We start from the raw sequence: 132,120 nt of genomic DNA, 5'->3' as shown, positions 1-132,120 counted from the left end.
TTTTTCTATTTACCTCCTTCCAACCACTATTGGGTTGGAGAGGAGCTTTCTCTTTTTATTTATTTTTTGCACTATTTATTCACAGTACTCTACCAGGGTAAATTTACTGTCGTTTAGCGGTACCTTCACAAGTTCAACTTCAGGAAAAACGGTAATAAAAATACTGTCCTCGTTGCAATCTATGGAAAAGAGCTTTTCTGCCAGCTGTCTTTAACGAAAATAACAAGTGTTCGGTCAGTAGTGCAATGTGGTAAGCTTAAGCCACATCAAAGCGAGCTTTTTTTATAATGGAACCGCAAGGCTCTTCTCCCTCTATAAACATTACAGGAAGTCAAAATTCGAACATTATCTTTACCACTATTGTAAATTTATTCTAACAGACCTTTATCTGTTTATGAACCATTTTTTTCTTCGTGAAACTTTTTCTGTATGACATAGTTGAAAATGTTAACTTAATTTAAATAACTTTTAGTACAAGTACTGTTAAATGCATGTTTTTATTAAATTCAAATTGAAATTTAACTATGGGTAATGGTTTTTATGGGGAAAAATATATAAAAATTTACCAGTCATAAATGATTTTTAGTTACAATTTTTGAAAATATTTTATTATTTACCATATTTTTGTGTTGATTTTTTTAATTTTCTCAAAATAGGTATATTATTACTTTACAATAAATATGTTAAAATTTTTCAGTCCATATAATTTTTATGGTTTTGGTTACCAAAAAGTTCTTCATATTACATCCGTTAACATTTTGGAAAATTTTTTTTTATGAAAAGAGAGATAAGCAAAAAGTTTTGTCTGATTAGTACTTTTAGAATTGAAATTTCATGACCTGTTATAATTAATGTTGTACTGGAAATATTTTTAGAATTTAAATACAGTAAAACCTCGCTACAGCAATATTTTGGGGACCAAATGAATATGTTGTTGTAGAGGGATCTATTGCTATATCGAAGGCCTACATCAGGGATGGCGAACCAATGGCACGTGACACAATATTTTGGGCACGCAACCGATCGCAATTGTTATTGAACTATGAATTGTTATTACACAAATGTTATTACACTATGAAGCATATGTAACAATTAAATTAAAATTAACAAAAACAAACAAAATAATAAATAATTATTAATAAAAAAATTAACAATTAATGCTAAAAAACAATTAATAACCATAAAAAACAAGTTAACAATAAGTAACTAGCAAAAAAAATTAGCAGTCTTGCTAAAACTAACATCTTACAACCTAATATAAGTTATTTGTCGTCTAATCTGCAGCAACAGAAGTCACACTGATGTTACTTTAAGTTGAATTATACCTGAGACATTGCAAAATGTAAATGTATTTATAACTGAAACATTGCAATATGTATTTTTCTTCCAATGTAAATAAAGAGTTTTAAGTTGATAGTATTTAGTATTATTATTTTACCAATAATCACGAACTTAAAACTATTTGACGGCACGTCTACGATATCATTAAGCAATATTTTAGTAAAAATGGCACGTTGGTGTATAAAGGTTCGCCACCCCTGGCCTACATACTTTAGGGACACAATAAGATTTTTTTAAAATTTTAATGCTATCTATGTTTTAACTATAAATGTATATATTAACTTGCAGATATGGTTTAACATTAAAAACAATCGAAATAAAATACGATCGCAAACATACCTGAAAACTGTTTTTATTGAAAATAATCCGATAATTTTGTTTGTTTATTCATGATTCTGACTGTTAAGTCAACCAACAAAGTATGCATTGAGTTCGAAGTAGGAAAATGATTTTCGTTTGTGAATGGTGCTCTACCGAAAAAATTCTCTTTCAGGTGTTAATGTGTTTGTGACTCATGCATATAGGAGTCTGGGACTTCTTAAGAGATAATGGAGGCAATTCTAAGTGGTCCACACACAGTGAGTCTTTTCTTGTCAAAAAAGTGGAAAAATGGCAAAAGATAAGAGTCTTTTTATATTATTTGAAAACCATTAAGAAATGAAGAAAATAAGGTTGAATTTTGGAGGAAAAAAAAAGTTTTACAGGGGTTTATTTCTTAAGAAAATATTGTAATATTAAGAAGAGAATAACATTAATTCATATGAAAGGAAACACGAAACATTATCGTAATAGAGGGAGTTATTGTTGTATCGGATATTGCAGTAGCGAGAGTTCACTGTATTCCATTTTAATTAGGGTAAACAGATTTCGTAAATTAATTGCTTCCATACTGTCCATTATGAACAAATTGAGTTACTTGACAAAAATAAGGTAAGTATCAAAATAGTATCACTTTCAGTATCCTGTAACCAAAGCGTCATAATTATTTTTATTTATTTATTTTTTTTGATGATACATTAATCAACCTAAAATCAAGCCTGATAGGAAAGACATTATTGATATTGTTTACCTGTGAGATGAGAACAAAAAAGTAATAATACCTGCTAGGCTTAATAAAATGAAGCTACCTCAATGTTCTTAAGAAGGCTGATTATGAGTTAAAATAAATAGTTTGGTCCTCAAAGGTCATAAAAACAAAATTAAAGTTTTTGTTGCGTTTTTTAAATCTAATGTTTTTTTTATCTTTCAAATATGATATAAAGATTGTTTTGGTTATTTGAAGTGTCATTTCATTAACAGATTCTTGTGTAAAATATTTTTTCCCCTGTTGAACAGCTGATCCAATTTTTAATTAATGACTACCAATGTTTAACTCCATTGCCTTTTAATTTTGCCCCCAATCTAGAAGACAAGGGAACTTCTGGATCAAGTATTGGGATATATTTGTCTTTGGAGAGATGTAACCCAACATGAAAAGAAACCAACAACAAAAAACTCCCACAATTACCCGGACGACAAGGGGGCTCTAACCCGCGGTTTGCCAACCACTGAGGATATTTCACTCCAGCACAGTGATCAGTTTGAGCCGGATGCGGAATTTTTATCGGCCAGCCATAGCTGGGATTTATACCCAGGTCACCTCTTCAGGAGTAAAGCGCTCCATCTCTTGAGCCACTATGTCTCTCAGTGCAATGGACTACGATAGTCTAACACATGAATTGTATTAAATTTTTATCAAAATAATTGAATAATCCAAAAATGAGGTTACTCTGGCCTTTGTGAGACGGTTAGTCTTAGGTCCTGGCTAATGATTGAAAGATTCCAATATAATATGTAAAATTTTCATTTTTAAATAGAATAAGAATAATTGTAAATACCTTTTTTTTTGCTGTAATGCCTATATTAGTAAAAACCTTAACTTATGCTGAAAGAATTTTTTAAAAAAAACCTTATTTTTTACATTTTAATAAAATAAACTCATTACTTATTAGTATCTGTCAAACGTTTTTGTGAAAAATCTTAAATTTAAACAATTTTGCAACAACAATATCAGTTGAAAATAACAAACACAGTTACATAACTAGTTTATGAATTTCATTTGTATAGTACAATAAGAAGTCACACTTTGAATACATTCAACAGTAATTTTATTACAAAAATGCTTTTAAACTAAAACTTTTTTAAATTGACCAGTTAATAAAGGCTTTGTACAATAATGGTGTGTCAATTCAAATATTATTTTCCTTATCAAAAAATATACAGTGTGTAACACACTATCTAATAAATCAATATATACACTAAAATATACAAATTATCTATAAACATTTTACAGCTTACAAGTCTCAAAATTGTAGTTTAAACCCTGCATTATATCATTGATTTTTATACAATCTATACGTATTAGAAAGAAATAGAGGAAGATTTAGTTACTATTGGTGTGCAGGATGTTGTGGTATGTAGTTTCTAAATCTTTGTTTTATTTCATCAGCTGTTTTTACTTTCCATGTCTTCCTCTTCCATCTTTTAGAAATACAACATCTGTTTGTACGTTTCATAAAACATTTTCTCTGTTGTGCCATTAGCTGGCAATTTATTCTGAAACATTTCATATTGTATTCAATAACGCATGGTTTCTTCGATCTTTATGTTATACTTCACCAAGAGATTCAGAAGAATCTGAACCTTCTGATGCTGGGTAAAAAGATGAAATGCATAAAAAGAATGAACTTGAAATACAATCAACCTTCCATGAAATTTTGTCCTGCTGATCTTCTGCACTTGAAACACGATTAAAATCTGAAACACAGTATTATGATTTAGTCAAATAGAGAATATAGTAATTGAATCAAAGATAAAAACAACAAATATTTTTGTAAAAAATTCTTTCCAAGTAAATGTAGTATGCATTTTATTTTATATATTATAACCGTCGTTGAACAGCCGACCCAATGTTTTGGGGTTTACGACTACTAATGTTCAACTTCGTAGCCATGTAATTTTGAACTCAATCCAGAAGACAAGGGAACTCCTGGATCAACTAATGAGAGAAATTTGCCTTCGTATAGGACTTATGGATGGAACTAACCCGCATTTGCGTTACATGGAGAGGAAAACCACGGAAACTTCCCAGGGTTATTAATCTAACCCATGATCCATCTACCACTGAGGATATTTCACGTCAGCACTGCGGTCGGTGCAAGTCGGATGCAGAATTCGTATCGACTAGCCATGTCTGGGATTTGAACCCGGTTTACCTCATTGGAAGGCGAACGCTCTATCCCCTGAGCCATCACAGCTCGATGTAAAATGTATGAATGGCAATGTATGAAAAGATTGACCTAGAGATATAATCCATCTTAGATGAAATTTAGTCCCGCTGGTCTTCTGCACTTAAAACATATATTTTCAAATAGAATTTTCAATGAACATCTTGTATATTAAATGAAAATAACCCTCTATTGATTCAAAATTAATGATAATAAAACAAAGATTTGATTGCTCACTGCATAACAGATTAATATTGGATTACGTTGCTAAACTTTTATGCTGGATAAATTCAATATTAGATTGACATTTTATGAGGATATTATTATTTTGATGATGATCAATTGTTATACACAATTCGATTATTTAATATATTTTTAGGGACATAGCGATCTATTATAACTTCCTTTCTTCAACTTATTACTGATTTACTGTAAATATTTATATTGTTCCTTGCAATGCAATCGATAATTATCTAGGTAGCAATAGCCATTTTAAAAAGAAGGGCACTTTAAATATTTTAAACACTTTTCCGAAATAGGAAAAAAAATTGGAGTACATTTTATAAAATTCAGTAGTGAAGACTACATTTTAAAAAAGTATTATGGTTTATTTTCATTAGGTGATATATACATGTTTATATAATAACAATCAACAATCGATTCTTTAATTAACTTCTTCGATAACTTCAATTAACAATCAATATCGTAAACTGTTCCGCCAACAACAATTGCCAAATAAATTTTTTATAAACTGTGCAGAGGTTTTTCTAGAAGTGATTAAGAGTTATACCCTATGAATTGATCCTCTTCTGTCATGTTTTTATTTTTAGTCTCTATTGGATTGCCGTTCAGAAGTTGCCAAGACTTGGCTCTACCACAGTTCAAGATTTTCTCTTGAAAACACGAAATAATGAATAGGAAAGGCAAGATTTCCGTACTGGTACCTACACAAAAATAAAGGCCTACTTTTGTTGAAGCAGTGGCCCGCGAGACACTAGAAAAAAAAAACATCCCAGAACTGACTAACTCGTAGTCTAATAATATGCATATTATTAATTTTAGCACGTTTAAAACCCCGTTGGCGCCATAGCGATTGTAGACTAGTCAGTATACGTATCAGCTAGATACATATATATCTTCCTATTGAAAATTTTTATCTCGATTCAAATTATTTGATAATAAAATTGTTTCCCAGATACTGATACTTACTGCACTGGTCTTCGTGCTTTCAGTCCTTGCTCTTTGTAAAGATAAATTTTGTAGGAATAGCTCCCTTCTTTAGTAATCTTCTCTTTGTAAAATTTTTATGCTTAAAACATTCTTCTTCAAAATGGTCAGAACACAGAACAGTATATTTGGTTGGAACGAAATTAGCACGCCTGACATTGAGTAACCACAATAGTAATTGCACTTTATTATGAACTGGAAACGCAAAAAACGATTTTTCTTTGCAGTTGGGTTTAATTTTAGCGTTATTGCATCCAAATGCAGCGCAATATGACATCATATGAAGTTAATGTTCAGTAAATAAAATAAAATTCATTGAAATGTAATCGGAGCAGGTCACATTTGTTTATTTACATTTATTTACTGAAAGTATAACGACGGTTATAAACAAGAGTACGATTCAGAAAGCAACAGTGCCAAGAATCATTAACTGAAGTGAAAATGCATAGGTGTAAGCTATAAGCATAAATTTTTATATAGTATAATGTTTTCATCAGTACTCCTAAATCAGCTTTCAAATTTTTAATGAATTGATCATTTTACTGAATTTAAATGTCTCTTAACGACAGCAGTGGTTGAATAAAATTCCGATTTATTGCTTAAATTGAAGAAATATTATTTTTAATCGTACTTAAAGTGGTTTCTGATCATGGCAGATTCTGATCGTTCGCGCAGTGTTTTAGAAGCTCAAGAAATATTTGGCCAGTTACAAGAAATGGCAAATTTAATGAATACAGGCTTAGATGCTGAGACTCTCGCTATATGTGTTAGACTATGTGAAGATGGTGCAAACCCTGAAGCACTGGCTTCAGTTATTCGAGATCTGCGGCGTGAAGCTTCATCTTTAAACAATGTAAATAAAACTAAAAACTAATGAAGTTAAAAGCATGGATCCAGTGTTAATGTGCCAGATTTATCTCGTATTTCGAATAAAGTGATGTTTTGTTAAATATGAAGTAGAGGTGTATAATTTGAAAATTTGTCTCATCACAGCATTTATGTTTAAACAATTTGTATCAGGCATAGAATGAATTAAAGGTTTAATATGCTAATAACTCTAGTTGTGCAAATTAGTTTGATATGTTTTAAATATTCTTCCCCCCTTCAAATCTAGCAGTTTAGCAATTGTCACCGGTAGTCAAAATACATTGATTTAATACTGAACGAAATTCAGTATTCACATTTTCAAATTTAGCAGTTAAAGTTTTAAAAAACTTCCTAATTATGAATTTGAACAAATTATATATATATTTTTCTTGGCACTTCAGCCCAGGATCATTCCAACAAGCTTTTCTTTCCATTGCACTGAATTAAATTTATTCTAAATCAAATTGTTTCACTATTTAAGAGACAATAGTTAAATGTTTTTCAATATTTAACTTTTTAAAATATAGTAAGTTTTGTAAAAACTGTTTTTGTTTTAAAGATGTAAATTTGTAAGAGAGTTCTAATTTACCTCTCTACCTATTGTTTGTTAGCAATTATTCTTAAGATGTGTTAACCTTTTTTATAAATAGTGATTTAGCCAAAGTGGAATATTTGGCCAAAAAATCGGCTGGATACCAAAAATTCAATGGCAGAATAGCAAAATTTTTTTCAAAAAAATCATTAATAAATTTATATTTTTTGTATAAAAATAAGTTTAGTCATTCAAAAATAATCAAAACTTAGCTCTATTATTGGTATGGGGAAAAGGGAAATTATTTATAATAGAATCGTTAAAAATAATTAGACATTAAGATAATTTGAAATATTTAAGATGAAAAGAACTGACTAACAGCTATTAAAAAAAATAATAATAAACTAAAGTTTTTTAAAAAATAAAAATATCCTCTCACTCTTATTACAAAAAATGATATTTAATCTAGATCTAATCTAAATGATATTTAAAAATATCCATAAAACATGACAAAGAGATAATATCTGTCAGAAACACTTAAACCTGAAGTTTCTTTGACCTTTCCCTTTAAAAAGAGAGTCTGCACAACCCTCTCCCAATTTTCTGAAGGAACTAAAACCTACCCCCTCTGCCCTAAATGCCAGCTACACCGGGCTTCCGCCGATTATATCCTGAACTGTCTTGGTCTTCGTTTTCAATCAGGTCCGACGCAAGAAAAAAACACTTTTTTTTAAAATATAGCTCTATCATAAAAACGCCTATATAAAAAAAATTATGTACAAAAGTGAAACAGAAAAAAATAAAAATCTTAATTTTTAAAAGAAAATTTTAAAGCTAAATTCAGTTTCCCAATTGATGTATTTTCATGAAAAAAGTGAAGATTAAAGTCTAATAGAGAACCTCTTAATTGCTACATCAAAAACATCTATAAAAATTTTTTTGAATATGAAAAAGCTACAAGTCAGAGGAAAAAAAATATTCTTACTTTTTAAACAATAGATTTGATGTTAAAAGTTTTAACTTTTTATATTGCTATATTTTTACAAAAATCACCATAAAAGAATAATGTTCATTAGGAACGCTGTTTAAAAAATGATGATAAAAGTTTTTTTTTTTATAAAAACAGAAATTTGTTTTCTCAACTCTGAAGACTTTAAAGTTGAGAATCACACTTTTTATATGATACCAATTATCTGTTTTACCATACAAGAAAAAAATATCAATAGTGAAGTCTATTAAAAATGATTAAGTCTATTGGAAATGCTTCGCTTTAGTTAAAACAGAAAAACATAAATGAAACAAGACAAAAAAAAATTACAATTTTTAAAATATTAAGTGTTTCGAAAATGAAATTGACTTGCCGGAATATAACTAATAAAAGAAAGAAAAAAAATCAGTATTTAAAAACTCATGGTTCAATATAAAGTAATCTCGCTTCAATTTTCTCCTTTCCATGTGTCTTTCAGAACATCAACTAAAACAAGTTTTAGAACTTAAAAAATAAGACTAAAAACTACTTCTAATAATGTTTTAAAAAATATACGACTTCAGATTCTTTATTAAATCTATCAAAATATTCTACAAAAAAAATTGCATAAAATGCTAAAAAGCTATGCCAATGGCATTTTATGTATGTAATTGACTGTTACACATATTACAAATTAATTGGATTTAGCTGCTACTATTACAGACAATACAATTAGGTAACAATTTGGAAAATTTTATTTAACACAAAAATAGACATAGGCTTATGATCTGTTTTTCGATCTTAATATGTTTAGTTCATTTATTGAGTAATGCCCAAGAGATTTATCGTTGTTGTTCATTTACGTCACACTGGAGCTGCACAATGGGCTATTGGCGACAGTCTGGGAAACATCCCCGAGGATGATCCGAAGACATCACAATTTTGATCCTCTGCAGAGGGGATGGCACCCCCGCGTTGGTTGCCCGACAACCTGCACACGAAGTCGAGCACTTTAGGGCAGAACAGTTTAACGAGGACCAATACCGCACACCCTCGGTCCCAACGCAGGCTGATCCAAGTGGTCACCCACCCGCACACTGACTGTAGCCAGTGATGCTTGACTTCGGTGATCTGCTGGGAACCGTGTCTTAACGATCAGTCCACTGCCGGACAAAGAGATTTATCGTAATGATAACGTTCATAACGTGTTTTTAAATTTTTCTCATGAGCAAACATTTCTAAAATACTCCACAAGGATATCAGTCGTCTCCGAGTTCAGGAACTTGTGCCCTGACGTAACACTCTATGTCACATTGACATCACAAGCAGAGCTGGAAATTCTCTGCAAAAAATGCTGGTGCAGAACTTTATTTTGGAAAGATATTTTTTTTATTATTAAAAAAATAACAATTATTTTTTATTCTCCTTGTTCTGAAAAAATGGTCCTTTTTTTTGGCATGTACCACACTTATAGCATATTTTGCTAGGAAGAGCCTATTTTTTTCCCCTGAAGAGTGTCTTCAAGAGCATTTTTTTTTGTTTGAAGAATGAATGCAATAAAAAGAATAAATGCTAAGAAAACACAATTATGCACAAAATGTATATTTATAATAAGTACTTTTTTCATACATAGTTAGTGGGCACTGCATATTAATTTTAATCTGACATTTTATGTATTTCTAAAAAAAAAGAATAAAAACTTGCTGTGAGAAAAAACAGGAACATTTTCAAATGTTATTTCAGTTCCTTCGTAAAATTTGTCACAAGGTACAAAAAAACGTTTTATGCAAAAATGTAATTTCCAAGAAGGAAAACATAAACTGCGATCTATTTTAAAATAAGCATTTACTTTGCAAACAACTTGAAAGAGTTTAATGGAATACCAATTGGGAATTATCAGTAAGATGATCAGGTAAGCAAATAACAAAAAGGAAAATAATTTTTTAATTAATAAAAGTAATTAATGATGTAATTATAGATATAAAATACTCCAGTTTTATTCACTTAGGTAAAATACCAAAAATTAATTAATACAAATGTTATTAGAAAATTTAATTATGATTTTCCTTAGTTTTATAATATTTATATTTAAGACACTAGTCTTGTTTCAATGGGAAAAAAAAGTTTATATTTTATACTAAGAGAAAAAAATCCATTAAAATGAATTCATTGCATGTTATTGTTTAAAATTGTTTCTTAATTAGTTTTATTTTTTTGAGAATGGTTTAAATCTTTCATAATGTTTATAATTACAAATACATTGTCATTTTAAAATTAGTAAACTAAAAAAATATTTTATAAAATGATGCAAGGTATTAATCAGAATTTAAGAAATTCAGTTAAAAGGGTTTATTCTGCAAAACATATCTCTGTGATTTGTGTGTGTAAATAATATACAATTCTAAAACTGATCCATATTTAGCTCTGATGTCACTATGAATAAGTTTTGATGTTTGGATAAAATGTTTTTTCTTTTTTTTTGTAATTCTTCTAAGAAAATTAAAAAGAAATGAAGAGAATTTGAATGTTCATTAGCTATTTTATAACATGCTAATAATGGTACTTAAATTCAATTCACATAATAAATAAATGAAAATTTTAGTAAAAATATGAGACAAAATATAATATAATTTTATTTACAATTTTTCTGATCAATACAAAAAAATAACTGATTGAAAACTGGAAATGCACATGAAACACATTCACTTGTCATACATGCTTTATTTTATAGTGTGCACTGGTACAAAAATGTTCTCAAAACAATATAAATAGCACATATTATAATATGTCTTTGGTCAGAAATAAAAGTGTTTTTTTTTCACTGGCACTGCAAGAAAATCTCACTTTTCACATTTGTATTTTATCTTTAAATCAAAGGCACCCGTTCCAGCTTTGAAGAGTTGTCCTAAAGAAATGGTAGCTGATGGTGATTGAAGCCTGTCTTGCACCCCTTAAAAAATAAAATAAGAAACAAGTTTGTTAAGCAAAATAATAAAAACCATTGCTGATAGCAAACTGAATAGATGAATAAAATTTAGAGGCAATAAAAATGACCTTTATTGATATATTATGTTCAAAAACAAATTTACCAATTATGAATGAAAGAACTATTATAAATAATCAATTGTGTTTTCCATTAAGTTTGCATTCAGTTTTATGTTCAAAAAATTTGTTAGCTTTAAAAAATGAGAAGAGGGTTCTCTGTTTCAGATGCTTAGTTTTTCTAAATAAATATATATTTAAAATTTAATTTCAACTCTAAAAATAAATCGTCGATAGCATCGTCTTTAGTGCACTCTTGACTGCAACATGAGGTTGCTGATTTCTTTTAGAGATCGTCAAAAAGTACTCTCTAAATAAGAGCCTTCACAAACATTTTGAATCTACTTGCCCCGCAGTGGACTGATCTTTAAGACATGGTTCCCAGCAGATCACCGTAGTCAAGCATCACTGGCTGTGGTCAATGTGCGGGTGGGTGACCACTTGGATTAGTCTACATAGGGACCGAAGGTGTGCAGTATCGGTTCTCGTTATACTGTTCTATCGTAAAGCGCTCGACTTCGAGTGCCGGTCGTTGAGCTACCGAAGCAGGGGTGCCATCCCCTCTGCAAAGGATCAAAATTGTGATGGCATGTTTTCGGATCATCCTTAGGGATGTTTCCCAGACTCTTGCCAATAGTCCAGTGTGCAGCTCTAGTGTGACGTAAATGAACTAGAACTTAATTGTTTCGTTAATATTTTTTTGTGTTTCCTTATTTGACCTTTCTCACAGAAGCTTGCACAGTTGCTGGGAAGGTTTTGATGGTCTCTTCTAAAGGTTTTTTGTAACACACAGTCTACGAAAAAAATTCTGGGCCTCCCAAAATTGGTTACAAATAGAGGTTTCAATGCACAAGAGAAAAGTCACATAAATACCAACACATTTAACTATGTAATAAATTGAATAAAAATATTAAAATTATACTAAAGTTATCTTAAAAGAACCTAAAATACGGTTAAAAAAAATTTCAAAGCATATAAAAGTTTATAGAATATTTATTATATTCTTACACTTATCACAACACTATCAATTCAACATTTTTGTAAGATATTATTTTAGAAATTACTGAATTTCAACTTTATAGATAAGACATAAATTTGAATATAACTTACCATTGAGCATGGCGTCAACCATGAAATTGGTTGTAGTTTCAAAACTCATTTGTAGGAGTGGAGAGGCATTACCCTCCATGCCAACTCGATTACAGGGGCGATATTTACCACTACTAGTCATATAGTCTGCAACTAGAGATAGATGTCTTGGATCTACCGTAATTCCATATGTAGCAAACACATTGACAATTTCCTTTAAATAAATAAGATTTAAATAATCATACAAAACCAAAAAATAATGTTTTAACTTAATTGCTGCTTATTGAACATAAATGTCTCACAAATATTTCTTGCAATCCAAAAGAAAGAAATTATACCAATAAACTCAGGCATGTAAATAAATTTGAACAAAAAATATTGAAATAGCACAATGATGCAAATTTGACGGCATCATTTCTAAAGAAAGGGGAAGAACACTACTTTTAGGCAAACAATATGCTTTTCACATAAAACGTAAGAAAAGGAAAAATAATATCTTTAAAGCCAAACAATTTTTTTATTACTTTAAATCTCCAACAATTACCATTGAAAAAAAAAAAAAAGAAAAACAAATTTTGTCTGATTTTTATCAATATTATTTTTAATGCATTTTAAAATTAACTTTGCATTATAAAATGACTAAGCTGAGCAAGCAAAACATAGCTTGTTCTTAATATAAATATGATTTTTCTAACTAAATTTATTTATATAATATTTTTAAAAAAAATTCTTTTAAAAATTTATGTTGAAAATCACAACAATTGTCTTTTAGTCTTTTAATAAACATAAATTTCCTTTACAAAGAAAGATATCGGAGGCATTAGATAAGCAAGATAATAAAATGCATAATAAACTAGTTGTTGTAAATATGAATTATAACCAATTGTAATAATAAAATAAAAATGTTTATATAAGATCCTTTATTTATATTAAAAATAGCTTTTACTTTTTGCAACATCAAAATAATATGTATTTTATATAGATTACCTTATGTATCACTTTAGATGCAGCTTCAATGCCATAAATATCAGCAATAGCGTGGATATTATTGCTATAAATTTTATTAATATCCAAAACATCAACATGCTTAAAAATTTCCTAGAAGAAAAAAAAATATATTCATAAAATTTTTTAAAAACAAATATTTAAATTTGATAAATTTAGGTTATTTTAAAAACAAAATGCATTAAAAACTGAATTATAATGAAGCTAATCTTGTTAAAATACATAAACAGGAGTCATCAGCAAGAAAACCGAGATCATTTTAGGCAAGAGGAATCTTTCCAAAAAACTAAAGAAACCTACAACTGCAGTAATAACAATACCTCTCCTTCTCCTCGAGGACAGAAATAGACTACCTAAGCTACAAGGAGGTGCTAGAGATAACTAAATACAGTCAATAAATGAAATAAAAACTGTTCTTTTTAAATGAAATGATCAAAAATCATTTACTTGTGTATTAAAAAAAAAGCTATTTAATTTTTGACAACTTATTGAATAACTTATTAAACCGAGATACTAACTACAAATTAAAAAAAATTAGTTCCCATAGGTTGGAAGTAATCTTTCGTGATTAAACTGCAAAAAAAAAAAAATTCAAGGCCTTTGTTTCTTGAATTTCTGGATCACAAAGATCACAAATCAAATAAAAAGCATTGTTTTAATCAATCTGTAGACAATAACTGCTTACAGTTTTGACACAGGGTATAAAGAATGCTTTTTGTAACAAATAATAAATAAAAAAATATATAAATAAGTAAAATGTCCAGTGTGTTGAAATTTGATTCGTGCCACAGCTATATTTTGCATACAAATCTAAGATGCTTTGACATCATTGTTTGCTCATATAATTGATTTTCAAAGTCAAGTTTTCTGTGTGCTTACTTGTTTATTTCTATCATAATATATATAGTAATCCTTAATAAATAGTAATTCAGTTAAAATAAAATGTGTTCTTCTTGTTTTTCCTTGCAACATTGTGCCTTTAAGACTTTACATATTGGTAAACAAATATTAGGGAATGTAATTTTTTAACTAAAGCTTTAAAATTTCTTTAGACTAAGCAACATACAATTTCTTCCTATTTTTACGTTACTTCCTAAAATCAATTACTAATTGTATATTCTTAGTATAAATACAAGGGTGATTGTGAGTTCAACTCAAAAATCCCGAAAATTTCTTCAGTAAAATCATAAATGACGCATTTCAGAGAATTAATGTCTTTATAAATTTAAATCATTGACATTTTCAAAACATTAAATTCTAAATAAATTATATACAGCATAATTTAAATGAATAATTATGCGTAAGTTTACTTTAATCACATTTATTATTCTACCTGAAAAAATATTTACAAATGAAAGATGCCAAGTATAAATTCTAGTTCTAATATTTTGAAATAAAATATACAAGAATTTTTATACATAAATGTGATCGAAGATTTCTTGAAACTTCTGGACCCAGGATTTCCGGAAACTTCTAGGGCGATTAGGAAAAAATCCGGATATCCGGATTTTTTATGGAGCACAATCACCTCTGTAAATAGTTTTTTTTTTTGCAACAAGTGTAGACACACTTATAAAAAGGATAAGACTTACCAAAAAGTTTACACCACTAGTTTTAAGCATTAGTTTAGGGCCACCATCTTTAGCATCAGGATTTTTAACTAAGATGGCTTCTTTGATGTTTGGAATTGCATAAACGTACGCTTTGCTCACTTCTTCTTCAAAAACAGATTTCATATCAATTTTACTGCCTTCTAATTGAAGCTAGAAAAAATATTTTAAGTAATTAAAATCAGACAACAGAACAATAGTTTTATTTGTCTTTTAATTAATAGAAGCATTAATCTAAGTTCAAAAGGCTTGTTACTCAATAGTTACTATGTTAAATTACAAGATGCACTTTGAACAAGCATGTTCTATGTTTGAATTTCTTAAAAACTCAGTAAGGTTCCTAAGTTAGTGAATAGTATCACAAATTATACATTTTATAATATATCTTTACAAGGTATGAAATAAAATCAAACTAAAGTGCAATGGCTTTACTTTAAAAAAAAATGAAGGTACTTATACATGTGGAAAACACATTTGAGTACTTCAAAGTTACTCCATTAAACTTGAAGTTTTTTTTTGTGTATTTTTTAAAGTTTCTTTCATATCTGGTTAGTTGTTTGTAACAGTATCACAATTAATGCAAAAATATACAAGCTAATTTTTTTTATAAATCAGTCAGAAAATAAATGTTTCTTTTATTATTATTATTTCCGATTAATTCCGCGTTATATACTATTTTATGTATGACTATGTTATAGCTACCATATTTAATTTAAAGAATTACTTTCTACATATTTGCTTTGTATGTTCTCTATGATTTTTGATATCTGGAAACGTATATGTGCACCTAAATAGTAAGTATCTCAAATAGCAGACAGAATATAGTTGGCTTTAAAAGGTATAAAAGTCAAACTATTTTTCGTACTTTTTAGCCTACAAATTTTTTTTAAAAATAAGCATTATATAAAGCATTCAATGTGAAATTTCTCCAATAACTCAATAGATAGCACAGATATAAAGGAGTCTTAAAACAAAAAGATCTGGTACTTATGATTATACAGACAGAAAAAAATTCGATAATTTCTCTCATAATTTACAATTTTAAATAAAATAGTTTTCAATAATATTTAATACAACATTTAATTAAATATTTTGACTACTTACTTGGAGTGTGATTTTACACCATCTCTCAAATTCAGTATCAAACTCATAGTCAAAAACATAGCTATGGAGACATTTAACAAACTGAAATAAATAAATAAACATAAATTAAATAAATAAAAACAACCTATCCTCATAAAACTTATGATTTATTTAAATTATGCTCTTTGAAAACTGAATATTTAAACTAGAGAAATAAATCTTACAAATTAAGTTTCAAAAGTTGTTCACTCAATTATGAAGTTGTTCTGCTTTAAATTTTTGGGATTAATATTTGTTAATATTAATAATAAATTGATGTATGCAACAAAAAGCAACCATTGTGAACAAGCAAAAAATATGACAGTAATCAAAATAATAAGGATTTTTTACACATTTAAGTTTACAAATAGAGATATGGAACCAGTGTAGTAACTTCAAGCTTCCAAATTGAACTAATTTTTATGATAGATTTTTTTAAATAAGAAATTATTTCTCTGAACTTTATTGTAATAAAATAAAGGAGGCAGATTCATTGTAATTGGAACAAAACAAATATCCCTATAATTTTTTTAAAACATTTCAATACATTATGGAAACAGAATTACACTAATTTACCATAAAGGAATGTTAAACTAAACACATATTATTAAAAAAAAATTTAAACTTAAATATTGGAGGTCTACCTGGACTTTTTAATTACAGCAATGAGAGTTAACAAATTAAATCCATGCAAAGAAAGCCATGTTTATTCAGTTAAAGTATGTTTTTGTGCTTGATTTCTTCCACTGAAATTTTAAAAATATTTCTAAATTTTATTTAAACTGAAACTTAAAAAATATAACTGATACATGTGTAGATCATATGTACACAAAGTTTTATTACAACTGGGGGGAAAAGGAAAGTTCTTAAAATTGGCTAAGCTGATTAAATATTGTGACTACATAGCATTTTATTTCTTTAACACAGAATGCCCTTAATAACATTGCATACTCACATTTATGCGTTGAGCATGATCTTCATTAAAAGTTGAAGTATTCAGATTTTCAGATCTACCCGGAACACTTTCTTCTTCAAGTTTTTCTCCTTCTTCTTCTTCGTCTGACAGTATTTCTTGTTTAATTTTAACTGCTCCAGTTTCATTCTCCTCTTCATCTGAAAGAAAAACAAAAATAATTTAACATATTTTATTACTGGAAGCATTTGAACCCTTTTTATAAACAAATAAAAATCCAAGTATTTCATTAAAATTGCAGCTAAAAATTGAAAAAAAAAAATTCTATATAGTTGAATCAGTAGGGATTAGTAGAGCCCTAGATGATCTAGTTTAGTAGCATCCCTCTTTTCCTTGCGACCTTTGTGTCGATTTCAATTTTGGCTATCGCGAAACACGGGGCAAATGGTGGCCATTTTGATTATTAGTTTTAACAATGAAGTATCATTGCACTCAATTTCTAATTTATATTTTTGCTTTTCTTCTTACTTTATTTGTATCATAATTTTTAATCAATGATGACAGCAGGTTGTTGCACATTCAGGTGTTTTAATAAGTCAAAATTTTGGCTTTAAATTATATTGCTTATTTGTCGGAGATCACAATAAAGAACGAAGGAAAGTATGGCTGCATAGAATTACCATTGCTTATTGGACTCCAAATGATACTAAGTATGATAAAATTTTAAATTAAGGAAATGCTAAAAAGATAATTGTTCTGTGATATTTTTTGTTTGCTTATGTAGAATTTTGCTTTTTCAATTTTAAAGAAATGTCTCTAGGAATGTTTATATGGGAAATTTGAATTATTTTTGTTTTGTAAAAGAATTATGCATGTATTTCAATAAAGTAACAATTATTGGAAGTATTTTCCTCTTTAAAGATTAACACAATTACTTATTAATAAAATATAAAACTAATAAAGAATCAAATTTATATAAAGTACGAAAAATGAATGAATAATGCAAACTGTAATGTAACTTTTCAAAATGTTAAAATTTTTTATCGAAAATGCTTTTAATTTTTGCAAAATTCAGATTTTGACATTTCCACCATTTTTATAATTATAATAACAAACTGCCTAAAGAGTCACAAACAGTTATAAAAACAGACAACAGTTATAAAAATAGCACAATAATGTGGCAACAAAAAATAGCCTTAATGAGGTAGGTGAAGAAACAATTACTACAGTCCTTTTCCATACTATTTTGGAAGAAGATCAAGTATTGAAAATTTATTTCAAAACCATAAGAAGTAGCATTAATTAATTTATTAATTTTTTTTAATACATTGAAATTAAGTAAAATTTGTCACTGGTAATTAAAATATATTACCTGCCAATACACATTTTCACCAATCCATATGCATGTTCATTATTTTAAAAAAGTTAATTAGGTGAATTTACAATTTAAATAAAAAAATTACATTGTCGAAAATTTTTACTGTAATATGCTGTTAATGAATATGAATGATAATGTTGTAATGAAATAATGCTTAACATTGTAATGATTTTGGTATGTTTCGAAAGGCAAAACTATGGATTAAATAATTCTATAAACAAATTTATGTACAGTTCTATTCTTGAGTTCATAGAAAAAAATTCGCCGAAACACAGCAAAAATAGTCACCAGTAAAATATTTTCTGAATCAAGAAGGTACAAGGTCCGCTCATTCCCACAACCTCTTCTCTGCCAAAAACACAACAATAAATTTAAAAAAGCATTATAATAACATTAATCGCAATGATAGGTTTAACTTAAACTGTTATATTCAGTATCTTCACATTTATAGATTTTAAATTTAAAAATCAGAGTAAAGAAAGAGAATATTTTTCTGTAGAACTATATCCTAAAGATACTTTTCTTGTTCAATGGAAAGGAAAGATACTCCTGATTTTTCGATTCTCATTTCAGAATTAAAAAAATTCGCCAATGACTAACTTGCTTCAGCTAGAATTTTATATTTATAAAATAAAATAAATACTAAAAATTCTGTAATCACAGAAGTTTAAAAGATAATCCGCTTCAGAAATGATGTTTTTTCTTTCCTTTTTTTAAAGTACACCAAAATTTTTAAAGAACATGATAAAAATATTTTATATTTTAATAAAATATGACTGTCAGTGGAGATTTTATTAGAAATTCAGATATTTTGATCACCATGAAATTGGGGGAGGGGGTTTCCATTTAAAAAATTAGATTTTTCGACGACCTAAATCCATGACTTTGCAGGTGTGCGGATACCCTGCATGTATGTTTAAATGAATAGGATGAAATATGGTATTTCACAATAAGACAAGAGTAACAGCATACTATCTCTTACATTGTCTGCTAGTCTATTGAACCAATGATAATTATTTTAAAGTGGTCTTAGTGTAATTTTAGTAGTCCCAGACCAACTGACCACTGTTATTTAACAGATTATTTTAACAAAATATAAATTCTCGTATACTCTTTATAACAATACAAATATGCATGACTTTAAACCATACCAGATTCAGGGAGCATTTCTTCATCTTCAGGATCTTCATACTCTTGTTCCTGATTGTGTCTCATTTTTGTTTTGGATGAGGTTGTATCTCCTTCATCTTCACTTTCTGCTGAACTTTCTCCTTCATCAGGAGCGGAAGATTCCATTTGAAATGGGGGAGGATTGTCATCATCACCTTCACCCTGAGGTTCAGATTTAATAAAACTTCGACCTTCTTTCATAGCATCTACAACTCTGGAATTTTAAGAAATTTTTTAAAAATCGAATTCAGGGTTCATACAGAGATCAGAAGAAGAAATCCAAGGAGTATCCAAGGAGTCCAAAATTTTAAGGACTTATCAAAAATTCTAAAACTTTGTGTAAAAGATAGTTTTTTTTTTAAATTAAAAAGCAGTTATTATAAGGAACTTGCAAAAATGTATAATTTGAATTTTTTTTCTATCCCTTTTGAAATAAATTTTGACTTTGTCAAACTTCGTGGAGAAAAATAAATTATCACCTTTACACATAAATATATTTTCCATATTCAAATATTTTAAAAAATCTTGTTAAAGTACAGATGTTAAGGATTGATAGAAAAACCTACCAATCATATATTTTTAAATTAGAATACATAAGAAAATTTAAGGCATTTTATATGCAAAAAAAAAAAAAAAAAAAAAAAAAAAAAAAGCAAATTATTAATTATGTTTGCTTATAACATGTAAAATTATTTGCTGTTATTTTTCTTCTTCTAACTCTTGCAATTCAATTTTGATTCTTTTTAAAGTTTTTCTTAAACTACTAGATTTTGACAGCTAAGTCATATCCAGTGGTCTAAGTGGCTAAACATGGCTTTGGAGCAACGAAAAAGCAATTTTGGAGCATATTTAATAAAAAGAATTAAAACAAGAATTTTTAATTTTGTTCATGTCTTATTTTTTTCATTTTTATGAAGGTCCCTGCATTAACAATTTAAGCTTCTATTTGGTATCTTCCAATGCTGTTAAATATTCTGCTATCCTCAGATAAGAGGATCTGTCCGCTTTCTATAATCAACATGTCTTTATTGTTCAACCCATCTTTAATATTTTTTTCAGCTGTGGCTATGAGATCCTGAGAAGCCTTCAATTTTTTTTGCAAATCAATTTCAGCAGCTTTCAATCTGCTTTCCTCAGTTTCAGTGTTTTCACATTCTTTTTTCTCAACCTCTAACCGAGCAGAATAATTTTTAAATGCTGTATGAGCCACTTTAATCACATCTTTGTCAATTTTAAAGTTATTTAAACCCCCGATTTTGTTGATATAAGGCACAACTTGTCTCAAACCATTAATACTATGCAAATTTAAAGTTGCCCTATTGTCAAGCAGCTTTTTGTTCACACTAAACTTCTTTCAACGTCGGCATTCCCATGTGGTATGCATAAAAGAGATTTAAAAAGCTTTGTTAAAAGAGGATATTTGATATTTCTCAAATTATCTTTCTTCACAAAATAGTTTTTCCAAAACACATCAATTGGTGCACATTCATTTGAGTCAGAAGAATAACCTTCTGGTTTTCTGCGTAACCCCGTCCATTTATCTAGTAACAAAGATGCCTTAATATAAGTGCCTTCCATTCTCATTACAGGATGCAACATTTCAAGATGGTACAGTAACCTATTTTGAAGAGGCAATGCTTTCAATAACTTTTTTGTGCATGCCAAGTAAAAAGATCTGGCACCTAAATACATAGATTTTTTTTCTGAAGAAGATAAAGATGTCATCGCCTTTGTGGTATCTAGTCCAACATCTATTAAATTTGATTTTTGCCAACTTTCTGAGCTCTCTACATCCAATGATTTTAAGTCCTTCCTGGACAAACTAAGAAAAGCAGAAATCTTTAAAAAATGCCCTAACAATGCTTTACCTAGAGACATCATTTCATCATATAGCAAGTGAATCAATGGTGTCTCAGTTTTGAAAAGACCCAAAAATTTTTTTAATATAGCCAAAATATTTCTTAAAAAAAAAGAGCTTTTGTCAAAAGCTATTTAAATAAATTCAATATTGAGTGGCTCATACTATTTTCGAAATTAATAATTACTTTATTTAATTCTGTAAAAGGCAATTCAAAACTGTAATTAATTTAACTATTATTTTAGATTATCGAGTGTATTTTTCTTAAAAATTTAATAAATGTTATTTGTAATAGCATATTCAACAAAACATTAACAAAATTAATATTGATCATACTGAATTCATAAAAATATGTAAAGAATTAAGCAAAGTTTTATTACAAATGTAAATTAGTGAATGGCCCCTAATAGATTTTTATTACAAATGTAAATTAGTGAATGGCCCCTAATAAATTTTTATTAAAATTGGTTACCTAGTACAGAATTTCATTAATAAAATGATTAAAAAAAATTAAATAATTTTTAAATGCAAATACAATGAGTAATGTAGCTAAAAAAAATTCTTAGAAGTAAATTATTATATTGTCCCTACAATCATAATAATTCACAAATCTGTGATAATTAAAATTTTTTATATTGATTGTTTTAAATTGATTGTTTTAAATCAAAGATCATATTTTAATAGAGATGAATTAAAGTATTTTTGAATGACAAATCTGAAAAACATAAGATTTTTTGATGCATTTAAAATATTGAAAGCCCCTCTCTTCATGCTTGCCTCTAAATATTAAGTTTTTTCCAAAAACAAATTAAGAGCACCGAAAATTTTGAAAGTAATAATACAATAATAAAATGCAATAAGTAAAAAAAAAATATTTTAAAAAAAATCAATAAAGTAAAATCAATGTTTAAAAACAATGTGCAATTAGTGGATGGTCCCTCAGATAAAAAAAATTAAGTTTAAGAAACTCAATTTTTATCCTTATTGAATTAAATGAATAAAGAGGAGATGGAAATTTTGAGGTTATGAAGCTTTGTGATTCTTGACTGCTCTGAGGATCAACATGAAAATATGTGTTTAGTGAATGGTCCTCAAGTTAATTCAAAGATCATGGTACTAATTTATAAATAGAATAGTGCAAGAAGGCCATTAGCTTGCTATCGACGAAGTCGATAGCACTTCAATAACTTTGAAATTAACAAGAGAAATAAAATTTTCTTTTGCTATTAAAATTTGGCAATGTTTAGTTGGTCCCCGAAAATTCGAGAGAAGTTTTGGTTCTATTTCAGAAAGTGGAAAATGAAGCCTGAAATTGAGAATATCTTGAAAAACAAATCAGAGTTGCACATGAGAGTGCAAGAATCCTTCCCATTGAATCCAGAGCAACCCACATGGCATTACCTAGGTTGCCGCAAAATTGGGACTTTGCGATACTCAGGAGAAAATATCCTTTTTGGCGCAATTTAAGCCAACTACTTCAATTTGGAGCTTGTAGGAGCAGGTTTCCACAATTGGTGTGGATCGGCGCAGCACTTGCACCACTGCATATCATTTAGTTTCCCAGCTTGGACAGCAAATTCATCAGCGGACTTAGTAAGTTCATCTATGCAAAGCAATAATCTAAGTAGTTCCAGTGGCGTACCTAGGGGGGGGGAGGTGGGTGCGGTCCGCACCGGGCGGCACTTACCTTGGGGCGGCATTTTTTATATTTACTTATAGTTGTAAAAAGCAACTTATTCATTTCATATTTATTTTCTTTCTTGAATAATAAATGATTATTATGATTATTATAAGTTTAATATTTGGTTTATATAAATTATGATTAACTATATGATTTTGAATATTATTCCTCGGTGTATATAAATGCATTTTAGTGTAAATTTTGAATTCTAATTCAAGAACAAGATAATAATTTTATTTTATTGTATTCATTAAAATTCGTTGAATTCGTAAAAGGATCTTTACGATTTTGCTCGGCAATTTTTATGATTGAATCAATATTTTTTTAAATCATTGATTTTTCTTTTGAAAAGCAGGGCCGGCGGAAGGCGGTCTAGACGGGAAGGCGGAAGACCTAGCAGACCGCCGGTCTGTTAGGTCTGCAAAGCATTAGGGCGCCGGCATAAGAACTATCTTTCTCAAACAACAAAATCTAAACGAGACAAAACCAAAATACTGAAGAAGTTACAATTTCAGGAATCGCAAATAGATAAATATACTTAGTCCGTTTTGAAGAATTGTATTTGGAATGATAAATTGCTTATAAACCATTTTGTTCATTCGCGATTCAATCTTTTAACAGTGAAGAGTGAAACAAATTATTAGGGTGCCAGTGCATTTGGAGAGTTTATTATAGGTAAGTATATTATATTACGTATTATAGATATAGATGTTATTCTAAATGCTATTCAGAGTAGTAAAATGACTTTGCCGTTTTCTATACATAATATACTATTTATTTCGACAAGTTATATTTTTTACCACGTTTATATAAACTTGCCTTCGTGTATGTCTGTCCGGGTGGAATTTTGTAATCGATTTTAAACTAACTTCCCGACTAGCTACAAACTTCAAATTTAGCACACTGTTCAGAATTGGATGACAATGCATGAAAATGAAGAGAAAAAAGACATACAAAGTAAAATAAAATTAAAATTCAAAAAAAAATTATTTTCGAGATTGTTTTTTGTTGTCGATTCCATTATTTCAAATTATTACGTGTCAGGTGAAAAGATTTTTGTTGTCGGAGTATTTTGATTGGCTGAAAAATCACGTGGAAGGATCCAGTTTTTCCTCATTCATTTCCAGATTGTTTTGGTTGTCATCAGCATAAAACTATTGAAAGTCGTAAAGGTATTGTTTTTCTATAAAGATTTTTGTATCCCTAATTTAAAATAAAAGTTCTATTACTTTAGTAGTGGTCTTGTAGTAGTCTTGACTACTCTTGACTAAGAAAAATAATCTAAATAAAAATATATATCTTTAAAAACCACGTTTTTTGTAGTGAAGAATAATAATTAAAAAATAATTTTTTAAAAATATAAAATAAAAATTAAAAAAAATCATAGTTTAAAATAAAAAAAATTCAAAATAAAAAATTTCAAAATAAAAAAATTCAAAATAAAAAGTAATATTTTTAAAAACCACGTTTTAGTAGTGGAGAATAATAATTAAGAAAAAAATTGAAAAACGAAAAACGTGGGGAGCATGAAATACATAACAGTACATATACACATTTTCTTACTCATACACATGCACAGCCACATATACATCCACATACATATGCATATACAAAAGCATATTCCACATCCACATTCAGATACAATTACAATTACTGATATACATACACATATTCTCAAGAGCACACATACACACACCAATATAGCATTACTGTTATGTATTTCATGCGCCCCACGTTTTTCGTTTTTCAATTTTTTTCTTAATTATTATTCTCCACTACTAAAACGTGGTTTTTAAAAATATTACTTTTTATTTTGAATTTTAATATATATCCCTAGGATGAAACGAGTAAAAGAAAGTGGTGCGTCATTTAGAAAGAAAAGGAAGAGAAGGGAGGAAATACAGACTAAAAATACTGGAGCACTACTCAAATATATCTCCCATAAGTCAACTTCTAGTTCTTTTAGTATTGTTGCCTCAAATATGGGCGAAGAAGCAGCCCTCGAAGGCGAAAAAACATTTTCCAATGTTGTTCAAGAGGAAAGACCTGCTTCACACACTGGCGAAGAAGTAGAAAGTTCATCAAGTTCTGATGAAGAATCTGCTGCACAAATTATTCCGTCTATTTCTATGAAAGATATTGGATTATGGCCTAACAAAATTGACGACAATACAAGAGTATTTCTGGTACGTCAAGGTCCCTTTGCAATTCAAAATTTGGACGCCGACTTCAGCGAAGGAGTAAAACGTTCTAATAATACAATCAAAGCCAAAGGTGAAACAAGAAAACTGAGTCAGGACTGGTTTTTTCAAATTTTGCCTAATGGCGAAAAGCTCTTAAGATCGTGGATGGTATATTCACCATCGAAGAAAAGTATTTATTGTTTCTGCTGCAAACTGTTTGATAATCTTTGTCAAGCAGGTTTTAATACGGAAAATGGTTTTAACAAATGGTGGAAACTTAATCCCAAAATTAGTCAACATGAGGTGAGTCCACTGCACATTCGATCATATTCCAAATGGAAGGAATTAGAAATAAGACTTGGACGTGGCGCAACTATTGACAAACTACAACAACAGAATATTGATAAAGAAATAAAAAAATGGAAGGAAATTCTAACAAGAATACTTGATATAATTAGATTCTTAGCAAAACAAAATTTGGCGTTTCGAGGACATCGTGAAAGTGTTCATCAGGAAAACATCGATTCAATGGAAAATAGAGGAAATTTTCTTGAACTTGTTGACTTATTGGCTAAGTACGACCCAGTATTACGAGAACACGTAGTAAAAGTTAAGATGGGTAATAAATATAGTATCTCTTATTTGTCGCCGAAGATCCAGAACGAATTCATAGAGCTATTGGGAGGCGCAGTCAGAAAAACAATTATGGATCAAATAAAGCAGGCTAAATACTTTTGTATTATATTTGACAGCACTCCTGACATTTCACACAAAGATCAAACCAGTCAAATTATTAGATATGTAGTTATTGATGGTAGCGAAGTTAAAGTTGTAGAATCGTTTATTGACTTTGTAGAAACTAAAGGAAAAACTGCTAGTGAAATCACAGATATGATTTTAACGAAATTAGAAAATGACGGTTTAGATATAAAAAATTGCAGAGGACAGGCTTACGATAATGCTGCCGTCATGGCAGGAAAGCACAGCGGTGTTCAAACTCGTATTAAAGAAATAAATCCAAATGCAGAATTTGTAGCATGTACAAATCATTCTTTAAACCTGGCATGTTTACACGCAGCTTCTACAGCTATCAATTCCATCACATTTTTTGGAACTATCGAACAGTTGTTTTTGTTGTTTTCTTCTTCCACTCATAGATGGAATGTTTTACTTTCTGTCACTGGTCAAGGTGTTAAACGCAGTGTAGAAACTCGCTGGAGCGCTAGAGCTGCCGCGGTAACTATAGTAAAAAAACATTTTTTTTACATTTTAAGCGCTTTGGAAAAATTGACATCTGAAGAAGAAAATAGTAAAACGAGATCAGATGCTGGAGTATTACTCAATTCTATGCAATCTTTTTCTTTTCTATGTTACCTTCATTTATGGGAACCCGTCCTTTTGGAAATTAATGACGCTCAAAAATACCTGCAAATAAAAGGGTTAAATGTCCACCAATGCCATATAAAACTAAATTCTTTGCAAACACATTTCATGGAACAAAGAGATACGCTAGTACAAAACGCTGTTATAGCAGCCAAAATAATTTGTGAAGAGTTGGAGATATTGACTGAGCGTCGAGTTAGAAGGAGAAAAAATATGAGTGGGGAAAATTCGCGAGACGTGGGGCTATCCTTAGAAGAAGAAGTACGCAGAGAAATGTTTTCATCTATGGACAGAATTATAAAGGAAATAAAAGAACGCTTCGATCAGTTGCATGGCCTTGTAAGAAAATATTCGTGTATAATACCGTGTAACCTACTAAATGAAGAATTTGAATGTCAAATAAAAGACTTGATTGACATTGATAAAGAACAGTTCCATATTGAAAGAAAAAGGATCCAGGTTTTTATGGCTGTACCTACACTAAAAGAAGAGGCAAAACATTGGAAAAACGGGGAGAAGGGCCCTCTTGATCTGCTAAAATTTATTCAACAGTATAGGTTGGAAAATTCTGTTCCCAACATTGTAATTTTGTTAAGAATTTTTTTAACAATATCAATCAGTGTCGCTAGTTGCGAAAGAAGCTTCTCAAAATTGAAGTTGATAAAAAATTATCTTCGTTCTACAATGAGTCAATTAAGACTACAAAATCTTGCAATATTGTCAATAGAACCAGAAATTACAAATAATATAAATTTTGAGAGCATTATACACGATTTTTCTAGTATGAAAGCTAGAAGAGTAGATATTATATAAATATGTTTACAAGTGCATTAATGTCTAAAAAAATTTACTCTGTGAATTAATTAATATTGATTAAATAACTTAATAATTTATTTATGTGTATTAATTTATAAAAACCACTATTTGATTGACTTATAATAGAAAGGGCGGCAAACTGGAGATCGCCCCGGGCGGCAAAAGTTCTAGGTACGCCACTGAGTAGTTCCAAGTACTCCTTGGAGACTTTTTTATTTCCAAGGAGTATAAGGACCCTGTCATGATAAAATAACTAGTTTCTGACAAAGAAATTTTTTCTAGATTATCTTAGACATTACAAAAAGATCAAGAGATTTTTCGATTCGATATCAGATCAAATGAAGCCTGAAATTGAGAATATCTTGCAAAATGCAACAGATTTGCACACGAGAGAGTAATAATCTTACCAAATCCAGCACAATAGATACAAATGCGGATTTGCAAGTATTTTATCAAACATGTAAAATGATTGGCGCTTTCATAAGCTATGGACATGGTAAGAAAAAAAAAATCTCACTTTCGAAAAGGGAAAATTAAGCACTTTTCAAAAACACCCAATGAAAAAAAGCACTTTAAGGATTTTTAAAAATCCAAAATAAGCACCTTTAAGCACTTTAAATAATGCCATGCACCATGCTAGTGTGTATAGATACCTTTTTTGTTGAAGAATTGAATGTTATCACCTAATATCAACAAATAAAACATTTCATTTTTTTAAAGTGAAAATTAAATTCGCAACAACTCTAGCTGCCCCTTGACATGTGTGACTTAACTGTTAGTACATAGTTTGTTTCATAATTTTACTAGATACATTTTTAACACGCGTAAGAATTAAATTATAAAATAGGAAACACTTACTTAGATGTCGCTGACTGCTTCATTTTCTTTTTTATAGCTTCCAACAATTTTTTGATGAAGGTCTTCTCAATGTACTTCAAATTTTTATTTGGATTCGTGTTAATTAGTCCTTTATAGTCAGAATACTTCAAAAATTTTATTTTAATATAATAGTTTCTGAAACTCATCCTGCAAGAAAAATGAAGATAAATATAGTTAATAAGTAAATACAAGATTTCACCCAAACATTTAGCACTTATTATTTTTAAAATATAAATAAATAAAATGAAAAGAAACCAGGGCTCGAAAGAACTCAGAAATTTTACAGTATTATTCAAGAGATTCATAAAGAGTATTATTCAAGATCCACCAACTAAAAAAAGTAAATAAACTAAAAAAAATAATAATAAATTTTATGGTTTTAAGGATGTTTTAACATACAGTTAAAAATGGATAAAGAATTGTATTAAAAAATGTAATAATTAAATTTTTAAACAATGATAATTACCACATATTCCGTAGTAAAACTACTATTTTTGATTGCAAAATTCACCTTTAGATTGCAAAATTCTGGTAAATTGGAGGTATAAGTCGAACACTGATATAAACCAAATATGAGTTTTATTAATAAATCTTCTACAAATGTGGAATTTCAACACAAAGAAAATTTTTTATGGGACTCAGCAGATAAAAATGAAGCTGAGTAGGATCTCTAACAGAGCAAGAGCTATTCAATCCTACACAGATGATGTTCTGAAAATTTTACATTTGTAACTTTATGGTATGTTTTCAAAGTTTTCACTGTGTTTTATTTTTTAAAATACTCTAGAATAAAATAGCTTAGCTTTTCTTACTCTTCATATTTTTTTTTCCAAATGTACTTTAAAGTATTGTTTCTAAAAAAATCTTTATAGGTAATAAAATATGCTAGAAAATTTAAAATTAATTATATATAACATATTAAATATAATTTTTGTTTTTCACAAATTTATTGCTCACTTTCTTTGAGAATGTCCCCAAATATCAATAACTTGATTACTTTTTAATAAAAAATAAATAAATAAAAAAAATTTCATTTATTGTTTTAGATTTATAAATTTAATTTTTTTAAAAAAAGTAATCGTAATTTAACTTGACCAGCACTTCAAAACGTTGGGGCTTTCTAATGCACCTTTAGATTCAACAACACAAATTTAATTTATAGAAGCAGATGTCGAAATTCAACCACCCCCATTTTTTTCATTGTAGAGTGACAACATTATTTAATCATTTTGCTGATTATAAAAAACGACAATTTCATAAAAAGGATTTATTTTTTTATTAACGAAAAATATTAAAAAAAATTTTTTTAAGGCAAAAAAAAGAAGAAAAAAAGCTTTATTTTTTTTTTCTCCATTTTTTGAAAACTTAATAAGCAAACTGAAAAATCTATATTAACTGGAAAATAGAATTCTGTCCATTGACACTAAACAGTCAAACTGTACACTAAAAAGTAAATTTTACTAAGATATTTTGCTATAACACTTACATGGTTTTTGATATAGATATCTGTTCTTTTATTTTCACAGACTCTAGAACCTGTAATAAAAAGACAATTTGTTGAATACTAATATCATATAAATAGAAGAAAAAATTAAAACAATGGAGTAAATTATTATTATTTTGTTTAGGCTATAAACTACAAAATTGGATTATGCACTAATATTTTTTAAACAGGAAAGATGAGATCCCAAAAAGTTGATATCCAATTTCAAAACTATAGCACAATCCAAAATAAAATTACAGCCCTATTTAGATAGTACTCTAATTTCTTAAATTAAAAATAGTTTGCATCAACAAAGAGAGATTAGATATCCTTACAAACAAACTTTATTTCTCATTACACTTTAGCTTACCTTTTGTCAAAAATATATTTCCAAACTCATTTAATTTTGGGAAATCCTTTTAAAAGCTTTACCTTTTTAAAAGTGTTTAGAAATTGTTTTTTGTCAACCTGTTTTAAAGATTGTTTCAAAGGCCAGGAAAGAAAAGTTATAGTAAAATAATTATTTTCATACAAATGTCAGTTAAAAAAACAACAGCTTTTTATATGTGGTTAAATTTCTTTTTTCTCAACACCTGCATTAAAGATTTTTTCCAAAGCAGGGAAGTTTTTTGTTGTTGTTGTTGTTGCTTTTTCGCAGTTAACAGAAAATATTTAATAAAATAAAACTTATTCAATAAAATAAAACATATTTAATAAAATAAAACATATTAAAACTCAAGGCTAAATTAATTTAATTTGGGCGGCATAAACATATGTAGTTGTCAATATGATAAATAGTAAAATAATTATTTTCACATAAAATATCAGTCTTTATTTTTAAGTTTTCAAATTGATTTCAAGATTTTTTTCCATCATCAATCCCAAGATTGAATCCTTTGCACAAGTTTTAAACTAAATAGCTTATAACTTGTAGTATTATCTTAATATTTTTAAAAACTGACTTCCTACAGTAATTTAAATTTTTTTTTTCCTTCTTGTTAAGGTGAGAGAACTTACATCTTTCAGTGGTACAGGAGATAATTTGACTTTGAGTTTCTCTGCAGCCTTTTCAATTCCTGGTTTATCCAGTAGAGGTAAATCCATAGTTGGTGTGGCAATATTGGGACTTGCAGTCATGAGGATTTCTCGCATCCTTGGAATACCCAGAGTCACATTCATTTCACCTTTTCCAGCAAAGTGAAAAGTATTGAGGGTCATTTGAGTAGAGGGTTCTCCAATAGACTGTAAAAAAGTAATAACCTTTAAACACTATTTATTAATTCTTTTGCCATCATATCTACCATGATTAGTGTTCACACCTGCAGTGGAAATTTAGCGATCCAATACGACCACCTGGGTATTCATTTCGATTTAAAGCTCAAAACAATTAATATGGTAGACTAACTTGAGAAAAAAATATTGAACTTGCATTATTCACGTTATGGTATACATCAGTGTTTCCCAAAGTGTGGCATGCGTACCCCATGGGTGCAAGTTGGAAAAAAGGCCAAGACTGAAATTTTTTGACTGAAATACCTAACATACACAATACTCCCTCGACATATGCAAACTATCTAAGAAATCTTTACCATAATACATCAAGTTTAAATACAGTGCCCGCCGTTTATTAAAATCACTTTCGTTTTATGCTCTTTTGATTTTATTAAGCGGCTGATTTTATTAAGAGGCGATTCAACATTTGAAGAAATTTTTTTTTTTTTTTACGATACATTCTAAATGCACACACTTTAAAAGCTGAAATAATTACCACATTAATGCTTTATTTTAACTAATTTAATTATTTTAATAAAGTAAAATCCTATATAAGATTAAATTTACAAAAGTTTTGCAAAAAACCGATCAATGGTTGCTTGAGTTGCAGTATTTAAAATTAACTTTTCAACATCATTTGAGAGTTTATAGAAGTTTTTATAGTTTTCGATATTCTTCCTCTTTGTTCTAAAGCTTTCCGCAATACATTAAGTGCTTTTCTGACTTCCATTGAAGATGACACTGATGAGTTTATTTCATCTTCTGAATCTTATTCCTCCATTTCTTGATGGGAAATAACATTGCAATTTTTGATGTCTGTAACAATTTCAGAATCAGATTTTCCTCCTGATGTTTGCAGGTTATCGTAAATAGCTACGTAACATGAAAAATTCTCGTCTATTTCATTTTCTTCATTGCTGATCATTTCTTCGAAACAGTTATGAGCCCCATTTCCATCTCCATTGAAACTTCACGTTGACTACATTTAGGAAGCTTATCATAGTTTTGCAACACTTCGAATTTATCTTTAAGACTCAAATCGATCCTTTTCGGCATGCTGATAAAATTTAATACCAAACGAACTTAAAAATGATATGTGCTCTAACTCTAACTTACTCAAACGGCTTAAATAATAGGGAACATGCGCACAGACAGTTTTTGGAAATCTATTTATGTTCTCTGTCAAGATAGATAACAAAAGAAACTTCTCTCCCTTCTATGGTTCATTCAATAAAAAGTAAGATAAGAATTCGACCCCCTGTTGAGTGAGATAGGTTTCTCCAAACTTCATTCAAGTCAAGGAATTAACATTGATAAATTGATTTCTATGAACTCGCCGCTTACCACCCACATTTTTCCTTAACTCTTACACTATGTATATCGCAGGAAAGTGCTAACCACACCTGTTTCACAGGTTTGTGAGTAACTGTTGCTTCTTCTAAAAAGATCTTTAAACATCGAAAAAATAAAATTTTATAAATAAGAACAAAAAAAGCTGAAATATTGCACTTTTGATTTTTTTATCGCACCTATGTAGTCAAAATTTTGATTTTAAAAAGCGGCGCCATTGATTTTATTAAAGGATGTTTTTAACATGTATTAATATTGTAACGATTTGGTTCTTGCCGATTTGATTTTATAAAGCGGCTGATTTAATTATCTGGTGATTTTATTAGCGGCGGGCACTGTACTGAAAAAAAAATATTTATTCATCTGTCTTTTGATAAAATAACAACAGGACATAAGAAAGTAGACCAATAACGAAGACCTAAAAAATATTTTTAAGGACAGAAAAAAAAATTCCGATTTCCGTCTTCGAATCAGTCTTGTTTCAGTCTTACTTCCGCCTGCGGACATTTTCGAAAGACGGAAATCCGTCCTGGGGACGGAAGACTTGCACCCATGGCGTACGGGAACAGTTTAGCAGAGGTACGCATTTTTATGCGAAATATCTTGCAACAAACAAAAATTTCAAATATTTTTATTTAAAAACAAAGCTAGCCATAAAAATTTATGATTACATATTTTTATATTTGCTATTTTTTGCAGAGTTAACAGTTAATAATTAGTGGTGTTAACAGTGGTGTTTAGCTTTTGTGATTTTTTTATAGTAAAAAAATACATTCATTTTTCATTAGTGGTACACAGTGTTACAAAAAATTTAGAAAGGGTACACAAAAGTCAAAAGTTTGGGAAACACTGGTATACATCAAAAGTTATTAATTGCCATCTATTACACCCTTTAAACTAATTAGGGATAACCCCAAAATGATTGAAGATAATATTTATTAAAATTAGGTGGAAAAAAAAAGATAAAATGTTCTGAGAAGGTATTAGTAAATAGATTCAACATACAGATTAAAATGCTGAGACTAAATAAATAAGTAAGGAAAACAGAGAAACTAACAAAACATATTTTATTCAGTATTTCTTTTCTGTCAATATATGAAAAATACCAGAGTTCATGGTGCCACAGAAGAGAAATATGTATACATATTGTAATTGTTATCTTAACATATATCAATAAGCAAAATAATAAAAGTTTAGAACTAACAGTTATTCCATTTGAAAAAAACTAACCCGTAGATTAAAATTAGCACAAATTTTCTTTTTAAATTAATGGATTTCCGGAAGAAAAAAAACTACTTTTTATTACTATTTTGTAATTTCCAAACATATTTCAAGGCGACAATATTGTCAGCGATGCACAGGACGACAATATTGTCACTCAGAGACATTCATAGAACATTTGGCAACAATTGTCGCAATGACACCATACTGGCGTGAACCCTAACTATGATACACTAGCACACATTTTTGATTAAAAAAAAAAAGGAGAAATTATAGTTTGTCTAAGATAAGAACTCCTCCCGCCACAAAGTCAGAGGCAGCCAGGTGCTACGGAAACAAGAATGGAGCATTTTAGGGAAGGTAACTTTAGTCTAGGACAATACAATAAACCCAGATTTCCTTTCTCTCGCCAACTCGAACCGAAAACCACTCCAAAACAAAAAAACATCAACCCCTACTTGAAATAGTCATACCTCATTACCATAGTCACTGCCAAAGGTCCAGACGAATGAAAATGGGAGATTTTTATTTTAGACAAATTATACATTAGTGTGTTTCATTTACACTTTTACCAAAATAAAAAAGTAAAACAAAACAAGGTTTAAAGTAAACTTTTAAAGTGAAAATAAACAGCAAACACCAAGACTTGATAAGGCCAATAAAATGTAATAAAAGCCAATTTAAGACCCAACTTCAAGACAAATAAGATGTTTAATGAGTTAAGCTAATAAAAACAAAACTATGTAAAAATTTCAACATCGAAGTCTATTTTTTAACTCAGCAAAAATTAGAATCTATTCTTTAAGTCCTTTATAATACATATCAAAAGCAACATTGACAGTAAACTTATTCTCAGTTTAAATGTTACTCATACATAGAATTAATTGCAGATCTGGCACTATAAGGAAATCAAACAATCTGAAAATAAAATTTTATGAGTTTAAAAAAAATTTCCATTAAAAGAAAAAAGGCATTTTATAAGAACTACTGATGAAAAATAAGTACAGTATACTCTCGATATCTCGACAACTTCGTTATATCAGAAAAAAATATTCCCCCCTTTGGCATTAAGTATGTTAATTTGAATTCCTATGCCAAAGAGTGTCTTCTCAAAACCTTGTTATATCAAATATTTTACGAAATAGAAATTATCATTACTGTATTTATAGTCAACTATCATTCCATACATATTTATTAGTAATTATTTTTATGTTTTACGACTCTACTTTTTAGAGTTAAATCTGAAAAGTAGAATCTTAGAATATAGTTTTCTACTTTTTAGAACATATTTAGTTCTGAACTTGTTATCTCGAAAACTCACAATCTCAATATTTTTTAAGCGTCCCATTAATTTTGAGATATTGAGAGCATACTGTATTTTTAATAGCTTATAGAAATAGGTTAAAAAAAGCAATTTCAAAGAAAATTTTCTGCAACAAATTACAAGGAAAAGAATATTTTTAGACAAGTGGAAACTCAAGAGAAAAAATTTTTCTGTTCAAAATTGGTTGCAAAATTACTAGCTCTATAACTCTTACTGTCGAAAATCAGCGTGATGAGTGAGAAAAGTAATCAAGGATCATCCCAACAGTAAACTAATAAGCTAATTAAACTAATAATTATGCTAATTAAATTAATAAGTTAATTATAAGTAAACTAGTTAGTTAATAATATTTTGATTTTGTATTTTTATTTTGAAATTAGAAAAGCAATCAAGGATCATCCCAACAGTAAACTAATAAGCTAATTATAAGTAAACTAGTTAGTTAATTATATTTTGATTTTGTATTTTTATTTTGAAATTCTTACCTGAGCAGCCAAAAGACCAACTGCTTCCCCAGGATCTGCAAGTGCTCTTAAAGAACGGTAATAACACAGATCTTTGAATTTTTCTTTTGTCGTTCCTCTGCCATCGTTTCTCAATAATCCATGAGAATTCTTTTTTATATATTCATCTATTAATGAGTCCATTCTTTCAGTAACAGAACCAATGGTCACATCTGGTCTATATCTGTCATTTATAGGATCTGGACATTTCTTCCTTCTTCTTTCATATCTAAAAAAAATATCAGAAAACTGAGTAAGATATGCAGGGGTAATTGTGAGCCTAAGTTAAAATTCTGGAAAATTTCTTGAGTTAAAAAAATACAAAAAACAGTTTAAATTGAAAAAAATATAAACAAGGTTTTTTTCCTATATTTCTTAGTTTACTTAAAATATATTTAAAATTTTACACATACCTATACCATTTACACATAGCTAGGATGACCTGGAGAAGTAATTAAAATTTACAAATATGTCTTTCTTTCTTGAGTTTATGATTATAACAACTATTTACTGATAAAAAATGAATATTAATCATGAATATAAGCTTATAAAGTATCTCTCTGGCTCTCCCTTACAAACAAATAAAATAAACTGTTCACTGTTAGCGAAAATTCCGGAAATCCGGATTTTTTCCGGAGCACAATCACCCCTGGATATGCTTTAAGAAGTTGATTTAAATCCTGTCCTCAGTAAAAAAAGAAGCTTTTGGCATTTCTTAAAAAAAAAAAAAATATATATATATATATATAAATAAATAAAAAAAAACATAATTCATTATTAAAAGTAACAAAACAGAAAGAAAAAATATACCAGTGGTGTAAAACCTTTTTTGGAAGAATGCTGAAAGGATCCCCCCCCCCCATAGATTTCAAGGTCTATTTTATGGACAATAATTTTAATTATTCTTTAAACAATTATACAGAAAATTATGTATCAAGTTTAAAAGACTAAATATACAATATTTTGAAGATAAAAATCATTTTAAATTTAATATACTTTGCCTCCTTTAAAAAAAATCGAATCTACACAGGGCATCCAAATTTTTTTCCTTGTAAATCTAAATTACTTCAATAAAATAATTTAATAAATCTTTGAATGGCATTTGTTTCAAATGTGATTCAGCAATAGAATTAAATCTCTTTGCGCCTTCATTTTGGAAATTTAATGTTACATAATTTCAGTATTTATCTCCAGTATTGTCTTCTTAAAATTAGTTTTAAAAACTTATAAAATTTCTGACATGTGAATCTTTCAATTACTTTTCAACAGCAAGATGGAGTACCATATTCTTTCTATTCGAGGGCTGCAAAATGTACATCCCTAACTATATATATATTTTGTAAAATGAGTAAGTCATTTTGTTTTCATGTAATTTATCAATTAAAGTCCCAAAACTAAAAGAAAAGCAATAATTTTTTTTCTTAAAAAAAAAAAAAAAAAAAAAAATTAATTTAAAAATAAAACTTGAAAAATAGTCTTTTCATTTTTGAATAATAAATAAACAAAATAATGAAAGTAACAAATTTCAATGGTAGAAAGCTGAGAGGAAAAAAAAGTGGCACTGTGCTGATTTTAACACTTCATAATCGCTTGGTAACTAAACATAAACCTTCTTTAGCTTTTAAATGTCCATGCAGGGCCGGATTATACCTTTCGTAGGCCCTAGGCACAGAGCCGGATTATACCTTTCGTAGGCCCTAGGCATAGCCGTTTTTGCCCCCCCCCATTCCTCCCCTCTTTCCCCGCTAAAATTTTCTTGCATATTTTTTTTTTTTACATTTTTATTAATATGGGTTTTAATTTACGAATTTGTTTATCTAACTTTATCTGCAATACCGACATACTGCCGATATTGCAGTTGATATCGATAATACCATTTTTGGTGAAAATTTACTCTTCCGATTTAGAGGAAAACTTTGTAGATGAATTTTTACTATTTTCAAATTTGTATGAGCATAAATCTGCAGAAGAAATGTTGAAGGCTCAAATTAAAGATAAACTTGTGAATACTTTTCCTAACGTTCACATTGCATTAAGAATATATTTGTCGATTCTTGGATTAAATGCAGAAGGAGAAAGATCTTTCTCCAGATTAAAATTGATAAAAAATTATTTGCGTTCAACAATGAATCAAGATCGTTTGGCATCTCTCGCACTTATGTCTATTGAATACGACATTTTGCGTAGTTTGGAATTCGACAGCATAATACAAGATTTCGTTGAATCCAAAAATCGCAAAAAAGTAATATATTAGATCATAAGATTCTGCAAAATAATCTATTACCGAAAAATATTATATTTTTATTTGTATCTTCATAATTTTGTGCAAAATACACTTGTTGTTTTTAAAGCTAAATTATTTTGGTCAATAAATTTTTTTCTCCCAAGTTTTTCGTAGGCCCCTGAATTTCGTAGGCCCTAGGCACGTGCCTAGTGTGCCTATAGGATAATCCGGCCGTGTGTCCATGGAAAGATATTTCCCCATCTATGATTTGTGCTGTCATCTACTGATAACTTCAGAAAATACAAAAAAAAAAAATGTAAAAATTCTAATGGAGGGTTTTACTTACATAAAGGTGGATAACAGTAAAGAATGACGCTAGTAGGAGAAAAGAAGCCAAGATTGGGAAGCTATCTTCTCTTGTGCGTTATGTAATTGTTTGTTAGAGAATTTCTCATCCAGTTTATTTGTAATTATAAACACAGCATTTATAAATTCCTCTATTTATAAGCACAGAGTCAGTAGGTAAAGATTTGAAAATTGTTTCCATCTTCCCACAGAAAAGGTCTCATAAATTAATTTTAGGTAATAAACTAAATTATTTTGGTTTTATAAATAATTCTCAATTCTAAAACTATTTTAACATTACTAGAAAAAATTACTCTATAAAAGGTTAAGGAGAAAAATTAAAAAATATTGTAATAATTACTTATTTTTTACGCCTTCTTCTATATTTTCAATACTGCTTATAATGTCTCGAATCCTATCTTTTGGAGCTTTAAAATCATTACTTATATTGTGTAGTATAGATAAACGGGAATTAGTAGTTCCAGGGTGCTTCTTCTTCCATTTGGTAATCTTGAAGAGGGAAAATAAACATTACAGTATGAACATTATTTTTAACTTAATAGAGATTCCCAAGGAATTCTGAACACTGTTATAAAAACTTTTCTACAGTAAAATTTTTTTAATTGAAATGTACCTTTTTCTTTTCTTTCTCGAGATCAACTTTCACAAGATTTTTCAAGGCCTGTACTTCCCTTTCATTCATAGCAGTATCATAATTTTTTAAAAGCAAATGAAAGCTTTTTTCTTTCAGAAGTTGCATCTTTAAAGGATCCAATCCATCTTCTCCATACAGAAACTAGCAATATATCATTTGTTTATTATTATTCAGATATAAATGAAACAAAAAGGTAAAAAAAAAAAAAACGGATTTACTAAACTAGGAGTATTACTAACATGAACTACTTGTTATTTTCAAAACTAAATTTTATCTTTTCATAATTTTTCAATAAACATAGAAACTGTCAATCAAATAAACTTTTTCACAAACAATTATTTTGTATCAGTGTAAATAAAGCGTTAATCCCATAGCAATCGTGAGTTACACGAGGCATTCCATAGCTGAGTCTCAACATATTCATATCTTTCACAATAGAAATACAAGCTTCAGTTATTTTTTGAGGAATCTAACCTCTAAATTTTCTATTTTTTTTTTTTAACTAATAAAGCATAAATTTTATTTCAGCAGTTCTTCTAAATATTTTGATTCAATAAATTTTAACACAGTTCCACAAATAAATTTAATAGTAATAATCATTTAATAAAATCCTTTGTAAGCTTTAAAACAATTTTTTTTTTAAATGAATGCTTTTCTTACTCCTTTAGCTACATTATTTCAAAAATATTTGATAATTCCATAGTTTTTTTTACACAAAACTGCAGTTTTCATTGAGCATAATAAATAAAATAGCACAGAATAACTAAAAACATAAATTATTAAAAAAATCTATAAAAATGGAGGTAAGGTTTGCTACTGATATCCACTCACCTGAACTACTGTACCATCACTGTCTCTCACAGTTAAGTCATAATTAACTGTAATACCTTCTAAATGCTTTATAAGGCAACGTTGAAGATAACCGCTTCTACTTGTTTTGACAGCCGTATCAATTAGACCCTTAAAATAAGAAAACAGAAATATAATATTAATTCTGTTTTAAATATAATATTAATGTGTATCACCATAATATTTTGATTTAAAGTTGTACTAAAATTTAAACTAAAAAATTAACCCTAAAAATTTCAACTAAATTAAAATTTAACAAAGGCTAGAAGTTTATTAAAAATCAACAGTTTTAGGAAAAATAATTATACATTTATTACTTCTAAAACTCAAGTCGAGTAATTACTAAGCTTGAGAAGAAGCAAATAGTCTTTGGTGGTTTGTTTAAAAATTAAAAAAACTAACATCTTTCAATATAAGCAAAAAATTTTTTAAATAAAATTTAAAAATAAGATGATTAAACTGAAAATCAACTACATAGAATTTTAAATAATTTCTTATATTAGATTAAAGAATAAAATATAGTTTGTATGGATAAAACTTCACACCAGCTGCGTTTAGAAGGCAAACCTTCTTACTTAAAACCGATTTTAATCACTCATAAGAAACTGCACAGCAAAGCAGAAAATCAAATAAATAAAGAGCATTAAAGGTATTTTTGTCAGTTAATATGTTTCAACAGATGGCAGAAAGAAAGCTAAGAATTAGTCTGTGCCATATTTTATTTGATGAGTAAATATTTTAAAATTATAGTCAGCTGAGATAAGTGCAAGATAAAGATTATATTACTATTTTAAATATATATTGTTTTCATTCAATTTTACAAATTATTATCAATAAGAATAAGCAATGATCATTTAATATATAGTAACTGAATGAGAAGAAAATTTTTTTTTTTAAAGTAAGATTTGAATTTTCCAAATGATGTTCAAAGCATCAGAGTTTAAGACCTTATATAGAATTATAATACAAATTTTAATTTCAATAAAGCAGTAAAATATTTTTAATATAAATTAAAAATATTGCTGCAGAAATATTAGTTCTGCCCCCCCCCTCAAAAAAAAATTAAACCTCTAGGGTCATTAGATGAAATTAAATACAGTACAGAACTTGCAATATGGTAGAGTAAAATATAAATTTTTTTTTTTTTACAATTTTCTTTTATCTATGCTTTTTTTCTTTTCAAAAACGAAATCAGATGAAATGATTAATTTCGCAATTTGCTCTGATTTACAAAAGGGAATTAACAGCAAACAAAAGGTGTTAGAAAATTTCGCCTTATGCTTTATTATATAAATACAATAAAGAAAAATAGTGAAGTGAAAATACAAATTTTAACAGGGTGCATAGCCAAAACTTTGAATCAAAAATAAGCACTTTTTAAAAACTTTTCAAGCACTTTACAAAAATTTTCAAGCACTCAAAAAATTCATATTCAATCAATGATATTATTGAAAAACAAAAACTTTTTATATACAGTTTTAGCGTTTAAAAAAAACCCAGAAAGAAACGGGCGTAAATCAAAACAATCAGTACTTTCCCACATCACCGAGTTAATTCAACTTGACCCTGAACTCAGAACAAAAGTATCCTTACCCCCTACGTCAAAAAAAGTGTTAGTAGTAAAATTAAATAAACAAGAATAAAATTAAAATAAATTAAAACGAAAAACATTTCATAAGGATCTGATATTCTCTATCCGAAATGGAGCACTCGGGTTTCGGTTTCAAGTGTGCGCGCATGTGCAAGTCATAACGTGGGTATGACATGAAGTCTGCGTGAATGATTACGTAGCAAACTCCCCATTTTTCGTGAAATTCATGGGATCCACCAGATATCACTAAAGGGGGAAAAAATTATCCGGGAAAAAAGCACTTTTTAAAAACGCCAGCTGAAAGAAGCACCTTTAAAAGCTTTTAAAAACGAAATCCCCAAAAAAGCACCTTTAAGTACTTTTTACAAATGCTATGCACCCTGTTTAAATTAGAAAATTAAAACAGCTAAAATACAGCAATTATTTAAAATTCAATATTAAAGTAGGAATATAGTTAAGGATGTATTGAACCATTTTATAGCGATCCTGAAAACCGGGAAATTCAGATATCCAGTTCCTAGCATTTCGAATAACAGCTGTTCACTGCTGCAGTTCAATTAGCATAAATTTTAATTTTTTACAGAAAAAAAATAATTCTGTTGAGTTATAAGTAGAAAATAAGTGTTTGTTTATAATAAGGTGGTTTGAAAAAAAAAAACACACACACAGACACACCACTGGCCATAATCAGAAATCTAAGGTACATCTACAAAATGATATTATATTAATAAAATTGAATTTACCTCTCTTCCAGCCATGCAATGGAAAAAATATTCCTGTATATTGATTCCAGTCAAGAAACGGCCAGCAACAAATCCACCTGCACTGGGAGATGTACTGTAAGGTAAGAATGAAGGCAAAGTACTGCCATTCAACATAAGTGGCATTCGCCTTCCTTCTAACTCAATTTGACCCAGTAGACATGATATCTGCATGGCATTTACCTAAAACATCAATCAGCTGATGTAAAATAAAATGGCTAATTGAAGTGAAAATGCCTAACTACTTAAAGATAACATTGAATAACATAATTAACTTTGGTGCACTTTTAATTTACCCATGGGTTAAAAATGACGTCATGAAATATGTATTGGTATGGAGAGTATATTAATTTAGTATTATTAACTTTTTAAAAACATAAAATTTTTAAATAAGTTAATATTTATATAAACATATTTCATAAACTTGGAAACTTTTACACTTTCAGCTGTAGTTCAATTTGCTTTTATTTTGAGACTATTCATGTCGAATCCTTGTTCAGAAGCAAACGAAGAAACAGTAAGGAAGTATACCAAGCGGCGCATGAAGATATTCCTGGGCATGTGCCCTAACTCCCTTAGAAATTTAAACCAATATTTATGAGACCCCCTGTTATATATAACAATTTTAAGCATAAGTTTTGACAAAAAATGTCATTTAAAAAATAACTGCAGCTTGGACGGAGAAACAGCAATACGAAGGTATCTAAGATTTGCTAAAAAAATATTTCACGTAACAGAAAACAATAGATATATATGTATATAAGTTATAATAAAAGAAAACTTATTAGTTTTCTTCGTTCTCTGTATCCTTTTTATCCTTATTGCGCCCCACCCACACACAGACATATACATATGTAATAAGCGAGACAACAGCCTCTATGTTAGTACGCCAGATGTCGCTCGTCTGAACGAAATGCATAGAACTTTCTCGATGTAAATGAGGAGTCAGTTGGAATTGTCTGTCGGAGTAGTTTCTAAGTGAAACGGGTAACCTTAGTGGTTAAGAGTCTCTATGACTATGTTATTAGTTATTTGAAGTTTGTTTCTGTGTGACTCATGTTATTATTAAAGAATAAGCATTATCATTAAATGTCTTGATTGACTTTATTAATGGTAACCAAGGCATTTATAAATATATATATATATATATGTGTGTGTGTGTGTGTGTAATACAAAAATTATAAATACTTTAGTATTAATAACAACATTAAAACTCTTTCATTTTCATAAAATATCTTTGGTAAAGAATAAGTATAGGTGTAGAAATTCTATTTTGGGACTTCAAGGCTGAAAACATACCATTGAATTATAATTAGATTTATATTTCAAAGGAGGATATGTTAGTATATAATGCGGGAGCAATTGTTTTCGCATGTCTTTTGCCGTATGATGTAACTAACTAATCTTCGTCAGATTTGTCTGTATTTCTGTCCTCCCCCCTCCATCTGGGAGAATGGGTGTGACTTCTGATTCCACCATTGAAAAATTCAATAAAAGTTATGGCCTTCTGAATTCTCCTAATTTGACTAATAACAATACAAAAATAACGGGGTGGTAACCCTGTTATTATATGGGTCATTCTCACGAAAACTGTCATTTTTCAATTCATAAAATCCCAAAAAAGTAAAGTGAATAAAAAGCTCTGAAACTTTCTATATTAATAGAAATATGTAATGGCATTATAAAGAAAGTATATATCCTATAAATTATACTTAATATTTAAATTAATTAATTTTTTAAATAATTAATTTATAATTATTAATTTATAATAATAATTAATTAATTAAATAAATAAATAAATTAGTTTAATAAATAAATTTATTAATTTATTTTTCAAATTAATTAATAAGTAAATTAATTATTTTCACTATTTAAAAAGTGAGGGACTGGCACTAATAGTGAGGGAATGATATTTTATTTTAATACATGTTTTTATCTAAGTTACATCTACCTAAAGTTTGAAAATGATAACATACTAAGTATATCTAATATTTATTATAATTTAGTCTTATATATTTAATAGTTTTTACAGGTTTGGGAAATAAAATTGGCTGGCACGATTGAACAAAAAAAAATTTAATAATATAATCATCTTGAATCATTCCCTCACTTTATACACTAGTGAGGGAATGACGAATTCAATAAAATTTAAAAATAACAGTTAGGCTTTCTTAATTTCTGAAGTCAATCACATACAATTATATTCATACAAGAAAGCAACATATAATTATCCACTTTCTCGATGAAGTTGTATTTTATTTTACTATAAAAAACGACATGAGGGAATGACAAATGTAAAAAATTTTACCTGGTTTGATTCATTCAAATTTATTCCACAGCAAAGCTTCTTTAAGTTGAAGATGGAAACATACTGCAATTTTGTTCTATGATGCCAGTTGTTAACTTCTGAAGTTTTTATTAAAATATTTTTATTCTAAGATGATTACAGGTAATAAGAACATTGTTGTGAGGGAATGACGCGAAACACTGGGGACAAAGTTTAAAATAGTGCTGTGTTAATATTTTTTATCAGAAATTAAATTTAAAATTTATTTTCTGAATTCTGTATTTCAATATTCTCAAATAAAAAACACAAATTTGTAAAAAAAAATTTTTTATTTCAGAAACAATTTTTTTCTTTTTTTAAATCAGCAGTGGGGACAAGTGAGGGAATGACATATTGGTATATTTTTATTACCTAAAATTAATAAAAAATAAAAATTTATAATTTTATTTTTATTCTTTTGTTAGCTTGCATTCTGAAGGACACTTTCCATGAAATTTTTTTTTTCGTAAGTTGTAAAACAAACATAAAATATACTGGGGACATGAAAATGACTGTTTTTGTGAGAATGACCCATATATATATGAGAGTCACAATTCCTCAGAATTTAAGGCTCAGAATTACAATTCCTCAGAATTATTAATTAACAGATTGAAGCCCAACCAGCTTCAGATCAATGGGTACCAGCTTGTCTGGGAAGTAAAAGCGACCTGTGAGTAGTGCTGAAAACAATGCCACAATCAGTGCCGTTGGTCTTAAACTTGTAGAGCCATAACCTCTATGACCCCACTGGCCCACAGTGGGCTGTTGCTTATAAATATATATATATTTCTTTGTTCCACAGAGTAATTTATTGTGTAACTTTACATAAGCATCATTAGCTGACACTGTATAACTAATTTCTCACTAGTTAACTAATATTGATAAAAAAAATAATAATTTTACCGATGATCCTTTTGCACCAGACTCAATCATCAACTGCAAATTATTTTCTGGAAATTTTTTCTTTAAACCACTGGGTAGGCATACTCTAAAATCAAAAAAAAAAAAAAAAAAAAAAAAAAAATAACAAAAGTTGGTGGAAAATGCAAGGAAAAATTTAGAAAGAGTACACAAAAGTCATAAGTTTGGTTTGGGAAACATTGAGTTACATCAACACAAAAAACAGATGCATAGTTTAAATCGATTATGATGTTTTGTTTTAAGAACACTCCAAATTGAAAATTTAGTTAAAAAAAATAAGTTGATGAAAAAGGCAATGATATCTTGATTGTTTTATGCATAACGATGGGGATAGTGCTTACTAGTCTAAATGTTTAGACTAGTAAGCACTATCTAACTAGTCTAACGAGCAGTTTCGACGATCTACTGCTATTATACGTTCATTGAAATGTGATTTTAATTCCAAATTCAAAGATAAGTTCTTCTGTGGTAGTATTGGAAGTCCAAAATGTAAAAATTAAGGACAAAATTGCAGCTAAAATTAAGAACAATTTAAGGATGCTGCTTCTCTAATAGGAGCTATTTTGTAATGCCAACATGAATTCACAGATATAAACTTTGGTAATAGTTTCAGTAGTTCCTGCACTTAAGTGAGAGAAAAAAAAGAGAGAGCCCAAATTGGAAAATTGTTAAGTAGTAGCAAAATACAAACATTCTCTCATGAAAAACAGTAGAGTATGATATAGTGCTGAGAAGGGAGATAAGAGCTTTTTATATATTTCTTCGACATCAAATGCTTTTATGCCATCAAATCAAAGGTAACTGTCTCTAATTCTAGAAGTATATTAATATCATATTTGATGAGCTATGAATACTTTGTCATTCATTTCAGGTTTTTTTAAATATTATTTCATGGCATAGAACATAATTTTTGAAATTGAAATTTCTTGAATTTCTCTTTAGATAAATAATATTTTTTCTTTCTGTTAATTTCAACAAAGGTTTTAAAAAATCACAAAAATTTCAGGACATTTAGTGAAATGTTTAATAATTAAAGGCATTTTATTTTTAAAAAAAATGAAATTAAGGTCAATTTTGAGCCCTGTAAGAGTGTTATTTTGGTTTTCAATAAATGGATTTATTGTCCACAAAATCTCTGCATGGAGATCCTTCTCTGTGAGGATAATATTGATATATTGTGATTAATATACATGAAATTGAAAAACTGTAAATCTATAGAGCTGATAAATGAACTGGCAATTTTATCAATGATTCTAATTGTACCATTTGTTTTGTTTAATCTTTAAGCTAAATGTTGTATTTTTGGCTGTTATATTAAAGACAGTTGATGTAAATATTTTAATTGAGGGAAGAAAAAAAAAACTCTGCATTCCCTTCAAGGAAGGGCAGTGAATAAAATCTTGCAACTGATTTATTCTGACACTTTCTTAATTTCATGGAACTTTTTCAAAATACATCAAAACTGCGTAATCTACAGGGAAATACAGTAGTTCATTGGAAAAATTAACAGATATGCACTCTGGGTTACCACTCAAATCTGGAGAGAAAAAAAATTCCTTGTGTTTTCCCTATACATATTATACATAATATATTAAAAGAAAAAACACAATCACTTTGCTCTTGTATGAGCTGTATTGGGATATAACTATACTAGTTATAATTGCTGTGAAAAACAGGAACAGCTGGACATACTTAAAACAAATAATACTATAGTCAATAATATAAATTCTCTGTATTTTCCAGGTTTTCCCTGAAGTGGCAACCCTGTCACTTATCTACAGAAAAACCCTTTCAAAACAAAGAGGACTGAAAGGGGAACATAATTAAAAATCTTACTCATTTATCTGATTGTTTAGATCATGAGTCACTTTCTTCATTTCCATGTCTAGCATCTTAAGACCAAAATCATCCCTACTGAAATGAGTCTCTTTGAATTTACGAAGAAGTTCATTATCGTCAATGTTTTCCTTGTCTTCCAAGTCTAAGGCTTGAGCACAAGCAATTCTCCCGTTGGCATTAGCTTTACGAAAAATTCTCCTCCTTTTCTTATTTGCCTGTAAATAAAGTTTATTTATTTAAAATGATTTAAAAAAAACACTAACAAAATATAGTTTATTGACTCTACAGTAGAACACTATTATCCAACGCCCAATCTTAAATTATCTGTGTTGGAAATGCAATCTAGTTTAATTATTTTCGGACAGATTTCAGGCTGTAAGGAAAGCCTTATAGACTTAACCCCATTTTTCCACATGATATATAAAAAAATGAACAACAAAAGTGAATTTCTAGAAATGAGCTTTGTCATTTTAGACAGAGAAGCTATCAAGGAAAAACAAAAACTTTACACGCAAAAAGAAACAACTGAAATACTATTTCAGCACAAATTAAGATCACCCTTAACCTTTTCGGTGCAGTGGAGCTAGATGTGCTTCGATATTCGTGGTATGAGAATTAGTTTAGGAGAGTGGTTGTACTTGTATGGTAAAGCAGGCCTTGAAAACATGTTTTGCAACATTCATAGAAATAACAAGAGTAAGTTACACTAAAATTTCATATGGACCAAGAGTGATTAATCTAGAATTTAACACGATAAAAAACATTTCTAAAAAAGTTTATACTGCTGTGTCATAACCAGGACTGAAAGCTTATATTTAGTAAGGTGAAAGAGAGAAAGAAAAAAAAATCATTGCATTATAGTGTGTTCGTGGAAAAAGTAAACTATCAATGACAAACAAGATTTTTCAATAGTTAATACATATAGTACTGTTTTTAATCCGAAAAAAAAAAATAGATTAACGGGTAGTGATTAACAACAGTTTAGCATAGTTTACATCTCTGAAAACTTGCTGCAAATCCCCGTGGCAGAATCGCAGAGTAAAAAAAAAAAATTCTTTGAAAAAGTTAAAAAATTTTGCTTTTCTTTTCTTCAAAAAATTTTTAACGATTTTTCTTTTCTGCAGAATTATCAAAAGATAAAAGATCATAAATAAAAATTTGATAATGACTTGCTTCAGCAAGATTTTAAATGGATAATACATATCAGGGGTCTGACTAGATTTTTCTGAGAGGTACATATTTTGGGAAAATTTAGATATTATATGTGAAAATTAAAAATTATATTAAAAATCAACACAAAAATTTGGTAAAAATATGGATTTATCATGTCTTAGGGGATACAAAACTTTAAGAAAAAGTATTTTGTGAAACAGTTTTTCTTAAAGTTGAATTTGTGAAGCTACCGCTAAACGGTAGTAAATTTGGCCTGGACAGGCCTCTTTATATATATAAAACAATATAAATATATATATAAAACATATATTTCAAAACCACGAAAGTTTAAAAGATAGTTCATTTTAGAAATCCTTTTTTTTCAACAATTATTGCAACAAATTTTAATTTTATTTTGTTTTTAAATGCTGATATTATTACGGCATGTAAGGTTCGTATCGCGGATTAAAAAAATCACTCTTTAACACGCCCGGTTCGTACAAATATCATCCTTGATCCCTAAGATGTTTCAATTGCTCCTACGACAGTTACTGTCATGAATTTCCCTTCTTTTAAAAAAAAAAACAATTTTGTTACACGCAAAGCTCATATCCCTAATATGATAATTTACTTTCTTAGTTCGACTATTATCATTTCTACTTGTAAAATTTAGACGGTTATTGAGATTGATTTTCCCAGTCAACACATGTGTCATTGTTATTACAGCTGATAATACTGAATTAATGATGTTTTTTTTCCTGACATGCAAAATTTTGTGAAAAAGTGGTAATTATAAAAAAAAAAAAAAAAAAAAAAAAAAAAAAAAACAGTTTATGAAATAAAAGAACATACAAACCTTATCTTCTACAACTATGTCTTCAATCCCAAGAGAAAATCCGTTAAAATATTGCAGATAGTGTGTGAAAAGGCGGGCTAAGGCAGTAAGAAGAACACTAGATGTTTCTCCACCATAAAGCTATACAAAAAAGAAACATAACTTCAATTTTAATGCAGACAATTATATAACCTGAATATTTATAACTAAAAGCTTTAACAACTTGAGTCATTTTGATATGGATACTAAAAACCCTTTAACACCAAATATTTACTTCAGATTCATTTAGTTGAATTCAAAAGAAAAGGAAAAAGCGTGAGATAATTTAAGAAAACATTTACACATTCTAAATTTTTAGTTAATCAGGTTCAAGGTCATTTTAAAAGATTTAAATTCTAGGTTACCAAATTTTTACTATTACTAGTGATTTTACTTGTTTTTAATGTTAATGAAGTGTACATTACTTTCAATAATTTGAACATAGCATTTCTTTTAATAAAATATGTACATATTAGCTACTAACATTTCACAGTTTTTCTTTTTTAAACGATCTTTATAGTTAGAATCTTTTCATAACTTGATTTATTTTAGTCCCTAATATCTCTTTAAATAATAAATGTTTCCAATTTTAAGTATGCAATATAAAAAATTCCGTTGATAATTTTTTTCTCCGAGAACAGGAAACGAAATAAAATTATTTCTAATAAAAATTCTACATATCTAATTTGTTTTGATTAAATACTTTTTTACAAAAATCATGTAACTTAAATGAATGAAAATAAAATTTTTTTTTTTTTTAAATATAATTTAAATTATGACAACTAAGTAGATGATGAAAAATGAAAAATACAACTTCTCCTTTAAGTTAATATCATAACACAAATACACACTATCGATCATTCATTCGATTTTCACCATTTAATAAGTAATAACCATACAGATACCCCACGTATTATATGAAAAGCTTTCAAGTAATCAACTAAAGGAAAATGGAAAATCCCTAATCAAATTGGGATGCAGAGATGAGGAGTGCTGGCTTAATAGCCATCTTCTAGCTATCACTCCTGACAGCTAATCAACTGGTCTATTTTACTGGCCAATAAAACAGAAGTTTACCTATCTATGTACTGTCTGGTTTATCAGTCCATATCAAATAAGAATTGGTCAAGCTTCAGTTCTTTTACATATTTTAAATATTTAATATTGAGTGTCAAACAGTATTATAAATTGACTATTCAACTAAAACCAGAAGGAAAATCCGAAAAAAAGTAAAAAGAGAATATATAACTAGGATGCCTTGGCGTTATGGGATTAGTGGAAGAATGAAAAATACTACAGCCTCCAAGACCGAAATAGAAAATTTTCTAACAAGTATTTCAACTCACCTCGTAACATATGTGTATTAAACTGTATGGAGTTGGTCCAACTTGTGCCTTATCAATGACGCCGCACAATAACTCTCCCTTACGAATAATGACTTCAGATTCAGACATTGCATCACCCGTTAAAGGTGTCCCACCAGCAAGCCACTCACGAGAAGCAGTAGTTTTCCAATTCTAAACAAACACGTTTTATTTTTAAGCAATATATTCAGAAACTGATCATATATATTAATAATGATATTTCAAAAATAGAAGAAAAGCAAGAGGTAAAGCATGAAAAATAATGATAAATTTGATTTAAAAATAAACTAAGACTATTTTGCATTAACTTACAAAACTTTTATTTAAGTGATGTGAGGTTGTTATATCATAAGTGTCCAAAAATAACGCAAATATTAAATCACAGCTAAAAATACATGCGGCCAATTTTAAAGCAATTCAGTAATAGCTCAACAGAAAAATTAGTAAAAACAAAACTCCATTTTTTTTCTTTTATGTAAAATTATCCTTCAAAATAATATTTCACTGACTGCCTAGAGATTTAGGATAAGAATTCAGGATGTGATGTCATCCTTCTTCTGATAAAAGAGGATTCAATGTGTTCAACATTTATCATGGATTAACATGAAATCAAATGACCATATTTCATTTGCTATACTGAAATGAATGGTTCAGTGAGGGCATTTTAATGGACATAAAAATAACATAGCCGCTATGAAATAGCAAAAGTAACATTACGCATCAGTAATTATAATGGTGAGATGGGGGAGAATTAAACAACATAGACAAAATTCACAGCAAGTTATTTAAGTTTTTAGCAAAAGTATTAATAAATCAGTAGTAAATAAAGTAGTCAGAAAATATACCACTTCAGAAATGTTCTAGAAAAACGGACTGCTAGCCATAAGATTTTAATTGGAAAAAGAATAAATTACTGCACACAAATCAGAACATTAATAAAAATTGAAATATTTAGGTAGAAAAACTGACTATAGAAATAACATTGAATAAGAAAATTTAATTAGTAAACAAACTTAATAAGCTAACTGAAAAGTCTATACAGCCAACATCTGACGCGATCGGTTTTAAAGTTTTATTTTATAAGTTTTTATATACATTTTCGGTAGTGTACTTTTGGTTGAATGATGAATAGAACAATGCGAAAAGCACGCTTTTGCATAATACATGGCGAAAATTGACATGGTAAAGAAGAGAAATATCATTTTTGAAAAGGAAAAATTAAGCAGTTTTTACACACACACTCAATGAAAAGAGCAGTTTTAAGGGCTTTTAAAATACGAAAATCAAAAATAAAGCACCTTTAAAAAACGCTATGCACCATGTATAACAATTATCGGAAGGAACAAGGGTTTGGTTGGTATCAAAAAACACTTTTTTCAATCTCATTTAAACAATGTTTTCTAAATCAAAGAATTATTTTTTTTACTCTGAAAAAGACAACTTATTACTTAATGTCTCAACTCTGTCATACGTTTGTACCATAACTTTTTGCATCAACTCAATATACCTAAAAGAAACAATGAAGTGAAGTATTTAAATTATGCATTAAATTTTAGAAACATTTTCGGACTTGTACCAATTAGAACTGAATTTAGTTTTAAGTCAGAAGAGCTGGCTGCTGCTCCTGTGAAAGTAATTAATACGCTTATTGAAGAAAAGGTTAGTTGGCATGTTAGCTTATAAATCTATGATAGAATATTGAAAGTAGATATTGGTGGTGCAATAATTTTAATAGATGCTAAATCAATATTTCACTCAAAAAATATCATTTTTGAAAATAATTCAAAATATTAATAAATATAAATACAAAGAAATAGTTTAGATTTCTATTTTAATTATAATTTCATGTATGTGCGAGTGCAACAGGGTTTCTACTCAATTTCAGAATAGAAAAAAAAAATTCCCCGACTTTTCCAGGTGTATCAGGTAAAATTTTTGAGTTTCATGTCAGGTTTGAATGAAAATCCATAGCATATTTCATCTATACCATGCGATTTTTCTCATTTGTAACATTAAATATTAGATTTTTGGAGCAAAAACATTTAATAGAATAAGAAAGGAAACATGGAAAAGTTTCACGAAAAAAGGAATTTTACAAAATAATTGTAATAGATGTTAGAATTTCTTAAATTGAATCTCCATAACCAATAACTGTTATTGAAGACTGGTTATTTTTTAGGTATGATATAGGAATTTTCTAGATTTTTAGAAAAAAATTGCCGCTTTCCCTGACTATTCCTCGTTTCTTAAAGTTAAATTACCTGCCAATTCTAGGTTTTCCCTGACTCTGCGCAATACATTCCAAAATAAAACTTTTAAGCGTGTTAACTTAGAATCTAAGTTAAATGTGAAACAGAAATTGGTGACAATTAAATTCTTAAATAAATGTAGAACAAAATACAATAAAAAACTTTGTTAAACTTATGATTATTGTTAAACTTATCTAACTAATTGAAAAAAATATTTGATTAACAAGTTTTTATACAAACAATTAAGCAGTGTAAACTAATAAATAGTAATAATAATAGTTACTTTGGAAGAAACCTTTGCCTTGCCTTCAACTGAAAGAGGCGTTTTTCCCTCAGGGATCAGATTAATAATTATGCTTGATACAATCTAAAAAAAGAATAACAAACACATAGGAAACATGATAATGTAATCAAATAAAATACTTAGTACAGCAAATAAAAATGACTCAGACATAGAAAAAAAAAAAACCTTCATAGTTCAAAAACAAACACTTTTTTTTGTAAATGTTACAAACAATGCCATATTTTTTTTTATTAGATATTTTACATCCAAGTTAAACAATTTTGAAATAAGTTTCTAACAATTTCAGAGCAAAAGCCAGACATTTTTTTTTTAAAAAAATATAAAACGGTTTAATTTTTTAAGCTATTAACAAGACCTGAATTAATTAATTATACAGCTACAGTTTACTCTCAATATCTCGAAAACCTTGCTATGTCAAAAAAAATAATATTTTTCCCCTTGGCATTACACATAGTGTTAATTTGAATTCATATGTCAAAGGGTTTCTTCTCAAAACCTTCCTATGTCAAATTTTTTTCTAAATAGAAAATAATTTTCTTTTAAAAAAAAATTCAAAATTTAAATTTGTTGTAAACCAATCCTTTTCTATTTAATGCATAATCATTTTTGTCTTACTTTTAAAAATAAAATTATCATTGTTGTATTTAGACTTATAGTCAACTATCATCATTACATACATATTTAAAAGTAGTTATTCTTATGTTTCACGACTCTACTTTTTAGAGCAATATTTAAGAATATATTTTTCGACTTTTTAGAACATATTTAGTTCTGAACTTGCTACCTTGAATTTTTTTTAGCATCCCTTCAACTTTGAGATATATTGAGTACACTGTAATTCAATTGACTGCATATAATCACTTTCATATTAGCTAAATAGTAAAACTTATACGTAATTTATGTGCAATTTTATTAAATTTATACTTTAAGACAAAGTTAGGTTCTGCCAATTTTATTGAAATATTTTTGATTTTGATGGACCTAAAACCATATTTAGATCTATATAAAAATTTTATACAAACGAAATTTACCACTCAAAACAAAATTTACAACGATACATTAATACGAAGAATTTTATTTCAGAAAACAGTAATATTTTTTACCTGTTTTCCTGACCAAAGAACTTGTGGCTTTAATATGGTGGGAGGAAGCAGTTTTAGACGTTTCTTGTTAAATGACATTGCACTATACAATAACTCATGATAGTCTTCTCTAAAATAATAATGAAATATTATATCAATAACATTTGTGAAAAGAGAATTTTAAAATTAAGAAGAAAAAAAATTATACAAATGTTCTTATATTGTCAATATAACAGTGATATTGAACAAATGGAAACATTGGCTTCAAAACAAAAGAAAATAAAGAAGCATAGAGCATAATTTAATTTACAACAAAGAGTGACACGGAATATAATTAAAAATGAATTTTGATCTGAATGACAGTAGGAAGCAAGTGAACTTCCTCCATTTTTACACGGGTCTTATGCAGTTAAAACACTTTTATTCATAAATTTCCTTTCATGTAAATAATATTTTGCGGAAGTAAAGGAAAAAATATATTTACATATTAAGCTTTGAAAGCATTAACATTGTAGATTTCGATATAGTCGGTGGTTGTTAAAAATATATACAGATTAGGGGATGGGCAATTTTCTTCATCACAAAAAAAAATATCACTCAGATTTAAGAGCACAAACTTTATCTTTTATTCAAACTTTAAAAAGAAAAAATAAATAAATAAAAATTTGCAACTAGAAAAAAAAAATGGTAAATAAAAATATATAAATACTAATGCAAGAAATAGAACAAGTAATTTCAGCTCAAACTGCTGACAAAGACTCATAAATTAGGATGCCCTGGGTTATAAGGACCCAGAGAGAGAACACACAATAAAAAGAGATTGATTAAGCAGAACATACTTGCAAAAGAAACGGCCCCGCATAGTGATAAGAACACCAGCAATAATGTGATCTTGAATGAGACCACCCAAGGGGGTGCCATCTTTGGGTACAAGGTATTGGTGGTTAACTCCCACCATATGACGAGCTTCTGATTGTCCGAGAAGAGATTGTGGTAGATGAGCATTCATTTCATCACCATCAAAATCTGCATTATATGATTTGCAATTAGAATAATGCAGTCTCAGGGTCTTCTCTCCAGGAAGCACACGGGCCTGATTAAAAAAGAAAAAGTCAGTTTTTTGCTATCTATAAATATTTAGAATCCATATTGAAATGCATAAACAATATAAAGACAAAGATATCAAGCAGTGGAGACCTGCTTTCATAACGACAAACAATTTTCTGCATTTAATATTGAATGCTACAGGAATTTAATATGATAACATGGTGCGCAGCCAGATTTTTCAACAAAAATAAGCACTTTTCAAGCACCCAAAAATATTTTAAATCACTCCCAAAAAAACATCATAATTAGGATCTATGCAGTAGTAAAAATTATTTTTTTCCTACCGTTTAAAGTTCTTCACTTATAAACATAAAATCAGTAAAATTCAAAAACATTTTCAAAAACAATCACGATAAAATTAGTAGTTTCTGATAAATGTTGCAGAGAAAATTGTAAAAATCATGCATTTTTTGTAATTTAGAAAGACAATAGACACGGCAAAGAAAAAATATCTATTTCTAAAAGATAGAATATCACACACTTTTCACAAACTCAAATAAAAAAAGCTCCTTTAAGTGCTCTTAAAAAACATGCATCAAAAACAAGCACCTTTAAGTTCTTTTTAAAAATGCTACGCACCCTGGATAGTTGAACATAAAATATTTTCCGGAAAATAATGATTTTTTAAAAAAAAAATAGAGGAACTATTTAAAAATTTGTAAGGAAAATCCTGTATAAACTTTAAAATGAAGGGATGTTATGATTGCAAACAAGAAAATGAAATTTTCACTGATCCTCAAAGAAGGGAATTAAAAACCCTTGTTTATTGCTTCCTTTTCAGTCTTCAAATAGTTTAAATGCACATGCATTGATCACTCTCACCACCATTAATTTCTATTGATTTTCATTCTCCAAGGTTCCAGAGGGGTGGCGTGGCTTTAACAAAACTGATAATGAAGACATGGATAGAAATGAGGTGGGTATCACTAAATTGACTGACAGCCTGTGTGGCTTTAAAGAAGAGTGCAGAATTTCTTATCCTAATTCTTGCAATAAGAGGTGAAAGATACAGAACATGAAGGCATATTTCAGCCACTTACCATTCAAGATATCTTGCACCACTTCTGAATTATCTTAAGATCATTTTAAGATTTAGATTAAGAAAGACTGGTTTCCTAAAAGACCATGAAAGTGCTCCATTAATTAACAAAAGTGATGCTGCTGACAACAGAGTAGAAAATGACTGGAATTACCAAACAGAACTCAAACATCTTGGTTATATGGAATTTAATGACTTTGTTGCCATTGATTATTGTGCAAAATGAAGCTCCTGATGATTAATTAAAGAAGCATCATCTGCTATGGGTTACTTTAAGAAAATATGTAGAAACTCAGCCAAATATCTTCGAGAACACTAGATGAACCTTTAGAGAGTGTAGTTGAGATATCGAAATTTAACTTTATTATGATTTGTTGATAGGGCCACATTTTTACCAGCGTAGGAGGATGAAATTATATCAGTAAAAAGGGAAATAGGCTGGAAAATCACTAAAAATACACTGATGGAGAACACTGTATATGTATAAATATGTTTCTATGAAGATTTTCATTTGGAAACATTTGTGAAGAAAAGGACTATTTTATAGACTGCAGAAGAAACTCTAAGAAGTTTACATTAAAAAAATTATAATACAAAATAAATAAAGTTTAAAAAGATTTACCTTATGCGCCATAATACTAGGCTTATGTAAAGTGGGTTGACGATTCAACAGTAACATATCTCCATTTCTCAGATGCCTGTGAACAATTTTGACTCCACCAAGAACAGGATTAGCAGGCGGTGTTAGAAGCGTGTTAGCGATGGCATGTCGCTTTATAGGTTCACTATCAGTCAATCGGACAACCCTCCCGTTTTCATATTGTACCAGTGTAGCCCTGTAAAAACAAATACTCATTAGTTACCCATAAATACTGTTTTCACAAGGTAAAACTAAATATTAATTTTAAAAAAATCTCAATTAAAACTTTAATTACTTTTATTCATAACTTGGAGTTCAGTAATTTATTAAAATTTTTACAACGATAATAACTGATACAAATATAATTACAAATCATTATTAGTAAACATGTGATCTTATTTTAAAAACTTTAAGATATTAACATATAAATAATTTAGAAAGCAGATTAAATGCAAATGTAAACATAAAGTTACAATTAGGGTTGTAACAAATAGTGATTTAGTCTAATACCGAATATTTGGTCAAATAGTAAAATTTTTTAAAATCATCAATAACTATTTTTATATAGAAATAAGTTTAGTCATTATTGAAATATAATCAAAACTTACCTGTATTATTGGTATAGGGGAAGGAAAGTAAACTTTAATAGAAATGCTTAGAATAAAAAAGATAATTAGATATTAAGATACTTAGAAATATTTAAGATTAAAAAAAAATGATTAGCAGCTATTTTAAAAAAAAAAAAAAAAAAAATATATATATATATATATTCTTAATTCTGATAACAAAATGTTACTGCTAGAAATAACATTTTTCGGAAAGAAATATATCCATAAAACGTTGAAAGAGATAATATCTAAGAAACTGCTTTAGAAATGCAACACTATCATAAAAATGAAGATTAAACAAAATAGCAAAAATAAAAATCAATCTTAATTTTGGGAAGAAAATTTTAAAGATAAACATTTCAGTTCTCCAATTAATGCATTAAAAAAAAAATTTACCATCAGCATCAAAATATATATATATATATATAAAAAATTCATTTTGAAAAAGAAAAAGCTAGATATGAACAAAAATAAAAATCTTCCTTAAATTTTTAAACAGAAGAGTTATGCTAAAAATCTTGATCTAACTTTTATACATTGTTGTACTTTTAATAAAAGGGACTTTAAAAGAATAAGATTAATTATCAATGCACTTTATAAAAAATGCTGTCATATTAAAAACTTCATAAAAATGTATGTTAACATAAAATTAAAAAAGAAACCGAAAAAAATTGTTCTTAGTTCTGATATATAACTTTAAAGTTGAGACTCACACTTTTACATGTTACTAGTTATTTGTCTTATCTGTACACAAGAAACAAAATGCTGAAAAAAGAATCAAGTATACAAGAAAAGCTACATTAAAATGCTTCAGTTTAGTTAAAACAGAAAAGCATGCGAAACAAAAAAAAGTCTTCAATTTTTAAAACCGATTAAATTGCCTTGCTCTGAGTATATCTTTGAAAAAAAAATCAGCATTAAATTTTTTTTCTTTCAGTATAAAGTAATCTAGTTTCAATTCTTCAAATTTCTTCTTTCCCTGTGTCTTTTATAACATAAATTAACAAGTTTTAGAACTTAAAAAATATGAGTAAAAACTATTTTTAATAATGTAAAGTAAAATATACCATTTTAGATTATTCTTTATTAAATCTATTAAAATCCCCCCTCTCCCAAAAAAACTTTGTTGAAAACTAATTTTTCAAATAATACTTAGCCGAATATAAGTAAAAAGACCAAACATCAAATATTCGTTACATCCCTAGTTACAATTATACCATGTATTGATTATCGGTTTCATTCAGTTAAATATAAGTTTGTAAAAGGATACTAATTCAAAAAAAGACGAAAATAAATGTTATAAACTCCCGATTGTTTGTAGCTTGGCTCTAAAACAAACTTCTACCTGCACAAAATGCTTTTCCATAAATAGAATTTTTTACACCTTAATCCCATTGAAACTATTTGGTCTTGTAATAATTTGTTTGGTGAGATACTGCCTCAAAATAAATAAAAAAATTTAAAAAAATGCAAATTAGAATTAAAAAGACATAGATAAAAGCTTAAACAGATGATATCTTCAAACATTTTGCTGCGATCTGCGAAACTCCCTCATTCAAGTTGTTGTATGAACCAATTTGGCAGATACAGGAGTTAGCAGCAGTAAATGATTAAAGTATTAGAAGTAAATAAAAATATTACCCAGGATGGACATTGGGGCCATTTTTTACAGCTCGCTGCAATCTTTCAAAATTTAGAATGCTTACAGGTTCTGGGAAGGTTAGTTTTTTAGCAAATACTAAAGGTACTCCAATTTCATTCACCATGATGTAAGGATCTGGAGAGATGACAGATCTGCAAGCATAGTTCACTCTCTTTCCCATCATGTTCATACGAAACAAACCTTCTTTCTTTTCTAATATCTATACATAAAAGAACACAGTTTAATTTTTTTTACTCAACAGGAATCTAAGAGTATTAAATTTTATATCTCAATAAATGTTTAAAATAATTTCCCCTAAATTAATTAAACAATAAAAATAGAAATAAAAGTCTAAATAGAAAAAAAAATATGCCAGAAGGAAGAGGGGATGTAATTTTTGGCAAAATAAGAAATTATTTGGGTGCAACAACAAAATTTGCAACAATTATATAACTTCTAATAAATAATTCTTTTCACATTTTTAACATAAATAAAAAAAAAAGTCTAAAAAGAAAAGAAAAAAATATGCCAGAAGAAAGAAGAGATGCAATTTTTGGTAAAATAAGAAATTATTTGGGTTTTACTTAGACAACAAAACTTGCAACAATTATATAACTCCTAATAATTTTCCGATTTTTAACATAAATAAAACGTCTTAAGAATATTTAAGTAAGATTAGTTAGGTCCAGCATTAAAACAATTTATTTTTTTCGTTGTTTGTTTCAGTTGGAAAAATAGATCAGTATTTTGTAGATGTGCTGGTTTATTCAATTATTATTGAAGCATTTTTTTTTTTGTCATCAAAAATAGGTGAACTGCTGTTTTCTTTTATACACTTTATTATCATGTGATCCATAAATCAAAGTAATTTTTATTACTTAATTACTTTGGATTAATTATTTAAATGAGAATAAGAAATCAGGTGAATTTGAAAGTTAATTTTTCCCTTTATGTGCTTCTCAAAAGTGTACTTAATAAGTTTTATTTATTTATAAAGAGTAATAATTTGGAATATTGAGAAGTATCCTATATTTTAAGATACGCTACAAGAAAAATAACAGAATAAATAACATTTCAAATTAGATTTGGCTAAATTTTTTCAACCATATTTTTGAAATTGTGTAGTATTTTCTCTACTGTTTTTAACTGAATCATTTTCAAGTATCTACAAAGACAACTTAAAGTACAAAGAATTTGCATTTTTTTTAAAGGCAACTACAATTTTGGATAGCATTTGCTTGTTTTCATATTCATACAAGAATATAAATAAAAACTTAAATTATAATAGTTGTATTTGAACAAAAATTTACAAATTTCTTGGGAGAACATTAAAGACAAATAACAATATTTAAGGGAACTTAGAAAGCATAAAATTAAAATACTAAACTTGAAAATTCAATATTTTAAACTCTCATAAAAAAATTTTTTATGGGTCATTACACAGGAAACAGCATATAAATAAACCTCAAGTATTAAGCAATTTTTATTGCGAATATCTTTCTCAACAACTATGCTAGTGGCTGAATGGACATAATGTCTTTTGTCTACACTGACATAAAGTAGTAGCAAACAATCATCGAATTTGATTTGCTAATTAGTTGATCTACTAGTATAGTATTATAGTTTACATATTTTTAAAGCAAAAACACAATTTTAAATACTTAACTGTTATTCACTAACAGATTTATTAACTGACTTAATTAAAAAATGTTTACGAAACAAGTCAATTAAAAAATGTTTATGTAAACAAGAAATAAAACTTTCTCCCATATATATCGTTTTGTTATTTTTAAAACAAGCTAATATGGACCAAAAACAGTTATTAAAATAACAATGCTTTATAGTACCTGTTTAACACCTTTCGTTGTTGCTCCTTTCTTCTTATTCACTTCACTATCATAGATCTCATTGATATGACTTTGTAACTGAAAATAAGCATTGCTGAATTTCTCTGGATTACTTTTACCTGGAATTTTACTAACCATTTCCTAAAAGGAAATATTTAAAATAATTCATTATTATTCTTTTAAACATAAAATTCCAATGTTTAAGCAACTGCATCTTTACTTTTTCATTTTCATCCAGGACCTCTCCCTTTATAAGTTGCAACAACTTGTTGATGAGTATACAGTCTTTCAATACTTCACAAAATGCAAGCGTCTGGACATCAGCATATTTTCTCCCATGCATTACATTTAGCTGCAACAAAAAATAACTCCCAATTATTGAAAAAGAATTTTTTTTTTAAAAATTGAATTTGGTTAATATGAAACAAAAAAGAAATATTTTGATTAATTTTTAAATTGTATAATTTTGTGGACTTTAATCATTGTTAATTTGATTTCTTTGACTCATTTTTTTACTATTACATGATTTAATGCCAGTAAAACACAAATATTAGAAATATGCTATTGAATATATTATTTGCCACAAAAAAGAATTTTTAAGAAATAATAATGCATTTAAAGTTTCAACGATCATCAAAAATATTATACTGTGAAACCTCTCGGTAGCTACCAGTCTCCGTTGCACAGTAAAATGGTTGTTGGTGAATGTTCTTAGAGGTTAACTTAATTGACTTCAAAAATTTCATCGAAGGTACATAATTTTTTGCACAAGATTTTAATTTTAGTCAGCGTCATTTTCTTGGTGTGGAAATACCACTTCCGTTGGTGTTACGAAAAGATTTATCGATGAATAAAATTTAGCTTCTATAAAATTTATCCCAACTGCTGTAATTATATGTAAAAACAAATTTACCAATTATGAATAATAAAGATATTTTAGATAAATAAACAATTATGTTTATTATTTAAGGAGAAGAGGTTTATTTGAGACGCTTTTCGAAAAATAACTTTCTTTTCTAATCTAACTTTCAACTCTAAAAGTAAATCATTGATAGCATTGTCTTTAGATCACTCTGACTGCAACATGAGGTTGTATCATCAAAAAGAGCTCTCTAAATAAGAACCAGACAAATATTTTGAATACATTTTGATCTACTTATTTGTTTTGGTATTTTTTCAAGTTCCTTCACTTGACCTCTTCCTCATTAGGTGCAGAGGTTTTGCACAGTGACTGGGAAAGATTTTAATGGTCTCTCCCAAAGGTCTTCTATCTGCAGTCTATCGAATGCATTGGAATATTATGCATGTTATTGGAATATTATAGTCTATGGAATATTATGCGCCTCCCAAAAGTGGTCAATACATAGGTTTTACTGTATAATGCCAACTTTTGCTCACTTTGGCCTAACTATTTTATTTCTCTGAGATTAAAAGCATTCAATAAATAAAGCTAATGCACCACCTCATTCAGGTTATTTTACTGAAAATATTTAAAATAAAGCTGAACTATTGGTACAAATTGGCCACAAAATTTTAGCTTGCTTAAAAAGATTTTGAATTAAATGTCATATAGTTATAAAAAATCATTTTAACAATGAAAGTAAAGCTAATTTGGATATTAAATCTTCCTTATAGATAGACAAAGATTATAAACAAAGTTTGCAGCTTGGGAAAAGCTACTTTGTCACATTGCAGCCTTGGGCAAAAATTACCCCAAGATATCAGTTAGAAGCGAAATACTAGAACAATTAATTTCATAAATAAAACAAACATAAAATCAGTACAATGCATTAAGTTTTTATGAAACTGCAAAATATAATTTTTCTACAAAATAACAATGCAACATTTATTTTTCAATACCTGGATCTTTATTTTTGAAACAAAAAACAGGCAAACAATTGATTTATAAGATTTCTTTTTTTCACATACCCGTCGAAATTTTGAAGGAGGAACAATTATCACAGTCATGAAAAACATGTCAATAGGAACACCAGAATAACTTTCAGGCACATCTAAAAGTTTGTAGATGTGTTTGAGAAAAATTTTGTCATTCTTCCATAATAGCAGTAAATGTTTCCTGGCTTCTTCAGCAGTAAATTCTTTAGTAAGATATTCATTAGCTCCACTATAAGAAAAACAAAGAATTAATAAATATGCTGTTTATATTTTCATTATTTAAATTCAGAGGTGCCAATTTTCCAATTACGATGAAATTATGATGGAATCATCACAAATCGAACACACCATAAAGTGTTAACTCAAATTCAAACACAGCAATAACATCAAATTAAAAATTTCGAACCACCATCAAATGATGCAAAATTACGAGTGAATTGTTACAAACCAAAATCATCAAAGAGTGATAACTCAAAAACAAAATTTGATGGTTATAATAATGTCCTATTGAAAATATCAGGATTAGAAAAACCACATTAAGTGAGTCGAAAATATTATACATAACTGCTGATATACTATCAACGTTAAATTATGATGGAATTGTCACAAATCCAACACTGCGTAAGAAATTATGGATCAAATTTTAAATTTGCTTATCGTAAAAACGTATTAAGTATATAGGAAATAATTATTTAAAAAAAAAACTAACGAAAGCAGCATAATTTCCAAACGTAACAGCAATCCCCATGCGTCTTGCGGGTTTTTAAGAACAAATTTAATTGAGTTAATTGAATGTATCAAACCTTGGTAATAGAGGAAAAATTAATAATTTATAAGAGTTCATATAACACTATTTATTCCAATAATTTTTAATAAAGAATAAAAATAAACAGTCTGAAGTTCATCCATCTTTCTATCTGTTATGGATTCTGCAACCAAAAACCTTTTTCCAGTTAAAAGTTTTTTAAGTCACAAAACCATGCCAGGCTACAGTTTTGCAAAATTTGACTAAATGGTCAAATAGAGGAAAACAAAACTATTGCATGAGGAATGTGTTGGATGAGGAAATGTTAGAGCAAAGATAGCATGATTGGCACTTGGCAAATCTTCTTGACTTCTTGACTTTGGCTCAAAAAATCTCAACTTTTCTGATTTTTTGAATTATTTCCTAATTCTTTAAATTTTCCTTGTTTTTTGACTTTCCAGGCAGCGTAGCAACCCCGATAATTAAATGTACAATAGTACATATAACATTAACAAAATTCATATTGTGTAATTTCAAAGTATAAGTCTAAATAATATATCACATTATATAAACAATTTATTATTAAAGAGAAAATCATGCACTACTCAAAAATTTTACTGAGTTACTCTCTTAACATCACTTTACAACTAGAAATTAGGCATATTAAAAAAAAAAACAAAAAAACATTTTGCTATCAAAAATGTTTTTTTTTTTCCCCTTCATTAAGTGAGCAAAAGTATGAAATATGCATGTAAAAAGACGCATTTTAACCAGCAGTCTTCTCTGCACAATGAAACCGGCTTTGCCATGTCTTTAGATAGGGAAATAGTAAATTGGGAAGAAAATACTCCAATTTTTCCCATTTACTAAAACACCAGTGGGTTAATTAAAGCAAAAATGTTTAGGGGTGTTTTGAAAACACATAATAATTAGGAGCATCAAGACAAATAATGAAAAAAATATTTTGAATCAGGACAACTACAAACCCAACAATCATATCAAAGAATTACGAGAAGTATTTTTACTCATGTTTAATTTAATACATGAACTATATGTTGTGTATTATTAAACAGTGATCTTGAATAACAATTTAGCGTCGTCAAGTTTTGCAAATCTATTTTTTAGGAAACAAAAACAAAAATTTAACAGAATGAAAGAAATATTTTAAGATTTAAAATTTACCGAGTCCCTCCAATTCCAGGTCTTTTGCCACTATCAGTGAAAACAAATCTGTTATTGTTTCGTGTGATTTTTCTCTGTGGCTGTTTGCAGTAAGGACAATTTCCTTTGGCCCCCATCATGTGCTGTTTCACAAAAGATTTTACAATATTTCTCCTGCATTCTACAACACTCTTGACATACAGATTTGCATCAACAGAGTCAGCATCTAATAGGGAAAACAATTTTTATAATAAATAGAAATATTTTTAACGAAAACATCTTTCATACTAATATACATATTAGAGAAGAAAATAAAAGAATGCACATTTCAGAGCTCGAAATTAGCAGTGGTCTGGGAGCACTAAAATTTGACTAAAATAATTATCACTGGTCCAAAATAGCCATGCTATATTGGTTTTTCAGAGCTATGCAATTGCATTTGGTAAAGACACTGGAGAGCTAGGCAGGGGTCTGTCCAGACATTTTGTGAAAGGTCCGTTTTTCGTGAAATTGTGAAAAAATTACTCACATTCTTTCAACTCCAGACATTTTGTGAAAGGTCCGTTTTTCGTGAAATTGTGAAAAAATTACTCACATTCTTTCAACCAGGGTCCGCTTTTATGAATTTGTGCAAATAGGGTTCGTTATTGCAAAAAAAAACTTTTTCAAGGAGTTTTTAAATTGTAAAGATATACAAGATTATGCTCAACACTGTAAAATTATAATTAAAAAAATTAATTTTAAAAAATTAACAACAATTGCTGCTTCTAAATTAGAGATGCAACATACAAATATTTGGTATTTAGCTTATACTGCTGAACACAGAATATTAATTTCGGGCGAATAATGGAAGAATCGTCTGCCGAAGACAAAACTTAATTCGTTTACATCCATCTTTCTTGTTTTCTGCCCTGGAAAGGGTTTATTCGATTAACAAAATAATAATGAAGATAAACATATTTGTGAAGGGTCCGATTAAAAGAAAAATCATCTTGTGAAGGGTCTGTTTTTAAGTTAAAATATTTTGCGAAGGGTCCATTTTTATGAAAAGATATTTTGTGAAGGATCCGTTAACGGACCCAAATTTCTTCTAAACAGACCCCTGCTAGGGGTTGTGAGTTTGATCCTTGCAGCTGACTAAATTGGCTGGTATATGCAGCAAGGTTTATGCTAAATCTGTCTTGGCTGACAGTCCTTGAATTGATTCAGACTTTGTCCATGTTGTTTGAATGTGAGCAAACTTATGTGAAATTCCTGCCTCTGGGCTTTTAATGGATAGAGCCCTGAAAAACAAAACTATGTGCTTGGCTACAATTGGGTGGAGTGCTTAGATTTTTTTTATCTGTGTTCTTGTCACATAGTCTGTTTCATCACATGTGTGAACATTACACCTCCAATGTATTGTAATTTTTCATGTAAATTTTCCTAATCAGTTTTATTATTTTTTTAATACATGTAAACCATGTTGATACATGTAAACCGACCAATGAAAACATGTATGGAATAAAATCTCTTTGTTACTGATCTTTTGGACAAGTGACGAAAGTGTTTTAATTCCTACCATGCTATATGCATTATTTCATCACTAATGCTTACTCTAAGGAAGGGAGAGTGAATACTAGTCTCAAATATCTTCAGGGTTCAATTTAAAATATCTTGAGTCCCATTTTATGCAGGGTTTTATTGGGTGGGCCCACCTTGAAAAAACCCACTTGGAACGATAAGTGGGTTTTTTCAAAAAAAAAAACTTTTTTTTTTTTACTAAAACTTATTGTTTCACATTTATTTTTATATAATTTATTGTGCAGCATAAATTTGTCAAATAGAGTTGCATGATTTATATGATGAAGTTTTTAATATTAGTAAAGTAAAAGAAACTCAAATATTCATATAATTTTTACAGTAGGTGCTATTGAAAACTTCAAGTGGGTTTTTTTAAAAAAGTAATATTTTAATGATATTAAATCAAATAAAAATTTAAATAATATAGTCTGAAAAGATCAATTTTTCAAATACAGTTGCATGCTTTATATATTAATAAACAGGTAATATAATACATACAGGTAATATAATATATTAAAAAAAATTGAAAGGAAAAAATTTTTTTCTTTTTTTACCAAGTGATACATTAACAAATTTAAACAGTTTTATTTTCTAAATTTAAAAAAAAAAAGCTAAAACTTTTTATAAGAGAACTTTTTAAAATTATTTATCTAAAAATGAAATCCTTTTCCTAGGGTTAATTATTTGAAAACAAATGGGACAAGTAACTGATACTCTTTATAATTATACGTAGTTTTAATTTCACTTTCTATTAATCTTATTATAGAAACATGTAAGACCATTAAATATTTATTTCAGTTTTTTATTTAACTCAAGTCAGAAGAAATTTTAGTTTTTACTGATTATAAATATTTACAGATTATAATTTTATAATAGGTAATATCCATATGTTTAATAAATATAGTAAATAAATGCGTGTGAAAACAAAATGATTAATAAACTTGTACCCTTTATATTACTGCATTTATATTTTATAATTCTTGAGTTAAAAAATTATGAAACGTAATGTACTTAAAAATAAAGAAGATTCAAATATGTATTAGTGATAATGCTTTATTTAAACATAATATAAAATACATATAACCAGGGTTCCCCAAGTGGGCCCACTTTGAAAAAACCCATTTGGTAGTTTTTTTCACAAATTGTTTTTTTTTTTTTTAAATTTGGTTCAAAAAGAAGTATCTCCTAATACTATCATTGGACATATCGTTGAAGTTAACAAATATTTTAGAAATGTGTATCAAGCACATGGATGGGCAAATGAAAAAAACTATTTGATGACCAAATGATACTAGGTGGAATTCATATTGTGAGCGCGTAAAAACTTTTGCCAATAATTACCATAAATATGAAGAGTTTGTTCTTGAACAATTTTATATGTCAAAAAAATTAAATAATGTTGGGCTTTACCAATAAACTATCAATTGGGAAAAACAGATATCAATTGTTTCTGAACCTTTAAAAAAGCTTCAAGCAGAAAACATTTCAATTTCAGAACCTGTTGAAATATGAATTAACTTACTATCATGTGATGAATTAGAATCCCATAAACATTTTGTTAAAAGATCAGGCTGTTCAGCCACATCATTTATTAGCATATGCATCCTGGATCCCGAAACAAGGGGACAATTTTTAAATGATGAACAAGACCAATTAGCAGAAAGCAGTCTTTCTAAGCATCATCCAGAATTTCTGCCACGTGTTATGGCATCCAAAATTTCCTATCCTGAATACTTACCAAAATCACTAACGCTTGACACTGTTATTGAACAGTTTTCATCAAAAAATAGTGGAAAATTATGGCAAAAAAATAAATAAATAAGTAAATAAATAAATTTCCTAGCTTCCACAAAATTTCTGTCAATTCTTTTTTATTTGCACTCAGCACCAGCATCCTCTGTCTCTATCGAAAGACACTTTTCAACTTTCGGTTTGGTGCAGAGTAAACTTCGAAATAGATTAGGAATAAATAAAGCTACAAAACTCGTAAAAGTGTATTGCCATCTAAGAGAGAAATGTAGACACTTTGAATCTGTTGTATGATAATAATAATAAAGGAAAAAATGGACCCTTTTTTTAAGTTAACTCTTAACATCTGCTGACAATTTTTAACTATTTGGAGAAAGTTTATCACAATTAAAAAACAGTTAAAAATTAAAATAGTACTTTTAAGATTTTTTAAATATTATTTTTAAGATTTTATTTGAATACAATTTATTTTGTTTCTTTCAATCATGTTTAAAAATATTGAAAGCAAACAAAAACAAATTTATTAAGTGATACATTAAACAACAATAAACAAATCTAAAGTTTTATTATCTGATTTTAAAAAAATAAGCTATAACTTTTTATATATGCTTTTTTATAATTTTAAGATTAATTTGTTTTTTGAAACTATAAAGTTAAAATGCATAGATTTATCTAAATATTTGAAAAAAGGGACAAGTAACTGATACTCCTTATAATTATACATAATTTTAATTTCACTTTCTATTAATCGTATTATAAAAACATGGAAGACCATTAAATATTTATTCCAGTTTAATTTTATTACAGGTAAAAGTCAGATGAAATTTTAGTGTTTACTTATACAACACTATTTAATAAATAAAAATATTTTCACAGTAAAATTTATGAGCACTAAATGAAAAAACACAATTTTCCCCAGGTTTTTTCAAATAAAACCCAATTTTCCCCGGGTTTTTTCAATAAAACCCAGACGGGTTGGATTTTTTCAAAAATCGCCGGGTTTTTTCAAACCCTGATTTTATGCAATTTTAAAAGTAATTTTTTAAAAACCTGAGATCCTATTTCAACCAAAAACTTATTCTTTAAAGCAAAAACAAGAAAACAGTCTGGTGAGGTAAAAAATTGAGGCCCGATTCTGGATCTTTACTACTTTGATAAACTTTTTTTTAAAAATACATACTAACTCTAAAAACATTTCAATTACAAATTATACTTCATGATACTTTATGTTTATGTATACATTTTGTTTGCATTCTTACAACTCAACTTGTTATATCATCCCGTTACATTTTCCATAATATGACAACCAATGAGTACACAATAAACACAAATATCAATGATAGTATTAATAAAGTAAACACAGATATGAACAAATAGAGCATAATTTCAGATTTGATTCTAAGCTGAAACTAGAATAAGATTTAACTTTGTAAAAGTATGTTTTATTATGATTTATGCTTTATTTTTATAGAGCTTGTTCATTCAATTAATATTCCAATATAACGTAGTTTTCTTAATAAAAGTATAAATTTTAAGGAATTAGAACAAGCATGATTTTTTACAGAGGAGCTGCCAACTTTCCAAACTAGCTATCAGTAATCAGAAGTAAAATAACACAGAAATATATAGTTAATGCCTATGAAATTCAAATTAACACAACTTTAAGGTGTATTATATTATTTAATTTTAAAAATAATGCATGAGTGAACTATTAAATGTAAAAAGCAATACTTAAATAAAAATACTACATTAAAAATTATACAACACTGAAATTTCATTCTTCATTATAAAATTAAATCAATTACTTGAAATAAATGTTCCAGTTTTTGATAAAAATTAAAACTGGCAATTACTGCCCTTTTCGCATTTTAACCACACATTTGTCGTCCCGCATTCGAATTCACGTGATCATTTTGTGCTTAGCATTTAAGATATGAGTTTCTGTTCTATTAGTTTATGATAAGGAAAGAAGATAAAATTTTACTATAATTTGTTGAAAGGGAGAAAGATGAGATTTGTTTGCTTTTTTCAAAATTTATTTTTTGAACAAATCATTTTTGTTTTTTCATTTATTGTTTAAAGACATTATTGCAAACAACAAAATCTCATAACTCTTGGTAATTATGGAAGAAAAAAAAGATATTTAAAACAGAATATAAAGGAAATTCTTAAAAACCCTCATTTTTATTATTGAACCATAAGGCTGTAATCATGACAACAAAATTGTAGTTATGGATAAATCCTAATGATACATATCTTTGATTGCATGAAATTCCAAAGACCCTAGCAAGAAATTCTTAAATGACCTTAGACCTAATTATTCCATCCATGCCTATTTAATGAATTGAGCCTGCTTTTGATAAACGTACAATTAGAATGCAGCATAAGAATATTTTTAATTTCATTCTAATAACAAATATTAAATAAAATTACCTTTAATTGCATCATTGTATTTAGCATGTAGCTTTGCTTGTATACTCATTAAATTGTCATCAATAGCAGCATTTTCTGTATCATCTACCACTTCAGCCAAGTCATAAACAGTCTTCACCAGCCCCTTATCAAGAGCTTGTAGCTGATATAACAACAAGTGTAGAGCAACAGATGACGCTATCAACCGGTGACAATTAAAACAACTTCCACGAAGTAACTAAACAAATATGAGAAGTTCCAAATAAACTTAATGCTAAAAAAAATATCACACTAACTCAACAATGCATCATTATCACTAATAATTTATATATAGTAACTAAAATTTGAGATTTTACATAACAGTTGGCGAAATTCATGTATACATGATTTTATTACTAAACTCAAAATTATAACAATTCTACTTACTGGATAAGGCAGATTATGACTTTAATTACTTAAAAAATGACAACCCTGTGTTGTGAACCCATAAAAATAATTCAAATAACTGAGAAACTATAAAATGCAGAATCGGGGAGGGGCAACATTAACATAAAGATATAATTATAGAAATGCAAGATAAACTTAGATTCTGTTTGAAAGTTATACAAGAATATAAAGTTCCACGTTATGAAGATGATTACCAATTTTTCTTTTATCCCATACAAGGAATTGTTATTCAGTTCCTTGTATGAGATAAAAGAAAAATAAAATACAATACAATACAAAATAAAAATAAAATACAATACATGTACAATAAAATACAAAAAATATTTAAATTTTTACTGATATTTAACTATAAATATAAGTTCAATTAATATTTCACTATTCATTATATAGTTTTAAGACTATACGGATAAATTATAAAATTAAACGATTAGATATCATGCATAAAGTTAGAGAACAGAACCTTTTATTTATAAACTATAATACAGTGCAACCTCGAAAATCCGGACTGCTGGGGGGTTTGGAAGGTCCGGATTTCCGAAATTTCCGGATTTTAGATACCTTACTTGAATTGATAGAATTATCGAAGTTTCGAATTCACCAGGCCGATTTCGCGATTAATCACGCGTGTGTAGACCTTCGACGTCAATTTTAACATAAATATACTCTTTAAATAATAAATAAAAGACATTAAAAATCAAACTTTCGTCATTTTTCCCCGCAATCGATCGTTTAGATAACATAACATTAGCAATTAAAACTAAAAATATAGGCTTAAAACGCGAGCTGAATTTCAACTTATAACCAAAACAGATGCTTCTGACTGTACCAGCTGATACTAATCCTTTTTTTGTTGGGGGATGAAAGAACTTGTCCTCGCTTCCTAAGCTTCAAGGTTAAGAAAGAACCAGTTTTCTTTCATCACAAGGGGGGAAAACAAGGAGATGGAAGAATTCCTCCTTCTGAGGTGATTCCCCTTCAGGAGGAGGGGGATTCCCCTTTATATTCTTTGTAATCCATACAGAGCTGATAAGAATGACAGGACTTTCCTTATCAGCTATGAGCTTTAATTCATTCCCCACCTCTACCTCTTCATTTACTGCTTCATTGTTGCAAAAGAGTTGTGGGATTCCCCTTCAGGAGAAGGGGATTCCCCTTTATATTCTTTGTTATCCATACAGAGCTGATAAGAATGACTGGAATTTCCTTATCAGCTATGAGCTGTCATTCACACCCCACCTCTACCTCTTCATCTACTGCTTCATTGTTGGAGAAAAGTTGTGGTTTTGCATTAAAATTTTTATTTTAAGCGATTTTTTTAAAATGTTTTCTTTCAAATTTTTTTTTTGAGGAACTGGACGTATGAGTCCGGATTTTAGAGATTTCCGGATTTTCGAGGTGGTACTGTACCAGAATTTTTGCAATCCAAAAAATTTTACTCTCAGGAAATTTTCATTATTAATCTTGCAAAACAGCTTGATGTAGGTTTTAATCATATTTATTTCAACAGCAGTGAAAAATCATAACTTGCAACACACTCATATATTTTGTTTGATATTTTTAGATCCTGAAGATGGTTTAGTTATTAACTCATATTCCCCTATTGTGTAACATTTAGTTTTATTGTATTTTATAAAGTTTAAAGAAAAAATTATACTCTGTTAGAGTGCTTAAATCCTTATACAAACAATATAACAGGGCTGAAATAATTATAAGACAGAATAAGGGGATGATAGTTTTAAATAATACAATCTAATTAATTTCTTCATTTCTTACACAAATGAGGAACTGTCAGGAGTTGGACTGATCATTTTAGGGTGCAAACCAGGGCTGGCAAAAATCAATTTGAAAAAAATTAAATTTATTTTATTTACATTGGATATATATATATATATATATATATATATATATATATATATATATATATATATATATATTTGACATTTACCAACCAAAGCATATGATAAAATGTAGCAATAATACTTATTATTTAAAAACAATACAATAGCTAAAATACTTAATATTTCTAAGTAAAATATAACAAACTAATTACTGAGTAAAACCTTAAACCTTTTGAAGGTCAACATTCTAATGAATTTAAAATAAAGTCAAACAATTTTTTAATTATATATCAAATGAAGAGTAAACTAGTTAGGTAGAATATTCACTGAAAAAAAAAATATTTAAGTCACTTTGAATAGGTAAAGTCTTTCTTCACTGATATACATTCATAGATAATCAACATAAAACTTATTGGGCATAATTCATATATGTTTATTGCTAGCACAATTTATTTGCCATGCAGATGATAGAAAATTATAGAACTTATATGCTACTTTTATCTACATTTTTTTTTAATACAGTGGTTTAAATCCCAGTTATTATTACCTGTTTCCTTATTATTAATTCCCAATTCTTAACTATTCATTTTTTACAGTCTCCTTACATTTACATTCAACTTTCATTATTAATAAAATCAGACTTAAAAAGCGACCATGATTTTAACCAGGATTTATCAAATGAATCATGATTTAAATTAAAATTTGTAAAATCCGAGAATTGAATTTTAACTAACTAGTAGTACAAATTAAGTACGACTAGTATTTGTAATTAATATTACAAGTAATAAAATATATGTTACAAATAACCTGATATAGATGAGTTACAAAAACAGGATTAAATACTGCCACTGGAAGTACTATGTGTCCCGGGTGTCCTGGGCACTGGAAGTAGTTGAGGCGACAAGTGCTACAGAAGTCATCTCGCTCATTTGGACCTTAAATACAAATTAGAAATGCAAATAAGAACATAAATAGAAACGCATATAATATATGAAGAAATGAAATTCCGTAATTTATAGAACTAACTAGCCAAACTATGAATCAAATATAAAAAACTCAGAAATGGTTTTGTATTTTAAGGAAAGATGAAAAGAATAAAGTAAAAATTCTAAAAATTTATAATACATTGTTATTAAAATTTGTGCACAAGAGAAGGATAAACATTTTAAGCACACTTTTAGAGAGATTGTAAAAAGTAGTAAAAAAGAGCATATTTTAAAACATGAGCACTAAGAGCTTGCTATAAAAATATGAGTGAATCTATATTAAAAAATCCCTTTTTTTATTTTATTTTTTTAAGTTCTTAAATTGTTTTGATACAAAGTATTTAAAAGATGCACTAACTATGGTTTACAGGCTCTGACCCATAAATTGTCTTAAATTTTAATAAAACTGGTTTAACTGGTTCAACAACCAAAGTTATCTAGTTCAACCTTTCACAGAGTAATCGATTACAAGTTCAGTTTATAACACTGAGTTCAACATCTGTGAATTTCAGTTAATGAATAATAGTAACAAAGAAAAGAAAAGAAAATTTCTTAAGGCAAAAAAATAGGCAATTATTTTCAGGATCAGGAGACAATTATAAATTAACAATAATTTTTTTAACTCATGTAAAAATGTAACAAATTAACAAGATTTCATGTTAAGAATTCCCTAATTTGATACCTATAAAGTGGCATAATAATTTGTTTTATAAATTTAAAATCAATATTAACAACAAAAAAAGATTTTTTTTATATTTAAAGCAGTTTTTTTCTTATTTTTCTAATGAAATACATAAATTATAATTAATAACATTAAAAAACACTTAATTATATAACATTTAATTTAAAAATTTTTAAAAAGTATTTTTCTCTAAACAAACGCAAAACTAAATTAGTATAACTGAAATATATTTATTAAATTACAAATTATTTCACATAAAACTAATAGATGTTTATATTTTAAAAGCTTTATCTCTCTTTTAATCAATTTTTAGTCTCCTTCTTTAAAAAATTTTCGAGTCTATTTCAAACATCAAATACAAATTTACACATTTTTACCCTCTCAACATTACTCTAGATAAAACCTTTCATATAAATGAGATCAGACTTTAAAGAATCACAGTTTTTAAATATGTAATAAGTGAATAAATTTGTAATTATCCTAAATTTAAAAAAAAAAATAGATCAGAGTCAGGGTCGGATTAACCTATAGGCACACTAGGCACGTGCCTAGGGCCTACAAAATTCAGGGGCCTACAAAAAACTTGGAAGAAAAAAATTTGTTGACAAAAATAATTTAGCTTCAAAAACAACAAGTATATTTTGCACAAAATTATGAAGATACAAATAAAAATATTATATTTTTCGGTAATAAATTATTTTGCAGAATCTTATGATCTAATATATTACTTCTTTGCGATTTTTTGATTCAACGAAATCTTGCATTACGCTGTCGAATTCGAAACTACGCAAAATGTCGTATTCAATAGACATAAGGGCGAGCGATGCCAAACGATCTTGATTCATTGTTGAACGCAAATAATTTTTATCAATTTTAACCTGGAGAAAGATCTTTCTCCTTCTGCATTTGATTCAAGAATCGACAAATATATTCTTAATGCAATATGAATGTCAGGAAAAGTATTAACTGGTTTATCTTTAACAAAGTTATCGATCGAACTAATCATAATGGTATTATCGATATCGACTGCAATATCGGCAGTATGTCGGTATTGCAGATAAAGTTCGATAAACAAATTTGTAAATTAAAATCCATATTAATAAAAATGTAAAAAAAATATGCAAGAAAATTTTAGCCTATATTTTGAAAAGAGGGGAGAAGTGGAGGAAGGAGGGGAGGGCCCAAAAACGGCTATGCCTAGTGCCCACAAAAGGTATAATCCGGCTTTGTGCCTACGGCCTACGAAAGGTATAATCCGGCTCTGAACAGAGTCAATGATTTAAAAAAAAAAAAGATCAATTGATTTAAGTAAAGGATTTTAAAAACAAATAAATTAAGTTCTTTGAATTTTAATTTTAATAATGTCAACTCTACTTGTAACCATGCTTCTTTCGATTAGCTATTTTTATTTCTTTTAAACTTATAATTGTAAAAATATCAATTATATAAACAAAATTTAACTACATTACCACTTTTAAATAGAATATGAATACACTCTGCTATTTCATAATTACATTTTTGTTAAGGCTAGTACCTAATATAGTAATTTATAGTCATTGGGGCAATGACAACTATTCAAAAAAGCTTGTAAATGTGATTAACTGAATTTACAAATATCAAGAATTTCAAAGCAATAAAATGTTTTGTTTTTTTACAGATATAAATAACAATTAATAATCTACTGTCTACCTTTATTTAAACTGTGGGAAAAGACATCAGATATTTATTTAAACAAATATTGCTGAGTAAAACTTTTATCGAGTACAGCTTTTCTTTTCCTTATTAATAGTTTAAAGATAAAAATTTTCTCTGCATTCACCAAAAGTACATAATTCCTACTTTTTACAATAAGTAACGAAAAGGAATAGAATCTATTAAGATTTATAAACTTAACATTACATAAAATTAATGTTATAATTTTGTCTTATAAAGTATATCATTATAGTAAAGAATATTATATTGTTTTAGAATATTATGCTATTAGTTTCTCTTATACTATACTATTACTTCATATATTATACTATACTGTTAATATACTACACGATTACTTTATATTATTACCATACTCTTACTTTTTATTATGTTAAAATATACAAGTCATTTTTTCAACCACACAATGATCAGTTTAAAAAAAAAAAAGTTCTATATAAACCATACCTAAGCGAAGATCATATAAACCTCCATTAGCAGGATGACCAAGACTATCTAATATTTCAGTATTAGTGACCTGCAAAACACTGAGTTTATATATCTCCTCAGTAGACCATGTATCGAATGTGATTCCTCTTATGGTCTTAAAAGTGAATTTTTCCATTGGTGTCTAAAATAGAACATTGTATGAATTACAATAAAGCTTCAAAATAACAAAAATTTTGATAATTAACTTAGTTAATGGTCACAAGATAAAAAAAAAAATTAAGCTGTAAAATGAAACTTTTTTATACGACTGTATAATCTTTCTCAGAGACTAAATGGGCACAACAAAATACACATAAACCCTCTGACTACTCAATTTGTAGACTGAAATTGCTTCAAAACTAGTGCATTTTCCCCTGTTCTTTTTTTTTTTGCACATTTTAAATCTATATATGTTGGAGAATCGAAATATACATTATTTCTTTCCAGAAAAGATTTTTTATGTAGATTTTCATCATGAGAAGCTAAGGTGTCAGAAAAACCAATTTCAGATGTTATAATAAGAAAAAAATTCTTTTTAATAAATTTCAATTGAATTACAGTTAATTTCTATTTACTACATAATATAAAAGAGTAAAATGTATGAAAGTTAAGAAAATATAATGCACTAAGAAAAAAATAGAAATGTAGTTTGATAGTATAGAGTTCCTAACAGGGTTCAAGGCAGTCCAGCTTAATTTCAATATTAGTACGAATTTATAAAAAAATAATGGATTTTTTTAATAATCACTTCACGTGGCTTTTTCCTCATTTGGTTGACCCGACTGTGTAATTGCCCATACGTAAATTATTATTGTATGTGATACATATGTAATTTTAAATAGGTAGGTGATTTGTTGTTTACTGTCTTTCACTAATTTTTTTCTATTTTTTCAACTAAGGTTTTGAAATATACAGAGCCTAGCATACTGTTCAGTTCTTATTTTATGCATCACTCATCTTCTTCACCTTTGGAATTACTTTTCATGGAAATGCACTATTGTGAGCAAAAATCAAGATGCTGTGATCATTTTCAATGAGGTCTCGATATCATCAGAACATTACAAAACTAGCTTAGAAAACTATGAATTAAAAGTGTGTAATGCACAACAAGTTTACCTGCGAAGCCTTTTAAATGTTTTGCTATAAAGGCAAATCTTTGCTTCAACTTTTGTTGATCCTCGAAATGATACGCAATTATAGATAATACGCAATTATATTACAAGCTCTGCTTGCTTAATCAGTGTTTTCACTACAGCGCGAGAACGCGAGAATCTCGCATATTTTTTTATATTCTCGCTTTAAAATATGATAACCGCGAGAAATTCGCGCATTCTATAAAACAATTTCAAAATTCGCGAATTTCTCGCTTTTTGAAAAAATTTTCTCATTTGCGCCATTTAGAATAAAATCCGTTTCACTTTTCTTCCTGGATCTTTTATTATTTTCAACATCTGCCCCATTATCTAGCTTCCCTATTTACCAGTATTGTTCAGAACCTTTAAGAACAACAGAACACCATCCTTCCGAACCACGGAACCTCTTTCAGAATGCATTTCTCTGCAACCACGTGTTTACCGTAGGTAAGGTTTCTTCATGTAAGACGTTCAAATTTTTTGCTCGTTAATGTAAGATGGACAAATACCTTGTAAAGCCAATATCTTCTACTCCGAAACGGACAAATGAAAATGAAACAAATGTGGGTAGAAACGATCAAAACGAAACAAATACGCATTTGAGCAACCTAATGAGAATAGCTGATGAAAAAGTAAATGTAGAACATTTTCCATATGATGATGCAGCAAAAATATTCAATGCTTTAAAAATTAGAAGATGTTAAAAATGCATTATAATTAAAGAAATTATTTTTTTTTCCAAGTCTCTTTGTGTTGTTTTTTTTTTTTTTTTTTTTTTTTTTTTTTTATATAATTTTTGAGATCTCACCCTGTTTTTGAGAAAGGGTGAGAAATTCTCACCCATTTTTTTTCTGAGATGAAAACACTGTTAATTAAGTGTAGGAAAGAAATCTCAACAACAACAAGCAAGTATGGGCCTAATCCTAGAATAGATTACACCGTGTATTGGCGATGTTAAGAAAGATGATAAAAATTGCAATCTGTAGTTGTAGATCTAGCGAGATTCGGTGGGTTATTTCTATTTTATATAACCAAATTTTCAGTTTACGGCTACCAATGTTCAACTCCATAGCCTTGTAATTTTGAGCCAAATCCAAAAAATTTATTAAGATAGGTAAATTTTGAAAGTACTTAAATTATAAAAAAGTTGACTTTCATTCATAAACACATCGAGGAATTATGAATAATATTTAAAAAGAAAAAAGCGGAATAAAAAAAACCAAATACATAAATCGTATCGGAATAGCTATTTAAGTAATAAAGTACATTAAATTTAAATAATATTACCCTTTGTTATTTCACTTTGAATAAAAGTTTCATGCTATAACATGTCCAAATTCAAAACATACACACATGTTAAAATTCTAGTTTCACTATGAATGAAAGTTGTAGTTTATAATATTTCTATAACTGATTTGTTTCTTATTTCTGCGTGATTTGTTTTCGAAATAATGCGCAAGGTTCGTCCGTCAAAACGACAAAGAGTCCAACTGAACAATTTAAGAAAAAACGCGAAAAGCAGAGCACAGTGAATACTTTTTGACATAAAAATAAAAACGAAGTATTTTCAGGATCAAGGATGCCTTCATTGATTTCAATTATAAATAAAACTGATTTTCAGTTTCTTTAATAATCATAATACAGAATAAATAAGCTAATAAGCCTTATAATGCATCGTTTCTCTTGCCCTATTTCTTAGCCAAGCAAAATGTACTAATAACTATTTTCAAACGTATGAAACAAATATAATGACATAAATAAATGCCAATTCCTTATTGTTTGTGGGAATTCTCATTATAAAGATGCAAGTTATCCAGAAAACAAACTGAAGATAGAAATTCTTTTCATTGCTTGTCTTCGACTACACGTTTAACCGAAAAAATAATAAATGGTTTAAAAATTTAAGCATTTCAGTAGTTCAACTTTGGTTTTAAACAACCAGATACAAAGAAAATTTCACTTCTCCTTACAGTCTGATAGATAAGCTGTTTATTTAAATATATATTTTATTTGCTGCTTATACAGAAACATCATAAAAAACACTAAATGAACATTCGTTATAATATTGAATGGGCAAAAACAAAAGGAACTTGCTAAAAAATGTGTTTGAAGTTTCTTCCGCCGATTGCAATGCAACTCATAGAATTTCGAATATTGTAGAATAATTCAGACTGACCTGGAATTTCACCAACAGCAACTTTGATTCTTGCATGCATGTTATATAGCTTCAAGCGAACATTTCATTCCTTTGCAATGCGATTTCGAGTCGTTAAAATACCCTCTAACCGATTAGAAGTTTTGAAACATTTAACTGAGATAATTTGTGTACATGGGGGAAGATAAAAAACATATGTTAACAATGGCAATACATTTTAAGAATAATGCGCTTTTTTATTTATTTAGTAGCAAAATGTTAAATAATTATATTCACTGAGTGCATGACACGATACCCTTTAAAATTCGTAACCAAATACAAAATCAAATAAAAATATTTTTATTCCCTTTTTATTTATAAAAAATAGTGAATAGAAAATTATTTTCTTATGCAATATTATTTTAAAAATTAAAATGTGTATTCAATGTTTAATATTAATATAACAAAGAAAAGTTGTTGTACTCGTAACGAAGTCCGGCTTCATCATAAAACATCACTTGCTCTTGTGACTTCAACGGTATATGTTGACTGTATGGTAACCGTATAGTATATGTACATTAAAACAATTATGTAAATAGTCTTCGTATAAAGAAATGAGATAGCGAAAATTCATAGACTGAATGTTTAATTTCAGTTTACCTTTAGTTATTTTTTATTTATGTGTAAAGAGATGTTAAAAAAGATATCATTTAGAATAATTATCGAAACTAACGACAATAAAATTTAAGAACAGACCCATCTAGAAATACGAAGAGTTTATCTTTTGTGATGTATTTGATTTAATATCTAGTATCTCAATTTACATAATTCGAATTTATTAAGTATTAGCTGTAAAACAAATATTTTAAAAATATTTTTAAGTAGTAATTTATCAGAATGATAACGCTACATTTTGTTCTTACATACAATTTATATTTTTCAAATATTGTCAGCTTTTTAAAATTTATGAAATGATTTGAGATTTTTAATATGCATGGTTTTCCTTTACTTTTATTTTTTACATGCGAAAATGTCCTTGTATTTTATTACAGAAACAAAATGCCTTTATTTTGAGTTTATAAATAGTTGATGAGCAAAAGAAATATTGTCGTTTTAAATTGTCCCCTTTTAAACTATTTCAACAAATTATACTCTTCTAAAAGAAATACTTGATTTTATGTGAGATGTTTGGAGCAGATTACTCGAATTTATAAAAATAAACATGAACCAGTATTTCGTTCCTTCTTTATTTTTTTCTCTATAGTAGTTCCTGCGATCCGGAGTTCGATCCCCGACTTCGTTAAGTCCCACGGAGTACATGTGATATACGTAATCGTAAAATCTGTAGAACCAAAAGACCTATGGTCGGTCTCTGATCAGTACCATGGGCACTGGGATCTGGAAAAAAATTCCTTAACTTTCGATGTCTAAAATGAGGAAGAAAATTGGATCTAATCTAAATTGAGTCTAAATTGAGGAATTGAAACTATGTCTAAATTGAGGATGTGGACTCTCAAAATTGTGATGGCATGTCTTCGGATCATGCTCAGGGATATTTCCCAGACCGACGCCAATAGCCCATTGTGAAGCTCTAGTGCAACGTAAATAAAGTAAAAAAATGAGGCAGGTAGATACCTGTCTCATTTTTTTAATATTTTATTAGAGTTTTTTTTAAAAGTTTAAACTTCATTATGGTGTGGTAACCTCCTCTTCATTATTATTGCTTTGTGTCTGTAAAGTTCATATTTTGATATAGACTAACTAAATTAAATTTCTCGATCAGTTTAAAAATCTTAGATTTATTTAGTAAAAATAAGAAAGCAGTGGGTGATTAGTAACGGAAGTGATTGGTACCTCAAAGTACCCTACACATTTTATATGGAAATAAGGTCCCACGAGATTTGTTTGAAATTTTTATATCTTGTAGTTGAAATCCACCTGGTCTAAAATCTTTATGAACCCGATTTCAAATGATGAACGGATATTGAGAAATGGATGGTTAAACTTCCATGTCAACGTAGCTTTTAAGAGTAATTTCAAATTAGTCAGTCATTCGAAGCAATTCAAAGCTCCGTATCTCAAAAACTGTATTTTTTTAACATTGAGTCCTTTAGAATTTTTGTTCAGGAGGATTTAAACTACAACGCATGAAAATTTCAGTCAATCCGACTGAGATCCTATTGCTATCTAAAATGTCTGGGGTTCTTTTTCGACTAAAGATAAAGGGAAATTCCTTGGTAAATGACGTAGCATTTTGATGGGTTTTCTTATTTTTAAACACTCTTTATCATTGATAAATATTTAATAATTTTTTTAAAAAGTTAAAATTTATTTTTTAAACAGCCTAATTTTATTATGCATCTGAGAAAAAGGAAAGAAAATAATAAAAGTTTCATTTAAAATAAAAATATAACACGGTGACTGACGTTACAAAGAAAGGACGTGGTGCAAAGTAATATATTTTTATTTTGAAATTCCTCTTCTTCTATAAGCAATAATAGGATTATTTTTTGAAATATTTTTAAAAAAAACTTCAAATGAGCAGGAAACATTGAAAGTACACATGAAATGTCGCATAGTGATAAATAGAGAAATAGCTCTAGTTGACTTATGATACAATTTTCATGTGACTACAACATGTTACAAACATGACTACATCATGTTACAAACAAATGTGAAATGCAAACAAACTAATCGTGATCGTAACTCTCGAATGGATGGTGATTCGAATTCAACAATAATTACACAAATTGTAATAATAAAAAGGATTTTATTTCATTGTGGTTCAGTGGTTAAATCCAAACTGAAACTTAAGAAGTGAAGAAAAAATAATAAGAAAATTGTTTGCGCTCAGCGCCATCTGTTATTATAAATACTCAACACTCCCCACTTGAACTCCTCCGAGTTCACTAAAATTTTAAACATAAAAATTAGACAAAAATAACATAAACATATTAAACAAATAACATTTAAATGCAAATAAATTTGAAATGCAAATATTCACTTGAAAGAAAATAAAAAATAAAAACATAAACTATTAAAGTTTATCATTGTTCATTTCAGTCATTGAGTTCTAAAGGATAAATAAGTTGTACTGGGCGTTTATATTCGCGGTTGGATTTGCGAATAAGGCAAGATCTTACAAGTGCATCACGCCCTTGAAATACTTTTGTTATAATACCTATGTCCCATAATAGTTTTGATTTTGTGGTGCCCTCCATCATAACCACATCTCCCACTTTCAAACATTTTGTTTGGTTAGGAGAAGTGAAGTTGTGTGCAGATCTCAAATTAAACAAATAGCTCTCCTTCCAGCGCTTCCATAAATTAGCCAATAATGTAGCTTGGTATTCTTTTCTTTTTATAAGAATCTTTCTGGTGGATTCTCTATGGATGGTTTCTATGAAATGGGCTGGATACTCTGCCTTTTCTTTACCAGGGGTTAAAAATTGTGATGGGGTAAGAATTTCCGGTTCACCAATTTCGTTAGTGACGTAGGACAAGGGTCGAAGATTAACGATGGTTTCGATTTCAGTCAATATAGTGGTCATCTCTTCAAAATTTAAGAGAGCTTTTCGAAGTATTTTCTTTAGAGGCTCTTTGACACTTTTTACCAATCTTTCATAAAATCCTCCCCACCAAGGGGCAAGTTGGACGATGAATTTCCAGGATATTCTTTTAGCAGCAAGAAAGTTTTTGAACTCGGAATTTTCCAAAATATCAAATAATCTTTGAAGCTCTTTATCGGTACATTTAAAAGTCTTGGCGTTGTCGGAGTAGATTGTATGACAACCACCTCTTCTACAGAGAAATCTTCTGAATGCCAGCAGAAAAGTCGAAGTAGACATGTCTGTGACTAATTCAAGATGTATTGCTCTCGTGACTGCACATGTGAACAAGGCTATATATGATTTCTTTATTCCATTTTCACCCTTGATGTAGATTGGTCCGGCAAAATCAATTCCGCATACGGTAAAAGCAGGAGTTTCACTAATTCGATCTTTTGGAAGCTGTCCAGTCATTTGGGTAGAAGGCTTGGCTGTGTATCTGCGACAAGTCAAACATTTCGAGACAACCTTTTTTACTAATTGTCTTCCTTTAGGCACCCAAAATCTTCTCCGAATTTGTACTAGAGTGCTCTCTACTCCAGAGTGAAATACATTTTCGTGTTCTCGCTTGACAAGCAACTCCGCAAATTTAGACTGTCTTGGTACGATTATAGGCTTTTTCTCATCAAAAGAATAATCTCCTTCGTCCAATCTTCCTGTGATTCTCAGGATACCTTTTTCATCAAGATAAGGAGCTAAATTGAAAATAGTAGAAGAAGCTGGAATAGGCAAACTAGATTGGAGAGTTCGTATCTCACTTTCGAAGAATTTTGCTTGAGTAAGCTTTACTAGTATATCTTCAGAATTTCGGAGCTCTTCTGCAGTCAGAGTGTCCATATTCGGCTTAACTTTCTTTAAACAGTTCAAATATCGCACTACCCATGCTATGATTCTAACAACTTTTTCGAGGTTGCTAAAGTTAGCGATATTTATCAACTCAAGTTCTTCACCATCTACACATTTCATAACGGTGACTTCATTTTTACGATACTCAATTTGTTCATCATTTTCTTTGAAGAGTTTCAATTCTGGCCACATTTCGGTCGGAAGGGACAACCAAGGTGGCCCCTTCCACCAAATGTCGGAATTCTTCAATATACTCATGGAAGCACCTCTACTAATAAGATCGGCAGGATTGTCAATTCCGGGGCAGTGGAACCAGTCCTTAGGTTGAGTAATCTCTTGAATTTCTTCCAATCGGTTACGCACAAATTGTTTAAAACGAATGGCAGGAGTTTTTATCCAACAACACACAATAGAGGAATCGCACCAAAAGAAACTGTCACACGGAATTTTTATGGTTCTAGTAATAGTTCGAAATAATCTAGCAGAGAGGAGGGCACCTAGTAGCTCAAGTCGTGGTAATGTAATCATTTTGAGGGGCGCAATTCTACTTTTAGCTGAAACAAAACATGTAGAAATATGCCCATCACTAGTTTCTGATCTGATATATGCTACTGTACCATAACCCTTTAAGCTGGCGTCAGAGAAGATATGTAACTGTGAACTTATAATTTCTTTGCTACCTGCTTCGAGAAAATAATAACGCGGTATTTTCAAATCATTAAGTTCACCGAATTGTTTACATATTTCGCGCCACCGATTTTCCATATCTAAGGGTAGCTCTTGATCCCACTCCAATCCGCTTTTCCAAATGCTTTGAACTAGAGATTTTAGAAGCATTGTAAAGGGTCCCAAAAATCCTACTGGATCAAAAATACGCCCAATGACTTTCAAAATAAATCGTTTTGTTATTTGCCCTGTGTCTATCAATTTTAACAGATATTTGGACTCAAAGTAAAATACATCTTTTTCAGGATCCCAACAAACTCCCAAAACTTTAAATGGAAAACCTGATTGACCTAACGATTCCTTTTCATTCTGAACATCTATACCTGCATTCTTCCATAATTCGCGTAATTTTTTATCATTTGTTTGAAACTTTCTCAATACCATGCCCGCATCCCGAAATATTTCAACACAATCAGAACTTATTTGAAATGCTGTATCTGTACTGTCACTTCCCCCTATGACGTCGTCGACATATACCCTTTTATTTAGTAATTCATACGCAAGAGGCTTTGATTTTGCAAACTTTTTAATGTGCTCTTTAATAGTAGCCGCTAAGAGAAAGGGGCTACAGTTGATACCAAATAGCACGCGGCAAAATCTATAAATTACTGTAGACAAATCATTATCGGGGTCATCTGACCAAAGAAATCTTGTGACATCTCGATCTTCTACATTAATCCCTATTTGTAAGAAAGCTTGTTGCACGTCCCCTATAAAAGCAATCTTGTTTTCCCGAAACGCTAGCATAAGTTCATATATATCAGGGTATAAATTTGGCCCAATATACAAACAATCGTTAAGAGACAATTCATTTTTCTTATGCGCGGAACCGTCAAATACAATCCTTAATTTGCTAGTTAGTTTATCGTTTCTTATAACCGCCCTATGAGGTAAATAACATTGTTTATAATTTTGGGGATCAGTGTTTTTAACTTTCTCAATTATCCCTTCATTTTCGTAAGTTTTTATAACTTTTTTATATTCTTCAAACAAGGATTTATCATTCTTAAATCTCCTCTTTAATTTGTCAAACCTCTCTGAAGCCAGCTCAAAGTTATCATTTAACAAATGTTTTGTATTTGGTCTCCAGAGAAGTCGCACACTATACCTATTATTTTCAAAATGCAAATCAGAATTAAAACCTTTTAACAATTCACTTTTATTATCAACATTTTCTTCGTTCATAGTATTTATTCCTAATCCTTCAAGGTTCCAAAACAAAGAATAATCAATATCAGATATTATAGTATTGTTTACAATCCTACTTAATTGGCAATTATTCATGAATCTCCCTTGAACCACAAAACCAAATAAACTATCGGTTGCAACGAGCCCTTTTCCGAGCCTCAAAGACGTATCACAGATTACGTCATGTAGGAAATCGGCGCCGATCAAAATGTCTATATCAGCAATTTCTCCGGTATCCGAAAGAAAAATATTATTTTTCTTTGCTAATTGTTTAATTCTCTCATGGGGTGCGGCTATTTTCCCACACGTTATTTTTTCTACTACAAATGCTTCAATGCACACATTTAATTTTTTATCGTTTTTGTTCTGAAGATTCACTTTCACTAAATCATAAGAACATCCCTTGGAAATTTTTTCTCCAAAACCGAAAACATGCAACCGTTCAGTTTTAATGGTCTTGAGGTTCAACTCATTACAAATATCTCGCTTCAAAAAACTGCGATGGCTACCAGAGTCAAATAAAATTCTAACCAACTTCTTTACATTACCATAAATCAAATACGCTAAAGAAGTCTGTAAATAGATCATTTCATTTTGTTTTCGTTTCGAAACACATGAAGCGGTAACGGATGCCAAAGTATCGTTTTTCTCTTTCGACTCATTATTTATTGCTGATTTATCACAAATTAATTCGCTATGCGGTTTCTTACATAATGTGCAAATACATTTATTCCAACATTTTTTGGATGTGTGATATTTCTTTAAGCACCGGAAACAGCGAAATTGATCTTTCAGCGTTTGTTTTTTTTCTTCGATGGTCAGAGAACAATCTTTCGATTCGTGATTTTTGGAATTACAAAACAAACAAAATATGTTGTTAGATGCCGAAACTAATGCTGAGGAAGATGAGAACTTTCGATTATAATTATGTTTACTATGGCTCTCCGACCGTTGCTGTGTTTCAAAATGAACACTTTGTTTTTTAGAACTATTAGACAACACATGTGAGGCTTCTCTACATTCTACCTCTTTTCTAATAAATGAAATTAGTTCATCAATGTCAAAATCTACACTTGATTTTCTATTTTTATTATAATCTAAATTTAAATCCTCTGGTAGCTTTTGCAAAATAACAGGACAGAGTAAATTACCATAACTACCTTTTGTTACATTCATTGATTGCAAACTGCGAATGTGGATTTCACATTCGTCATAGAATTTACGTAGAGCTTTAATATTATATGAATTTCTTACAGAATTAATTGATAAAAGTTTATTCATATGACTACTAATAATTAAATCTTGTCTACCAAATCTTTCAGTTAGCAACTTAATAGAAGAATCATAATTACTTTCAGTTAATGAGAATCCAGAAATTGCACTCAAAGCAACTCCCCCTAAATACATCTTAAGATAATTAAATTTATCAATTTTTTTAAGACTCTCATTACTATGTATAGCTATGTTATAGCTATTCCAGAAACTGTGCCACTCACAAGCATCACCAAAAAATTTGTTTATCTCCAATTTAGGTAATTTAACGTTAGCAACGTGCGAGATATTTCCATAAGTTATATTTTCTTGTAAATTATTGTTACCACTATTAATCGTTACTTCCTGTCTTGTAGTCTGGCATTTCAGTAAATATCTTCCAATTTTGCCTTTATAAGCCACTACTCGATCTTGATACTCTTGACTTTGTATGATTTCACTTTCTAATTCATCGCTTTTATCAAAATAATTTTCAATTTTCAAATCCAGATCCTTTAAAGTTTAGTTTTTTACATTTAACTGATTTAGTGAATCATACAAATCAGGATAATCAGGAAGTGTTTCTAATAACGATTTATCAGTTTTATTTATTAATTTTGTAATCAGCTGTCTGATTACAGCTCTTTTGGACTTTAATTTTTCAAAATCATCCATTATAAACAGCTCGCACGTTACTATAACAAATACAATACAATTAATACAATAAAATATTAAAAATAAATTACCGACTTAAGGGAGACCAAACAAAACAAATGTTATCTTACATTTCATGCAGGTGGCCTATTTTCGGCCGGTGTAGCACCATGATTCGAATTCAACAATAATTACACAAATTGTAATAATAAAAAGGATTTTATTTCATTGTGGTTCAGTGGTTAAATCCAAACTGAAACTTAAGAAGTGAAGAAAAAATAATAAGAAAATTGTTTGCGCTCAGCGCCATCTGTTATTATAAATCCTCAACAGATGGTGTTTCCTACACTAGGGAACGCTGCAAGTTCCATACCGCCTATACTTCCGGGTTACTGTTTCCGTTGTATTTTAAAGCCATTTGGCTCACAACGTGATCATTGTAGGATTTGAGATATTTGTAAATGTGGTATTTGATTACTTATTATTTGTGTTTACAATGCTAACAATGCTCGTGCTTACAATGCTAAAGGTGCTAACACTAACGTAAGATGATGCACAGCTTGCAACAAAAACAAACAGCAATAAACAAATGGAAAGAGGCCAAATCAGGACTGCCAAAAAAGCGAGTAATTCAAAATCTAGCAACCATGTCACCTTTTTTAACAATTTATCTATAAATAACTAAAACAAATTTTCACTTCAAACTCACTAGAATTACTTAATAACATTAATATCTTTTGACGGCAGATTTGTGCTAAGAAATTATCTAATTTACTTCTTTTATTGAAAACAAAATTATCCGTTTGAAAATATCGCCTGGCAGAATAAGCTGTAGTAAACCGTTGCAAGCTTTCTAACCGGAACAAGAGTAGGTATAGAGATCGAGATTGTTATTGTTTACATTTATATTGAAAACACCATCCATCTGGGGAGAGGGCTGGTTTTATGTCTTGACCCTTTTCCCTTCTCTCACCTCCTCTGCTCAGTTGTATAAGAATGCACTACGATATTTTCCCTTTCTTAATATTTTTCGTATTTAACTCGAAAAAATATTTTTTTTTAAATTTCCATGACGCTTTCTTTTAGAATTAGGTTCCATATACACTGCTCAAAACAGTTGAAGGATATTGAGGTTGTAGATTGTTCTTGCAGCTGGAGAATTGTTTGAATGATCGATACATTACCGACAAACGTAGATGAGATAAAAATGATATTTGTTTGGCAGAAGAAAAAAAAATGCGTTTTATTGAGCATTTGGGCACAAAGGAAAAAGGTACAATTTGTGCATATGAGGAAAACAAATAAAAAAAGGCATTTCCTTAAAAGAAAATCGTTTTTAGTAGCGGGTATGGTTTCCCCTGATGACCAGCAGCGTTGAACACTTGTAAGGAATCGAGTGAATGAGGTTATTAGTGAGGAGCTGGGGTATTCTGCTCCACTCTTCCAGAAGAGCTCGTTCCATTTCCTGGAGAGTTTGTGGGGGTGCAGGCATCCAGCAAATTCGTCTGCCTAGAATTTCCCAAACATGCTCAATTGGGTTAATATCCGGAGAACACGCTGGTTAATCCATTCGTATGATTCTTTCTTCCAAAAGGAAATTATTCATCAAGTTAGTAGTTTGTAAACTGCAATTGTTATCCATTAAAGTGAAGTCATCTCCAATTGCTGAAATGTAAGGGACTAATATAAGTCTCAGGATATCATCCCTATATCGGCGAAAGGTCAGAGCTCCATTTCGAATGATATGGAGATCTGTTCGCATATCAATGGAGATGCTAGCATAGGCCATCACTCCCCCACCTCCAAAATCTTACAATTTCGTGCACGAAAGTAAGATTGTTTCAAGTACTACGCTCACTCCGGATGAAAATACGCCTTTCATCAGGATTAACGGGAAAACGGGATTCGTCAGAGAAAAGGATATTGCACCATTCATTTCTCCTCACGTGCTCTGTTGCCGAACGCAAAACCACCAATGTTTAGTTCCCAAGCATGCGTGGTACTCATTTATCGACCCACTGAATTGAAGGGATGAAAGGCTGAGTCAACCGTGCCCGGCCCGACTATCGAACCCAGGACCTGTGGTACGGGAGCGTGAAGAGCTACCACTCAGCCTCTGGGCGTCACATTTATTGATAACATTTATTTATTTTTTGTTACACTGTTCTTTATATCATGGAATCGCTCTAAACATCGATTTATAAAATTTTCTCAGTAAGTACATTGATAACATTTTTCAAATTAATACATAATTAATTCATAAAAGAGATTAAAACATTTAGAGTGGCGGTCAGTTTTCCAGTAATTTATTCCAATTTATTCCTGTAAAAGTTTAATTAAATATTTATCCTTAACAGCTTGCATTCTTTTATAGAGCTATTAGAATAATCTTAGCTTGTTACTAAACTTATATTTGATATACAGTATATATAAAAAAAAAAATTTTTTTTGGCATCCCCTTCAAATTTACTTTATTTGAATGGTGCTTTATATCAATGCTACAGCAATCACAAACATTCATATTTAAAAGTTTTTGCAATGATATTAAATCTATTTGTATCGATTTGTTACATATTAGGTAACTTCAGGACATCAGCTTTAAAAAATATTAAATAAACAGCAATTAGTTTATAAAGAAATTTTGAAAAACGGCCTTATTCAAAGATTTGGAGGGAGAGAATATAAATTCATAATTTACAGCTAGCTGACCGTAGCATGATTTTAAACTTACAACGTGAGTGTGTTTTCAGAACATGGTCAGGCATGTTCTTTTACAGTTTTTACTTAATTTCTATTGATATTTTTCCAAGAACGAAACACTCGACCTTTTCAAATTAGTTGAAAATGAATTACCTAAAATGAATCGAGCTATGAATCATGTCCAGCATCTCTGTATATATATATATATATATATATATATATATATATATATATATATATATATATATATATATATATATATATATATATATATATATATATATATATATATGTAACATAAAAAGCTTTTATTAATCTTTTTATGTTAGTTTCTTTGCTATGAAACAACTCCTACTTTATTCCTAATTAATTATTCTATTCCAAATTCTTTCTCACACTTTTAAAAGCCACATCCTGTTCTTAAATCTATTTTTGGCTCAACTATGCATTTAATTAAGAGCAGGACATATCTCCCTATGCTCTGTGTGGGAAACGCTAGATTTCTTTCGTAAACCAATAGTAATCCTTATCACTTCCCTTTTCCCCTCAAATATAACAAAATAGAGGGAAATTCCTTTGCTACTTTCCCTAAGATAAAAACTTGAGCACACAGTTTTTGAGGGCGATTTTGAGCTCCGCCTTTGCTAGAAAATGTCTTAAATATACTATGTGAAGTTAATAAAATATTTTTTGCCTTCCAACTGCTATCTGCGTGGCCTAACATCACTCACCATGACTGCTACCCTTTCATATATATATATATATATATATATATATATATATATATATATATATATATATATATATATATATATATATATATATATATATATATATATACTATCTCCGTCGAAAGAAAAGTCTTCCCTTATTGTTTTGAAAAGTTTTATGTCACATGCATCTTGAAATTTGATGGTCAAGGCTTTCTCAATTGTCTAATCAATACAAATACTAGATCAGACCTCATTAGAACATTTGACCCCTCCACCCCAAAAAAAATCTTTACCCTGTTACGTGTGACTGCACCTATCCTGTTTGCAATGTCAACCTATGTTTCAGGCACAAATGTGAAAAGTTTGCATAAAAGAATGTTCAGCTTCCTGAAAAACAATGATTGAGTTTTTACACAGTTGCAAGATTAAAGGAATCAGTTTCTGGTTCTCTCATCTAAGAATTGTATAATCAAAGTGACCATTGAAAAGCATTGTACTGATCACTTACTGATAAGCCCATGTTCTGTAAAGTTGCACAATTTTCACTGCATTTTACTGAAATTGCTATAGTTCACTTTTTACAACTTCATTCGAAATTATGTCTTGAATATTTATAAATGTTTTTTTTTTAATCATCACAGCTTCTTCTTCTTCTTATCTATGCACTGACTCTAAATTGAATTTAGTCAAATCGAAGTGAAATAAATTATTTTGCAGTCCTAGAGTGCACATGGACGCTCATAACTTTGTATGCATATTATAGAGGATAGAGACGGTGAATCATTATTACTTTTGAAAGAAAGATTTTGTATAGCATGTGGAAATTTAATTGATATTCTCTGTTCACTCATTGCGTTTATAAAGGTGTAATTGGCAACTTATATAAGCGTACAAAAATATATTTTTCTCGATTTATATTGAGCTTATGTCATACCATTCATTTATTATTAATATTTATATATATATATATATATATATATATATATATATATATATATATATATATATATATATATATATATATATATATATATATATATATATATATATATATTATAATATTTATTATTAATATATAAATTTTTTTCCACTGGATTTACAAATTTCAATATCGCTTATATTATAATTCTTTCTTAATGGCTGTTTACACTTAGGATACCGTCTCAGAAAATTTAAAAATAGTTATTATTTTTTATAGTTAGTTGAGATTTATTTATTTTATTCTTATTTATCGTCCACCTTTTCATTATTTACTTAAGATATATTTGGACTATGGAGTTTTCTAGGCTTTTCTAAATTAAGCGTTGAGTTAAAAATGGATAATAGATTGTTTGGCATTTCTATTTTTTTATTTTTACATCCTTCGTTGAACAGCCGACGCAATTTTGGGTTTATGACTACTAATGTTCAACTCAGTAACCTTGAAATTAAACTTAATCCAGAAGACAAGGAAACTTCTGGATCAGTACTCCCAGTGGTATTGATTTGTTATGGGAACATGGAGGACTTTACGACTCGACATATTTAATGTGCATCTGTCACTATTTTACAACTAGGGGAGTCTTCTGTCGTCGGTGATCGAACCCACGAACTGTTGGACATGGGCCCAGTGCCATACCAATCAGGCTATCCCGGCCTTACTATTTGTCAGAATTTGATTCTTAATTCGATAAAAAAAGGTTTTCCCGTAATGCGCTGGGTTTTCGATTTGTTTCTACGCCCCGGAAGAGGGCTGTTGAGAATGACAAAATCTGGAATGAAAAGGAATCACAGACCCTTCGTATTCACTACTCTGACTTTTTAAAAATAAATGGTAGTATGCGGTAAAAATAATGAATTATTAAGTAGATTTGACTTCATAAGATATTTGCTCTTGTTTTATTTATATATTTAAAAAGAATATTTAACTTAAAACGTTAAATTTTAACCGTTTTTATGAACTTAGGAAATTTTTTTTCATCATATCCATCATTATTTGAAATGTTCACTAAAAACACATAAGTACAGCTGTAAATAAATGGTGATAATTAAAATAACGGAGACATAAATTAATAATAATAATAATGATCTAAAAAAAGGGATCTAAAAATGAAATGTTCATATTGCCATTATTTTGTGTTTTCCAAAAATGAGCAACATTGCAGTGACGTTTATTTTAACAAAATGAGAAGAATAAAGCAGTTTTATTGTTTTTAAATTATTGAATTTATGTATTATATTCACAAATTACCATTGTATCTGATGAATTATTAACCAGTAGTTTATGTAATCTCTTTTTATTTCTTAAATTCAGATATGAATTTGTAATTAAAATGCAGAAGGAGTATAAAAAAACAAAACTGAAGATGAAGTTTACTTCATGAACCGGCTTTGTTCTAAATTCATCCTTATTTCTCGTTATTTCATTTACTTACGCACGTCCTACATATTTTTAGGAAACGTCACAAAATAACAGAACACTATAATACGACTTAGTTTTTTCTTTATTATATTACAAACGCTCTTAATGAAATCGATTGCAACTTGTGATGAAAGATTATCTTTTTTGGTCATTAAACAGAAGATCCTAGTTTTTATAGGAGGGGTCATGATGAAAATTGCACCTGTGCTGTATCTGGAATTTCCTCTTATAAAAAACTAAGAAACTAACTAAATAAATAAAATAAGAAAGCTGTGAAAAAAAAGCCCGACTGGTTTCAGTGTGAGGCCCACGAACGAAAGAAAATAATTTAAGTTTCGCGACTCGGTTTGCGCGCGTTTGTTCCTTAAATTATTTTATGATTTAAGAACGCAAAATATAACTTTATTGCAGACGATAATTTAAAGATTTTTTTTTCATTAAAACAAAAAAATATTTTATTCTAGGGATATAAATTTTTAATTGTTTATTTAGTTTTCAATTAAATCGTTCTTCGAAAAATTTAAAGAAAGTTCGAGATGAATTTGTATACAATGTTGTGATAAGTTTTTCTTTTAAAAAAAAAACAGACAAATAAAAAACAATGATGTGCTTAGAATGAATTGGATAATAATTAGTATTTGTTCGAAAAGATTTCAAAAAATTTGCAAGTGGGTTTGAAGAAAGAGAGTGTGCTATATTTCTAAAGGTAAGTTGCATTTGTTCAAATTCATTTTGAATCCAAAATAAATTGTAGTTTAAAAAAATTAAGTTAATTTTTTAATTATAAAAGTCGTTTTGATTTAAGATATTTAATACATATACTATATATATTTTGCCTTTTTCAAGCAATAGCATATAGGGTCAGGTGGGAAAAAGTGATTGTTATAAAAACATCTATCTTAAAAAAAAACATCTTATTTCTCCTTTTAAGTTGAGATAATTTATTTAATATTTTTAGAGACATTTACTGAGATTAGAGAAAGTATTTTTATTTCAGTTTTATGAACTAATAAAAAAAAATTATGATAACTTTCTGTTTATGATCAACTTTTGAAGAATGTTAGTTTAAGCTGTTGAAGAACTTTCTTTTAATATTATTAAAAAATGTCAAAAACAATAAATTTTAGTTAAAACTGGTAGAGGAATATCAAAACAACAGATCTACATAGAAATTTAAGAATAAATTCCAAAATTTTATATGATCTGAATTTTTATTTTTTCTGAGCTGGGTTTATGGTTAGGCTTAGCTACGTGTTGTATGATAGGGATATTTTTTTTCTGTATTAGTTTTTGCAATACTTCTGTATTAGATTTAGTAAATATCTAATGCTCTATATTTCATAATGAAATAGCTAAAAAAATAATTTACTTGTTTAATTATAGCCCTACATAGTAATTTTAATGTCGAAAACCAAATTTCTTTCAAATTTTATTTTTTGAAGAGAAGAATGAGGGGGGGGGGTATAAAACAATACAGCAGACATAGTTTACAATTAAGAAAATAATCAAAACAGCATGATGGTACAATTTAATGAGCGTAAGAGCAACTTAATGAGCATAACTTAATGAGTCTATGCATTCGGCTGGATAACCATTAAAGTTCATACGTTGTATAAGATAATTTTGAATGGTGACCAAGCTAGTATTATTTAATTTTTGAATGGAATATATAACATTTTGTTTTCACCCTTTTTCTAGATTAGTAATGTTTAAATTTAAAGAATTTTTTCACCAATAAAATTTATGAACTTCGAAAATTTTTTTTTATGAATTTTTAAAACAAAGAACCTTAAAAATTTCCCATTTTTATAATTAATTAAGCTGTTTTCGGAAACAAAAGTTAAAGTTTTAAAATTGCTAATTTTGTAATGTTGAAATTAGGAAAAATCTGTTATGCAATTTTTTAAAGCCTTTATAGTATAGGCGTCAATGAGCGCCCTCGCACTAATTAGTTAGCATTTACAAAACGTCCCACGAACCATTAAAATCAGATCATTTTTTATCATCATCATTAGATCCTTCCGATCATCAGAAAAGTAAGTCAAGGAGTTATTGATATTGTTTTGTTAACTTGTTCTGTAGATATTATGATCCGAGTGGTAATTGTTTTTTATTTATTGTTAGCGTGTTGATTCGTTTTACTTTAAGTATATATTTTTGCCTTCGAAGTTTGCATCATAACTGTTAAAAGAAATTAGAATTGCTCTGTATACGAGGCGCATCCAGAAAGAAAGTTTCCCTAATTTATGTATATAAAAAAAAGAACTCACATTTTCAGGAACATATTTATTGGCAACAAGTACAGCAATGTTTCCAGCTATTTTTAAACATAGCCACCACCAGAATTGAGACACTTGTCGCATCGTGGGATCAATTTTTGTATCCCTCTGTCGTAGAACTCTGCCGCCTGTGAATGGAACCAGCGTGTGACAGACGTCTACCGTTACTGTGAAACACTGCGGAAAATGTAACGTGCCATACAAAACGAGAGTCGTGGAATGCTTACTGTAGGTGTTGCGCTCCTCCATGCAATGCTCGTCCACACACGGCAAGACGCATCGCAGCTGTTTTGACGGAATTTGACTGGGAGTTGCTTGATCATCCATCCTACAGCCCTGATATTGCTCCCAGCGATTTTCACGTTTTCTTTAACCCTGGGAAGCTTATTGAATCTAATTCGACTAGGATATGATATAATACAACTAAAGATCCGTGGTGCTCTAAGGGATTGAGTGTTCGCTTTCCAATTAGGCTACCCGGGTTCGAATCCTAGCGGTGGTTGGTTGATACGAATTCCGCACCCGGCTCACACCGACCTTAGTGCTGACGTAAAATATCCTCAATGGTAGACGGATCATGGGTTAGAGTTCCCTTGCCATTACGCTATCCATGGGAGGTTTTAGTGGTTTTCCTTTTCATGTAACGCAAATGCGGGTTAGTTCCATCAAAAAGTCTTCCACGAAGGCAAAATACTTGATACAGGAGTTCCCTTGTCTCCTGGATTGGGTTCAAAATTACAAAGCTACGGAGTTAAAAATAGTAGTCGTAAGCCCAAAATCGGGTCAGCTGTTCAACTACAGTTGAAATAAAATAGTACAATTAAAGTTGTAAATAACAAAAGTACATAAATACTCGCTTAACTTAAATGTAAATGTATAACCTTTTTTCTAACGAGAGCATTTTTCATATAAGAAATCTGGGAGTTAATGAGTTAAACAGACAACAGGAAAAATAAAAATTAAAACTCCTTCAACATTGAACTTTTGAAACGGAGGATGTTTAGAACAATTGGTGAAATTTCTGAAATTATTTCACAATATTTTTTTTTCAAGAAATGTAGATAAAAGTATTTGTATAAAAAAATGTCATACAAATACTTGACCTTGAGTCAAATCTCGTCACATCAATTTTTTTTTTACAATGCTGTCTTTCCTGCCAGCGTTATTTCTACTCATTCTTTTCCGTAATAAGGGGAAACTACGCTCTTTTATGATGATGTGTTTGTAACGATATACCTGAAGAAAAAAAAATTTGTTTTTCGTTTGGCGGCAAAACATATTAACTTTCCTCTATGTCTTAACTCTTATATTAATTTCGCAAACTTACTTAACTGCTTGTGGTAAGAATTTTGATATGAATTATTTTTTGTTTAAGAATTTTTTTAAAGTATAATTTAATTAATGTAATTACTTTTTGCAATGTTATTTCGCACAAAAAAAAAACTTAATGGTATATTTTAGTTTAGAGAAACTATATCTGTGCAGAGAGGCCAACTTTGCTCCACTTTGTAAAAAAATACTTTTGCTTGTGATTAGAATGACAATATTTTAAATATTTTTAAGTCACAACAGCTTATTTAAAAATGAGCATACTTAAAACTTACAATGAGTATGAGTATGTTTGAAATGAGTGAAAATAAAAAAAAGACTGTTAATATGGTCATAACTTTTTTTTGCTACTTATTTTTTCTCTATTACTCTTCGTCATTTGTTAGTATCAGTTTCGAATAAATAATTAAATTTAAAATTTAATAATACGGATTGCTGTTGTAAAGGCTTAACATTTTATAAAGATGTAAGAAGTACCTTTATGAAAAGATAGGGCTTTTATGCAAATAAACAAATTTACTATTTGTTTCCCTCTTGAGTTTATCACGCACATTTAGATCAAAATGCAGATATTTATAATCAATTATATTTTATGCACGAATGATTCCTAGAAATTAAATAATTGGTTGACAAATTGGTTGACTTAAAAAAAAAAGACTAAGGAAGCCGCTTTTTGAAAAAATATTATCTAGTGGTTACAAAATTTAAGTTATTATTCATATTTGTCATTTAAAGTAAATTTTCATCACTGCATATCAAAAATTTGAAGTACTATATCCATACCTGCCAACAATTAGTCCTTACGAGTATGATTTTGGTAGTAAAGTAGAATTTAAATTACAATTTTTGGCCGAAACATATGATTTATTTTTAAAACGCTTATGTAATTCTATTACATATTGATAGATATGCTTCATTTTTTTAAAAATAGTTTTGATAAAAAAGATTATAAATTAAGCTTATAAATGCAAGGAATATATAGAAAGCATACGTTTTATTACCACTTGAAATATAGAAGTAAAATTTTACGCCGAATGCGTAAAAGTTGGCAGGTATGCATTTGAAATGCAACTTTATTGCAATTATCTCGTAGTGACTCTTTTAAAAAGTGGGCGTAATTATTGTTCTACAAATTTTTCTGTTGAATTCTCTACCAATTTATCAAAACTTTTGCAGAAAGTGGAGCAGTTGGCAACCCTGTCTGTGTTTTAACATTTTATTATACTTAATAATTACAAACAGGGTAACTTTTGTCTTTTGGATAACTTTAGTCCATCAAATGTTTGTAACGAATTGATATTACCCTTTTTTAGACAGTTTTTCTTCTGTTACTCTTGACCATTGCAGGATTTTTACTGGTGAATGTATTAGTTACTTCATGTAAATAGTTGCAGGTTTTCTTTCTTTCGTTTTTTCTCTCTTCAAGGTTCCACTAGAACATTTAAAAATCTGTGACATTCTCTAATACAAATTTTCCTTACAAAATAATCTATTAATAGTAGTCACAGGTGTATAAAATAATTGAGGTTTCTCTTGTTTTTCTTACCACGATTGCATTTTTCTAATATTTTTGACAATCCCGTTCTACTAGTTAACAAGCTACTTTTTCATTCTATATAATTGCTAATAACTTTCTATTTATGAATATAACACAGATTATAGTGACATTAGCTATTTATTAAACAAAAATATAGGCACTAAAATTTGTACATTTAAATTTACTAAATTAAATTTAAAAAGATGTAAAAGATAACGATTTACTAGATATTAGAATTAAAACGATCTGCATTACGCTTAATACTTGCGCGTAATGGAATCTTTTAAGTTAACTTTATCAGCTCGAGAAATGATAATATTTGCTGTTACAGTTACACCCCCCCCCCGACTGGAGACGATTTCAAATAAGAGCATTCCCGATGCCAAAATTCATAAACATAAAAAACCAAAACTTGCGAAGAGTAAAACCCTGTATACTTAGATAAAGTAGCCGTATGACGCCATCTTGGTGACTGCAATTTTTTGTGACAGCAATTTTCAATGCACAAATACTGAGTTTCTATTTTTAAACGCCACTTTTTAATGAGTAATATTTTCATATTCTTAAATATTTACTAAGTTTTCTTTTAATTATTTTTTTTATTTCTGAAATTATACAATTTGTTTTTTATTCCATTCAGGGAAAATGATACCTTATCTATATGCTAAAACTTTCTCATTTCGTCTTTCATAATATGCTGTAACATTTTTTCCAAACTCTGAAATCTTTAGCAGTCGTTTTTTTAAAAATATAGTTAGGTATAATTAAAATAATATCAGCTTATTTAGATACTTTAAAATTAAGGTATGTGATTAAATAGTTAGTAATTACTTTGTCGCATTTGAAAATAAAATAGATGAGTTTTGATTTGCTCAAAAATCAATAAACTTCTTATTCAAATTCTGAATATAAAATATAACAAATTTATTTTGCTTGCACTGTCATAAAATTTTAAAATAATGCATGAAATATTTAAAATAATTAAAAGTAAAGAAACTTCTAGTTCAAATAGGAATTAGATCATCTTTTTGAAGAGTAGAAATTTTAAATTTATTCATTGGAGAATTATTTAATATGTAACGCTAGCTTACTTTCAATTCTGGCAACAAAATAGTCAAATATTTAAATGCTATTAAAATCTATTTATAAAGCTTTCTAACGAAAGATTATTAACAATATTTAAAAACAATATTTGCAATCCATTTTAATTTTTTTTAAGGTGGATAAATTTAATGCTATTGAATTTGTCACACTTCTAATTAAAAAAAAGCGTGACATATTTGCTTTACATAGTTAATGAATAATATCACGTGAAATTTGCAACAAACGAATAAATAAATTTATTTAAAACTTTCTGTGACACAATCTGATGTTTTCGTTCAAATTCCATTTATCTCTACCAATTCTATGCAGTCATATCTTATGTCGTTTTTTATGGCGATCTCCAACACGTAAACGATATAATTTAAAGCCTAAATTTGACTTATTTGAACACCCAAATGCGCAACAACCCGTAATTATAAATTTAAAAATATGAAACAAAAAAATTAAAAAGAAAAGCGAAAGAAAACTAGCAGTTCGGGCGCAAAGATACTTCCTCGTTTATACAAGTCAACAAAATGGCGACATAAGGTAACGACAAAAATGCTACTTTATCTAGGTAATCCAGGCCTTTAGCGAAGAGAAGAACCAAATAAAATATATGAATGAAATTTACAGATATACTTCTTAATTTTTTCACTTATTAATTTGTGACATTTTTGTATACTTAATATCTGAACTAGACATATTATTGAATATTTGCATAGTTTAAAAGTAGTAAGTACATGAAAACTTCATCCTGAGTCCGAGGACTTCTATCAGATAATGAACCCATATCGGACCCAGGCTGCTCCTCTTAATTTTACAGTCTACTAATATAAGTTTTCTTTCGAATACAATTTTTCATGAAAATTTACTACTAATTTTAATGTTTCTTTATTTAGACACTACTTTACAGTTTCATTTTTATTTTTTTTAAATTTCTTTCATTATTTCTTATAAATATTTTGGGAGATCAGTTTATAAGTTTCTAAAGTTTTCAAACTTTTCCTGTTTCATAGGGAAATTTTTCGAAAATATTTAAAGTAAATTTCATAGTTTAAAAATTTTATTATTTTAGTCAAGAAATATAATTTTATATAATTTTGAGTACCACGTGAAACGAAAGTCCCTAAAAGAACTGACGATTCGTAAAATCAATTCTTGAAAAATGAAAACAGAAATTTAGGATTTGCTGTATTGCAGCGACTAATTAACTAATTTATTACTACTGTGGCTAATTATTACAACTGTGACTAATAATAATGTACTGTAACTAATTTTAATCATTATTTAAAATTAGTTACAAAGTTGACAAACTGATAGTGTTGCTGACGAGGAAAAAAATAATAAAACAACGATTTCCAGTGCATATCTGAAGGTACGCTAGTTTTATCATCAAATCGTACCATGTTGTTGTCACAAATGGTGGCTGTTTCAAAATCTTTGTTAGTTTTCACAAAGAGTAATTAATTATTGCTTCCACTTTTGAAAAAACTTATGGTTTTCTCTGCTAACGGTGTCATCTGGTGACGAACTTTTAACTGAACAAGATTTTTTTTTTTAGGTTTTTTAAGCAAGTTACCATACATTCCTATTACCTACCGTTTTTCTGCAATTGAATCTGCAATTCGTTGGTCATTTTTGGAACACCTTGCGAGTAATCTAATAATTATGCAGTTATTATTTTTAAGTGATGAAAAAATTATGCTTGTCTGAAGCCCGTGCTAAGGATTTAAAATTATTATCCAGTAAATTAGCCAAATATCAAAAGTATTCGCCGATTTTCAAAAACCTTCGCCAAATGCAAATCTTAAAATTTTTTTATGATTAATGTTTTTTCCCATAGGAAACAATTTAACGTCGTTTGTTTCAGGCTTATATTATTTGGATCCAATTCTAATTGGCTATGCGGCGCATCTACCGAAAATTATTGTAATCGAGTAAAAAATACTGATTTGTTTAGAAAAATTCATTTTGACGTAATTTTGAGGATCGAGTTTAATATATACTTTTCTTTCCAGAGGAAAAAATCAGTTGCCTTCGCCAAAACACAATTTTATTCGCCAAATTTACGATTTTATCGCATTTGGTAAGGTGGCGAATGCTTAGAGCGGGCCTTTCTTGTCTTAATTTTTATTTCACTGCCATTTCCGGTAGAATATGAGCTTGCGAAATGGTAACTATGCATAAATGATATGAGATTGTCTTACTTACATTTCAGATCGTTCCCATCATTTTAAATCATGCTACTGGATAGAAGATTCATAATTCTTCTGTTGCTCATACTGCTGGATGTGGCATATACTAAAAACATTCATCATAAGTCAAAACATCATCATGATAATGAAGTACTGGACACTGATGAACGCTTGGCATTGGAACACAGTCAGAGAGTAGCCGAAGCTGGAGCTTGTGATGAACCTAAACTCCATGTTATACACGTCAGTGATCATTATCCCGGAAGATACTTTTTGCCTCATTGTACAGTACTGCATAGGTGAGTTCTAAATAACGGTTTTCTTCCTTTACAAATGAGAAAGAGCTTATTTTTTTAGGGACTTATTACTTATTTTCGAATCCACACTGTCTAAAATTACGGTAAAATGACCGACAGCAGTCAAACCATCCGGTTCACCATAAAGTTTATGATCAAGAACATTTACGGTTTTGAAACCGTTTGCAAATGGCAAGGTTAGAAAACCGTGAATACAATAACCATTTACAACTAGCATAGTTTCTAAACCATAAAATGATATTTAAACGGACTTCTGTGAATGCTGCGCCATTTATGCGTGAATGACAATTTCGCATTCTAATAATCCACGACCACCGATTGAAGAGTGCAACACACTGGAAACTCTTAATGTATTGAAGGAATGAAAGAAATATTGTTGCATCAACACTGGGTTTCGAACCCCTATTCAGCAGGTCACGAGATTGACTGGTTAACCCTCTCAGCTGCAGTATGTATCCAGTTGCACGGAACAAAATGGCTTTATAAGGTGGGTCTAGTTGGCGTGGATGGAATTCTGGTTGTTTAACCGTATTTTTAAAAAAAAACTACCGATAAACAGTTTTTTTCACAGTTAACCATTTACAACTAGCATAGTTTCTAAACCATAAAATGATATTTAAACAATAATAATATATAATAATATAAATGATTCTAAAACATAAAATGATATTTATCATCTTTTTTTTTATGGTTATTTGATAGTTTTGTTTGAATATGGTAAAATAACAATTAAATAAATTGCGATTTAACCTTTTTCGCCGAGAAATTTCTCACACTGCTGAGATTTAATCATCATTTTTTACACAAAAGGAGTTTTCAATTTTTATTCTTAATAACTGAACCAAACTGATATTTTCCTATTTGAAAAGTAGTAAGAGATTATATAAAACCCGAAGACTTCTCTTAGAATACTTGTTTTTTACTCGGCACCCTTTTTTATACATAGTAGAATAGAATAAGTAATCTTTTTTCGTTTTTTTCATTTTTTTTTCAAACATGAATCTATTTGTAGTTTATTCTTTATGATAAGCATTCTAAAATATAATGATTTATAGTGGAAACTAACAAATTGTGCTGGTTTATAGTTGACTACCTTGTTACATCTTGAAAAAAAATTCCTTATTCCTTAATTAAAATAGGTCATCTTTTCATATCGGATTTACATAAAAGTGTGTTTCAACAAAGCTCTTTTAAAATCCATCAAAACACGCTGGTTTTGCTCATGTTGAATTGCCATGAAGTTGTTTCAATTCTGATGTCCACATTTTGAGGACACCATAACGAGATTTCTAATTTCACTTCCCAGATCACATGCCCATTCACACACAATTTGAAAACCCAACATGGTCAACCAGATGAGAGTATCAAGTATGATACTGATTCTGGCATACTGATTCATTGGCATAAGCTGCCGAGTTCCGCACCATTAAAAGTAGTACCACAAATTGAGCCGAGATGCAATCTGCAGAAGCATTGATCAAACCTGCGAGCAGACCGAACTACCGAGCACTTAGTGGCAATCCTGATCGACTGCAATCGGTGTGGCCAAAACCAAATATCATAAATCATTCGATACCTTATGTTGGCCCATCAAAGAAAAAAAAAAGCTGAAATTTTGTTTAGGCATTATTTATGACGTTTTAGTTAAGGAAGAAACGACTACATTTCGGCAAACTAGGGCCCAAAAGTGATACATTTTTAAATTTTGTAATAATTTTAAATTTTACATTATTTTACATACATTTTTAAATTTTGTTTCTTATAGGCACAATTTTTTTTGAAAATCCTTGCAAATATTTTTTTTAACGGTATAGAAAAGAGTTTTTAAAAAAAATAATTTCCATAAACAGACACAATTTTTTTTAAAAATTTTACCAATTTTTTATTTTATTATTATTATTATTTTACGTTATTAAAAAGTTAGTGATGCATCTTTCCCCGACTTAACCATAAATCTGAAAAAGAAAGAAAGTTTCTTTATTCTTCAAAAAGAAAGGAAACAAAAATATAAATTTAATCTTTTTTGTAGAACAAACTATTTAATACTCCTTCAAAACTTTAATACAATTTTCAGCTTTTAGATACCATGGCTTGCTAAAAAAATATGTGAATAAGAACAATTATTTTTAATAAAAGACTTGAATTCAGTATAATCTATGTTTGGCAAATGGATTAAAATGTATTCATAAGGAAATCCATCGAAAATGGAAACGTAAGAACGAAATTTGACATATATTCCATAAGAAGGAGTGAAACGTCAATAAGAAAGCGATTTTTCTTATCAGTTAATGCTCGGATTATACATAAAAATATAAACAAAATAAAACGAGTACAGACACGTTTTTCATTTGCTTTGGAATTTTATAGCAATAAAAGTGACCGGATAACACCTGTTTTTCCTACAGCGAAACAAGCTGGACTTTTTTTTTTTCCTTTACAGGAAAGGAAGAAAAAAACTGAGTGTGATTTAATAAAAACGTGTGGAGTTTAATGGAGATCATTTAACTGCTATCATTTATTTTTATGTATTATCCTTGAGGTTCCCCATTTTTCATTTAGGCTGATTGATCATTTAGGCTACGGAACCCTAAATGATCAATTTTTTTTCGGGGGAACCCACAGTCATAGTAATCTGGTCAATGTTGTCTTAATGTGCTTTATCAATCGAGTATATAAAGACAATTTCGAGCGTATTTACCAACCAAAAACTACGTTATTCAGGAAATATATACATAATAAAAGGAATATCATTTTGTTACATTTTATCATTAATAATATTAGATTAGGTTTTATGTTCGACAGTGTAATTCGCAAGCAATTATCTGCAGCTGAATCTAGTCTAAATTTATTTTAAATAATTTCGTAAAGGCAATTGTAATATTAAGTAAATTATGGATTATTGATTAGATCTAAATATGATTAGCTCAAAAATGGTAATAAAAAAAAATGAAAACGTACTATAAAAAAAGGCCTAACTCTCGGAACCTTTTTTACTCTATCGTAGAACCACAAGGGTTTCGCGTAACACCATTTAGGAACCACTGCATTTACCTAGAGCAGCCAATTTTTAAGTTCGAAAGCTATTTTCCTAATGGTAGTGAAATTCCGATTTAATGAACGTTTTTAAGAAGATTTATACATGTACATCTAACAGTGTTTTCATTTAGTCTCATAATAGTATGACTAGAAAGTCTTCAATATATAAATTTAAATTATTTAAAGGAAATAGTAGTTGAAAACATTTTAATTTATTAAAGCAAAATTTATTACAAATCAAGTACAAATTAGGACTGTTAATTTTTATTTAAATTTCAACGGCCTGGAGTGGCATCTAAACTAATTCTGAGTTTGTGTTTGAAAAAGAACTGTAATAAATGTTGAGAATGGCTATCGTGACTCAGAGGATAGAGCACTCGAATCCAGTTTCTGGCTCGCACCGACCACAGTGTTGACGTGAAATATCCTCAGTGGTAGACAGATTATGGGTTAGAGTCCCCTTGCCGTCGGGCTAACCGTGGGACGTTTTCCTGATTTTCCTCTCCATGGAAATAACCATCAGCAAACTGCTTTAAAGTTACTAGTTATGCCTAAATATCTAAAATAATGAGATGCCCTCATCATTACAAAAAATGTTTGATAATTATTATTTACTGCATCCATTAATTATTCACTGCAATATACAAATCACAAAAATTTTGTCATTTGGCTACTGGTATGTGACAGTGAAAAGACGAATTTCCGTCAAGGGGATAGGTGCTAAATTTTGTATGTATTATCCTCACACAAGTCGGTTTCTCTGAGATATTTTATCATGTGGGCTTATTTTTGTTAAACTACAATTGTATTTATGATCTACACTTGTCGGTTTCTCTATAATTTCCAAAACCCAATAATTTTTGTAATTTAGAACTTTTTACTTTCAGATGTGGCAAGCATGCTGGATGTTGTGGTACAGATCGTTTAAGATGCGTTGCCAAAACAAAAGAAAAGGTGACGCTCCATTTCTACAGTGTTCGTATCGGTGAACATGGTGCTCCAACAGAACGTCAAATCGAAAAATTAACGTTCTACAATCACACTAAGTGTGCATGTGCTCCTGCGCACCATGCCATGAAACATGATCTATGATAAGCAACCTGATTATAAGTTAACATTTATTTAATAGCAGGAGGTAATATTTACTATGCACATGCTAAGCTGGACTTGAATGCAATAATGTGAAGATGCAACGGCACGATTTTTATTGACTACAAAAACTGGACATAGTATTTTTGACTCCATTTTGCAATTTTTATCATGTTTAGAAGATATTTTTATTCGATAGTTTTATATTTGGAGAATAAAATCGTAAAAAGTGACAATACTTTTGATTTGATTACGGTTTTTTCCATGTTTATATTATTCAGTTTATATATTTCCATGTTTATATTATTCATATTATGCATTTAAGCATAATTATTGTTAAAAGGCAACATCATTGTGATGGCTTAAAATAAAAACAATTATGTTAGTAAGCTTACTGATAGCACAATAAGCATACAAATTCATTTTTTCATTATTCTAAACGTTAAATTGTTGTTATTGATTTTATTTAATAGAATGAGTTTCGTGAAAAAGCAATAAATGCTTCGAGTCTTTGGTTACGTTAAAAACATTTGCTTGCATCAAGCTTACGGCACGCTTTATAAGTTTTATAAATTTTATCCGATTCACTTAAGAATTTAATAGAATAACGTTCTCAAAAAAAATCATTTAATTGTTGAACCATAATATCCACAACTTGAATCATATTAATTTTTTAATTTGGTGAAACATTAATAAGGTGTTGAGTTGACCAAATTTTTGTTCAAGTTGAATAATATTATTGCATAATCGTGATTACCAAGTTTTAATAATCACAAAATTTGTTTGTACTTGGCGTCTTATAAAAATTAAAGCATATTCATACTAATTAATGACTACAGCATATTCATACTAATTAATGTTTAACGAACGCTAATATTTTTAACAATTTAATATAGTTTTAGGAGCTTGTAACTGTTTTTTTTAATTTCCAATAAAAAAAAGTGACGAAATGGAAAAAAATAAACAAAAATAACTTGAAAGCCTGGTTTTATCATTTAATCTATCCAAATTTACATATGCAAGAAGAAATCTTGTTTACAACAGAAGCTATAACTACATTACTGAAAAATGTTGTTATAATTTTAATGACTAGCACTCGCAAAAATATTGAATGAACCTGGAACCATAATATCTTCTAAATTTTCTACAACTTTAATCAATTGTTGAATTGAATCATGGCTCGGTAAAAGGCGGGATAATATGGTTTGATCTGGCTCTATATTACCGAAATAAGAAAAATATAAAACAATGTTTTCAAAATAACCATCGTTTTCTGCAACATTGTGGGGCAGACGAAACTAACAGAACCTGCACAAATATTTATGTTCAATTGAATGGTCTAGGCCAGTGTTTCCCAAAGTGTGGTACGCGTGCCCCCAAGGGTACAGGAGCAGTTTTGCGGGGGTACGCGTTCTTAAGCGAAACATCTTGAAACAAGCGAAATTTTATCAAAAAATTTTATTTAAAAACGAAGCTAGCCATGAAAATTTACGATTACATATTTTTCCATACGCTATTTTTTGCAGAGTTAACAGTTAATAATTAGTGGTGTCAACAGCCAGTTATGATTTTTAACTTTAGTGTAATTTTTTATAGTAAAAAATACATTCATTTTATATTAGTGGACACAGCGTTACGAAAAATTTAGAAAGGGTACACACAAGTCATAAGTTTGGGAAACACAGGTCTAGGCTATTATGACAAAAAAACATTGCTTTATTTTTCCTGCTAAAAACGGCGTCTGTTGACAAAATTTGTAACTAGTTTTGATTATAGCTAGTAAACGTGTAACAAGTTAGCTGCACTAATTAGATTGCAGTAAATTCCTGCTTTCCTATATCCTTTGATAGTTTTTTTTTTCTTCCAAATCGTCAATTATTTTTTGGGATACACAAGAGTTAGAGTATTTTATTTTTTTCATATAGAGAGACATAAGTGCAAATAAGAAGACATAATTTTATTAAACTTTATGAAAGCATGCACAACAATCACTCCAACAGGAAAAAAACTTACAGAAATACAATCAGTAGTAATTAAAATAAATCATTTTGTTTAAAGATAAGATAATGCCATGTAACCCAATTATTCAAATTCTTGTAAGACACAAAAAATATCAAGTTTTCATTTTCGATATGTTTTTTGCAATTAAAACACAGAAGCGAAAAAAATGGGAAAAACCAAAACGGTTGGAAACGACAATCGGGTTAAGCTTTTTAATAATCAAACATGTGTATATTTTTTTCTTAAATCTTCATTATAATCTTGGCAAACAACGTAGTTTAAGATATTGTAGAGTCCAGCAAATTAGAAATCTTCTTAATTTCTTAAGAAATTAAGGATTCTTTTCCTACGACGCCTCGCAGGAATCTGTAAGGAAAATAAATAAGTTGATTAAAAATAAAGGAGAAAAACAATTTATTAAATTAACAACTTAAAGGAGGATCGATCTCTACGTTTTTAAATGTTAATTATTATTCCAGGGGACAGGCGAGTTCCTGGACAAAATATTTCAGGACTTAATTGTAGTTAACTAATTTTTGCCCCAATTTAAATTATATTATTTTAAATGACAAAATTTGAACCGAATCTGTTGATTCGGTTTAAATGACATAAAAATTTAAAAATACGACTTTTTAAGGAGTTTTTGCTGAGAAATTATTTGACAGGTTCCTATCAAGTTTTGAAGTTTGTCGTAATAAATTTAACAGTTAAAATTAATGCAAACTTTTTACACTTTATAATTTAAATTTTGTGCGATCATTATTGAACTAAATTATAAATAATTATGCAAAGTTCTTTTATTAGTGAAATTATATTCAGATAAAAAGGTCCAAAAATTGTAAAGATACCAACTTGCTCCGCATAGGAAATAAATAGTTTCCTGTGGTATTCTTTTAATGTATGATTCTTGGTTTAGAATATTCAATTTATAGGGTTTCTACTCAGCACTATTTCTAAATAATTCAGAGGCCTACGTCATATGCCACTTTCTTACAGTTCAACCATATTGAGCCCTTTAAAAAGTTCACAAAATTAACCGAAATTCTACAAATTTTAATCTGCAGTTCTCTACCGTTTTTAAAAATATTTCGTCGAATCCGGAGTAGGTGGCATTCCTGATGAATAAAAATTGAAAGGTAAGACTTTTTTGAGAGTTTTTTTTGCTCAGAAATTATGAGATCGGTATCTACCAAGTTTTGAATTTTTATAATTGATTGATTTTTACATTAAACAGTTGAAAACAATGTAAAGTTTTAATTTTTCTTGCAAATGTAAATTTAACAGTAATGACTCTAGTTTGCGGCCGCTCTGCTGAGAGGATCATTGGGACCATATTTTCGAGATGACGGCTACCTCAAGAATCCGAATTTGTCAAATTAAAGGTTTGTTCGTTCGAAGAAAGAACGTTTTTGGTCTCGATTTTGTAACTGAAATAATCGTTTGCATTAATTGATTTGTGCACAGGTTTCCAACATGGGCACTAACGTAAGTATAGTATGCAAAGAACGCAAAGAAGTATATAAATCTATACGTTTTTTATAAACTTGCACATCCAGACAAAAATAAGATAAACTAAAAGTATCATTTTGAAAAAAAAATATGTAGCTTTCCTAAAAAAAACTAATTTCAGATTTGAAGTTCCCACATTCGAATTAAGTAAGATCAAGTATTTATATAAATGCGTCAAAAAATGTGTTCCTCAGTGTGATGTTTTCACTATGTTCTTTTACATGGGATAGGAAAAATTTTGTTCTCATTAAGATTGTTTTTTTTTCCTTCCTTTTCCCATATAGCATTCATCATTACTTTCAAGGGCGAGAAACTAGAAACCTAGTAACATGCCTCCAACTACTGCGAAATTTCCGTAGGCATAGAAAATAGTTTTTCTAGTGGTAAAAACAGGTAATGTATCGATATAAACTAGAATCAAAAGAATTGTGACCACTACTGTATGTAAATAATTTAAGCACATATATTAAAAATTAGATAGCCATTATGTTATGTTTAACAGTTTTGATAAAAGTTTAAATTAATTCGATTTGTTGTAAAAATTTCGTCTTCACTTCAATGTCTCTGATACATGGCCGGATTAACCTATAGGCACACTAGGCACGTGCCTAGGGCCTACGAAATTCAGGGGCCTACGAAAAACTTGGGAGAAAAAAAATTGTTGACAAAAATAATTTAGCTTTAAAAACAACAAGTGTATTTTGCACAGAATTATGAAGATACAAATAAAAATATAATATTTTTCGGTAATAAATTATTTTGCAGAATCTTATGCAGAATCTTATATTACTTTTTTGCGATTTTTGGATTCAACGAAATCTTGTATTATGCTGTCGAATTCCAAACTACGCAAAATGTCGTATTCAATAGACATAAGTGCGAGCGATGCCAAACGATCTTGATTCATTGTTGAACGGAAATAATTTTTATCAATTTTATCCTGGAGAAAGATCTTTCTCCTTCTGCATTTGATCCAAGAATCGACAAATATATTCTTAATGCAATATGAACGTTAGGAAAAGTATTCACTAGTTTATCTTTAACATAGTTATCGATCGAACTAATCATAATGGTATTATCGATATCGACTGCAATATCGGCAGTATGTCGGTATTGCAGATAAAGTTCGATAAACAAATTTGTAAATTAAAATCCATATTAATAAAAATGTTAAAGAAAATATGCAAGAAAATTTTAGCATATATTTTGAAAAGAGGGGATGGGGGGAAGGAGGGGAGGGCCCAAAAACGGGTATGCCTAGGGCCCACGAAAGGTATAATCCGGCTCTGTGCCTAGGGCCTACGAAAGGTATAATCCGGCGCTGCTCTGATATGATAAATATACTTCGCGCGAAATTCAAATGTTGGAGGGTATGCCTAGTGACTTATTTTAAACCAAGATTTTTTTTTTGAATCAGGGTTCATACGCACCTGGAAAAAATTAAAAAGGGGAGGCAATATTAATATCTTTTTTATATTATTATGTTTGTAACAACCAGAATATTTTAGTTTCTCAAAGTAAATCTATATAAATCCGAAGGCGGTGGATATGAAATTTCAATTCGATAGTGGAAACATTATTAAAAAATCTCAGCTTCTTTATATAACTCGATTGATACCATTAATATTTTCCAGGTGTGTACTATCCCAGTAAATATTAATTTAACCCATTAATACATGAGCACAAATTACAATGTTATACGTTTAAACCAAGTGGATATTTGTCTCTGTTATTTACCACTTAAGTTTGGAAATGATACAATGCTTCCATTTCAGATTCTAATATTTATTATTAATTTGCCATCATAAATTGAACTTTTTCAAAATAAATATTAATAGTGAAACGCTTGTATAAGTTTTGAAATTTTTTTTGTTTTGACAAAAAGTTTAAAAAAAAAAAAGACTAGCGAAACTATTTCGTTTTGACTTTTCTTTGAAAAAAAAAAATTATTGGCATTACTATAGATATAAATAATTCAATAAATATATTTTCAGCACTTTATTTGAGCGTCGCAAATTTTTTTAATAGTAGCCAAACAAGGCTGCCAGCGTCTAGACTTTTTGAAAATGTTTTATTGAGTGGTTGACATTTGAAAACTAAAGCTTTCAGAACTTTTTGTTACCTTCGAAATTTTTAAAAGCCTCACCTCCAGAGAGCTGAAACTAAGTGACGCTATATATGAACTTTTTTTTCATGTAGTGGTGGGAAAAATAGCTTAAAATCAAATTTATAAAACTAAGACTTATACACAGAATGCATGCCACAGTAATGTAATAAATATATAATGTTATAAATGTAAGAAATGATAGAAACACAATTTTTAGTTATTCTTATCTTTTTAATTATTCAATTATAACTACCTCAATTACAATAACCACATTTCAAATTATTAAGATTTATAAGAAAATCACACTTCTTATTTACGTTCAATAGTAATCTGAAATAAATATGCTTGAAAAAGTTGCGGATTTTAATAACTTTATTCATCACCTTTTTCATATTTCACCATTGCTATGGCAATACAGTATACATCAAAACATAAACTTAACTAACATTGGAAGAAATGTTCCCAAAAAGCGTAGTAAATTGGCAATCCTGCAAAAACTTCACCTCGACAGCTGGAACAAAGGGCGTTTCACATGAGCTTTTGAATCATTTACATATTGCGGTGTACGAAGAATAATTTTAAATCAAATTTACAAGACAAATCATTAAGACGTAAATTTAGCTACCAATAAAATAAAAATTTCCCAAAAAATGTAGAAAGTTGGTAGCCTGGAGCTATAGTACCGAGTTTGTACCAACTTTCATAAGTTTTCCTACCACTTCCAAAGATTTTACTACATAACTATGACAACCTGGAAAAATTGTCCACACGCAATATGTAAAAATGGCGCTAATCATAAACGTAGCCAAACTGTTCTTTATTTTATCATTTTAAATACAACTTACCATCGTGGACTGTTTTATATTTTTACTTCCACCACTGCTGGTAGCTGACTGGATGATAATAAGGTGATGGGTAGTAATGAGCCACTGGAAGGGCTGGGATGGAAGGATGGTAATAAAAACCGGGCCAAGCCACGTTCTGCTGTTCTGGCTTCTTTTCTACTTCCTCTTTCTTTTCCTCAGCGAACACAGAGGCAAAGAGCATCACGCTCAAAATCAAAGCAATCTGAAATATTTAAAAATAGATAATAATTAAAAAATCGATTTCCAGTTCTAATTAAATAATTTTGGAACTTAAAATAATACATTTGTTTAGAGAAAATGATGTATTACTTCTCTAGAATGTCACAATTCACAAGTTGTTCAAGTGCTATTCTGTGCTAAGTACAATGCATTTTCATCAGAAATCAAATGATTTTTGCTTAGCAAAAATTTTCTAAGTTCTATTATTCTTGTACATAAATAAAATATATTTTTAAAAGGCATAAAATTGGTGCCACCATCATCTTTCACACCCTTTCCCCCCCAAAAAAAATTGGTAGAATTTCAAGAATTTTTTTCTTTAGCTCATTATGGGCTATCGTTCCAAAGAACCCTTTTTTTTCAGAAAGATTAAAACTGGTAAATCAATTATTTCATTTTTGAAAAGGCATTCGTGTATAAAATATAATTAATAATAAATATATGAGCATTGATCCAAATTTATGTGACTGCGATGTTTTAAAACTTTAGAGGGAGACAAATAGTAAATGTTTTTAGGCATAAATGCCCTATCACACTTTTCATAAAGGTATTTTTTACATCTCTATAAAATGTAATGGCTTTACAACAGTAATCCATAACGGGTTATTATCCAATTTCTCAATTTAACTATTTATTCAAAATTGCTTATATATTAATAATAGGTGACGATAATTAGGAAAAAATAATATGTAGGAGCAAAATACGAATATGACTATTTTTAAAAACCTTTCTTTTATTTTCACTTTATTTCGAACATACGTAATTGTTGAAAGTTCTAACGATGCTCATTTTTAAATAAACTGTGGTGAAATAGACAAAATATTGTTATCGCAATCACGAATAAATGGGTTGGCTAAAGCTAATTTCTTTTCACCTGGTTGTCACTACCTTATAAGATTATCACATAGCTGTCAATTCTTCTGGAATATTTTATTTTTGCATTTTAAGTAGTGGTAAAAGTGTGATTTTTATTTCATTTTTGGATTTTCAAATTTAACTAAAATTGATTTTAACTAACACCACAAATGAATAAATTTAATATATATGCAAATACATGATTATAATACCTTGGTGTAAATAAAGTATTAGCAAAACTATTTTTTGTTTATAATTTATTTCATTTCTCTGCCATTTCGGAAAAATCGATTTTAAAAAGCGCAAAAAAGGTGGCAACTATGCTATCAAGGATACAAAGATCGAAAATATTGCATGCATTCCTTTTAAATAATAAACAGAAAGGAAGAAAATTTATTTTTAATTTTAATCCTTTTGTCCCATTATTGCATTTTGTTGACCACCAATTTTTACATTTTCAAACGCACAACTGTTTTTATTTTTTTAAAGACACTTTTCACTAACATGAGTGTTACTTCTTAAACATAAGAAAAATGAAATATTTACATATAATCCTTTAGTTGCTGAAGAGGAGAAACAGCTAAATTTGAATTTGAAATAGGTTAGCTGGAATATCTAAGCTACATTTTTTGTAAATATTTACTTATTATGAGTCGTTCTTCTGGATAGCACGGGTATTACAAAAATTTTATTCATTGTACCAAAAAGAGCCTTGATTATTTACTATATTTATATGTAAGTTATTTACTATATTTATATAAAGTGGTCACCACTTTAGGATATTTTGTTAGGAAAACACATCTGCCTGAGAAATCCAGGTGCAGAATTGGAATCAGAAACTCTTCAAAAGAAAAATTCTAGTAACGATTTATCACCTTTTTAAAAGGCCTGACTAATAATTCTGTCATTAACTATTCTGTTACTGAACAGCACTTAGTGGATGTAGGTCATAATTGACATTTTTTGAAAAGATTTAGAGTTCTCTATGGCATACCCTTCAACATATGAGGTTTTTGCAAAATATTTTTTTCATTGGTGGTCAAATGCAGTAGGTATTTTTAAAAAAAGTAAAAATTTTATGTAATTTTTATCGGTACTGAAGAACATAATCATTCGCTAATGTGGCCTTCATATATCTTTTTAAATCATTTATCAGTAGCGTTCAACTAATTTATTATAAATTCTACTTTATTAAAATATTGGTAAAAATAATCAAGTATGCCAACTACTTTTTGCAGAACATTTCATAGAGTGGTAGACAATCGAAAACTAAAGCATCCATAATTTTGACATCATTATTAAAGCTTCACAACGAAAAGGACTGGAAGAAAGTGGGTAATTATATGAACTTTTGAATCATTTACATGTAGTGGCTTGGAAAATAACTTTTAATCAAATTAACTATACAAGGAATCACTCAGTAAACCATAAACTTAATTTACCTCTAGAAAAATTTTCCCAAAAAGCTTAGAAAATTGGCAGTCTTGCATAAAATTTGAAGTCAGAAAAATAATTTTTGAAACTGCGGAAATTCCGTAGTATTCGGAGGATATGCTATCGTTCCCAAAGGCCTTAAAAATCTGATAGCGGTAGTGTTAAAACTGATAGGAATTTCTTTTTTTTTAACGATACTAATTTAATATTTTGAGGTCTTGTAGAGAAGAATTTTAACAGAAATTGTTTTACGTTATTACCGTCGTTGAACAGCCGGCCCAATTTTGAGTTTACGACTATACCAATGTTCAACAACATAGTCTCGTAATTTTGAACCCAACCCAGAAGACAAAGGAACTCCCGGAACAAGTAATGGGGGAAATCTTGGAGGATTTTTTTGATGAAACTAACCTGCATTTACTTTACATGGAGAGAAAAACCTCCTACGATTAACCTGACAGCAAGAGGACTCTAATCCATGATCCGTCTACCACTGAGGATATTTTAAGCCATCACTGTGGTCGGTGCGAGCTGGGTGCGGAATTTATCGCAAATGTATTAAACTATGGATATTTGTATTTTTATTTTCATCACTATATAATATTTACCGCGAAAGTCTTTTTTCTCGACGAAAACACAACATTATCTTTAAATTTCACCATTTACTGTGGAAAAAGGTCCAAATTAACCAACAAATTAAGAAAAAAACAGTAAATGAGTAGTCTTTTTAAAAAAAATGTCTGTTGACAATAAATTTAAACGGGGAAGAGTCTCAAATTCACCAAAATGTCGCTAAGCGCTTTCATCCACTTAACTCTTCAATTATTAAAGTTATATTGCTTATAAAAATTAAAATAAATAACACTTACGATAGATTTCATCTTGAGAAACTTGAGCTTCTTTGACCACCAACTATAGAAATACTTAATTTAAATTAAAATCGAAAATTTCATCCGACATTTATATAAGTCCTTGGAACAATAGGAGGAGCAAATACTCTTCCAAGGGCAGTAAAAAAATATTCCAAAGAGCACTCCATTTTTGGGTGGGGTCATTACAAAAAAATAAACGTCGTCAATAATTTGAAGACGATTCCGTTACACTTATGAAGGTTATTACAATTATTTTTTATTTAATATTTTCTCCAGACTGTGAATTTAAATGTTAAGGACAAGGTTAGGTAGAAAAATTATCTTTTAATAATAGAGAAATAATAATTGAAATTCAAATAAGGAAAACTTCATCCCTTAAGTGTATGGCTCTCCTGATGTTAATGTTAACCCACAACTAGTATTACTATTCACTGCTATACTTAGGATAGATCCTACATTCAAACTACAGTAATTGGGGAATGCGTTTTACAGTAATATCGTTCAAAATTTACTTTAGTATAGTAGTACATTACCAAGTCAGGGTACTTATCGATGCTTTTTAAGAACATTTCTTCTAGTGGTAGCATAGTTTATGTTTAATAACAGTCAATTTAGAGTTTACGGCTACCAATGTTCAACACCGCAGCCTTGTAATTTTGAAGCCAATCCAAAAGGCAAGGGAACTGTTGTAGTAAAGTATTGGAAGAAATTTGCCTGCATGGTGGACTTTTTTAATGGAACTAACCCGCATTTGAATTAAATAGACAGATAAACCACGAAAACCTCCAACAGTTAGCCTGACGGCAAAGGGACTCTAACCTATTATCCGTCTACCACTGAATATGTTTAAGGTTAACACAGTGGTCTGTGCGAGCTGGGTAGGAAATTCGTATCGACCCGCCGTCACTGGGATTCGAACCCGGTTCATATGATTGGGAGATGAACGTTCTATCCCCTGAGCCACCACGGCTCAAGTTTATGTTTTAATGTATGATTATTTGTTTTGTAATGTTGGTTTAAAGTTACTCTCCACACTACTACATAAAAATGATTCCGAAGTTCACATGACTGGCCACTGTGTTCCAGCTTTCTATGGGAAAAATTTTTAAAATTAAGGCAAAATTTAAAAAAAATTTTAAACCGTCAGTTTTTAATTATTTACCAAATTATAATTTATTTTCCAACAAAAACTTAGTTGTTGGCAGTCCTGTACATAAAAATTTGAAAGTGAAAACTATAATGATAATAAATTTTTTAAACAAAATTTATATCAGTTTTCAATTTTTGCCAAGTACGTATGAACTCTTGCAAGTTGTACCTTCTTGGAAGTTGATGAGGATATATTTTAGTTTCAATTGAAAAATTTTGTGATTTAATTTAATAAGAGTAATAATAAAAATAAATAATGTAATGTAAAAAATAAAGAATGTAAGTAAGAATCGATAAAAAAAACTACAAAGATTTAGTCATTGAAAATTTCCTTCTTATTCGTAATGTATAATTCCTAAAGTACATAACGAATCAAAGCTGCCGATACCCTTGTTTTTCGCCGGAGAATTTCTTTCTGTTTTTAAAATGTATACTTTTACCGTTTACCTGCTGAATTCATATTTCACACTAATGGAAAAAGTGTCTCCATGAAAAACGTAGTAGCAGAGATGAGTATAAATGAAATAGAAATTTTCGTCAGCTAGCTACTAATTTTGTTATAAATGCAACAACTGTTTGATTTCTGAAAAGATATATATCACAAGATATATAATATTTGATATTAATACTATAGAAATAGATTGATAAGAATACTTAATTTTTGCAGTAGCAAGTGCTTAGAAAATATTTGAGTTACCAGTTTTTAACATTTTGAAAAAGAAGCATGATCCAAACATAGAACATTGGCATTTAAACCTATCACCCTACTGCATATAATTACACAGTCAGAACCTCAATGATCCACATGAATACATCATTTGCATTCCACAACCTCATCGAAGCACCACAAAGATCAACCAAGCTAAAGATAAATGGGAAAAGGGCCGCAAGCAGCCTCAGGTGCCCAGCTGTTTTATACAGTAGCATTTAAACGGTTGATATTAAATTTAACAAAATTTTGTATTGATGATTTTAGTGACTAAAGAATATTGATACAACTTATGATGACATAAGTTGTATCAATATTCTTTAGAAACATAACGTGTTTGCATAGTCAATATAATTCCTGCTTTCAAATCTGAATTCAATCTTAACCAGAAGTGTAAAAAGCTACAGTTATGGGTTAGGACAACTCATGATATAACTGAAGATCCTTCCGGAAAATATTTTGGTCCTATAAGATGTATATGCATGCATATATAACAAGATGTATATAATGAATTCTAACAGAACATGTACCGAGGGACCAATATTGGAATGTCTAGATTCTTTGATATTGGTTCTATATCAGCCTATATACAACCAATATAGGTTAAATAATGACTACAAAATATCGGGTAAATCTGACAATTCTATATAGGGCCGATATTGGTTATAAAATGGCTGCAAAATATCGGGTGAATATGACTGATATCGGAAAGCAAAAGCACTTTAAACCTTTTTTTAGCCAAGATTCGTGAATATTGGTCCGATGAAGGCCCGAGTTATTTTGTTGCTAGGGAAGTGAGGGTAAAACTTTTGCTTTCCCATTTCATTCTTGGATTCGTAAATTTAGTTTAGAACGGTTTTAACAACCACTGAGCATGGATAATCAAATGACATTGGATATAAGTTCTGGTAAAATATTAAAGTGCTTTTACCTTTAATTGATTTTTTTTATGCTCAATGTATCATTTGGAAAAATGATTTTTAAGAGGAAAAGTTGACAGTTGTATCATGATAACTTTAGCTGAAACCAAAAAGTTAATTACTTTCCGTCAGCAGGTGAGCAGATCTTACCATTGAAAAAATGGTGTAAAAAACTGTATTTGAATTCTTCGTAAAATTGTTAGCAAAAAAAGATTTTTTTAAAGGCTAGTACTAGGTTTACATGGCTAGTACTAGAGTATTTGCCTAGTAAAATATATTGTGACTCAACAATGAAAAACTCATATTTCAACCAGTAATCAATTTTATCTATTGGCCTATCAAGACGAAAAAAACTCCCATAACCAGCCATACCCGGAATTGAGAAGAAAGCAAAAACTACCTGTAAAATCACCTGTTTTCTAGGTTATCTTTGAAAGGAGTAAAATATTTTTCCAGCCAAAAAAACAGTCCCGTATACATGTTTTAGCTATTAATAAGTCATGGTAGCCGGAACTCAACCCAGAAGGCAAGGGATCAAACTTTGAGACAAATTACTTTCATGAAACAATTTTTGATGGAATCAACCTGCATCTGCAATGCACGTTGAAGAAAACTGCTCTGTGGCGGTATCATTTGAATCGAATCTACCTGCTTTCGATAGGATTCGAACGAGGGTCACCTCGGCCTCTATTCAAAACCGGATCAGCTGTCAAAAGATATACAATATCATAGTTACATAAGCGGTTGTGCACATTAAAAAGTTATCAATACTTTACATTATTAATTCACATAAAATATTTTTTACGATTTTAAGCCGATTTTTTATACGGACCATATTATGGTATAGTGAGCTAAGTAGCATTGTTTAAAGTCTCAATTTCTACTGATTAAAATGAAATGAAATTTATTGATCAGTGTGTAAACTTTATCATATTTGTGGGGAACACTTGTCAAAGCTAAGTTTTTATTCATTTCATTGTAGTTTGGATTGTGGGAAACTTATTTACAGTCAGGTCATGGAAGATGCAATTAAAAAAAAAGCAGAGCTATAAGGGAAATTTAGTTTTGATCTTTATTGGAATATAGAGCAGCGTGGGTCACTGTTAAGCATTGACCTAGCTCCACCCTTTGATCGAGGAAGGGGCGGAGTGGGTCAAAAGATTTTTTTCAACTTCATTTTTTATTATTTGATAATAATTAAAACTGAATATAGTCACGCACAAATGATGAAATTTGAAAGTTTAAACTTTCTTCATACATTTAATGTAAAAAATGCTTTCAGATATTCGAATGTTATCAGCTATATTCGAATAAAAAGAAAAATACGAAAAAAGTATTCCTATTATTCATTTTGGAAACACTGTTTTTTAAGTGAAACATTTTGATTTAATGGTGAAAATATACTATTAAAACTTGTCTTGTTCATCTAATTAGTTATTAAAAGATTGGAAAACGATTCCCTTTTGTACACTTGAATGATAAAAAAAAGTTCTTTAAAATGTTTGAACTAACACTAGTTTATGACTTTCAAATTAAGTTTAATTTTTAGAAAATATTGTTTTCCAGTGTCTTTTGAATGGTTGTAGTCTATTAATTTATGACGATTGTATTCTATTTATTTACTTCTGACTCTATTCATTTATTTATTCTGATACAATACGTCTAAGAGGTCGAATGTTTGAATTATTTTTTTAATGTAAACTAGACGTAGGCTTATTATAATTACAAAATTATATAATTCTAATTATAATGACAATTATAATTTACGATGTATAAAAATGCCACCCAAAAAAATTTGTGTACAAATAATAAGAAATGATTAAATAATTTGCTCCATGCATTTTCTTTGATCTTATTTTTTGTTAAAATAATGTTAAAAAAAAAATTAAGTTCTAAATTAAAAATAAAGGCTTAAATTTTTGCACTTCGAGTACTTTAATATGGTGCTTGAACTAATATAGAGACTACATCATATAAACTACACAGTGCAATGTTTTTATATAATTACTAAATTTCGTAAACTACCAATGTCAATGTAAATTTGTGTACGAAGTACTTAGCCCCAGGAGCTACCTTCATTGAAGATGAAATAAATGAAAAAGCGGTGGAGGAGCATGCGAAAGCAATTTTACGCATGGAAAATTTAAACTCTATAAAAGGTTATATACAAAATAAATCAAGGGTAGGAAAAAGAAAATGTGCAATACTTACAAAAAATTAGATAATAAAACAAAGACCCTTTGAATCCCTGCAACACACCCCGGATGTAGTTCATCTCGATGAGAAGTTAACTAAACAATACCGATTTAAATTTAGGATACGGTGTAATTAGCCAGGGCGGCTATCTGCTTGAATCTTGGCTTAAAAATCGAAAATTTAAGGAAAATCTTGGCTTAAAAATTAAAGGAAAGTCGAATCTTGGCTAATAAAGGTACAAAGTGCCGTTATAGAGTTGTCAGAATCACCCGATATTTTATATTCATTATTTAGCCTGTATTGGCCTTATAACATACAAAATTGTTCGATTCACTCGATTTTTTACAGCCCAAAATACAACCAGTATCGAATTGTCAGATTCACCCTATATTTTACATTCATTATTCAGCCGATATTGATCCCATATAAATTTCGTTAAACGACCCGAATATTATCAGATGTTAAATTTATATGATTCCCAAATGGATGTTACCGATGCTCTTTTTTCCCACCTACCTAATGTAATGTATCTCCTAGTGGTAACAAGACAATTTTTCCATCAATATTATATTGTTGTTTCTAATGCCACTTGACAATATCAGCAAGCCTTCTTAGTGAAACCAAGCGAATTTCAAAAGACAGAGCTGGCGTTTCTTGATTTTAGTGATGCCATCTATCGCGAAGAATACGACTTCAGCCACACACACCTCACAGCCCGTTTATAGCGGACTCATTCATACATCCTTTCATTCATCCACAGATTGTAATTTTGACCTGAACCAGAGAACGATCAATCTCCAACGCAGTGTCCCCAGAGGTATAATTTGTAATTGAAACATGGAAGACTTTGTGATCCCGACATATTTAATGTGCCGCAGTCACCATTTACTACGCGGGGAGTCTTCGGCCGGCGAGGATCGAACCCTCGACCTCTTGGACATGGGCCCAACGCCCTACCAACTAGGCTATCCTGGCTTTATTAATATTTATTACTTAGTTTAATAAATTATAATTTGATGATTTTCTTAATTATCACACTTTACTTATAATTGAAAAAGTATAAACACTAAAGATTTGACTCTTTATAGTTAATTTTTTTTTAAAAATCTGCTTATTTTAATTGTTTTCTCTTTCTGACACTTAAAAGGTTTTGGAAAAGTACTATGAGCAGGAACTTGACAAAATTGTATAACAGAATAGATATAATTCTTGTAGGCTCCAAAAATCCTAATTAAATCCAAATATTATTTATTATAGATCATTTTGTTTACGTTTAGTCAAAAAAGTGAAGAATTTTTTTTTCTGGAATATCTTAATCATTATCATTCTTAAAAGGAAGAAATAGTCCGTAAAGCCTCTAGAATCGTTATTAAATGCTCCATTACGTTGTGTAATAATAAATTTAAAAAATAAATTGATAAACTAACTTGTTTTAATTCAATAGTATTTTAATAAAAGGTTTTCGCTTGAACGACTGTGTTTTTTAGTTTTTAGTCGAAAACTCTATAAGCATGAGATGTTTCCCTGTTAAAATATTCAATCGCAACATTCTTTTCGATTTTTGTTTTTATCTTCAGTTTTTAAATTACACATTTTCTTCATTTTTAATCCTCTTATTGTAATAAAGTGCACTTGATTTAACAGCCCATTTAAAAAGAAGGGAAAAAAAACGTGTGAATCAGACAAGGTTAGATAGATACACTTGACATTTTTGATTTTGTTGAAATTTCCAGGATATGTTTTTGATGGATAAATATGTGCTTTTTTTATTTTGAAGAACGAATTTGAAGAACCTCTAGAATTTTGAAAACACAGCTGTTAACATGAGGTACTTTTTTTGTAAAATTGGTGAACCATGGTACGTTAACAGTTAATAAGTTATAACAGATTTGTGTATCTGTTATAACTTTCAAATTTTGGCATAACTTTTAAAATTTGGTATTACTTTTTAAAATACAGTTATGTACTTTTTAGCACTTACCTATTTAAAACTGTTATAATTTTCAAACTGTTATTTAACTGAAATGCCCTACCGATCATTTCAAAAATACAAACAAATATCTCACTTGTCTGAATAGCTACGTCAAACGCATAAATGTGAAGAGGAAATCTCTTTTGAAAAACTTCGAATTAAAAGGATATTTATCACCACAGTATATAAGTAATTTAAGCATATTCAGGGGTTGAATAAAAACATGGAAATACTTAATTTAAACACTAATAAACTATACTTAATTTAAACAATCTATATACTCTATGTAAACAATCTTCCTATTAGTTGAAATTTTTTTGGAAGATTTTGCATGGCAAAACTGTTTGCACCGTTTGAAAAATCATACTTGAACCTTTTAGAAATGGTGTAATTTTTAACCATGCGAGATTCGGATCGATCACAATGAGGTGAGGAAATTAAAAGCTTCTTTCTAGCTTTGATATCAACAATTAGGGCGGGGAAACCTGGTTCGTACTGCGTTTGACACAAGTTTAAGAAGTCGTCAGTTCGATCCCCACTGGCCAAAGACTCCTTCTGCAATAAATGGTGATTGGTGCACGTTAAATCTGTCGGGTCACAAAGTCTTTCATGAACTGGTACTGAATTGGGGATTGATCGTATTGTGTTCCAGGTCAAAATTACGATTCGTGGATGAGTAAATGGATGTATGAATTGATCCGCCCTGTATGCAGGCTGTGACGTGGATGGGGTGAAGACGTATTCTTGGCCATAGATGGCGCCACTGAAAAAACAAGGAACGCACTCTCAGCCTTAAATTCGCTTGGTTTCATCAAGCAGGCTTGATGTAATCGGCAAGTAACATTATAAACAAAAACATATGAACTATTTTGAAATCATTCCATAAGATTGCAATATTTATATTAGAATGCTATTCAATGATAGTGGTTTTGAAAAAGAAAAAAAAAAGCTTCTATCTTCATACGCTTATTTTTGGTTGATACAAATTTTGCATGTTTAAAAGATTCTCATTTCTAAACGGTTCCAACATGATTTTTCAAAATATGCCCACAGTTTTGTCATATCAAAAACCTTCCGAAAAATTTTCTTCTAATAGAAAAATTGTTGAAATATAGTTAGTATAGAAGTGTTTCCATTTTTTTGTCTAACCCCAGTACGTAAAAGGTTTGATTAATATAGAGTTAAGTTGAACTGGACATGTGCCTTGTTGAAAAAACATGATCAGAATTAGTGGGGAAGATACACTAAATGCACAGAAAACATTATTTCCGTTATTTGGCGTGCTACCTGGTGACTTTGCATTTAGGTAATTAGCAAAATTGATTTTAGAAGTTCAATTCTTCATCCGTATGCTAGCAAATATCACTGATATTTCCCATAAAGTCATTAAAAAAAGACGTCTATCATTTGATAGCGCAACAATGCATGAGGCAAATCCTATGAAACAAATATATTTTTAAAACATCTTTCTTGAACAGAATAATTAAAATTTTTGAAAGATTTTTTAGAATCGATGGCTAAAATTGCTCCTCGCATCCACTGTTTAAATTTCAGATCCTAAAAAGGTGCTGGAGTTACGATAAAGAGACGCAGACAAACGCACACTAGTCCTCTTATTATAGATTACAACAGGGAATAAATTTTTTGCTGCATTTATACAAATACTTGATTTTACTTAACTCGGGAGTAAGGATTTTAAGTCTGAAAATAGTTTTGTTCAGAAATGGCATTCTTGACAATTTAGTTTATTTTTTGTTTGAATGTTCAAATTTATAAAGAAAGTACAGGTTTATATACATTTATCTACTTCATTGACAATAACACTAAAAACAAAAAATATATGAAATTAACATATCGCGTCATAAACTGGAATACCTTGTCGCCTTCTTTCTACCACTCAGTATTCACTCGAGTGAATATCGAAAAATTCTTGTAAGGACTATTTATAAAATTGCAAAACAAATTGTAGCTAGTAGAGGGAAACGGGTTGCAGATTTGAAATCAGCGACACAATAGTAAGATTCGTTATACGTTGAATGCAATGGTAAAATAACTTCAAACAATATTTGCAAATTTAACAGATTTTGCTAGTTTTTTAAAAAGTTTAGCATGGCACATCTAAGAAAAGTGGTGGATTATATAAGCCTACGAATTGTTTAGAAATGGTGGTGGATAAAAATCTACTAAATTGAATTTATTAAACCAAGAATCACAATTAATAAAACTACCACTTGAAAATATTTAATCGATGTCCGGAGCAAGTAGGCATCTCTTTGTATATAAATAAAATTATTTTTGCGTGTTCTATATTGCATTAATTTCTTCAAACCATTTTAGTAACAATAATAATTTAAAAATATTAAAAATTTACTCGAATTATGTGTTTCTAGTAATCTTGGCTTCCCCGGTGACCCCCATAGCGCAACGAACAAACTCAGTGCCGGTCAACGGTGACCCCCATGGCATTCAACGTGGTAAAAGAATCTCTTGCAACAGAAGAAAAAAATTGTTTTCCTATGTTGAAATACAGCTAAAAGTTCTCCAATGTGTTAGATTTGAAATACAGCTAAAAAACGTAAGCTTCAACGTTGTATGAAGATTGAAAGATTGCAAAAATTATTCACAAACATCGAGCACCTTTTTCATTTCTACTGACGAATAGGTTTGATTGACTGATATGTTAATTTCTTCTTGTAACTAGATGATGATAATAGCTTCAACTTTGAAGTAATTAAAAACTTGCAAAAACTCACTCATGGTTTTCCCACCAGACGAGATTAAAAGCAAGGGAAGATTTATTAATATACAATTTAGTTTATGGCGTAATTTAGATTTGATACTCAGCTAACTTGATCACGTACTTTGCAGACGATACTTGAGATGTTCCACTGATGCAGGTGCTCTTGCCCACCACGCCTATTTCTCAAGGTCAAGGAAATATCCTTCATAGCTTGACCACACAAATGTAGACGATGACAAGCATCTTCAAAATTTCATTATCAGAGGCGAAAATAACCTTGACATAATTCTTAATAATTTTAAATACATTTAGAGATGCATAGAACAAATACAAGAATTTTTTCACTATGTCCAGAAAAATAGTATTGACCATTAACTGTGTCTAAATTTTGACAATACCATTTTTCTTAAATTTGACACTAAACTTTATTTTTATAACGTGGTAGTGAGATTTATGTAAAAATTTATTTAGTTTTTCGTTTGAAAAAAGCAGCTTATTTAGTCGACCATAACTTACAGATAGTTTAAATGAATAAAAAAAAAGTTCGAATAATGATTAAAGCAATGATTTAAGTGTTAACCCTTTCTAAGGCAATGGTAAGAATACTTACCACCAATTTGTAAGGTCCATGCTAACTTTTCTGCCACTTTTAATTTAGGTTTCCATTTCTTAATAACTTCAGCTTTTTTGAAGTGTGTTTGAATAAAATTGGCAACCATTTTTTAGTAGATGAAAACGTATAAAAGTTATAAAATCCTTCTGAAATCAGTTATAAAATCCTTCTATTTCCTTCTGAAGTTTGTAGCATTTATAAAATTAATTTTATAAATAAAGAAAAATAAAAGTCAATAAGTTCCTAGTAGGTCGTGGTAAATATACTTACCACCCAAGAAAAAAAAATAGAAATAAAATTTAAATTAGCTTTTTATAAGCTAAATGAGTTTTTCTTTTCTTAAATCAATTACTATTCTTACATAAATTTCAATTCCGAAAATTCTTTAATTTACCTTTACTAGAAATAAATGACCCGCTAAAGGGTTAAATGAAGTAAAATAATTTTTTCTTCACGCGTAGGCTCCATCGCAATATAAATATCATAAAAAGTTCGCTCGAAAGTTTATTGCTGTAAATAAACGGAAAAGAAAATCTGGTATCTAAACCAATTCATTATTGCTGGCTTTTAGGAGGATTAAAAAAAAGCTGGCACTAGTCTTAAATTATAATCTATTTACCACCATTTGCATTTTCTGAATGGAAAACAGTCTTATATATATGCTGAAATTGCCCAAAATATCTTAGTAATTATACATATTTAAATTTTCCCCCAAAAGAAGCTATAATGAAATGATTTTCTTACTAATTTTTGCACTTTACCATCTTATTTTCGTTTATGCACTATTCAGTCTTATGTTAGCCCTGATCAGGTGTTGATTCTAGAAGCGAGCAACCAAACACGAGCGGTAATTACCAGGACGACTGGGGTCGCTGTACTAACAGAAACTACACCAGGGATACCAACAGCTCCGGGTTCTACAAATTATTTTTAAAAACAGTAGAGACCTGTGAGCTAACATTTGCTGAGTTTCAGATAATTTTGACAACTTTTTAAAAGGCTCATTACGGCTTGACTGTCACAAAATTCAGAGATGATAACTTGCGCCTATCAGTGGATAGATATTTTCGAGTGGTACTCTTTTAATGTATGAGTCTTGGTTTAATAAATTCGATTTGCATGGTTTATACTCATTACTAATTCGAAATAATTTAAAGCAGTGGTTACCAGTGGTAAAGCAGTGGTTCAATGGTGGTTGGTTGGTAACAGCAGTGGTTACCAACTAACTGGCTGTCCGCGGAGCCTTTTTTTGTGACCCACGAACTAAAATATATTAGTTGTCATTTTTTTACGGACAATTTTCGTAAAAAACCTATATGAGTTTAAAATACTTTTCTTTCGTTTAAAAAAAACCTAATTTCTTCGTTTCTGTGAAATTGAACATACCAACGGTGCAAAAAAATTTATTTCTCAGGTTTTGCATCCAAGAAATTATTTATTCAAATAGAAAAATAATCGTGTATGTTGCTCTTTTTATTTCGTTTTTTTTCCTTGTATTTTCTGAATACAATTTAGCATGTGCATGTAAGAAATTTTCTCGAAGAAATTCCCCGATATAACTTTATGAAACCACTTATTTTGGACGATATTATTTACATTTGCAAATTTTGTAGCCATAATTTTTTAATCTGTAATTGAATATTTTTAAAAATCTTCTTCTTATTTTAATTTGTAATTCAATACTTTTGTTTTGTACAACTTGATAAAAATCTGACAGTAATGTTTAATGTTCCTTCAAACACAAAAGTGTCCTATATAAAATTTTGATAAAGTTGCGGCCCACCACTTGACTGGTGTTTTCAATTGCGGCCCCCGGCCTCATGTAAGTTGGAAACCCCTGATATAAAGGCTTATGTGATACGTCACTTTGTCACAGTTAAGCCGTGTTGAGTCGTTTCAAAATTAACTAAAAATCTACAAATTAAAATTTCTAGTTATCTACCCCTTTTTAAAATATTGTGTCGAATCCTGCGCAGTTGGCACCTTTTAAAGAGACGCATCACATAAGCCTTTGAATTATTTATTTAAAAGTAGTAATGAGTAGAAACCATGCAAATCGAATTTACTAAACGAACAATTATACATTAAAAGATACAGCTCAAAATATTTAATCGCTGTCGCGGAGTAAGTTGGCATTTCTGCTACAGTTATCTTTTAAATATATATACATTATTTTTTGAATTTAACTTCGATTATTACCTTATTATCATTCAAATGTTAATCTCATTATTTATAATAATTTTCCTACGTCACCTTGTATATATACTTCGTAGATACTTCTTTACTTATTGTTAGTAAAACTATCACATTTCTGACTTCTTCTGGCCCCCCTTTTTCTTGCCTTTATTTTCCGCATTTATTCTTATTAATTTATGACAGTTAGCATAGGACTAAAGGACTAGATGAATAGATCAGTGTCGCTTCGAGCCAATACACTAATACAGCGAGTTTCACACTATTTCCAACTATCGTGTGTTGACCATTATCAATAACCATTAGCATCTTTTTCAGTACCAAATTATACTGAACATAGTTCATCTTCATTTTGATGAGTTGAACTCTTCTATAACGCAAAACCACCAGGATAATTTTCCTAGATTTACTTGCAAGGGAATTCAGAAATATCTAATACAGTCGTAAGTAAGATATAAATATTTTAAAAAAGTAAGATATTTATATTTTAATCTTATAACGTAGAATTTTCATTAAACATATTTTTCATATTTTATCATTATTTAGGTAAAAACAAATTAAAAATATTATTTTTATATTAATAATTTATGTTTATGATATACAGCATAAAAAATAATTGCCTATTTCTGTGTTAAATGTAAAATATTCTAAACAAGGCGAACTAAAATATTCTAAACAAGGTCTTACAAACAATAATTTTTCAAATTTACACTTATTTGGAGTTACTTAGATCTAAAAGAAGCAGTTAGTCATCATTAAAATTTTTTAAATTTACAAAATCAATTATTGGCGAGGCATGACGAGGATCAATTATTGACGAATTAGTGATTAATCAGCCGACGAGATTAAATTTTAACGAGGATGTATTTGTAGCGTTCGTAAGTTCTGATTTGATACCTATTTAATATAAAAGTTCTGCTCCAATGCACTTATTCCACTGAAAAAAATCGCACTAACCTCAAATTTTGAAGGGTATGTATAATACTTGCATAAGTTGCAAACGTCTGCTTTTTTCATAATAATTATTTTAATTTTATCTTATTTTCCACCTGAAATAATAGCAGAATAATGAATCACTTCCCAATTTTATATAATTTTACCCAGAGTAAATGAACGAAAATTGGCACAATTTCCGGACTCTAAACTGGAAAAAACCCTACTGTTTCCAGCCAAATAATCCATCTTGAACTTAAATCGTGCCTTACATAACGCATACTTTGTAGACAATTGTTTCTAAGTGTTTGTTTGCGTTTTATAGGCTTAAAAACTTTATAAATCATTCTAAAGTAACACGAAAACAAATCGAGCTTATTAACAGAAGTCATGAAATCAGTGAAGCGTAGCATCGTTACTTCCTCTCCATCTAAAAATCCAAACGCTTTCGCTGCTCGCAGCAACGCTTCGTTATTCAGTTTCTCCAGATATAAAATTAATTTTAGATTCATAATATCTCCATGAATCACGCGTGATACAGATAAAAGTTGATTGGAAACAAAAACTTGGTCTGTTAACTTCATTGGATACGCTCTGCTTGTTGCAAATTGGGAAGACGTCTTATCTGTGTACGTGGATTAAAGGAATTGAACTATGAGACACTCGTATCGGATTTATTCCTCGTAAAAGAACATTCTCTTTTTTCTGATCTTATTTTAACACCGAAAAAAAAACTGTAATAGTCTCTTATGTTACGCAGTTTTTTAACAAACGTGTTTCGGATGTGTATGCCAGCGGTCCCCAATTTGTTACGGCTACGGAATCCTAAAGGATAGAGCCTCTTTTGGCGGAACCCCCAAATTAATAAATAAATTTAGTAGCTGTGTATATCTTACCGTGAATGATCGAAATCAAGAGAATGTCGACTTACACTGATGAATGTCACCAATCACACAGTCGCTTTGGTGAATGTCCGAAATATTTGTTACTTCCGATTTGATATTAATTTAATCGTTGATATTATTATATTTATTCGATATTTTAATATATGCTGCACAGAGATTAGGAGAAACTTCAATGTTCGGAGTACCGGTTAAATGCATGTTAGGCAGTGGCACTTGACCTTATAAAAAACATTGATGTAGGGCATACCGGGCAAATGTATACCGTGCAGTGGCACTTAACTAGACCTAATATACATCTCGGATGTTTACCAAAGCTACTACGTGATTGACAACATTCACCGGTGGAAGTCAACAACCACCCATTTCTGTCATTCACAGTAACTATCCAAAATAGTAACAAAATATAAATTATTTTGATTATATTTAATGTGTAGAATGACATTGTTTCAGTCTTATAAATAATAGAATTCAAATTATAAGTTTTATTTTAAAGAGTTAAATTCGGCTGCCTGGAGGGGCATCTAGACTAGTTCTGTGTTTGTGTTTGGAAAATAACTGTAATAAATGTTGAGAATCTCTATCGTGGCTCAGAGGATAGAGCGCCTAAATCCAGCTTCTGGCTCGCACCAAGCACAGTGTTGACGTGAAGTATCCTCCGTGGTAAACGCATCATGAATTAGACTCCCCTTGCTGTCAGGCTAACCGTGAAAAGTTCCCGTAGTCTTCCTCTAAATGTAACGCAAATGCGGGTTAGTTCCATCAAAAAGTCCTCCACGAAGGCAAATTTCTCCCAATACTTGAGCCAGGAGTTCGCTTGTCTTCTGAATTGCCTTCAAAATGACAAGCCTACGGAGTTAGACATTAGTAGTCGTAAACCCAAAATGAGTTGATTGTTCAACGATGGCTATAAATGAAATAAAAAATATTTCACATGGGTATAAATAAGCCGACTGCTCAGCTCTCTTCTAATTTAGGTAAATTAGGAACGAAAACTTGTTGGTGAAGGATATTTACTTCCACTCTTTAAAAGTGTCACTGTAATAGAGTTGCATTTAATATGATACTTTGAATTTTTCATATGTAGATGTGGAAAAGTTACATAAAATAGGTCAAATTATAAACCAAAAAAAATAAAATTTCGTTACCG

The 132,120-nt window shown here is 29.2% G+C and overlaps 5 protein-coding genes, 2 long non-coding RNA genes and 1 pseudogene across 9 annotated transcripts; 3 read left to right on the top strand and 5 right to left on the bottom strand.

Annotated features, from left to right (window-relative positions):
- Positions 1-3,413: 3,413 nt before the first annotated feature.
- Positions 3,414-5,809, bottom strand: LOC122270159 (uncharacterized). Its single transcript, XR_015429783.1, has 2 exons — positions 5,398-5,809; positions 3,414-4,137 (listed from the first exon to the last, which is right to left on the bottom strand). It is a non-coding gene; the product is annotated as an uncharacterized LOC122270159 (long non-coding RNA).
- A 506-nt stretch (positions 5,810-6,315) lies between these two features.
- Positions 6,316-6,889, top strand: Mzt1 (Mitotic spindle organizing protein 1). The gene has a single exon (XM_087153440.1). It carries the CDS (start codon positions 6,484-6,486, stop codon positions 6,706-6,708), a length of 225 nt encoding a protein of 74 aa, XP_087009566.1. The 5' UTR covers positions 6,316-6,483; the 3' UTR covers positions 6,709-6,889.
- Positions 6,890-10,808: 3,919 nt separating this feature from the next.
- Positions 10,809-79,104, bottom strand: Polr1A (RNA polymerase I subunit RpI1). Of its 2 annotated transcripts, none has more exons than XM_087153437.1 (32): positions 78,979-79,104; positions 76,538-76,700; positions 73,520-73,647; positions 70,449-70,665; positions 64,725-64,929; positions 62,831-63,026; positions 61,122-61,253; positions 60,902-61,042; positions 59,054-59,274; positions 56,787-57,000; positions 54,858-55,111; positions 54,040-54,148; positions 52,916-52,999; positions 50,366-50,536; positions 49,002-49,121; positions 46,991-47,208; positions 45,137-45,221; positions 41,890-42,090; positions 39,538-39,666; positions 38,686-38,847; positions 38,413-38,561; positions 35,465-35,711; positions 30,830-31,054; positions 29,816-29,865; positions 28,309-28,476; positions 19,511-19,743; positions 17,024-17,181; positions 16,051-16,131; positions 14,929-15,099; positions 13,319-13,429; positions 12,353-12,545; positions 10,809-11,150 (listed from the first exon to the last, which is right to left on the bottom strand). In XM_087153437.1, exons 2-32 carry the CDS (start codon positions 76,692-76,694, stop codon positions 11,041-11,043), a joined length of 5,040 nt encoding a protein of 1,679 aa, XP_087009563.1. In that variant the 5' UTR covers positions 76,695-76,700; positions 78,979-79,104; the 3' UTR covers positions 10,809-11,040. The 2 variants fall into 2 exon arrangements, with proteins under 2 accessions (XP_087009563.1, XP_087009564.1); XM_087153438.1 differs by having other exon boundaries at positions 76,538-77,790; positions 78,558-79,068.
- Positions 20,347-21,556, bottom strand: LOC147803120 (uncharacterized; annotated as a pseudogene).
- LOC147803119 (zinc finger MYM-type protein 1-like) lies at positions 24,907-27,447 on the top strand. The gene has a single exon (XM_087153698.1). The coding sequence runs from the start codon at positions 24,907-24,909 to the stop codon at positions 27,445-27,447; it is 2,541 nt and encodes an 846-aa protein (XP_087009824.1).
- A 3,780-nt stretch (positions 79,105-82,884) lies between the features above and the next one.
- Positions 82,885-96,518, bottom strand: LOC147803118 (uncharacterized). The gene is made up of 2 exons (XM_087152909.1): positions 96,419-96,518; positions 82,885-87,422 (listed from the first exon to the last, which is right to left on the bottom strand). Exons 1-2 carry the CDS (start codon positions 96,516-96,518, stop codon positions 82,885-82,887), a joined length of 4,638 nt encoding a protein of 1,545 aa, XP_087009035.1.
- On the top strand, positions 93,895-107,174 carry LOC107448099 (vascular endothelial growth factor A-A). Of its 2 annotated transcripts, none has more exons than XM_043046510.3 (3): positions 93,895-94,618; positions 102,362-102,637; positions 106,579-107,174. In XM_043046510.3, exons 2-3 carry the CDS (start codon positions 102,384-102,386, stop codon positions 106,781-106,783), a joined length of 459 nt encoding a protein of 152 aa, XP_042902444.1. In that variant the 5' UTR covers positions 93,895-94,618; positions 102,362-102,383; the 3' UTR covers positions 106,784-107,174. The 2 variants fall into 2 exon arrangements, with proteins under 2 accessions (XP_042902444.1, XP_015918685.2); XM_016063199.4 differs by lacking the exon at positions 93,895-94,618 and adding an exon at positions 97,365-97,531.
- Positions 107,175-108,716: 1,542 nt separating this feature from the next.
- Positions 108,717-116,803, bottom strand: LOC107448101 (uncharacterized). Its single transcript, XR_001584623.4, has 3 exons — positions 116,641-116,803; positions 113,243-113,465; positions 108,717-109,147 (listed from the first exon to the last, which is right to left on the bottom strand). It is a non-coding gene; the product is annotated as an uncharacterized LOC107448101 (long non-coding RNA).
- Positions 116,804-132,120: the final 15,317 nt, after the last annotated feature.

This window comes from Parasteatoda tepidariorum, chromosome 10, assembly GCF_982258835.1.
Source record: "Parasteatoda tepidariorum strain Cologne lab strain chromosome 10, Ptep-v5.0, whole genome shotgun sequence".
Taxonomy (NCBI): domain Eukaryota; kingdom Metazoa; phylum Arthropoda; class Arachnida; order Araneae; family Theridiidae; genus Parasteatoda; species Parasteatoda tepidariorum.
Note: the sequence above shows the minus strand (reverse complement) of the source record. Positions and strands in the feature narration are given on the sequence as shown.

Bases quoted from the DNA above. Each gene is read 5' to 3' on its own strand.
- Mzt1 (XM_087153440.1), top strand. From the start codon at position 6,484: ATGGCAGATTCTGATCGTTCGCGCAGTGTTTTAGAAGCTCAAGAAATA.
- LOC147803119 (XM_087153698.1), top strand. From the start codon at position 24,907: ATGAAACGAGTAAAAGAAAGTGGTGCGTCATTTAGAAAGAAAAGGAAG.
- Polr1A (XM_087153437.1), bottom strand. From the start codon at position 76,694: ATGGAAAAATTCACTTTTAAGACCATAAGAGGAATCACATTCGATACA. The intron at 19,744-28,308 runs GTAAGTGTTTCC...TTAAAATTCCAG, and splicing joins AAGCAGTCAGCGACATCTAA to AGTTGTAGATGCTATGAAAG. The intron at 12,546-13,318 runs GTAATCTATATA...ATTTATTTAAAG, and splicing joins CATCTAAAGTGATACATAAG to GAAATTGTCAATGTGTTTGC.
- LOC147803118 (XM_087152909.1), bottom strand. From the start codon at position 96,518: ATGGATGATCAAGCAACTCCCAGTCAAATTCCGTCAAAACAGCTGCGA. The intron at 87,423-96,418 runs GTAAGCATTCCA...ATAATATTAAAG, and splicing joins GGAGGAGCGCAACACCTACA to CTCTACGTAAATTCTATGAC.
- LOC107448099 (XM_043046510.3), top strand. From the start codon at position 102,384: ATGCTACTGGATAGAAGATTCATAATTCTTCTGTTGCTCATACTGCTG. The intron at 102,638-106,578 runs GTGAGTTCTAAA...TTTTACTTTCAG, and splicing joins CATTGTACAGTACTGCATAG to ATGTGGCAAGCATGCTGGAT.